Source organism: Acomys russatus, chromosome 7, assembly GCF_903995435.1.
Source record: "Acomys russatus chromosome 7, mAcoRus1.1, whole genome shotgun sequence".
Taxonomy (NCBI): Eukaryota; Metazoa; Chordata; class Mammalia; order Rodentia; family Muridae; genus Acomys; species Acomys russatus.
The window spans coordinates 42,695,916-42,840,094 of record NC_067143.1 but is presented as its reverse complement, the minus strand read 5'-3'; the positions used below and the strand labels follow the sequence as shown (position 1 = coordinate 42,840,094).

The 144,179-nt window shown below is 42.3% G+C and overlaps 3 protein-coding genes across 5 annotated transcripts; all 3 read right to left on the bottom strand.

Annotated features, from left to right (window-relative positions):
* Nucleotides 1-1,113: 1,113 nt before the first annotated feature.
* Crebzf (CREB/ATF bZIP transcription factor) lies at nucleotides 1,114-6,316 on the bottom strand. Of its 3 annotated transcripts, XM_051148911.1 has the most exons (4): nucleotides 5,153-6,316; nucleotides 4,857-4,934; nucleotides 3,728-3,796; nucleotides 1,114-2,014 (listed from the first exon to the last, which is right to left on the bottom strand). In XM_051148911.1, the coding sequence occupies exons 1-2, from the start codon at nucleotides 6,232-6,234 to the stop codon at nucleotides 4,919-4,921; spliced, it is 1,098 nt and encodes a 365-aa protein (XP_051004868.1). In that variant the 5' UTR covers nucleotides 6,235-6,316; the 3' UTR covers nucleotides 1,114-2,014; nucleotides 3,728-3,796; nucleotides 4,857-4,918. The 3 variants fall into 3 exon arrangements, with proteins under 3 accessions (XP_051004868.1, XP_051004867.1, XP_051004869.1); XM_051148910.1 differs by lacking the exon at nucleotides 1,114-2,014 and having other exon boundaries at nucleotides 3,335-3,796; XM_051148912.1 differs by lacking the exon at nucleotides 1,114-2,014 and having other exon boundaries at nucleotides 3,335-3,796; nucleotides 4,857-6,315.
* Nucleotides 6,317-23,587: 17,271 nt separating this feature from the next.
* Ccdc89 (coiled-coil domain containing 89) lies at nucleotides 23,588-25,331 on the bottom strand. The gene has a single exon (XM_051148909.1). It carries the CDS (start codon nucleotides 25,068-25,070, stop codon nucleotides 23,958-23,960), a length of 1,113 nt encoding a protein of 370 aa, XP_051004866.1. The 5' UTR covers nucleotides 25,071-25,331; the 3' UTR covers nucleotides 23,588-23,957.
* A 3,864-nt stretch (nucleotides 25,332-29,195) lies between these two features.
* Sytl2 (synaptotagmin like 2) lies at nucleotides 29,196-138,666 on the bottom strand. Its single transcript, XM_051148907.1, has 20 exons — nucleotides 138,339-138,666; nucleotides 91,688-92,154; nucleotides 80,579-80,730; nucleotides 78,506-78,638; nucleotides 70,627-70,708; nucleotides 69,190-69,304; nucleotides 65,779-66,573; nucleotides 58,802-62,482; nucleotides 56,059-56,160; nucleotides 53,664-53,717; nucleotides 52,576-52,623; nucleotides 48,942-49,036; nucleotides 46,110-46,229; nucleotides 44,621-44,790; nucleotides 41,649-41,751; nucleotides 39,129-39,299; nucleotides 36,929-37,007; nucleotides 34,457-34,556; nucleotides 31,385-31,590; nucleotides 29,196-29,894 (listed from the first exon to the last, which is right to left on the bottom strand). The coding sequence occupies exons 2-20, from the start codon at nucleotides 91,786-91,788 to the stop codon at nucleotides 29,749-29,751; spliced, it is 6,453 nt and encodes a 2,150-aa protein (XP_051004864.1). The 5' UTR covers nucleotides 91,789-92,154; nucleotides 138,339-138,666; the 3' UTR covers nucleotides 29,196-29,748.
* Nucleotides 138,667-144,179: the final 5,513 nt, after the last annotated feature.

The following is a 144,179-nucleotide window of genomic DNA, read 5'->3' as shown; positions in this document are numbered from 1 at the left end:
AAGTGATATGACCAAGCTATTTGATAAGTACAATTTACTATGCTTTAAATGGTCTACGGATTTTATGCTCCTAGCATGCTAGCTGTAAATGTGTCTAATCGTTTCTATCACAAAAGATTCCTGACCCTCTTCCCTCTGCTACATAGTCAAATCCTTCTTTTAACTAGCCGAAATGGGCAATTAAGCAATAAATGCTTAATCTACTCTAAAGCCTACGAAGAAAACGTTTCAGAAGGTAGGTGTATGACATGAACTGAGTTAACACCAACACCTGTAAGGAAATTTAGTCCTTTGGAACTCAGACCTCAGAACAATGCCTCAATATGAGGAAAATGGTTACAATTTCTGTCTATTTAAAGTAGTCAAATGATTAAAAATATTCAGAATTTTACCATCTGCCCTGACCAGGTACATGACTTCAAAGAGTATTCATATTCATTATACCTGATATATGTATGTACATGTGCATATACTATTAAAATACAAGTACTAGTTCTACAATAATAAGAAAGGTCTAGGAATTTGATCACAGTAGGATAATACAAAATTTGGAAACACTTTGGTCTGTAAAAAAATTCTAATTGTTCTACTGACAGAATTACACAATGTTCTAAACATAATGACTAAATCTATAAATTGGTTCTTACAAATGTTTTCAAATAGTAAATTTAAGGTCAACAAAAAATACAGAGTATCGTAAAACAGTAAGGGTAACTGGTTAAATATTCAGCCTGGACATAAAGGTATTTAAATTCAAATTTATATAAAAAATTCTGTAGTGGCCTTTTTTATTCCTAAGTAAATAAGTGAATGGAGTGGGGGAAGAACTGACCCAGGAATACAATAAAAATATAAAAGTAGGTCGCAAAACTTTAAATCAGCATACAAAGAGGGGAAAAACACATGTGACTATTACCTATTCAACTTTCAAGAACCATTTATTTAGTTAAAAATAAAAAATCTCTACCTTCAAAATAACCTCAACCAGATAACTGCATATGAAGATATACATTCTTAGTGAATTGTCCACACACACTGTGTTCTGTCAAGAGTCATATTCAGGGTCACCAAAGTATCAGCATGTACACCTATATAGCTAAGGATCAGCCGTACTATATATTTCCCAAGTGAGCCAAAAAATAAAAAACTCAGTCTAGACCAGATGACAAATGTATTAGCATATTCCAACAATAATGAAAAATGACTGGGCTGAGTGCTTTTTTACTTGTAATATGAAATAAGCCATTATCATCCAGAATATGAAGGTCCTTACAGAACACTGCAGAATATTTAACACAGAACAGTAAAAACTGTATCATGCATCAGAAACCTCAACACATCCAACAGGACCAAATACTCAGAACGTTGAAGATGCTAAGCCCTAGGACTATATACATGCTCACATTTCCCTAAATTGTAATGCCACCCAAATATATTATCAGAGTCACTTCTTCAAAATATACAATCAATGCATCTATTTAAAAGCACTACTCTTTAAGTTAAGGACTTTATTCTATTCAGCAAGGTGTCTGTCTCCCAAAGCAGCTCTTTTCATTGCAGAAATACAAACTCTTAAGTTTTGAGATCACACCTAACCTATTTATGTCATTCTAGCCCACTAAATCTAATTCCACAGAATGTCCTTGATTGGGTAAAAAGCTAATGTTTCTTGAGGAAACACTGTAATTCTCTTCGCCAATGGTTACATCTTTTTTAATGCAATAAATTTAGTGTTACTGCTATGAAAGGAAAAATAAGTGTAATTTTGTTCCAAAATTAGCTTTGTCTTATGGATTTCTATTAAGTCTTTCAAGCATTCCAGAGAATCTTTTCATATCTCCATTTCTGGAAAGTGTAATCAGTATAGAAGTAATTTGGGACCTTGGAAATGGCATTCATGTTTTTCAGCAGATGCCAAATTTTTGACCGACATGGCTCCCACAATTACTGTTACCATCAGTCCAGTCAGTTAACAGGTTGTAGGAAAAGATTCGTTTTTGCAGATACTGCTAAGCTGTTTAAAGAGAAGAGAAAGAGATTAATTTAGCGAGTATAAAATACACAGATATTTAAAATATTTTGAATACTTTGTTGGATATATCAGAAGTGTGACTACATTTTTTAACAATTGTACTTTTTAGTTAAGTCTGGTTTTAAAGAAAAGGACAAAAACTTAAGTCACTATGACCGAAATACTATGCCAATATGTGTTAGTCATTTAATGTATGAATATTAACTACCATAGGAAGACATGTATTTAAAAGCTACATTTTTAGGTTTTCTATCACTTTTACCATATAGGCACAAATAAGAAATAAAACCTGAAATAGTTTCCCAGATACTAAATTGTTCTCAACCACCACAGTAAAACCCAAACCTGAAATTTTCAAAGCAATCTATTTTATATTTCAGAACTCTGTCAAAATACTAATTATTCACGATACCATCTTCTAAAAACAGTAAGACAACAGTTTTATATTAACCATAGCTTTTTTAATTAACAAGTAGTGAACAGGACACTTTAAGATACTATTTACTACACACTGAAATAAACAACTGCTGTAAATTGAGAAACCCAAAACATTTACAGTAAAATGTGCTTACACATAAATATGATCAAATTTATTTTAAGCCCCTGATAGGTCCTAAATACATGCAGTTACCATGTAAAAACAAGACCATGAGTTGATGCAAAAAAAAGAAAAAAATCAGTCACCAAAACTAGAAAAGAAAACAATGAAATGGAAACAGAAAAGACAGTTAATAAAACATAAGGAACCTAAGAAAGCAGCTTTAAAAATAGGACACTCTAATCTTGCCACTGTCAAGAGCTCGTAATTGTCCAAACTGCCATTTATAAAATGACATTCTAAAAATCTGTACTTGGAATTTCAAAATATCCAAAATCAGAAACTGGTTCCCCCGAAGCCCACACTTCAAATGCAGGAAAAGCACTGATGTTAAGAAAACATTCCACAGAAATGATTTTAATTTTTAGGAAAACAAACTTACTGCTTCCAGAACCTTTTGATTAAGAGCATAGTCTATATTAACAATCCATTACTTTCCAATGTCATGTTAGAGATGAATAAATTCTTTGAGCCCATAACTGAAAGATCATCAAACCTGATTTTATTATGACACCATATTTTTGTCATCAGTACTGCACAAAATTATATACAAAGAAATATATACAAAAATGTTCAAGTATTAAATTTCAATTCGAGGCTTCTGTTTCAAAAGCTACATTTAACATATCTCAGAAAGAGCACAAATTAGTCATTTCAAATAATTTTCCAACTACTTTTGGTTTATATATATATGTGTGTATATATATATATATATAATTCAGTAGGCACTAAAATCCATGCAGCTGCATTGTGGGGGCTTGTTCCTGCCCTTGTAGAAGCAGGTCCATCACTCCAAGTTGTGAGTTGGCTACTACCCAGTCATGCTCAAGAGCAGTAGGTAATTTTACAAAAGGTGATATACTGAAAACCAGAGACTAATTTAGGTCTCAAATCATATTATCTAGCAACAAAACATTTACAGTTAGTTGTGCAAGAACAAGAATCCATTTCCATAACCAAGTAACAAAATAAAACATCTTACGTGTAAGGTAACTTACATCTTTGGACTGCTGGAAAATACTTAATTATGAACATTTCAAAAATAAAAGACAGCAGAAGCCCTGATATTACCTCTGTTTCCTTATTTCTTATACTACCTTTTAAAATAAAGCAGGAAATGTGGCCAGCAGCTGGTCCCGTCTCTTCTGCCCCAACAGCTGTATCCACTTTAGCACAAAGAAAAACAAGGATGCTAAATACGTATATCCTTTATCAAACAGTGATGTTTCACAAAGAATTTAATGTCTCTTTATTTCAGAGAATCATAACACAGATTTAGACAAGTGGACAATAAAAAGTATTTCAAAAGAAGAAAAGAAATATTTTCCATCTTTGGAAAAACAGCATCAATCTTATCAGTGGCCAGAACTATTTAATTTTAAAAAGTATTTAAATAGGACAAAAATCCTAAAAATATTGAGAGATTCTTTGTGAAGCCTCACTTTACACGTTTTCATTCACATTTCACAACCTTCAATATCTAATAATCATACACAAATTTAGCCTAAATTTTAATACAACAAAAATAAATTCAACAATTTCTTCATACTTATACGTATGATAGGTAATTACTGTGCTGGTCCTCAAAAAATTTTTTTCATTTATCATCCTCTAATTAAAACACAGAAATCTGATGGGTATGTTAATTTCCAACTTCTCAAGTGGTGAAATATTAGGATCTTAAATAGATTGTACTTCTGTATTTTCTACTGAAAACTATAAGGCATTCTTAAGTATGTTAAGAGATTCGTCATCTCCACAAAAATACCACATTTGTGCATGCCTCAAATACTTATTGTCAACCTCTGAAAAGTTGCTCTACAATTGGAATTCCAATTTGCACCTTGTACAACTCGGAACTTCCATTCAACTTCACCTGTTTCACTGTCTCCAAACTGTATCTCTATTAGCAGGTTTCACTGTACAGTTGGAACCGATGTCATCCAAGGCCATGTCCACACTGGGGACAGAAGAGCTAGGTACACGCAACTCTGAACAAGGGGACACATTTAACAGCTATTTCAACCAGAAGCAACTTAAGAACATTAATGACCAGCACAAGTCTGTTTCCAGGGTGGACAGGGCCCAAATCAAGATTTCCCCTCCCACTTTTCAAAAAAGAAAAAAGAAACAAACAAAAAAAATCACACACACACACAAATTGAGATGTTGCCCATTAGACTAAGCAGCAGAGCATGAGCGTTACGTGAAGAGATGGATCCTTACCAGGTTGTGAGGCGGGAACGACTGTTCTGTAACCCCTACAACGGAGCCTGGCAGGAAGGAAATCACCTAAAAAAGAAACTGTCAGAGAGATTTAATAGTCACAGGTTATCATTAGGAGTTGGTTACAGTGTCACATTCATGCTTTTAGCTAAACATTTTTTTAAAAGATTTAATATTACTTTTTTTTTCCGCCTCTGAAATGTGTCCGGTGAAGATGTCCCACTAAGGTGTTTTTACATGGTGTAAGGGAGTAGAAAGGGGTAAACGCGGATAAAGAGCAGATTACTTGACCCTACATTTTAAGAGAAGACGACGCCTTCCGAGCGCACGCCGAGCAGAACTCCACCGACACCTTATCCTTGTCCACATGGAGACACACTCCTCCCGCCGCGTCGTCCTCTTCCAGCGGCTCCGGCGGCTGCTTCCCCACCGGCAGCGCGTAGTCGTGGTCGCCGGCGGGCGAGTCTCTGAAGAGCGAGGTGGTCAGCCGCAGTCCCACGCCGCTCAGCCGGCTCAGCAGGCGAGCCAGTCCCGTCTCGTTGGCTAGGACAGCCCGTAGGTAGCGACTCTCCTCCTGCAGCGCTTGCACGCGTTTGCCCAGCTCCCGATTCTCGGCCCGCAGCTCCTGGTTCTCGGCAGCCAGTCCCCGGACTCGACTCTCCAGCCCCATCACGTACTCCTTCTTCTTGAGCCGATTAAGACGGGCAGCGGCCGCCGCCGCCTTCCGGGGACTCTTGGCCGCCGCCTGGTTGGTGTCGTTGGCGCCACCGCCACCTCCACCGCCCCCTCCCGGGGACTTTCTCCGCCTCTTCTCCCCGCCGCCGCGGTCACCGCCGCTGCTGCAGCCTCCGATGCCGTTCAGCAGCCTCTGCAGCAGGTCGGAGAAGCGCTGCATCTCGGCAGCCGCGCTCTCGTCGTCGTCGTCCCCCCTCAACAGGCCGCCGCTCTCCGAGCCTCCGCCGGACGAGGACAGGGGCCCGGGCGAGCTGAGCCCGGGCTCCAGGTGCCAGTCCGGTTGCCGAGGGTCCAGCAGATCGGCCAGCTCCAGCCCAGAGAGAAAGTCCATGTCCTCCGGCTCTTCTTTGGGGACCATGGCGATCGCGTCCCCCTCCTCCTCCTCCTCCTCCATCTTCAGAGGCGAGGGCGCGGGAGCGCGCACGGCCACGCTGCCGCGGCTCCCCCTCCGGGCCTCCGGCTCGCCCCCGTCGCCGGGAGGCTGCTCGCGGTCAGGCGATCCCGGCCCTGGCGTCTCCGCCCCCGCGGCTGCCCCAGCCGGATCCCGGGGCGACGGGCTCGCGGCGGGCGGCTCCCGGCTGTCGCGGTGGCCCGGGAAGTCGTGGCCCGAGGCTGCCAGCAGCTTGGTCAGGCTGTGCCTCATGAGGCCGGGCGGCGGAGGCGGCGGCGGGCCCGGGTAGGCCGCAGCCCCTCAGGCCCCGGGCCCCCCGCGCGCAGAGCCACGACGCGGAACGGGACCGCAGGCGCCGGTGCGGTCCCAGTGGCCTCACGCGGCCGCCCAGCCCCCCGCACGAGGCGGCGGGGGGAGGGAAAGGCAGTGGAAACGGCGAAGCGGCGAAGTCCGCGAGGACTCGGCCGCGCCACCCAGACAGCGGCCTGGCCGGAAGTTACTAGCTCTCCCCGCCCCGCCCCCAGCAACGCGCTCCGCCAAGCAGAGTATCGCGAGATTTCGGGTACTTTTTTTTTTTTTTTTTCCCCCCCAGACGCAGTTAAGTCTAGCTTTGCGGTGATGTCATAGTAGCAGCGGCAAAAACAATAAAACCTAGGTTGACGCCCCCTAATTCATCGAGACTACCCAGTACTAAACTCGACAATCTAATACTGGACGTCTAGACATATTTGACGTGCTTATATAAAAAAATATTTGTGAACACTTTATTTTTTCTGTTTCTCCAAAATTAAATTGCAAGCAAAACAACACACTTAAAGAGACACTGCTAAAACAAAAGACTATTCTTCGTAATCTAAATAGTGTTACCAACTAAAACGATCTAACTACTCAGACGACATTAAGAGGTCCTTAGTCTCAGAAAATAATCTTTCATACTACTACTGCTGCTATTCTCAACATCATTGTTGTTTCTTTGTTTGGTTTTGGTTTTGGTTTGGTTTTGTTTTTGTTTTGCAACAGAGGCCACTTCCCTCTTTTGCTGGTGATTGGGTGGTCTGTTTGTTTATTGGTCTCTTGCTGTTTGTTTGTTTCTTTGTCACACCATAGCGATTCCTTATGCTTTTTCTGTTTTTAAAAACACCAGCTTTTTAAAAAACTCAAGTCTTGAAGATAGCACCACAGTCTAGATCTGTGATTCTGGATCATTTCTGTCATTTCTCTAGTTCCATAAGAGATTTGCGATTTGAACCGTTTACAACTATCCAACAATATAATGAAACATTATAGTGCAGCTCATGGTTTCCAAGGAAAGGCCAGTGAAAGTACAGATTAACTAGAGAGAGAAGGGGAAAGTCAGTTGCTAAATAGAACTGCACAGAATCATATACACTTTTTTCAATTAAGCTCAAAATAAATTGTGATTCCTGGCAGTACACACACACACACACACACACACACACACACACACACACACACACACACAGAATTTTCTAGGGGTCTTGGTCAGGATCATCTCTGCTAATTAAAGAATTAAAGGCCAGGGGGAAAAACCATAGCAGGCAGGAACAGCAAATTTTGTTAAAAATGAGGAAGCACACATGGCGTTAAGTGTTCTTGGTAGCCTAGGGTGCTCTTCCCTACTCCCAATTTGGGTTGGATCAACTTAAGGAAAGAAAGAGAAGCTGACAGGCTCACAGCTTCAGGTAAACATGTTCAGAACTAGCTTCAACCAGGGAGCTGGGAAGTGAGGAAAGGGGGCTGTTGGCAGGAGGAAAAGCATGTTATGCCTTTGTCACAAGTAAAAGTGATAAGGAAGAAGCTGGAAGTCAGCAATCTTTATTATGTATTTGTGGCCCCTTTCTCTGTCTGTCCACCCATCAGGGATCTGTCTAGCTCCTGGTTCCTTAGAACACTCTCCACATATTCTCATGCAAAGCACTGTCAAGGAAAAAAAAAAAACCACACGTAACTCAAAGGAGGAAAGGATGGTTTATTCTTGTACTAGATAAAGCTTAGTACAGGAGCATGTGATTAAGGATGCCCTGGATGACACAGTCCAATTTGGAAATAGCTTCACAAAGCTCTTATAAAAGCTCCAGAAGAAAATAAAGCCATAAATCACAGCAGTTTTCAAAAACATAGTGTAAACATCACATAGGTAGATTACAGCAAAGTGAGGAACTCTCTGTTATGGTTCTCATGTCTGCTTGATAAAACTCCTAGCTTTGGAGTGGGTGAGAGCTGCTGGTCTGTTAACCCTATACTTTCCAAACACTTATAGACTATCGTTAAAAGGCTGTAAAGCCAGGCACAGAGGTGCACAGTGAATGTTAAGGCGACTAAAGCAGCCTAAGACAGTTTCACTCCATATCAGCAACACAGCAGCTCTGCACAATCATCAAGTTGTAACCAATCGTTCATCATGTGGAATCTTTAACATAGAAATATGTTGGGTTTTTTTTTTTCTGGGAAATTGGGTTCATAGTATACATAATAACACTAGAATAAATCCAGACTGACAGATAAAGATGCTTCTAACCTTCCTTTATCTCCAAACTTATCATGCACACCAAAAGAGGACATCAAGAATGTGCTGAGAAAAAAGACAGCAGAGATGAGCAACACTGCAGGCCGGCTTTGAACCTGCCCTTGAGAATCTCCTGCCTTCACATTTTACAAGAAAAGGCCAGAACTCAGGCCCAAGGACTCTAACTCCACCTAGCACAGATATGAACAGTCTTGGCTTGCTAATGCAGAACAGAACACACACAGGCCAAGGTGGCGCACGCTCTGGCTTGCCTTCAGCACAGGGCTCATGAGACAGGAAGTGCCATTCCATCCAACTGTATGCTTTTGCCTGAGTCAAACTCAACAACTCAACATCATTGATTAATTGATTATGTTCTTACTATATTATGAAATATGGTTTATACTCTGTGTGTGTGTGTGTGTGTGTGTGTGTGAGATTTAAAAGATTCCCCAAAAGATTGAGAAAAAGCAAAAAAAAAAAAAAAAAAAAAAAAAAATTAAAGCAGAAGGAAGTTCCCTAAGAGAAAAAGCACTTGAAGAAAAACCTAGCCAAAAGTGCTTCTTCCTCTTCCTCACCACTTCTCTGCTTTCCTCCTCCACCTTACCTCCTCCTCTTCCTCCTCTTCCACCCTCACAGCTGTCTTGCTTTTCAGGCCATAGTGATTATTGCAAAAATATGTAGCTAATGTGTAGATGAATTTGTAACTCTTAATAAAAATTGAGTCTGTAGAGTCAGAGATTTTTCTATGCACAGACACTTGCGATGTGTACATCTCATGAACAACTTTCATTCACAGCTGGTTCCCACTTACCCTTCAAATAGTGTTTCTGGGTTTATGTGGAGGTCTTTGATCTTCTTGGACTTGAGTTTTGTGCAGGGTGATAATATGGGTCTACTTGCATTTTTCTACATGTAGACTTCCAGTTGGACCAGTGCCATTTGTTCAAGATGCTATCTTTTTAATATTGTATGGTTTGGCTTCGTTGTCAAAAATCAAATGTCCATAGGTGTGTGAGTTTACTTCTGGGTCTTCAATTCGATTCCAATGAACAACCAGTCTGTTATTATGTCAATACCATTCAGTTTTTATTACTATTGCTCTGTATTATAGCTTGACACCAAGGATGGAGATACCTTCAGAAGATCTTTTATTATACAGGACTGCTTTAGCTAGTCTTGGTTTTTGTTTTCCCATATGAAGTTGGGAATTATTCTTTCAAGGTCTGGAAAGAATTGTGTTGGTATATTGATGGGGGTTGTATTGAGTCTATAAATTGCTTTCTGTAAGGTGGCCATTTTTACTATGTAAATCCTACTGATCCATGAGCATGGGAGACCTTTCCATATTCTGATATCTTCAATTTCTTTTTTCAGGGACTTGAAATTGTCATATGGGTCTTTGACTTGCCTGGTTAGAGTTATGCCAAGATACTTTATATGATTTGTGGCTATTGTTTCTCTAAATTCTTTCTCAGCACGATTGGCTACTGATTTTTTATGAGTTAATTTTGTATCCAGCCACTTTGCTGAAGGTGTTTATTAGCTGTAGGAGTTCTCTGGCAGAATTGTGGGGGTCACATGTATACTATCATATCCTTTGCAAATAGAGATACTTTTATTTCTTCCTTTCCAATCTGTATCCCCCTTAATCTCCCTTATGTGTCTTATTGCTCTAGCTAGATATGGAAAGGAAGACAGCCTTGTCTTGTTCTTGATTTTAGTAGAATTTATTTGAGTTTCTCTACATTTAATTTGATGTTGCCTATAAGCTTGCTCTTTATATCCTTTATTATGTTTAGGTATCTGCCTTGTATCCCTGATTTCCCCAAGACTTTTGTCATGAAGGGGTGTTGGATTTTGTCAAAGGCTTTTTCTGCATCTAATGAGATGATCTATCATTTTTTTTTCTTTCAGTTTGTTTATATGGTGAATTATATTGATAGATTTTTATATGTTGAACCATCCCTGCATCCTTGGGATGAAGCCTACATGCTCATAGTGGATGATATATTTGATGTGTTCTTGGATTCTGTTTGTATTTTATTGAGTGTTTTTACATCAATGTTCATAAAGGAGATTGGTCTGAGATTTCATTCTTTGTTCAGTCTTTGTGTGATTTAGGTATCAGAATAACTCTGGCCTCATACAATGCATTTGGCAGTGTTCCTTCTGTTTCTCTTTTGAGGACTAGTTTGAGGAGTATTAGTATTAGCTCTTCTTTGAAAGTCTGGCAGAATTCTGTGCTAAAACCATCTGGCCCTTAGTTTTGTTTTTGTTGTTGATGTTGTTGTTGTTGTTGTGAGACTTTTGATGACTGCAACTATTTTCTTATAGAACTGTTTAAACTATTTACCTGATCTTGATGTTAGGAGGTACTCTTCAATGCACAAAAACAATATTGTGGCTTTCTATATGCTACTAAAATATGTGAGAGTTGCAGCTTCCAGCTGAATGATCTGACCCAGATCTGTCAGGCCATGCATGGCTTGCTCCAAAATAGATCTTGTCTGCCTAGTTGGAGAAAGAAAATTATTCATTTCCTTTATAATTTCCAATTTTGTGGACTATGGACTTTCGAAGTAAGACCTAATGATTCTTTGGATTTCCTCAGTGATTGTTGTTATGTTCCCCTTTTCATTTCTGTAAATCTAGGTTTATATATAGATATTGTTTGGTTTTGTCATGGAATATCTTGTTTTCTCCATCTATGGTGATTGAAAGTTTTACTGGGTATAGTAGTCTTGGTTGACATCTGTGGTCTCTTAGGGTCTGCAAGACATCTGCCCATGCCTTTCTGACATTTTGAGTCTCTGTTAAGAAGTCAGGGGTGGCTCTAATAGGTTTGCCATTATATGTTATTTGACCTTTTCCCCTTGCAGCTTTTAATACTTTTTCCTTTGCACTGTACATTTAGTGTTTTTATTATTGTGTGGTGAGAGGACTTTCTTTTCTGGTCTAATCTATTTGGTGTTCTGTAGGCCTCTTGTATGTTTATAGGCTTCTATTCCTTCAAGTTGGGGAAATTTTCTTCTATTATTTTATTGAAAATATTTTCTGGGCCTTGGAGCTGGGAATCTTCTCTTTCTTCTATTCCTATTATTCTTAGGTTTCATCTTTTCATAGTATTCTTGCTTTGATGGATGTATGTGTCAGGAATTCTTTAGATTTAACATTTTATCTGACAGATGTATCTATTTCTTTGATTGTATCCTCTATGCCTGAGATTCTTTCCTCCATCTCTTGTATGTTGTTGGTGATGCTTACCTCTGTGCTTCCTGTTTTCTTCCCTAAGCTTTCTGTCACCAGGATTTCCTCAGTTTGTGTTTTCTTTATTATTTCTATTTCCATTTTCAGGTCTTGAACCATTTTATTCATTTCCTTCACCTGTTTGTGTTTTCCAGTGTTTAAGTGCTTTATTCATTTCCTCTTTAAGGGTATCTATCTATTTGATTGTATATTTCTTTAAGAGATGTAGTCATTTTCTCTTTAAATGCCTCTATCATATTCAAAAGCATAGATTTAAGGTTATTTTCTTGTTTTTCAGTTGTGTTAGTGTATCCAGGGCTGATTGCTGTGGGATAACTGGGTTCTAGAGGTGCCATATTATCCTAGCTTTTTTTTTTTTTTTTTTTTTTTTTTTTATGTTCTTCTGCTGGCCTTTAGCCATCAGGTTGTATCTGGCATTGGCTGGCTGTTCCTGGTGGCCTCTGGGTTTCTTGAGGGTATGGAAAGAGCCCTGGGCAGGAGGCTGGATATTTTTGGAGCAGCCCTCCTCAAGATGCTGGGTATGGTTGTGGACAGGCTGCTTGACCTCAGTGAATAGCCCACTCTTCCCCTTAATTAGGACTGTGTCCTAATTAAACACACAGGCAGGGGATTGGATTGGGGGTATCTAGCCTATGTGATCCTGAGAACCAGCTGTCTCTTCAGGAATCTAGAAGCCCTCCTCTCCCTGGGGGGAACTCATGGAGTAAGCAGCCTGCCACTTGCTCACTTGCTGCTTGCTCAGTGGCTTATGAGCGAAAGCTGCCCATACACCTTGTTAGCTGGGCACAGCCATTTGGAGCAAGATCCTGTATATTCCTGAGATCTGGCTAGTCTCCTTAGGGTAGATGGGCCAAGCCATGGATGAGAGACTGCAACTGTTTCCCTGGATCCTGGGAGTCACGTGGCCAGAGCTGGTGGCCTGGCATCTATGGGCTTGATGATCCACCTACAGGGGGGCTCATTTGCATGGTCAACAGTTTGGGCCTCAGGAGAAACATGTTCTTCCCCATTGTGGAACTCTCCAAAGAACTGAAAAAGTATCTACCCTGCATGGGGCTTTCACTGCCCAGAGCAAATGGATTAAGAGGCAATGAAAGATGCTGCAAAGCCATTTTGTAGAATCGGAAGTAAGACTCTTGAACACTGTTCTGTTAGGGTCTCTACTTCACTGAGCCTTCCAAACTTCTTTAGCTAAAGAGGAATCTGGCAAATGTACCTTTGTTTTGTGGGGTGTTTTGTTTGTTTGTTTTCATCTTTACATTTACGATGCAGGATATCACATTAAAAGGAGGATTGACACGGACGACAAGTACCAATATACCAGATTTCCCTAACGACTATGACAAAAGCATCAATACATACATTTGTTGGCTTTTCTAAGACAGATAAGCAGATCATAGATAGCAGAGAATGCAGCTGAGCCATGGTCAGTAAGAGTTTTTGATTAGATATAGGGAAAAATGTTATATATATTACAAAGACCAAAATGCTCATTTTACTTTTATGAAATCATAATTTGTAAGGGTTAATAGTACTGGAAGGGGCCATGACTGGATGTCAATGATGAGCCAGGTTGCTAACAATATCTAGAGGGCAGGATTTCTGAAACCTTTTTCACTCAAGACCCCTTTTTGTGGTATGTCTTCTAATTAATGAAAACCCACTGTTGCTGCTTTTGGTAGGAGTATAAACAAGTGGAGACAATGAAGCACAAGATGATTGGAAGGGTGGAAACAATGCTCTTCTTGTCCTCATAGCAAGGTCCTTCCTTCTAGAGTAGAAGCTATCTCGCGGCCCCTCATAGACACCTAGACCACACTCCAGTCCTACTCATCCCTTTTTGTCCATTCTGAATCTTGCTTTCTTCAGAAATTCCATGCTAGATGTGGTGGCACACATCTTTAATCCCAGTGCCTGGGAGGCAGAGGCAGACAGATCTCTGTGAGTTCACAGTCACCCTGGTCTACATATTGAGTTCCAGGATAGCCTGAGCTACATAGTGAAACTCTGTCTCAAAATAAAATAAAGTAAAATAAAAGATAAAAAAAAAAAAAAACCACAACATAACAAAAAGCAAGCAAGCAAACAAACAAAAGAAGGAAATAAAGAAAAACTCCAGAACTTTACAATTTTTATATGCTGAAATATTTAAATTAGACACAAGGTGAAAAGAATGACTTACTGGCTCCCTATGAGCCCATCATCCATATTTAACACTATATGGCCTTCTTGTTTCATCCTTTGCTCATTTTGTTGAGATGTTTTAGAATAAATCACCAGTATCGTACTATTTCACCCCTACATGTGCCACTGTACATTTTTATTACAAGGCTATTTTAGTTCCATAACCACAATACCTTGATTATAACAAATAAAATCACTATGGACCTTATTCTGGTGCTAAGGATGAACACAGGCCTTTGTGCCTGCTAAGCAAATGCTCCACCCATGAGCTGTACCCTGGCCTGTTTGATTTCGTGGTATTTAAACTCCATCCTTGTTCAGCTGTGTTGCAGATAACTTGCCTGAATCAAGGCCCAAACAATTCCACACATTCCACTTGCTTATATGTCTTAAGTTCCTTTTAACCCATAGCAGCACTTCTCATTTTCCCCAATGCTACATTTTTGGAACCAGATCCATTGTCCTGCCCAATAATACACATTTTAGATGTGTCTGCTTGCTTGTGGAATCACTTTACTTTTCCCACTGTTTATCCGCCCCCCCCCCCCCATTTCCTCCATCTTTTCATGAAACAGGAAGTTAGTTTCCTGGGCTAGAATCATTTTCTGAAGATTCAGCGTCCTTGAAATAGTTTCTACGAAGTGATGCTTTGCTAATGGGCGCTGTGTATGCACACTGGGAGTACATAACATTTACTGGTCTGGTTTTCCAGGAGGCTTCAGTTGCTGTGTTTTCTAATGATAGTCAGTGGCTGTGTTGTTATAAGGTTCTCCACTAACCTCCTTCTTTTCTCTCCCTTTTTCTCATTCTCTCCCTGCTCATCTCTCCTCACTGTATTTTTCTATGTATCCCAAGCTGGTTTGGAATTCACTATACAGCCCAGAATGAATTCAGACTTGTGGTCTTCTTGCATTTACCTTCCAAATCTATGCCTTGGGCTGAGCGTAAGCACATGTCACCATGTCTGGTTTATTAATCCTTATTCAGTGATAGATTACTTCACTAGAAGTTGTAAGGTAATGTTTTTATTTAATTTATCTTTATGTTCACTATGTGGAATTCTTCTATTGAACACTACTTTCTATCATCACAGATGAGCTGTTTTATTGCCTTGAAATAAGGGACTAGTAAAAGTAGTCTAAATGTCCACTCAATTACTTTTATCATCCAATTTTCAGAGGGTTAAGATGTCAATGAGTATTTCATTTATTTTGCTCTTGCTATTGTTTAACTTTGGTTTTCTTTCTTCCTTGTTTGGTCTATTGTGTGAATTCATACTTTTAAAAATAGTCTATATGTTAACTCAGTGCTTATTTTGATACTCAAACTAGTCTTTGGCCATTGATATCCTGTCCAACTTAGGTATTCATTTTTGACAGAACAGCATTAGTGTCTGTTTTTACTATAACTAGGTGGTTCAGGGTCTTTTCCTGGTCCTGCTACAGTATCAGTCTGTTTTCCAAGAAAAGGTTAAGTAGAAATAGTATTTAGGGGTCACAAATATGGCCTTAGGGTATATATGTGTGTATACATATACATATACATACACACACACACATATATAGGTTCAACTCAGCTGTTCTGGCTCAAACTCCTCTTCAAGCTGAGTCAAGCTGGTTTCTCTCTCGGTCTCTGACTGAATTGCTCTGCTTGGCCTCAAACTAACTCTAGCAATCTGTTCTAATCTTCTGGCTCCTTCTCATTCTTTGGCTCACTCTGTCTTCACCTATTGTCTAGCTAGTTCTGTCTTCAACTTGTCACTGTAAAATTCTCCAGGCAAAACACTCACTCTCTCTCTCTCTCTCTCTCTCTCTCTCTCTCTCTCTCTCTCTCTCTCTCTCTCTCTCTCTCTCTCTCTCTCTCCCCCCCCCTCCCTCCCTCTCTCCCCTCTCTGTCTCCACCCTGCTTCAAGTCACCTCTTTTTCTGGTTCTTCTCATGAGAGTTGGGCATATCCTATTCTGTCAAATCTTTCTCTGATTTGTCACTTTGTATGCTAATTGAGAAATTAGCGATAAGACATCGCTTTCATTTTTGTTTTTTGAGACAGGGTTTCTCTATGTAGTCTTGGCTGTCCTAGACTCACTTTGTAGAACAGGCTGGCCTTGAACTCACAGAGACCCACCTGCCTCTGCCTCCTCAAGTGTGTTATCACTTCCAAACATGGGTACTTCCTTGAACAAAGTAACTTTATTGTTTGGAATTAAAGGTGTGTGCTAAGGGCATGTCTATATTCAAATCAGAGTAGCCATGTTGCTGGATTAAAATCCCTCTAGGAATAGTATTGGTAAAAGAAAGATAACATAAATTTAGACTATTACCTACCTGAATTTAAGACTAAAATATTTTAACTTCTTTAATATCTGCCTTCAAACACTAAAAATTTGGTTCCTTAGTAACTAATATATTTTTTGCTTTAACTGATATATAATTGTTTTAGCATAATGACATTACAACTAACAATTAGTACTAATGAATATAATTTACAAAAATTGATTTGTAGTTCTAAAGTCATTAGGAGACTTCATCACTTTATATAGTTACGCCTATGTAAAATTCATGCCAGTCCTTTGTCATATCTCTATCACTTGAAATTTTTAATTTTCTTCTTTTCTCTCTACCCGTATATGATTTCTTTAAGATCATTTGGTGAAAAAAAAAAAAAAAAAACACAAAAAAACAAAAAACCCGGTTTGAATGAAGATGATTTTCTTAGCCAGGAACAGAAGGTCCTGAGATGGCTTCTAACACTTGCATGCTTTAGTCTTCTCTTAGACCAGCAGTTCTCAACCTGTGGGCCATGACCCCTTGGCGGAGGTTAAATGACCCTTTCCCGGGACATGGATGCCACATTGCATATATCCTGCATATCATTTATTTACATTATTAGTAGTAACAGTAGCCAAATTATACTTATGAAGTAGCAATAAAAATAATTTTATGGTTGAGGGTCACCACAACATTAGGCACTACATTAAAGGGCCGTAGCATTAGGAAGGTCAAGAACCGCTGCCTTAGACAATTACTGCACATTCTACTTCTAGGATGTCATTACACAATCCACTTCTAAGAAAAGCCTTTTCTAATTTCTCCTAGATTAGGTTTGGAGACTGTATGTGTTTTCCTATTCATCCTATTCGTGGGTTTTGTTTTTGTTTTTGTATTTGTTTTCTCATCCATTGGAAGCAAATTGAGTAAGAATAAGGCCTTATTTGCACTGTTTCCCAGTATTTAACACAGTGCCTTGCCTATAATAGGTTACAAAAAGCAATCTATTCAATGAATGCAATATAGTAAATCATACTGAAAGACTCTAATGGTTTGACTTGCCCTGCCTCTACTTTCATTCCACTGCTAGTGCAAAAACGAAACCCACTATCCAAAGTCTAACAGACTGAGCATATGACAACATGCGTACCTAAAATCTAAGCTTCTCGCAGGATAGAAGATGTACATATAACCCAGGCAAAGATGCCAAAGTATACATTATAAAACAGGTAACTACTTCTAGGAGAAAAAAAAAATGATGCTGAGAAAATAGATAGCTACATGCAAAAGAATGAAACTCAATCCTTATCCGTCACTGTACAAAAAGTCAACTCAAAATGGACCAAAAGTCTTAAAGTGAAACCTAAAACTCGGAAACCATTAGAGGGAAAAGCAGGAGAAACAGTCCAAGATGTAAGCAAGGCCTTTCTGAACAGGACCCCAGTTGTTCAGGAAATGATGCTAAACCACTAGTAAATGGTGTAAGAAGATTGTAATAGGATTTGTCACAAGTAAAAACAATCTTGGCGGGCTTTGCCCTTGGACACACCACAGATACGCCCTGAGATTAACCTTGAGACAGACTGGGTGGAGCCATCCTGGGCCTGGAATTCAAGAAGGGGAAGGAGGGACTCCACCTGGACTATTGTGTTTCTAGTCAAACCTCAATGGGAGGCGGAGATCGCCCTTTACACGTGAGAGACAGGCAGGTGGCGAGGAGATGGGAGCAGCAGGTTCAGACCGAGCTTGAGCGCACGGGGATCAGGAAAAGGATCAGCGAACAGGCCAGACCAGCTCGCAGACCAGAGACACCTAGGGACCTGTCCTGTGGAACGGGTACCGGAAGGTTCACTCTTTTTTCCCTTTAATCTTTTTTCCCTCTTGTGTAAGCTAGCTGGGTTGTATAATAAAGTTTAATTGTTAAGAAACAGAGCCAACAAAATGGGATCACATGAAATTAAACATTTTCTGCTCAGCAAAGGAAACAATCAGGTGAAGAGACAGAATTGGCAGTAAATCTTTGTTATACATCTGACATAGGCTTAACACCTAGAATATACGAAGAACTCATAAAACTAAATAATAAGGAATAAAACTCAATCACTAAATGGCCTAATGAAATAGACAGTGGGTTCTCAAAAGCTGAAGTAAAAATGGCCAGTAAACATATGCAACTGTGTTCAATCTCAATAGCCATCAGAGAAATGCAAATTAACCTCATCTTATTCTAGCCAGAAAGGCAGGGAATAAAATAACATCACATGCTGGTGAGGATGTGGATAATAGGGAACCTGTATACACTGCTAGTGGGCGTGTACCCTAGCCCATCCACTATGGAAATCTGTAAGGAGTTCCTTCCAAAACTTTAAGCACATCTACGTTAAAACCAATTCCTGTATATTAACCAAAAGAATCCAAGTCAGCATATCACAGACATATGAAAACTATGCTTTTTTGAAGCACAATTCATAATAGCTAAGTTATAGATCCAGTCAGGGTACCGATCAATATAGGAATGGGTAAAAAATAATGTATATAGACAGAATGGGAATTTTTTGAGCCATAAAGAACAACAAAGTTATATCATACAGAAAAATAGAAATGACTGGGGATAATCATAGTAAGCCAGGTATGTTAGTCTCAGAAAGACAAACATTACGTTTCACTTGTCATTTCCTGATTTTATACAGGTATGTAAAATCACATATGTACATATATGTGACATAAAAGTAGAAGTGAAACTGTCTAGAAGAACAGAAGGAACCAACAGGAATAAGGGTGGGAAGATGGTAAATGTGTCCAAAGAACACTATATGAAATAGTCTTTGTAATGCATTATCATGTACAATGGGTATACACCAATTCAGATAAATTTATAAAACCTAAGATTTAGTAAAATGTGAGAATCCACAAGAAAAGGTAATAATACTCAAATCTCTAAATTTGAGAGAGAAATGCTAGATGTTAGGAGGTACTCTTCAGTGCACAAAAACAATATTGTGGCTTTCTATATGCTACTAAAATATGTGAGAGTTGCAGCTTCCAGCTGAATGACCTGACCCAGATCTGTCAGGCCATCCATGGCTTGCTCCAAAATAGATCTTGCCTGCCTAGTTGGAGAAAGAAAATGCTTCAGGCTTTAAATAATTTATATAAAAATAAAGCCTATTGGAAATTAAGCACGCATGTAGAAGGTTCTTTGATTTTAAATTAAATTTAAATTCATTTATTTTAAATGTCACCAACCTTTGAATAGGTAATATGATGTATGGTTCAAAAACCAAATGACATAAAAATTGTCCCTATTGAGAATTTTCTTTCCAATTTCTTATTTCAAACAACTTTATCCCCTATGGCCCACTATACCACTAATAACCACTTTCATTGGTATGTTTTCAGTATTTATTTGTATCTATAGAAATGAATTGGATTCATAGTCTCCTGTCAACTCCCCAGGACATGAGATAGGATATATTATAGCTTCATCTGTTTAACTATATCCTGAAGATACCTATATAATAGACAAAGAGCTTTTTCTTAATTTCTTCACAGTTGTGTTGAATTACAACAGGTAGAGTTAACTGATCTTTAATGCGGTATAAGCTATTTCTAATCTTTTGCTATTATAAAGATGCAATGGATACATAATCTTGTGATAGCTTTCCATAACTATAACAAATTCTGGGATAGTTGGCTGATAAAGGGAAAAGGGTCATTTTTGCTTGTAGTTTTACAGTTTCCGTCCAGGGTTAATTAGCCCCCTTGCTTTGGAGACATGCCAAGGTATCATGTCTGAAGCACACAGCAGAGCAAAACGACCCACCTCATGGTCAGTGAGCAAAGGAAGAGGAAAGGATCCAGCAAGTGACCTAAAGACCTTCCATTAATCCCCAACTCTTAAAGTCTTATCACTTCCCATTAGCGCTCCCTCTGGGGACCAAGCCTTTAGCAACATGGACATGTGGACATTTAAGATTCAAACTTCATCAAACCTTCAGTGTGAAAATTATTTGAGATGAGTTCACAGAAGAGCGGGTCAGAGCATGCATGAGAACAAACTGGCCACCAGAGAAGGCCAGCATCCCCTTGGGCCTGGGGACTTGGAGCTTGTGGGATGCTGAAGTCAAGTAGATGTGTAGTGAAGGACCTGGCAGATTTTTCAAGTGGAAAATGCTTGGTTCTTGATTTTTTTTCCCCAGTGAGGTGCTCATCAAGTACTGGGGTTCAACTGCACAACCCAGGCTGTTAGACTTATGTTTTTAGCATTAAAAGATATCAGTTTGCTCTTAGGAAGATAGAAACTAATTTCAAAAGCCTATTTTTTTAGCCAGCATTCCACATTCTGATACATGTTTTCAAGACTCACGATTAAACTTCTTATAAGGTACTCCTTGCCTGGCATGGACTTGGGAATTTAAATGGATACAGCACAGCACGCACCGCTCGTGGCCCACTAAACATTCATCCCCCTCCATCACACAATATAGATTAGCCTCACTCCCATCAGAGTGGTGGAACCTGCTTCATCTGAATTAATCATGGCGACATGCCTTCTGAAAATGCTTGGCTAAGTGTTTTCAGATGGCCTGGTTTGGGGAAATGGATGCTGGAAGATATACCATCTGGTTGGGTAGGGTAGGTTTTTAAGGAGAGAAGTCAGAATTATGATCCTTTTTCTTTATGGCCTAATAGGTGAGATCTCAACATTCTGCTCAGTCTCATAGTTGGGAGAGAAGATTCATTTGGTCAGTGCCCTGACTCAGCCACAGCTACTGCCTAGGTGTCTTGGTGAAAGAGGGCTTGAAGGAATAAGGTTCACTGGTGCCATGGCTCCTTCCAAGTCTTTTGTTTTTAAAATGTCAGTAAAGCAGCCATGGAGACCTAGGCTTTCCACCATTCTTTACTGGGAACTAGCTTGCCTTTTTTTTTTTTTTTTTTTCACTCACTGAAACAGATGCTCTGAAAGCGTGGCAGTTCACATGTCCATCAGTGCTTCTCTTTGCAGTTTCTCAGGCAACTTTAGGACTAGACTCCGCCCATCGGGCTACACCAAAGACATACAGCTCTGTCCTCATCCGAGAGACCATGCTTAGTTCTGCAGCACAGAGACACAGGGTTTAAGTCTAGAGTCTCGCCTCTACCGCCTTTCATTTTAGCGTTACTGCTTCTAAGAGTTGGGAAAAAATTAGGTCTGCTTTAGAAAAGTTTTGTTGTTTTGTTTTCAATTTTTCCCCCTTTAAGGACAATTGTTTAGAATACGCCAACTTAACACATTGTCAATTTGTTCCAATGGTAAGTGTTGCTTTATAGAGGGAAGCACTATAGCAGTAGCCTGACTGCTGATTCCTGAATGGTCAGCAATTAAGTACAAAGTGATGTATGTGGCACCCAAGGAATAAAATCTAGTCTCTCTCTCTCTCTCTCTCTCTCTCTCTCTCTCTCTCTCTCTCCCTCCTTCCCTCCCTTCCTCTCCTCTCCTCTCCCTTTCCCTCTCTCCCCGTTCCCTTCCTCTCCACTCTCTTCCACTCTCTTCCACTTCCTTCCTCCCCCCCCCCATGTGTGTGTGTGTGTGTGTGTGTGTGTGTGTGTGTGTGTGTGTTTTGAAGGTAGTTCATATACTGAGAGGAAGCATACATTTTAGAGCCAGAAAGCAGACTCGCTTACTCAACTGGCAGTGCCATGCACAAGAACAGAAGTGTGAGGACCTTTGTTAAAACAATAATTTCAAAAAAACAAAAACCAAAAAAAACCACAATAATTTCATGACAACGACAACAAAGGAGTAAAGCAAGTCCAGGAGTCCCATGGCACCCTGCCTAAGATCCTTCAGTTTAGATCCCACTTCTGCTCTTCTGGGGCTTCATGGCTTTAGATAAGGCTCCCTCTTAGAGTCTCACTGTTTCATCTATAAAATAGTGACAGCACATTCTCTCCTGTGTTGTCTGATGGTGAAATGAAAAGTGTTTGACACCGTAAGGAATGGAGAGAGGACTCGGTGCTTAAGAACACTTGTTGCTCTTGCTGAGGACCCTAGTTCAGTTCCCAGAACCCATGTGGTGGCTCACAACTGTCCATGACTCTAGTTCCCGAGAATCTGATGCTATCTTCTAAGCTCCTTGGACACAGGCACACACACACATGCAGACAAAGCACTCATACACAAAAAGTCTAAAACCAATCTTTAGAAAATATTTGATACACAATGAAGATATATCCCCACCCATTCTTCCACCTCTGTATTGTGATGTTGTCTACATAGTGAGTTCAAGGGCAACCTGGACTACATGTCTCTCTCTTTCTGTCTGTCCCTCTCAAGAAACAAAAAACAAGCCGGGCGTGGTGGCGCACGCCTTTAATCCCAGCACTCGGGAGGCAGAGGCAAGCGTATCGCTGTGAGTTCGAGGCCAGCCTGGTCTACAAAGTGAGTCCAGGATGGCCAAGGCTACACAGAGAAACCTTGTCTCGAAAAACCAAAAAAAAAAAAAAAAAAAAAAAAAAAAAAAAAAGAAACAAACAAAAAACACTAACAACAACAGACAAAAGGAAAGTCCACAAGTAAAAATTTTTCAGTAAATCAAACTTGCTATGTAATTTTTGGTGTTCTTGGCACCAAATAAATGAGGAAAATTACTATACTATAATCTACCTTACAAGTATTCATAATTGCATATATAACAATGACTAAATATGGGGGGAAAGAAAATAAACTATATTCTGATAATTGACTTGAAGACTTTACTTTCTTAAGAAACTGTATATTAATCTACATTTAACTGTGTTAAAAAGCTATTTCTACAAAACTGAATTATTCCTACAAAAATGCCATAAGTGTGTGTGTATATATATATATATATATATATATATATATATATATATATATATATATATATATATTCAGCTTAGACTTTAAAAACACAAATATTAATTACAAGAAAATGTATTGATACGAACAGAACATATATGAGCTACTATAAAAATCAAACCAAATCTGCTATGACGGTTACCCTAAATTGAGGTGGTTTTGCCTACTAGAATGAAAAATTAAACCATCGAGACTCTCGGTACGGCACCTAAATCCTATCAGTTATTGAGAAAACCAAGAAAGTAGAACTGAGCTAAATGTGCAGGAAATACTAAAACTGGTTGACTTAATGAACTTGAGTCTTAATGTGCAATAAAATGAGTGTAACAGAGCTGGCTTGCATGTTTTGGTAAACAAGTGAGTGATAAAACCTTCGCTTTGGCAAACGAATACAAAATCAGATCTAATTGGACTCTTTTGCTATGGAGTATTGTTCTGCCGTGTTAGCAGGTGTTTGTTTACAATCTCAGCTATAGTGCTGCGGTAAGCCTATCAACCTGCAATGCCTGTTGGGGCTGCGTTTTCCTGTTTTTCACGATAGCGTGTTTATTTTAGGATCCTTTAAATAAAAAAAAAAAAAATCTTCAAGCTATAGGAAGGCTTCTGAGGTTGAGAATGAGTACGTTATGAGATAGAAGATGCGGATAATCTTAAGAAAACTTCAAGGGCACAGTGGGGACTCTGGTTAAATGTATTCTAGGTGGTCAAACTGAACAGTAACATTTACAAGAGCAACAACAAAATGTCATAGTAAAGTGGCTTTTGTACTTAAAAGTATAGTAAATCAATTATCTTTGCTTTTGCCATAATGCTAAGGCACAAATATCTGAAGTATTAACTGGAGACAATAGGAAGCAGAATTTCTCTTATGGAAAGAGATGGCGGAGTTTGGCATTAAGTTCTCTCTCCTTGCTTAAAAGATCCAGGCTGTGCTTTTTGAAGGCTTCCGACTGGAGACGCAGCTCATCGTAAGCTTTCTGGATTCCATCGACCCTGCGCTGAAGCTCTCGAACTCTCAAGTTGCTATCAACGGCCACTGCCTCCTGCTCAAAGCGTTCTAGTGCGTGCTTCTTGGCCATGGCTGCTGTCTCCAACTTCTCCTCAAGCTGGCGGATCTCAGCCTGCTTGTTCTGGAGCACCTTGCCCCTCTCCATGGACAGCTGCAGCAGCTCCTCTTTCTCACGCGTGACAGTCTGCAGCCTGGTCTGCAGCTCCTGGCTCAGGCTGCTATGCGCCTCCTGGTCCTTTGCCATCTGTTGGGTGGCCTGCTGGTGTTGCTGCTTGAGGCTCTGCAGCTGGCTGCGCAGCTGCTCTGTCTCCTTGGCATGGGTACAGGTCTGCTGGTTCTGCAGACTGAGCAGCTCCTTCTCTCGGGCTTGTGCCTGGTTGGCATCATGGGCGCATCTCTGTTTCAAGACCTCCAGTTCTTCCGCCAGGGCCTTGTTGCGTGCAGTGAGCTGCAGTACCTTGGCCTCCTGGTCTTTCAGAGCCTGGCTGAAGAGGTTGCTGTTCTCTTGCCTCAGCTTCTCATTCTCCTCCTTCAGCTTGATGTTTTCATTCTTGTGCTCGTCCTTGAAGCGGATCATCAGCTCATGGTTGGCGGCCAGCGTCATAAAGCGACCCTCTAGCTTTTGGACATGCGCACTCTGGAGCTTCATCTTCTCCATCTCCTGCATCCTCTTTTCCTCCAGCTCCGTGTTGAGCAGTTCGAGGATCTGGCAGCGTTCCAGGGCCTCATCGGATCTGCGTTTCAGGATGCAGATGAGCTGGGATTGCTCTTGGATGCGGGAGCGGAGCATTGCCTTCTCGCCCTTCTCCTCCTCGGACAGTCCCCTAAGGTTGGCCAAAGCTTCTCTCAGACCGTCCATTTCCTTAAACCCCAATTCCTCATGGTGGTTTTGCAGGTTTTCGTTTTGCTTTCCTAGGGCCTCGTCCGGGGGTGGGGTATCCATCCTAAGCGTCTTCTCGTCCTGCGGCATAGACGCTCTGCCTGAGAGCTGATTTCAGCCTTTTCCCCCTCTGATTTCAAAAGGGCGTTGCTATGGACGCTTCGTTCTCTCCAGCAGTTGGCTTTTCTAGTAAGGGCTCCTGTAATTGGTGGACAGACCTTCAGAATGCAGTGAGGTAATAGGGGGAGTCCGAAGCCAATCGGTCAGGCTACGCCTGACTTTTTAACCAATCACAACTCTCAGCTCACAGCTACTGTCCAGCGCAGAGAAGGCAAAGTCAGCTTCCTCTGCACAACAAGGAATAGATCTTGGTTTCTGATAAAAGTAAACAAAGCAGGCTTGCAGAGACTTAGTCTAGCCTTTGTGCTGAAAAGAAACTACCGCCTACGGAAACATATAGGCATGCGTGCTTAGAAAGGAGAGTCTGGAGCCAAGTCTCAGCTCAGCTGTTCTCAATGAAATTTCTTTTGTTTCCTTTCGCGCCCACCTTAGGTCTGAGAAAGGATACCTTTAGGTAAACACATAGCACTCCTGTTTTTATCTATTGGGGGAAAATAAATGTACAGAAGGAAACACAATGAACAATACAGATGCGATCAGATTAAAAAACAAAACAAACAAAACAAAACCCCATAATGATCACACTTGTGCCTAGCACGCTGGAGAAACGGAAATAAATGGATGTTCACCAACAGACGCCCAAGGTAAAAAAAAAAAAAAAAAAAAAAAATCAAATATGTTTGATTACCATATCAGAAAAGATTGACATTTTAATGCAAAGCTTAAGAGACATTACTAGAGCATCATGTTAAGACACAAATGAATACATTCAAAGATAAGGGGACAGAAACAGCTAATACTGAATCTCAAGAATGATCCCACAAATGCAAGTAAAAGATAGTATTTTACCCGCCAACATCAGTAAAGACAAAACTCTCATTATCCTTTGTGACTCCCAGGACTTGTATGGGGATGGCGAAAGAAGCGTTTTATGTTACAGGTGAAAGTCAGTTTAGAGTGCTATGCTAACTTGAAGTGCTTTAGCTGTATTGTAAGCTAGTAATTGCCCTCATGGGGAGCTGTTTGTTGGGAAAATAATCTGAAAGAAAATCTTTTGTGTAAAGCTTTTGCCATCTGTTCCATAATAATTAAAAAGCTTGAAACCTAAATCTCCAAGAGAAGCAGCTATTGAGCATTATTGGATTTAAAGAAAAATTTCATGGCACAGGAAATACTTATATTAGAAAGGTACAAGACTTGGTATTCAAAATAAACTTGGATTCCTCAATAGTTCTGCCTCACAAATATGTGTCAGATATACTGGGCCAGAAGGCTCAAGATGATGCTCTAACGTTCTAGAGAGTGTTGGGTGATCGTTCAGACAGCAATTGTCTGTCATTTTTTTCATTTTAGAAGCTAATAACCTGCACTCCCCCTTTACTCAGGTAATTAATTTTATTCCTTCTCAAGTCTCTGATGGAGTAAAAGGCCAGATAGTTTACCCTTATAATAAAGCTTAGTGTTTAGAGGTTAAGATGTTTTTAGGTCTAGATAGATGTTTTAAGTTGACAGAGATGAGTTATAGATATTGATTTACATTCAGAATTTTAGACTCACCAAAATAGAAAAGATATTTTCTTCATGGTTGCCAAATTCAAATAGCCAAAACATTATGAATGTAACATTAATATAATTCATGATTGTTTTATGGTTCTTCTTGCTGTATGTAGTTTATTGTATATACGTGTAATAGTATAAACGTATATGTAAAAAAACAAAAATAAAAAAATAAACTTAGTATTGTGAAATATAGGGTCAGAGAAATCATTGGCTCTTTGAGCAATGGCTGTGTTGGGGAATTAGACTTCTTATATACCCAGATGGTGTATCTTTATAACTACTGTAGGGATGTTTAAATACATTGACTTTCACTGGGAACAAAACATAAGATAAAGGGTTGAGATGTTGCATTTGGTCTCACACATTTGGGATTGTTTCCCAGGTCATGAATTTCTTGTCTATACATGGATGGCAAAGCTGAGGACTAGGAATTTTCCTAAACTGGGTGCTTTAGACTCTTAGAACCTTTTAACTGAAAAATAGCATAAATATTACATATTTAAAAGGGGCATTGCACAATATTATATATGTCTAGTCAGATTAGATACATCTGTCTCCTCAAACTTTTACTTTATTCCTTCCTTCCTTCCTTCCTTCCTTCCTTCATTTAGCCCAGGTTGGCCTTAGACGGACCATGTAGCCAGGCACGACTCTGAACTTCTGATCCCCTATCTCCACCTCTTGAGTGTTGGTGAGTCACCACATTCTGCTTACTTATTAGCTTATTATGGTGAAAGGTTTACAGATCTGCTGCCTTTTTGAAATGCACGTTCCTTGGCGTTGCCTGTGTCCACTCTTATCTGTCGACATGGCAGAGCTCACTGCTCCTATCCACGTCTAACAGTAACTTAGAACCTGCCCTGGCTCACCTCTTTGCTGTCGTGAGAAACACCATGACCAGAAGCCTTCTGAGGAGGGAAGGGTTTGTTGCCAGTGACAGTCCATCATCAGCCTGCTTCCTTATAACACCCAGGCCCACCTGCCCAGCAGAGGCACCACCCACAGTGAGCTGGGCCAGCCCATATCAATCCTTCAAATGTGCCACAGACATGTCCACTGGCCATTGTAATGAAGGCAGCTCCTCAACTGAGGGTCTCCTGTCAAGATGACAAAAATTAACCTACATATCAAGTTCCCCCTAACCCTTCCTACCACAGCCAGTTCTGGTAACTCTAGCCAGCAGCAGTATGGACATGGTGTGGCTCTACTGTTGTATTTTATACAGCAAACATTGGCAAGAAACAGAAAACAACTTAATTGGCCCAGTCTTGCCAGTAAACCAGTCAAATGGTTATAGTTTCTTTAGCCAACTAACTACAGGCTCTTCTTTAATGTAACAGCCACCACTTAGTCACCACTCTTAAGCGTGTATTGGTTTGGCCTACTAAACTGAAATTTTAACAAATATTTAAGTTTTGTAAAAATGGGTATCACGCTGGGTGTGGTGGCATACACATGCAATTGCAGCACTCAAGGAGGCAGAAGCAGGAGGATTTCTGTGAATTTGAGGCCTTCCTGGTCCACAAAGTGAGTCTAGGGCAGTCAAGGCTACACAGAGAAGCCCTGTCTTAAAAACAAACAAAACAAAGAACAAAAATAAAATAAATGAGTATCAAAGACTTAAAAAATGAAAATTAACCAGGCTACAGTGGCTAAAAGTAGACTACCCTGGCTAAAAATCAGGGGGTCACAAAGCAAAACAACAATAACAAAAGCAAAAGAAAAGGAGAGGGATGGCGGGAGGGGGGGTGAGGGTGAGGGGTGGGGAGGGGTGGGTGGTGGGGGAACTGTAAGGAAGATTGGGAAATCATCAATGAGAAGGTAGGGTGCTGAGAACTATTAAGATGGATTATACAGTTGTCTGAACTTGCCAGAGACATTTTTCCAAAAAGGAAAAGAAAATACCAAAAATGTAAATGAACTCACTGTATCTTTTTTTCCCTCATTTTTACACCTCTCCCTAAATCTCAAGCTACATTGCATGAACTGGAACTTGTACAACCAGGACAAGCGACCAGATAATTAGAAAGTTTCTCTTCTCATTTCACAGACAGTGAGCTCTGTGTTTGTTGATTACCTTGTATAGTTATATGACATAACAAACTGAAGTCACAAAATATGTTTCCTAAGAACAGGAAAAGTCTCAAAATATTAACAGCCAATTAATTGTATTAATTGTATTAATAACCAATACAATTTAAATCACGATAATTTATTATAAGGGTTTTTACAAAATACCTTATGAAAATCATACATAGGAAGTAGAACAATTAAATTGAACACTTTATTTTCTAATTAAGTCTTGGCAGCAAAGCATATATTCGACTACTTTTATGCTGTTTCCATACACTGAAACTATAAGAAAAACATCAATTATATGTAATATTTTAGCATACCCTTATAAAATACAGACTTACCACCCATTTTAGCACAAATTAAACCATAGTAATCCAAGAGCTGAATTCCATATGCAGCCAGTAGGTGGCACTAAAGTCCATTTGAGACTGAGAGGGTGAGGTGTGAGGGGACCGGGGTGGTGGTGGTGGGGGTGGTGGAGGGTGGGGGTTTTCAAGGCAGATTTATGGGCAGTAAAATCAGTCTTACCACCCTAAGATGGAATCAATGTTTTATTAGAGACTAACAAGTAAATAGTTGTCATCTTATGTAGTTTTATTGTTCTCCCTCTCTGTCCTGTCCCAGGAGTATCTTTCTGTCACTTTGCCCACAGCCTTGCTATTTATATGCCCAGCAAGCATTTTAATAACCAAGTGCCAGGCATGAACTGCAACACAAGATTGTGGTATGAAACATGCTAGGGTAGCTTTTTCTTTGGTGTGGAAGCAACAGTTCAATTCTCCTTGTGTGCCCAACTATCTTCCTGAATGTTGGCATCACACCTCTTGTTGGGGACACCTCTTGTAACTGTTTAACTATCTTGAGCCATGCAGTCAACCCTCTGTGCAATCAAAGAAATGCATGCAGATTAACTTGGGCATGCTTGCATGGTCGTCACTAGCGACAACACGTGAGGGTATTTGTCCTCAAAGTTGGACACCTGGGGAGTGGTGGTGGCATCAGCTGACTCAGGTCATTTGGAAATCTTGGCAATCAGAAGCATTCTGAGGGGCAGTGTTGTTTCAACCCAAGTGTTGGGAGAATTTACCATCTTCTCCCAGAGAGCAACTTCCTCGGAAGTAGAGTCCATCCAATCTACTTCAGTCCCATAGCTTTTCCCTGAAAGAGAGTTTTACATTTTCACTTGCATTTCCTCTAGGGGTGGGGGAAGAAAGGGATTAGTCATTCCCTAATTATAACCACCATGGAAGACAGGGAGAGTTCCCATACACCTGGAAAGCACATCCGGGCATAAGGAAGAACTCTTTTACTACCCAACTGGCTTCATTATGTGAATCTCATGCCCCCCAGATGATGAGTCTTCACATGCATGTGAAAACTAGATGATGGCTCCTTGGGGACAGAGAGGAATTTGGAGGATCATGTATCGAGTTAGAGATGACACGAATGATCCCTTAGGAATACTGACTAAGGCTTTTTGCCTGAAAGACTCAATTTCATAACCTGCTTCTATTATTAACTGTTGTTGTTATTATTACTGCCGTTATTATTATTATTATTGAATATTGATTCCTTTGGGACTATTATGAACTGCCTCATGGTTTTTTTTTTGTCAAGATAGGGTTTCTTTGTGTAGCCTTGGCTGTCCTAAACTTGCTTTGTAGACAAGGCTGACCTCAAACTCACAGAGATTCACCTGCCTCTGCCTCCCTGAGTGCTGGGATTACAGGTGTGTACCACCATGCCAAGCTCAAAGTTTGTTGTTGTTTGGTTTTGTTTTTTTTGTTTTTTGTTTTTGTTTTTGTTTTTTTGTTGTTGTTGTTGTTGTTTTTTTCCGAGACAGGGTTTCTCTGTGTAGCCTTGGCCATCCTGGACTCACTTTGTAGACCAGGCTGGCCTTGAACTCACAGCGATCCACCTGCCTCTGCCTTCCGAGTGCTGGGATTAAAGGCGTGCACCACCACGCCCGGCGTTTTTTTTGTTTTTTTGAGGCAGGGTCTCTCTGTGTAATAGCCCTGGCTGTCCTAGAACTCTATTTGTAGACCAGGCTGGCCTCAAACTCAGAGATCCACCTGCCTCATGGAACTATATTAAGAAATAATGTGAGCTGGGCGTGTTGGCTGTCTTGAAAAAACAAAAGGGGGGGTTGGGGGGAAGAAATGTAATAATGTAGATAAAGCATTTAACATAGGAATGAAATAAATGGTAGGCACTATAATTGTTCAAAGCGGACCTTTAGCCATAAATGTTACATGTGGGAAGACACAAATGTTCCTCGCTTGTTCAGCTATCTCCGTGAATGTCGGCTTCACATCCTGTTGAGCATACCTATTCTCATTATTTAGCTCTCTTGAGCCGTGCAATCAAAGCAATGCATTCAGAGTGACCTGGACATGCTCCACAGTACACATTAGTGGCATCAGTTCAGAATATTTGTCCATGAAGTCAGAACGTTCAAGCTCTGATTTCAGAACCATCCAGCAGGAACAAAAACTCAACAAGAACAGCCCTTGGGCTCTGCTGGTCCTCTTAACCCAGAAGCCTTGCAACACTGCTGGTCTTTCTCTCCATGGTTTCACTACACTTTGGACTTCAGCATCTCCTGGAGAGTTCAGCTCATAGAGAATTAAACTTGTACCAAGTGTTACCTGTTCCGAAGCCGATCCGGAGACCTCCCAGAAACTGGTTAGTTAGCTTGTAATGGTCCCAGACTGTGAGCTCTACACAGGCCTCCGTCAGATCTTCAGGCCTGAAGCCATCATACACCATGGTATGGTTGAAGACCGGGTTGGTGGTTTTCCCTACAGCTCTTGTCTTCTGGCGACTTTTCCTACTGGTGTCTGGAAGGATGGTACTACAAAAAGAGAAAGTAATGCGAGGACAGTTTATGAGTGAACATTTACGCTGTCACCTCACCACAGCTGTCAGATAGGCAATGGAGGAAGAAAGTGTGGAAGCCAAGTGAGGTGGCTCACATGTATAATGCCCATCAGGCTGAGGAAGGAAGACTGAATTGAGGCCTTAAGCACGCAAACAAACAAACAAAAACACAGAACAAAACAAAAGCCCTGCTAGGGAGACAGCTCTGTTAGGGAAGTGCTCTGACAAGCATGAGGACCTGAGTTCTACACCAAAAAGCTGAGCAGGTGCTGTGCGTGTTTAATCCCAGTACTGGGAATTAGATAGAAATGGAAGAATCCTTGAATCTCTGTAGACATATAAAATAGCCCAATTGGTGAGTGTCGGGCCAATGAAAGACCCTGTCTCAAGGCAAGTGGACCGCATTCCTGAGAATGAGACTCAAGGCCCTTCTCTGGCTTTGACATGCACACATGCACGCACACAGCATGATGGAGAGACTCTGCTAGTAGTTCGGTAACAGTCAGGGAGAGATGCATGGTGTTGGAAAGAATGGGCACAGAAACAGCTAAACTGGGTTTGAAGCCGGACTCTGAGCCTTACCATGAATCCCAGGAAAGACACTCAACCCCTCAGACACTTGCTTCCTTAGTACAGAGTTGGAATGGTGATGCCGACTTTGTAAGATTGACATTAGAATGAAGTAGCAGACAATACACACAGTTCAGTTAATAGTGAGTGCTTAATGTGGTGGAATTGCTAGAGGATGCTCAGAAGTTAGCATAGATGAGCTGGAGAGAGGGATGCCAAGTGAACTGTCAGACCCAGAAAGACACAAAAAGTCACATAGAGTGTATGTGTGTGTGTGAAAAAGAGAGAGAGAGAGAGAGAGAGAGAGAGAGAGAGAGAGAGAGAGAGAGAGAGCGCGAACAGCGAGGGAGAGGAAAACGCAGAATTGTCTACAAAATAAAGGAAATAAACAGTAGGACGGAAAGTAAAAAGGAGGGGAAGGCAGGAAGATTCAAAGTACATTGTGTACTTGCATGAAAATATCCCTATATAATCTAGCATTGTGTACAGTGATATATGTCAATGGGGGAATAACTAAAATTAATCAATTGATTGATAGAACATAAAAGCACTTTCAAGCACAAAGCCTTCTTATAAGTTTACAATGGACATTAGCCTCTTTCTATCTTATTGTCCTTTTGATCTTGTAATAAAGCACTGATTAAAATGTAAAAATAATTATAGGGTGCCCTATAAATATAAAAAATAATTTGTGCAGGTTAATATATATCAATATAATAAAATATCAGTAGAAATTGATTAAATATGGAAAATATGCCACATAACACATAACTTCATATACCCAAAAGGGATAGTTATCGTATGTTAGAAATTTTGTTGTAGTTTGAGCCTTATTGGTTGATGTTTCCCAAAACCAATAATTTGAAAGTTCAGAACTTTAGGGTATTCCTGATTGTCAATCTAGGAAATTATTGTCATACAAAATTGAAAAAAGACAAATCTCATCGATAGGGTAGGTTTGACAATTTTGCAATCACATGTATCTCGTTTATGATAATAATTAAGTGAACACTAAGTTAGCATGCCTCTTATGAAGACAAGAAAGTCTGAAAGTGAGAAAAACTGGCCTGAATTGAGTCATCTTACCAGGTAACAGCTAGGCAGAGTGCATATGTGTGTAATCAACAGTGCCATATCATATACACTCAGGAATCTATGCCACATATGCCTACATAGTACAACTTATCTTCCAGTAGCATCTCCATGGATAGAGCTGGTGCTCGAAGGCCACACCAACAACCACTTAGCTGTTGTTTACTAGAAGCCAGTCATTTTGTATGTACAACAGAGATGAAAGCTTGCTGTCTGAACACTCAAAGTGTGTTCCGTGCTAACTCCTGCTTGGGACTTGTTTGACAAATCACTCTCAAAATATTTTCAAATAGGCAAAGGAAGGAAGGAACGAAGGAAGAAAGGAAGGAAGGAAGGAAGGAAGGAAGGAAGGAAGGAAGGAAGGAAGGAAGGAAGCCTTGGCAAATAAGCCAAAGCCATAGGAAACAAGAGAAATCCTCCCTTGTTCACTAACGAGCCAAGCAGTGTGACACCAAGTTAAACTTTTGGTAAGCTATTGTGTTGGCTAGTCTTATGTCAATTTGACACAAGCTAGAGTCATCTGAAGGGGTGGGGGGGGATCTCAACTGAGAAAATGCCTCCATAAGATCCAGCTGTAAGGCATTTTCTTAATTAGTGATTGATCAGAGAAGGCCCTGCCCATTGTGGGTGGTACCATCCTTGGATTAGTCATCCTGGGTTCTATAAGAGAGCAGGCTGAGCAAGCTATGGGGAGCAAGCCATCAAGCAGCACCCCAGCCGTGGCCTCTGCCTCAGCTCCTGACTCCAGGTTCCTGGCCAGCTTGAGTTCCTATCCCGACTTCCTTCATGATGAACACTAATAAAAAATGTAAGCCAAATAAACCCTTTCCTCCCCAACTTGCTTTTATTGGCTGTGGTGTTTTGTCACAGCAACAGAAACCCTAACTAAAACAGCTATTTTGTACAAAGAATTGCCATCAGCAACAGAGGTACCCTGCGAAGACACTGCACATATGAGTTTGAAATATCTAGCTTTATTTGTAGACATGATTCCATAGGGTTGGTTTTAAAACCAAATAAAGCTTTGGGAATTGATGCACAGACTCTTACAGTTCCATAACTCTAATAATCTATAGCTGATGGGTGTTAGCACCGCTGATACAGAGAAGACTTGACACCAGCCAGCAAAGACAAGGCCACAGGAGAGCTAAGGAAAGTTGAGTCGTGAATGTTCTTACCATTTAACAAAAGAGTTTAGGTGGCTCCCCCTCAGCAGTGGCAGCTCAAGGCATTCCTTCACCCAGATGTGGACTTCTCCAGTTGTAGGAAGCTTTTTGCCTGTAATTGAACAAGGAAAATGAAATGTGTTGTCATCTCTTTTTGGAAAAGACGTCACCTTGCGTATAGAATAACACAAGCTAATGCTGAAGCTTATGGGCATTCAGCAGTGAGCTTCTTAGTGCGAGCGTCCTGAGGTGGGCAAGCTCCACAAAAACAGGAGCTGCTGGCAACAGCTAGGTGCTCACAGAGGGAGAGTGGCTTTTCTTTAAGGGTGTGGCTCTGCTGGGTTGTCCATACTATGGAGGTGAAGGCCACACAGTCAAGAAGAGTATGTGGACAGCACAAATTGTACTTGAGGGGGAAAAAAGAAGAAGAGAGGACACAAAGAAAAGGGAGGGTGCATCCTGGAGTGGTTGAGAATACGTTGAATGTGATCCAAATACACTGCGTAAAGTTCTCAAACAACTAATTTTTAAAAATGAGAAAAAAATCATTCTAGAGAGCGAGAAACACATATTGCTTCCAAGTACAGAGCATTTGTCCCTTTTTTTTTTTGTTTTTTTTTGTTTTGTTTTGTTTTGTTTCACTTGGTTCAACATCATCAGACACTGGGGCTGTGCGTCATGTATTTACAATTATATCCAAAACATCTCAAGACAATGCATAACCCCTTCAAGTACCATTGCCAGTGAGAACTGGTGAACTCTAAGACATTTTAAAGGCAGATTTGAGCATATAGCAACTAAACTAGGATACAGGCTTTTTTTTTGTAGCCCCTCCCCATGTTAAACATCCTTACACATGTAGCAGGGCTATTAAATATACATGCATGGTTGTTAGTGCCATAGATGATTACTAGGAAGTTGGCTTAGTCTGAACTTGCTGCTACAGGGTTTGCTCGTAAGTAGAGGAACACCATTAGGTTTTTCTGGGTGGCTTAGTCCAGTCAACTAAAACACACTCACAGATCTGTAGCCATGTCTATAAAGTGCTCATACTTAGGAGTGTGTGTGTGCAGATACACACATACATATACATACAAGGAATACAATAAAATGTGCCCCCTTTGAAATTTGCATGGCTATACGGGGGAAATGAATTTAAATAAAATTAATTCAAATGGAAGCACAAAAAAAAAAAATGAAGCATTGCGTAAACTGAGAAGCTATTAGCACAGTGCTGCGGGAAATGATCTGCTCAGTAAATGCTAAATCAGTCAGGAAAAGCTTTGTGGAGCTGAGTCTCTGTCTAAGACTTAGATAGGTTGGGGAAGGGAAGGGAAGGAAAACGTATGGAGAAGCGCCTGCAGGAGTGAAAAGTCAGGCAAGGAACAAAGATCACAACACAAAATTCCTTCAGCACTCACCACCAAGTTACAGTGAGGAAAATTAGAAATGGCACTTCTGTGCCCTCAAGTGGCAGGATACAAAGTTATACATAAAAATATCTAGACGTTAAAGGATATTGGTAGGGCCACACTTTGGCTTAAAGACATACTTTGCCTGCCATTGTTGCTGCTGCTGCTGCTGCTGCTGTCTTAAGTGTAGAATGTCTTTTTCTCTGTCACGCACCAGGCATTATTCCTGGCCTCTATAGCTTCACGGCTTGGTTGCGGAACATGTGAGTTTGCAGCTTCTGGCTTCAACTGCTATATTTCTACAGCTTCTTAAGGACAATCTCCTGGTAAGTGAGTTGTTACCAGGGTCTGACATTCATTTCCTGCCAGGTTTTCAGGCTTGTTGAACTGGCTGGAGACCTAAGGCCCCAGTGCCCAGGCTACCATCAGTAATCAAGACAGAGAGCTTTTCTCCTAATGAGACTAAGAAGGGAAGATGAAGGAGCTCTGATTTCTTTGGGGGTTCTCATGAATCCTTTTCATTCCCACCTGGGAAAGAAACACTCTGGTTTCTTCCTTATCACAGCACTGTCAACAGGCCCAGATTGTCACTACAGCAAAACCCATTCACATGGTACAAACATTTTCAGGGACCAAGAGGAAGTCAAAGCAAGGACAATGTACAAAGCTAGAAAAGACAGAACACAGGATTTCCTCATAGAAATGGAAAATAAAATAGCATTTTTAATGTTCTGGGGTGGGGAAAATGGGAGCTGCTGTTTAAAGGGTAGAGTGCTGTTTAATGGGGCAAGATGAGAAAAGTTCTGAGAATCTGCTCCTTAGCAATATAAATTCAGCTCATATCACTGAGATGGATGGTTGAGCCAATAACAATTACATATTTCTTGCCATAAGTGAAATAGTGAGAGCTTTCTAGTATATAGCTAAATTGACTCCTTTGGCCTATTCAATTATTAACTTAGTATGTTTGCTCAGGAATTCATCTTTGAAGATGTACCAGAACCCACGTTATCTCTGGAGGGCAAAGAGATACGCAGAGGGGTTTAGATGTAAAGACTCAGAAATTTCATACCAGGGGTTGGCTCTGGGATGTACTGGAGAGCTAGCTTCATTTCCCCTCTGTTTTCTGTCTCAAGGGCCACTGGTGCTGTCTGGAAAACAAAGGGGTGTTAGCAGGTGTGAGACACAGTTTTCCACCCTGTTTGTCAATATTCTGTTAGCAGCCATGTCTGTCCCATTTCTGGGAACACGGATCACTTGCGTGCTCCAAATGCAGTTTTTCCTCTTCACCCAAGCTACACAATTATTTTTTTATAACTAAGGGGAAAAAAATGTCACCAATCCTTGAAGACCTCACAACATACTCAGAAAAATGTGCCACGGACTCTGTTCTAGCGTGCTCTTCTCTGTTCTCATAAAGCATCCTGAAAAGCATGTTTTGGGAGGCAAGGGTTTATCTCATTTAACAGGTTGCAGTCCATCACTGAGGGAAGTCAAGGTAGGAACCATGGCCAGGCAGGACCTTCAGCAGACTGGGGACTTGAAACAGATACCAAGGATGCATGCTGCTTACCCTTTGTTGTCAACTGGACACAGACCTGAAATCACTGGGGAAGGGGGAGGCTCAAGTTAAGAATTCCCTCAAATGGACTGTCTTATGTCCACGTCTGTGAGGGGTTTTCCTGATGGAGATGGGAGAGCCCAGCTATCGTGGGTGGTAGCATCTGTAGGTGGGTGGTCCTACGTTTGCTAACCATGGTGCTGGAGTAAGCAGCTTTCCTCCCTGGCTTCTGCTTCAAGTGCCTACAGGGACTAAGTAAAACCCAAACAGAGAAAAGAGTGAAGATGACACTAAAGTTCGTTATAATAAAATTGCCAAAAGACAAAATGGCCTAAGATCTGAAAGAAAAAACAAAGACATAATCTTCTAAAGGGTTTAAGGGGGAAAAAAATTGCAGGCAACTTTACAATATAAATTACAGAAGTCAGAACACAATGGAATGACACTTTGAAAGTCTTCACACAGAGCACAGAGATCATTTTCAACCTCACAACTGAACAAAAATATCCTCCAAAGATAGATGTGAAGAGTATGTCATGAAGCAAAGAAAGCCAAAAAGGCTATTGACATGCCAGTCAATAACCACAGAAAGTAAAAGTAAAGGGAAGTCCCTGGCAGGACTCAGCAAGGGGTCAAAGGCCATTCTACCCTGAATGTGTAATCTCATCAGATCTCAGAGGCCGATCAGAGTGGGGCCTTCTGAGGACACCAGTGGAAGACACGGCGAAGCAGCAAGGAGATACAGAAAGCAAACACGTTCAAGTCTAAATGAACCTTTCTGTACTGCAGAATTACCATAGGGGAGGTTAAGGACAAAGTTAATGACAGTGTGACTAAAGGTACCAGAAGAGATGGCCAACGTGAGTTAATAGAGTAAAATACTTTTGATTCTTCCCCTGGTATGGATGTGGCAGGAGTCCCTAATTTGAGTTAGACACATCGTTTCTGTGCTGCGGATCAAAGCCAGGGCCTTTGCGCATGCTAGGCAAGTGCTGTACCATTGAGCAAAACCCTCAGCCCCAGAGTAGGCATTTCTAATTCCAGGATAAATATTGTTAGTAAAAAAAGGAAACTACTGGCTCTGTGTTAACAGAGAGAAAAGAGAATTACGGGATAATTGATTACCCGTCAAGGAAGCAATTACAGAAATAAAAAGTAACACAAATATTAAGACACTAGATTTCTATCCAAACATGTCGATAATTATATCAGGTACAAGCAGATTAAATAATTTGGTCAGAACGAATAGTACAAGCTGAGTATGGGGGAGCATACGCAAAATCGTAGCAGCTGGGGCTAAGCCGGAAGGATCCTGAGTTTGAGACTTCCTTAGGCTAATGGGGGAAGTTTCAGACAAGCGAGGCCTGTGTAATAATACCCCGACTCCAGATAAAGCAAGGCACATTTTCCTCAAGGGATAATCTGACCACAAGCCAGGTGAAAAGTCTTTCTCAGATATCAAAGGGCTGCAAGCAACACTTAAATGACCTTCTTAAAGACTGAAGTCAAGCATGTGCTTTGAATGATTTAAGCTCCCCAAATAAGTTTTAAAAAGCCTTTCTTCACCAAATGTACACAACCTAAATTCAATCCTAGCCTCAAAGGATCCCAAGTTCCACATTGGCGCTGTGAGATAAACGCAACCAGGCTCTTCCCTGTACACCAGATCCCACACCGACCCACTACACGCAAAGAAGGAGTCCGAACCCACCTTCCTCTTCAGAGGGTACCACTTCAGCTGTTTGTTCTGTTTGCTGTCCCAGTCCCATGATTCCAAGTCAAGCTCCACCTCCCCCAGAAAGCTGTTGCGCTTAAATGTATCTCGATGCCAAACAGACAGGTTCAACTTCTGTGTCTTTAAAAGCTGCTTTTCAATTTTATACTGAAGGAAAGAAAAGAAAATTAAAATGATGACTGGCATTACCTCATGCCAAAGTCATGCCACAGAGATGAGAAGTCAGCTGTGTGGATCCAAACTTCTCATCTGTTTGGTCTCAGGTCTCAAAAGGCTTGCAAAGGCGAATTACCCCAAGGGTCTGATTTCAAAGAGCTCAAGCCCCAGCTTTTCACGAAAGCGGATGCTTTCCCCTCTTCTGCAAAAGGTTCAGACACCATAGCTGCAAGTAACATTCTAAAAACGGAAGTCAATTATTAGACCTTTGTTGGGTGCTTCTACCCTAGATATATCATAAAATCAGGTTCAATCTGATAATACCCCTCAGACTGAATCTAGTTCTTAAAGACAAGGACTTTTTTTTAACTTTTTTTTTTTTTTAAGATAAGGTCTTATTCAAGGCCTTGCTATACAGAACTTCCTGTGTAGCCAAGGAGAGCCAGAGCATCTCTCTTACATCCTCTCTGTATACTCAGATTATTGGTGCGCACCTATACCTCATTATTTAAAACAGTTTCAGCTTCACAAAAGAGTTAAGCACAAGGTACTGCCTCCAGGTACCATCTGCTGCTACAAACAGACCTCCTGAATTATCAGATCGAAACTTTTTTTTTTTTTCTTAAAAAAAGTAATTTTTTTTCCAGCCTCACATGGTTAGGTAGAAAAGACTTAGTGCCTGAACAGTTTTTCTTCTCACATTAAGTCAATCCTTGATTATATACAATCATGGAAAAAAACAATAGTACTTCCAATCTAAAAATATTTTCCATTTGGCTTTGTGCTGCATTACTTGAAGGCCCATTTCAGTCATATCAGATCTACTATTCTCTGAATTTACCATTTAAGTTAGCTGGCTTTTCCTGAGTATAGGGTTGAGGCAGCTGACCCAGAAATAGCTAGGGTCCTGGGATATGTCACAGTTCAATAGTAATTACAAAGTTGTCGCACAAATCCACAGATGGCTAGTCCACCATGGATGACAGACAGTGTCACTTAACTGCTTCTTCCCCTTTTCCTGGAAGATTCTCAAATACTCACAGTTTTCAGAAACACATTTTATTTTCACCTTTATGTGATTTGTTACTCATGACTGATATCACATGACACTGCGTGTGTGAGCTAGGAAACCTGCCATTCACTATTCAGCCATGCATCCATCCTCCCAATACACATTTCTGTAGTGCTCCCTACCCTAAATGCTGCAAATCAGTATGTGTTGAATGTCTAATATCGGACATTAGTTTATTTAATGTCTTGTCTGTGGCTCCTGAAGGGTTAGGTGAGTTGTCAATATTTTCCCTTCACAGTTACAAAAACTACCATTATCCTCATTTCTCAGATCTGAGGTGCAAGAGTTATTGCCCCAGTGTACTCAGTCTCTACACATCACAGGAGTAGTCTTTGCCCTCGTAGAACTTACCACTTAGAGTCAAAGCTAAAGCACTGAGTGTTGGCCTAGCCTATTATAAACAAACTATGGAGTCAGTGGGCAATAGAGGAATTCAGGTTGCGAAGGGAGATGCGTTTAAGTGTAGCTTAAGATACAGTGGTGGATCAATCCATTTGTCCACAAATTTCAGGAATTCCTTGTTTTTAATAGCTGAGTAATATTCCATATTGTAAATGTACCACAGTTTCTTTATCCATTCTTCTACTGAGGGACATTAGGCTGTTTCCATGTTCTGGCTATTATGAATTAGGCTGCTATAACCATGGTTCAGCAAGAGGAAGGATAGCAGGCTACCAAGAAAAGACTTGACACCCTATGAGCATATACAGGGGGCGGAGGTCTCCCTCAGTCACAGTCATAGGGGAAGGGAGTAAGGGGGAAATGGGAGGGAGGGAAGGAGGAATGGGAGGATACAAGGGATGGGATAACAATTGAGATGTAATATGAACAAATTAATAAAATATATTATAAAAAAAGATAGTTACAGAAGGATTGGGAAGAAGTCTATTCCTGCCTGAAGGAACAGGAAGCGTGGGAGCGTGAGATGAGCTTCTGCTGAGTTACAGAAAGGAACACAGTGTGACCGGAAAAAGATGACGAGAGCTAAGGATGGGTGTTGGTGTTTTCCGTACAGACACCATCCAAGCAGACATGACTCTTTTTTTGGTTTTTTTTTTTTTTTTCAAGACAGGGTTTCTCTGTGTAGCCTTGACTGTCCTGGACTCCCTTTGTAGACCAGGCTGGCCTCGAGCTCACAGAGATCCACCTGCCTCTGCCTCCCAAGTGTCAGGATTAAAGGTGTGTGCTACCACCGCCTGGCTTGGACATGGCTATTTTAAAGACAAGTAACCACAAAAGCCTTCTCTGAGGACAGAGTTTAGAAATACCCGCAATATCTCATTGTACACGGGATTCAGGGTCTTCTTCACCACAAGGGTCTTCTTCTTGCCCATTTTGCCTTTGTCTGGTAACAGATAGGTCTTCACATACCTAAAAGAGAGATGCAGATGGACATGAAAGTCAGAGAAGATAAGCACACTGTGTTTCACACCAACCTTTTAAAATACATCGAGAACTGGGAGCAGAGACTATTTTGTGGTGCTGATAAAAGCAGTAAGAAAGAAATATTGGGGCTGGAGAGATGGGTCATAGGTTAAGAGCACAGTCTGCTCTTCCAGAGGTCCTGAGTTCAATTCCTAGCAACCACATGGTGGCTCATAACCATCTATAGTGAGATCTGGTGCCCTCTTCTGGTAAGAAGACACACATGCAGGTAGAATATTATATACATAATAAATAATCTTTTAAAAAGAAAGAAAGAAAGAAAGAAATGTTCCTGTCTATGCATTTATATTTTTAAACATTCAAATGGATTAAGAGGTTCCTTGGTAGAATGGGTCATTTAAGGTTTTAAGATTTTAAAATCACTTCTCTTCTTCCACCGCGTTTTGAGGTACCTGGTTGATTCTGCTTTTTTAATGTAAATCTAGGCTTCTTCATGTAGTTCAAGCAGGCCTCAAACAACTGATTTCACTTCTTAAGTGCTTGGATTATAGGTGTGAGCCACCACATCCAGTCTTGAATTCATTGTTTTCCTTTAGCTTTCCTAATGTGGTGTGTGAGGGGAAGTAGGCAACAGACTTTTAGTATAATGATTAATTCTTTTGTTTTGTTTCCTGTTCAGAGAAACCTTTTGGGATTGTGGGGTTTGTATGCCTTTTTTTTTTTTTTTAAAGCAGTTTTGTTACCATCTTATGAACCAATTAATTTTAGCACACAACTTCTTGGTCCAAATTTGTTATAAAACCAGTAAAGGATGCCAACGAAGCTATGCTAAGAAAAAGGAAGGGCCAAGGAAGTTATTCAGTCATAAACCTGATGGCTTGAATTTGGCTCCCCAGAATTTACATCAAAGCTAAACAAGGCAGTGTGCCATCTGTAATCCCAGCACTTCTACAATTACATGGGAGGGAGAGGCAGAAGGGAACAGCCCCCAGGAGCTCACAGGCCAGTTCCCTAGAGTATGTGGTGAAGCAGTAGAATCAAGGAGAGAGACCTGGCCTCAAAACAAGGTGGAAAGAGAGAAGTGGTTCCCAGGCTTACCCTCTGACTACCACATATGTACCATGGCATTAGCACACTCACACATACACATCAGTCACACACACCCATATACAACAGAGAGAGAGAGAGAGAGAGAGAGAGAGAGAGAGAGAGAGAGAGAGAGAGAGAGAGAGAGAGAGAGAGAGAGAGAGGAGAAAGAGATGGGGGGAAGGGAGCAGGGTGGGGAGGAGAGTTTTTAATAAAAATTAGGCATGTATGAGAAGTCTTATGGATATAGAAAGCCTTATGAATAACTTTACTTTGTAAAATTACTTTTTAAAAAACTTTTAAAGGGCAATTGATTAACGTAACCTTTATGAAGCCCAAGTTATTAAGTGAAAAATCCTACTGCCAGATATGAATTGTATAAATTGTTGGTCAGAGAGGTCCCAGAACTGCACCTCTGAATAATATAAGCTTCTGCCATTGTTGTTGGTTGGCCACTAGAACTATAGACTATGACCTAACTGCCTGAAAACACCACACATCTTTGTGGCAGGGCATAGCGTAGAGTAACACAGCTGAAACTGACCTGGAAATTTATTCTGCTGCCCAGCTTTCACAGTCTTAGAAAGCGCTATGTAAGCCAACAGGAGAGAAAAGTAATCAGCCATCTTAGTGCTGCAATACTGACCCACCTACCAGGCAAGATACACCCCCTGATGCAATACTGACATAAATGCTATATGGGGGAACCAACCCCTTTCTGATCGGCACTGAAGTCTGTTCCACAGGACATAATCTATACCTGGGTGATTGAAACTTGGCCGAAAGCCCATGGGGGCAGTCACAGGGAAACCCACTATTGTCATTTTGCTGAATGAACATCATATCAAGCTGCCTTCTAAACATTTGTGTTTATATCCAGACAGTGCTGCCCTTAGCCTTGGTCAGAGAAGCTTCTTTTTGCAGTGGGAATTAGCTGATAACTGGCCAAACTGCTGAGGATGAGGGACTTCTGAGTGTTCAGCTCTGTATGGATCATCTGTATTAACCATCTCACCCCATGCTCAGGGAACATTGCGGGAAGAGGGGGCAAGAAGAACATAAGAGCCGGAGAATGAAGAGGAGTGCTGCGAGACACTTCTGGACATGACACGGGGCCACGCTTCCTTCAAATAAAGTGAAATGCAGTCATACACATGATTTAAAAGATGAGTCAGCAAGTCTTCAAGAACTTCTAATGTGAGACTTAACTTCATTTACTGTTCCTTTGGTTGAGACAGGGGTCTCGCTACACAGAGGAAGCTTGCTTCCAGCTCACCAGCCTCCAGGCTCGGCCTCCTGAGTACTGGCTTTGTAGGACATAAATTAAACATGGAAACTACCTTATTATTAACTCATGAGTATTTTCACGTCAATGAGCAGTATGCTCCTTGGGCCTCTAATTTTAGAAAGGTTTTGAAAGACTGCTAGAGAGAGCATGGTTCTGGTTTTATTCTGGATTTTGCTGCTTTCAGAATCCATGTTTATGGACTACTTGTGTAACCCTTGTCTCCTTATCTGAAAAATGAATAATAAGCAAGACAAGATGACCCTTCGAAGCTCCCCAAATTGAAATATTAGGTGCTCCTTTGTAGTATTTATGAATGAATGTTTGGCGTATGGACTGATAAGGTAACCAGCTTTTCTAAGTCCCCTTTGAACACAGTCACACACAGACCTTCTCTTTGATCACCTCGGTTCCTTGATTCCTACCAGATTAACTGAGAGCTAAGAAAAAAAAATGGGTGAGTGCTTCCAGGTCTGTACTTACGGGTCTGAGCGATGCTTTTTAGCGTCCGCTGCTGCTAAGTCCTTACATTGGGCCACAAAGACATGCAGCTCTTTCAGGGACTCCACGTAGTCGATCGCAAACTGAACACTTCCTTTCACTTCTAGGTTGCCAAAGTCTCCGCTGTAAACGCTCATGACACTGCCACTGACCTGGATGCGTCAGAAACAGGCAGTGTTTTGTCCGTGTCCCATCTCTGACCACCCCCCCCCCCCAGTGCAGTACAAGCATCTTAGACATATCCCCTACTTGGCATTACTTTTCCAGCGTGCACATAAAAGCAGTTCATTTAATACAGCAGAAGGTAATACCAACGCAGAGGATTTGACATGATGCATCTGGACAAGGATTTTAGATTGTTTCCAAATGACAGACAATAGTGCAATCAAAAGTTACATAGGTCCTAGTGTATCTCAAAACAGGGTGCTTTTATGCTAGGTGACACTCACTGTTAGCTGTGCTTGGTGTTTACAGTGTTAAAGGCAAAGGATGTGACAGGCTCCAGGCACACAGACCGCGGTGACATGTCGCTTAAAATTCCATGGCACCAAAAGGGAATTTTTGCCGTGGTTCTTATCCTCTGACTCTAGGAAAACACTTGCTGAGCCATGCACTTTCAGAGTTCAGGAAGGGTAAACTATAGATGATCGATGAAGGGAGAGCAAAGCCTTCCTCAGGCATACATGGATTATGGGGGTGGGGGTGGGGGGGGTGAGGAATCAATGTAAATAGATTTTTAAAGGGCTTCAGAAATACAAGGCTAGTAAGAATTTAAGTGCAGGGTCATTTGGCTAGCATACCTGGTGAGCTCTATGAATGTGTATGTGTAATAGAAAAACATTTAAGTAAATCTACAGCAGTGCCATTTTGTATGTACATTTCATGTACACTACATGTGCACAGAGTGACATCAAGTGATGGGAGAAGTTCCGTCGAATCACATTCATTTTCATGAGACCTGAGCAACCATGCTTCCATTTAAAAACCTGTTTTGGATCCTTCCAGAGGCAAAGAGTTACTGTCTCATTCCCCACGTGACTCAGTCTAAGCTGCAAGAGGCTCATTTAAAAGATAGGTACAGCTCTGTGCCTGCAAGTGGTGTGTAAACTCGTGCCTGAGACAAGCAAGTTCAGTTGCTTGTAGTGGTTACCTTGTTCGTTGCACAGAAAAACTGAGTGGTTCGTCTTGTTGCCAATTTAGAATTTTAAAGCACATAAAAAAGGTTTTTTTTTTTTTTTTTTTTAAATTTATAATGTACATGAAACCCCACATTCTATGAGAATTGGAAGATATAGCTAGCCAGAAGCTAATTACAAATTAAATAAAACGACTTTGAGCTTTAAAGCTAGGACAAAAGGCCACCTTCCAGTGAGCAGGAGCATAGAAGAGCAAGGTTTAGAGCAGCAGAGAGAGAGAGAGAGAGAGAGAGAGAGAGAGAGAGAGAGATTAACATGGAGCCTTGGTTACATACAGAGGACAAGGACGTCATGCCAGAGGAGCTGCTAAGATTGGTTAATGAGCTGGGGCTCTTCTTGTATCTCCTGAGCTGGTAGCTGCTCTCTGATGCTGTATCTGTTTCTCTGTCATCACTCTACAAAACATCACATCACATACACAGCGTTTAAATTCGGGGCGAGTCAAGGTCAGAATATTTTAAGTTTGGAATGAGTCAAAGTTAGAGTCTATGTTCAGGCAAGGACGCTATCTTGTTGCACACGGACCCATGACATTTCCCAAGGGCGAGGGATGCTAGGGCTAATTGTGGGGACTTGAGATGGAGTGGTACTGATCCGTAGTGGACCTCACCTAAGGGATCAGTGCCCTAAGAGAATGATGTAATGATCTTTTTACCATAGTGTGACCCTCCTCCCCCAGAAGCTATGGAAGACAGGACTACTGTGAGTTTCCTGTCACATTTTTAATATGCCCATGATTCCTAGAAGATATATATATAATCATATATATAATAAGCATACCATAAAACATCTATCATGAAATATTATCAAAGTATAAAATTCTATGTTTAATTCCTTCCATTCTTATTGTTTTAGCTTTAGCTTTCTTAAAAATCTAAATTTTTTACTTAAGATACTATTAAACTAGAAATCATAAAAACTAGTCTGACCAGCTTCACTTAAAATTTGTATATTTTAATGTAAAGCACCCCTTATGTAGCCTTATAGTGCTGTTGTACTTATCCTTTTGTTGCTTTAGGAAAGTATGTTAAATAACCCATTCTCTAGACTTCAGTGTATTTCTTTAAAAATTAAAAAGCAACAGGAAACTTATTTTAAATATGTCCCAAGAAACATCTCCCTGACATAAGGAAGAAAAACAGAGGGTGTTGGATGTTTTCTTATAAAATTCATTGTTCGTAACTTTCATTTGGGGATTGCAGGACATATGGAGCAGTGGTGGCTCCTAGGTTATGGAAGAATAGTTAGTTCATGCCAGCATATTCCAGGACCATGCAATTACACATCAATATCATAGATACTAATTATAATGCAGATTAATGAAGAAGTTAAAGGGAAAATTAATGATCTACATGGAAAAGAAAATAATCTTGTCTCAAGGATGTTTTAAAAGCCCATACCTTTTAAATATCTCTGACGCTACATTTCCTTTCCACATAGTAAACAGTACATTCTCTCCCTCAGAACACATTATGTATCTCACCTAGTGTATCAGATCATTAATAAGTTATTGGGAGGATGGGACCCTGTCTTGCTGGCCTGGGACAGCATTCTTCACATAGCTAGCACTCAACAAATGTGACTCAGTTTCAAAGGGACAGCTGACAAAGGAGCAAGAGCTGAGTTCACCGCTGAACCCTTTAATATCCAGTTCAAGCCTACGTGCTTTGAAAGGTAAGGTGATACAGTTCATTCCAGTGTCTCTGATACCCAAAACCAAAGGTCCCATTAAGAGCTGAGACAGCAGGTTAAAACTGAAGGAGAAACTTAAGAGAGGGAAAAAAAAGTATACCGCTGGTATAATTCACCTCTCAAATTATATGTTTCATTCCTATGGCCACTGGAGCCAGAGCAGATCTCCAAAGGCCTAAAACCACAGAAATTGTGTGGAGTTTATACTGGCTGACATCCAGCTAATGAGTTAGTTCTTCCTACAAAATGAGTTAGTCCCCGCCCCCTCAAACGGAAGGAGGGGCTGTTAAACATCTACAAGGACCAAATATTTACAGGTGCAGTTCACCCAGAGTTCCTGGTGGACAGAGGGACACCCAGGGTGGGAATAGGGTGCTATTTACATCTTACTCAGAACTTTGCCCACCCACATCCTGTCTTCTAAGAAAATCGACTTGACTATAAAGGCTTTCATTTTCCCCTTCAGAAACCAGGGAAGAACCTAGAATAACAGGTGCTAAGCCTTACTGAGTGTTCGCTGTCATTCCAGGCTCCACTGAGTCCCAACAACCTTATAGAGTAGATACTCAAAACCAGGCACACTGAAACTCAACAACTTTTCTGTTCCTGGTAATACAGCAATTTAGCTTTATAGCCGGAACTAGAGATGTCTTACCACAGACCACAGGCTTATAACCATGTGTCAGCAACAAACTTGGATCTTCCTAAGTCAAAAGACCTCAGGCAAAGTCTTAGTTACTGAGTGTTTGGTAACTAACGAGTGTTAAGTGTCTGGTACCTACTCTGTATGTGATGAGCTGCAGAGCAGAGCCATGTTCTTACATGGCATGGCATAGTGCTTACCAGCCTGGGAGTCAAATTTGCACTCCAGTCCACAGCCTGGCTGTGTAAGGATGCTTTAACTCCAGAGGCTTTGTTTTGTCACCTGAAACAGCTGGGGATAATGGTGGGACCTACCTCCCATGGTCATTAGAGAATTAAATGAAATACTAAGTGTAAAGTCAGTGGAACCTGTTAGATTGTCTTGAGACTTTGTATCATTATTGCCTTGTTATTTTAACAAGAGCTTTCCAAGCCACCATACCTCCTAAACCAAGCTTTGAGAAACCACCTCTTAGCTACAGGTGCATAGTTAATTTATGCAGCATATTTCTCCCCGGATTTCTTATTTTGTACTGACTTTGAAGCAAGAGTTTCACATTCCCAAATCCATGCAATCTGACTTCACTGGGCAAATGGGACATGCCTTGCCGTGTCTCTGGATCAACAACACAGCTTCTGTTGATTTGGGAAGCAAGAGGCAGCCCCACTGACCTCTTGGCCTAGGCCACAGTCGAGTACAGACAGCCCAATGGTGGAAGAGCAAAGCCACCCATCAGGCTCCACTTCCCCAAAGGTTCAAAACATGCACTTGCCTCATCTTGGAGAGATGTTGGAACGGACTTGCTCATCCTTTTGAGTTTGTCAGGGTGGGAAAACTGATTATCAGGCGCCGAAGGTGCTGTGGAAACTAAAGAGCAGCATTTTGACTTCAAAAGAATTCACAACCACATTAGGCACAAGTTGAAAACACGCTTTGCTTCCATTGATGAGTGCTGTTTTATATGATTGTTAAAGGTGTAGTAGTTTTGCATGCATCAGGCCATGAGGCAAGAGACGTGCGGTTTGTATAAGTTATATACAAGAGAGAACTTAGAGGGAGTTGAACCAAACGCCAGATGAAAACAAACAAAACCATTCGTTCCTTTCAACTCATGTTGGTCTTGAATTCTATTATTTAGCAGGCATGATGGCTTAGGCCGATATTCCCAGCAACAGGAGTGGCTGAGGCAAGAGGACTACTATTAGCTTGAAGCCATCCTGGGCTACATAATGAGTTCCAGGCAGGTCTGGGATTCAAAATGAGACAGATCACAGTGTCAAAAAGACTCCCTGCGGGCCAATGTGAATTGATTTTACTGTATTTTTCCAAATCATAACTTTGAACCCCAAGTGCTGTAATGCATTGGTTCATCTTCCTGCCCCCACCCCCACCCCCAAGATCCATCACATTTCTAGCATGCTGCTGGCTGAAAAACTTTCATTTCGACAGTAAGGATTTTTTGCTCACAATTTAACATTAAGGATTCTTGGCTGTGGAATGCTTAAGACTACATTTGTTTATTTAGTGATGATGAAATTTTCTATTCTGATGTATGTCTGTGTGTGTGTGTGTGTTTGTGTGTTTGTGCTTGTGTGTGTGTGTCTGACACACATGTGATACCATGGATCTGATGGTGGTCTTCCCTCAGAATTATGAAAGACTATAATTTTAAAATCAATTGTTTTAGCCAAGTGAGGTGATGCATGCCTTTAATCCCAGCTCTCGAGATCCAGAGTCAGGAGAATTTTTGTGACTTCGAGGACAGCCTGGTCTACATGGCAAGTTCCAGGGTAGCTAGGGCTACATAGAGAGACCCCATATTTTTAAAAAATATATTTAGATACAATTTGCCTCCAAGAATTTTCAGCATACCAAGGCCAGATTTAAACAGTTTGTTAATATACTCTAAGAAAAGATAGCACATAACTTCTTCCTGATACAAAGGTATATGTAAAGAAAGGCTAATCAGGAGGTGAGCTTGAGTCCTAGTTTGCATATGTCTACTTAGGAAACTATTCTCTTCTTTTGTACAGGAATCACGTTATATAAGCTTTTATTGTGGTACCAGAGCTTACAATGAAAGAGTTTCTATTTCCAGGCATTTTACTCCACCTGGTGTATACTAGGTGTTGTATAAATATTTTTAAGACCCAAATATTTCTGATACATCACCTTCAAACTACTTCTTGAAAACAACACAAATCAATTTGGCTTTATCCTTAAAATTGCCAGCAGGAAATAGATACAAACCAATTTGAATTTCGTTGCATAACTCACAAGGCACACATTTAGCCTTAAATACCAGCTAATCTCATCTTTAGTTGAGAGAAATCTAATGAATGAAAAACAAAATTGAGCTGCATATACTAAATTTATGTTTTTTGTTTTTGTTTTTGTTTTTTCGAGACAGGGTTTCTCTGGGTAACCTTGGCCATCCTGGACTCACTTTGTAGACCAGGCTGGCCTCGAACTCACAGCGATCCGCCTGCTTCTGCCTCCCGGGATTAAAGACATGCATCACCACGCCCGGCTTCTAAATTTATGTTTATTCTGTATCAGCTCTCACCTAGGCTGAGGCTCACAGAGGTAAATACATACACCAAGTCTACTCACAGTGCCTCATTAGCATACCCACTTTATCGTCTGTGTGTACTGTGCATATGTGTGCATGCATAGCTGCTTTTGTGTATCTGTATATACAGGAGTGAGTGTGTGTATGTTTGTGTGTTTGTGAGCATGCTTGCATGTATACTTTGGAGTAAATCACAGTGGAAACAACTTAAGATTAGGACATATTCTATGTACGGTTCAATAGGATTGTAAAAACCCTTTTGTTGCATCATTGCAGCAAAGTACATTGTTGGATAATATAAGTAGGTCAAATTCAATCCCACCCATTACTCAAATATAATAAATTTCATTTTTATGAGCTCTGGTTATTTATTTTTAATCATATATTTTATTTTGTCTTACGGTAAGAATATACTATTTACTAATAAAAAGACAGTAAGAATCAATTTTCTTTTTTATGCTAAAGAAATGAATTTACCTACATCATAACACATAGTTGATCTATTAGGCCATGAATGAAGACAGAAACATAGATGCATATATCCATCTGCGTTCTGTTTTCATCCTCAAACAAAACATTAAACATAAAATTAGATGCCCAAACTTAGGCACATGCCAGTTCAAAGGCAACAGGAAACGTCTCTTTCTACATGAACATCTTACAGGCAGAAGCTTGTTTTGTCTGCAGCTGCCAGACAGAGTGGCATACTCAGAGCCAGGCCTGAATAGCCTTCTTTCCTAGGCAGCTCCTAAGAATTTGTCAAGTCATGTGCCAGAGCTCAGGGCCTTCAGGAAGACCTCAGGTTTCAAGCTAGCCCCCAGTGACTCCCAGCATCTGTGCTTTGTTTCTCAGTCTATTGGCTTGCCCCTAAGCAACTCTCCCTGGGGTGGCAGGGGGGGGGGGGGGGCTGGGGGGGGGGGGAGGGGGGAGGGGTGCATTAGGTTATCCAAAGGCTGTTAGGGGCTACTATACCCCTATACTGCCTGAAGGCAGGCCTGGGTAGCAGTCGCTTTATACCACCAGTGTCTACATTTATGAGGGAGGGGAGCTAACAATCATGCAGGCATATAAGCATGCTTTGTCAGGCCCCAGAGAACCAATTTAAATATATCATTTGCCCTTAAGACAGTGGTCATGCCTATGTAGAATAATCCTAATACTGAACTGGGAACAAACATTATTTTTGTCCTCTGGTAGATATAAATTAGTTGATGGACATTAGTAGTGGAAGTATATGTTTATTTTGTTTAGATTCAAATGTTCACTTTTTTTTTTTTTTTTAAAAAGATTGAATATTTACTGTCGGGAGCCATGTTAGAACCTCAGAATTGAAACCCTGAACACAACAAAATTTACTTTTATAGATATACAGGGGGATATAGTCAACCATGCTATTTATGACCTGTCAAAGCACAGTTCTTTTGGGGGATCCAAATAAGTAATAAATTGCTTTACAACTACTGTTGTATAAAAGTTAAAGAGGCCTGAAATGCACAATTATAATACAACATAAAAGTGAACTATAATCAAAATGTGCCATGTCGACTTTGAGCAAAGGTTCAAAGAACAGAATGAGAGAAGCTAATAGCATTAATAACAAAATATGTAAACTTAAGATCTACAACTCTTCCCTTAGTGAAAGTGCATTCTTTTGGCATAGACAGTAGTAAACAGTTTTTAAAATGCTCTTATCAGAATGAAATAGGTTTTGTAGCAAGCTTCAGAAATATAGTAATAATAAGAGCTAAGGTATTAATGGATTAGTTCATTAGCATATTTGATGTTACAGAGAATGAAACATTTAGTCATTTATGAGAAATGTCCTGCTACTCACTTCCTGGGACACATTCATTTGTATGTGGCTCCTGGTCTGCTTTCTGATCTACCCAGAAGAGTAACATTGAGAATAAATAATATTTCAATTAAGGGTTAAATAGACATAGAGGTAAAAGTCAAACGCTAGCTGCACCACTGAAGTCGCAGAATTCATCTGACAGGTGTTCAGCTTGTCACGTCTCAGCATGCAAGTTGTCACACCCTACTCCTTCGCTGACTGAAGAGCTACATGACTGTAAAAAGGTCACCTTATTTTTCTGATCATCGGAATAAAGACTAAAATTATTTCATTGCTTGTTTCAACAAAGTGGTTGTAAACATAAAATGGAGAAATCTAACATAAAAGTAAAAACATTACCTTGTCTCACATTTTGCATAGTAAGTACACATTTTTATGATTATACCAAGAGCAGCTTACAAAAATTAAGAATTGTCAGCAAATATAAATCATTCACTTGCTTAAGGGCTGAACTGTAAGAATAAGACTCATCTCTGCCCTCCCCCACCAAGGCTCTATTATACAGTTAATTTTATAACAAAAGTAATACATGGCCCACTGACATGTTTCAAGAGCTTCTGACTCCTTAATATTGAAATCAATTAATCTCACCCTCATTCCATATTCATTGATAATCAGAGACAGGCTTCTCTACCCTCGTCCTGGGGCCTGAGGTTAAGACTCTATCAGTTGTGCCCAGAAACCTCTAAATGCTGAGATTTGAGACTCGAAAACAAGATTAATTTAACCCAGGATCCCAACACTACTCTTTCTGCCTTTAGAGAGTTCTGCAAGTCAAAGTAACACAAATTAGCTCCTACCCACAGAAATATAATTTCCTATTTATAGCAACCCTTGCTTTCCAAGTGTCTCTGATGAGGTCCTCATGTTAGCGACCAGCAGAAGCTCTAACAACGTAGGCAGTATTAAATGTGCCACGTCAGACTGCTTTTAGAACTTAGACGCTATCGGCTACATACTGGCAAATGACGTTCCTCTTTTTATCCAAGAGCTGCATCCCGGTGACTGCCCAAATCGCCCCAGAACTTAATACACAGACAGACATGCAAATACGTAAAGATATTTACCATCTTCAGCACTACGCACTAATTCTTCAGGCAGATTATCTACTTTTGCTTGATCTGTTCAGGAAAAAATTAACAAACGGTTAATGCGGCTGCCCCCTGATGAGATGAGAACAATGAGATTGTCCCTGAAAGCTCCCCGGGAGTTGGAAGCAATTAGTCAAGGTGCGGTGAGGGGTGCCACCAAGATGTCTTCCCCCAAATACTTTCTCTTTAGATTAGCTACTTGAGTCAGTGCCTTAGCGGGTGCTTCCATTTCAGCCCGATGCCGCTCACATCAGCAGACTGCTCTGCACTGACTCCCAAGGGTTAGAGGGTTAGACTCTGAGCAAGCAATCCGCTGACAGCAGGGGAAAGCACAGGGCTGAAGCAACCTCTCTATTCTTCTGCAGAGGGTAAGACTCTAGCCATGACTAACACCTTCCCAAACCTATGGCCATTAACAAATATTTGTGTATGTGCATCATCGTTTGCATATGCCTCCGGGAGGCTTGCTTGGGAAGCCAACTGAAGAGATGTGACTGGGGAGCAGCTGCTAAGTGGAATCTTGGCAGGCTTGTGTGAGAGTGGGTATCGGGATTTGGAAGAGAGAGTGCAGGAATACCCGGCAGCTGACTGTGACTTTTTTTTTTTAACCCTACACATTCCTGAGTACTTTAAAGCTGCATCATGGAAATACCCCTATACTTCTCGGACAAGAGCAGTTTTGTTTTGTTTTTACTAAATAGGATGATAGTTGCCTTTTTCTTCTTTCTCTTTCTCCTCTTGGTGCCCATCACCAACGTGAGGAAGGACAATCAGAGCTGTCCAACAAAAGCTTGGACTAGCCTGTTCTGGAAGCATTCAGGCAGATATGGGGTTAGCCACCTGTTGAGGAGGCTTTAAAGGAAATTCTTATGTTGAGAGAGGTCAAAATGAATGACCTTCAAGGTCCCTTCCAACCCTGAAATTCCAAGATCCTTGGGAGGGTTAGAGCTGCCTTCTGAACTGGGAATATTGTCTTCCACACCCTGCAAATGTCTGAATTTTATGAATTTGGAGAGGAAGGAGCTTTTTCTTTCTTTCTATTTAAACCCTGCCTTTTGTTTAAAATCTCAAATTGCAAATACTTAAAACTTATTCTAAGCCTGACAATGTCAGCAATCAGTTGAGTTTTGGCAGTGGTTAAATTTTTATTTGAAAAAGCTTCTCATGGCCACCTAACACTCCAGGACAGATCATAGCTTCGAAATAGTGGGAACAAAACTCCAGAGGCTGTGGCTTCTAGACCCACTGGTGTAGCACATGAGTCCCAGGGTACTTTTCGCGGCTTCTGGAGGACTGCCTTCACCAGTTAAGGTGGCAACCTGTGTGAAACAGTGCCTGGTACATCACATCATGTTAGCCTGTGGCCAGTGCTAAAGAAATGATGACAGAGAAAGAAAAGTTCTTGAAGTCAGGGACTAAATTCATGTCATGAGGCATGAATTAGGCAACTGACACTGTCATGTGTGATATGGTTACTTTGTGAGTCCTGTTGACAGTAGTCTATTTCAAGCCTTTTGGGTTTATTGTGTAATACTAAGCAGAGGTATTTTACCTCTTAAATTCCATTTTCCTCAGTTATAAAGTGGAGGTAACAATTTCATCTCTTATGGGCAGGTGCTTGTGGAAAATTCTTAGAGAATTTATTGGACATATATTTAACAGATGCTATCAGCACAAATTTCATTAGCATTACTAGCTAGCACAATTCTTCTTCTTCTATTGGTAGTAAAATTCTTTAGCACTCTACTTATATTTCTTATTGAAAATGTTTCGTGTGTATGAATAGTCACATTTGCATGTGCATGTGGGTATGCACACATAAGGTGCACACATGCTCGGGGAGGCCAGGGGTTGCTGTGGATCTTCTTCCTTGATCACTCACCCCCTTATGTACTGGGGCATGGTCTTTCACTGAACCTAAGGATTTGACTAGTTTAGGTAGTGAGATTGCCCTGGGGCTCCCTTGTCTCTGCCTACCCACTGCTGGGATTACAGACATGTTTGCCATTCACATCCTGCCTTTATGTAGGTCCTGGGAACACAAATTATAATGCTCATGCCTGCATCTCTCAAGTGCTTTATCCACTAAGCCATATCCCGACCCTGTGTGTTTTTAAACACTTAAACTGGGATGCAACAGTTCAAGGAAACCTGGTTTTCTCATAATTCAACGCCATGAGTTACTTTAAAAGCGAAGTCCCACACACTGAAGGGCAAGGCGCTTGAGCACACTTGGGAGAGGAGAGTGTGATCCGCTAACAGCTGCATGGAAGCTTTGGTGCGTGCCAGCATGCAGTGAGACCGAAGACGAGCACACAGGCATTTTTAAGCTTAGGGGAGGCATGGGCAGTGGGGCACACTTCAGTCTCACTTGATGAATCTGATGAAATGTCTTCTAGACTTTTGGAAGGCATTTTCCTAGCAGCACTCCTTTCCAAAGTTTTCAAAACAGGACTGTGTTCTTCTTCTGAACCTGTCACAAAACAAAACCGATGAACGCTGCACACCACCAGAGCCCTCAGAGCCGCCAGTCAGCAGAGGGCATCGACACTATAGCTCGAAAAGAGAGTTTATCGTCAAGCCTCTCTTATTTCCCTCTAAGTACTTCACAAAAGAAAGGAAAATATTGTACTTCCCATATGTCCTTCAAATATAATTTACCTGGTTATTTGTGAACGTAAACCAATAGAAGTGAGGTGAACACGTTAATACAAAAGTGTTCTCTGAGTTAGTCACACTTCTATTTTAGGCACATAATTTATTGAGCCATGCTTCAAATCTTCACACTTAGCATTTGAGCTTTTGAAGACAGCAATGAGATGACTCTGGAGACATTAACATAAAAGTGAGCAGAAAACCACAGAAGGCAGGGCTCAGATGTTTAACATCTGTGTATGGTTGAGCACTCAGATGGGTGAGTTCTCCAGATCAATACATGTAGGCTTTCCAGATTTCAATATTTATGAAAATTGGCAGCAAAGGGGTAAATTTTTAAAAAGTAATCAACTTTTTATTTAACTAAAGTATTTTGAAGGGGAGAGAGGATTTCATTATTTAAGATGCCTTTAGATATATAAACATTATATTTTTATTATATATAAATTATTATAATAGGTGTATATAATGCAGTATACATTATATTTATATACTATTATGTACATTTATAGCTAAGAGAAAAAAAGGGACATCATGTAATAAAAACAGTCCTTAAATACATCTAACTTTAAAAATGTTTAAACTGTCATTAATATTTTCATTTAAACACTGAAAACTTCATTATGGATAGGCTCAGAGTATTAATATCAATGACTAAAAAAGTCAAAGGCATACAGACTTCAAAAATATGAGATGAATCAGCAACTGATTTATGCAATCAATCTGTCAATCAATCGATCAATCCACTTGCTCGAGAACCACTTCTCTAGGAACTAACTTCCTAAAACGTATTGCAGATCTGCCCAATGTACCTAATATGCATCCTACAGCAAAGGGGTTCCAAGAAAAATTAAATTCAGGGTACCTTTTGTTCAGAGCAGACAATTACTCAGTATTTCCAGAAGCATTTGGCCATGGAACACTATCCTTTCCACCCCCAAGAAAATATTAAAGTAGTAGTTGCTTAAGAACTTAGTCACAAGCCCAGGATGGTACTGCTCATCAAAACTCGGGTATCCTATAGTAAGTTTCTTCCCCATTGTGTTCTATCACTTCTTGCTTATTAGTTTTAAAGGCTATAAAAACTATGACCAACTCTTACTTTTAAAATACCCTCTTGAATTCTGTCTTTGACTAATACCATTTCTTACTTAGATAGGTGGTCATTGTTCAACCAGTAAGATCCTGGTGGTACACTACAAGAAGGGCTGCACACATTACATTAAACTTTCTATAGTAGGTGCTGATTAACACATCCCCTATGGGCCAGCCTTCCCTCCTATCTCAAAGAGCATTTTAGTAAGAGAATACCTCAACAGAGTTAGGGGGATGGTTTTATTCTTGTGTATTCTTGGTTTTAGAAAATATTCTATGTTTTTGTTTATTTTTTTAAACCAGCAACATTTGTATAAAAAGCTTAAACTTGAAAACTTGATTGATTGGGATCCCGTGTGGAAGCTTTGGTCAGTGGTTAAGAAAAGTTGCCAAAGAACTCAGACCCCACAAGACAGCCGCGTAGTAAAGCTCATATAGTTCCATCGACGCTGTGTAAGCATAGGGAAGATGATCAATTGTAGCTAAGCAGCTTTGATTAAAATGCTTAGACAGAAAGCACCCTCCGTTGCCTCATTGCTCTAATCAGGTAACTGCTCATTCCCATTTGCTCTGGGGTTTTTCTGCCAAAATGCCCAAGAGTTGATCGACAAGCCCTGTGTTTTGTGGCTTGGTTGAAAGGAGAACCCTCAGTGCACTGGGATGAATGTAGCCATCATGGAAAACCTTCAAAATTTAGCCAAGGCAGCAGAGCCAGGTGATGCCCTCCAGTGGGATCAGGTGACCTCATCTGACTGAAAGCACAGTTGAGAAGGGGATCATGGTTCTGAGGGTAAATGGAAGGAGAGAGGGAGAAGCATGGGGCGGGGGTATGGGGGGACCCACAGCGCCAAGTATCTCGGGGAAGGGAAGTTCGCTGCCTTGTCTTTGGCTCTCGACCCTAGCTGTACCTGTGTAGAAACTCTGATCCTAAGCGGTGAGTTTGTGGTGCTTTCTCACTGTGACTTTTACTACAGACCTCTGTGAGGGGTGCCAGTTATGAAATTCTAATCATTTCCAAGAAAACAGCTGGTTTACATGTATCTGAAAGGCTCTTACTAACCCCCCCCCCCCAAGTTAATTTAAAATACTGTTGGACTTCAATAATTTTTATAGATTTGGTGAGATGATTCTGAAACACAGCCTTGTGAGAAAGCTGTTTTTGTACAAATTATCTGAATAAAGAATATAGATGAAATGGCCTTTCCTGATTAACAAAGGCTTAGAAGAACTAAAAAATTCAAACAGAAAAAGAGTATCATTATCGGGAAAATATCCAATTGACCCCAATCTCTAAGAAAGTCATCCTTTACACACATATCCTATAAAGCAGACTTATTATGGAGCAAAAATTCCAGCACACTCACTGGAGTAATCTCTCCAGCTCTCCCCGTTTGAACTGGTGTTCCTGTCTGAAAGCTCAGACTCCGGGGATGCCTCGGGACCACCTTGTTCTTTCTCTTGTCTCTTATGCAGTGCTGCTGGTACCAGTTTAACTTTACTCGTTTTTGTACGTTTTCCTTTTGTTTCCAGGAGAGCAATGGATTGCTTATTTTCAGACACACCCATTTCTTTAGAAGGTTCTTGAAAACCTGGTTCCTGAGGAGCCCATGTTCCTCCTACAATAACCCTTTCTCTGTCCCTGTCTACAAATCGTGCAGTCTCAATGGTCGCTATTTCATGCTCTTCATAAAGTTGTGAGTGTTCAGGGACCCCATCCCCACTTGTGCAACCCTGAACATGTACTGACGGACTAGTCACAGCTTCATCTCCTCCTACGAGTTTATCACACGGGATGACTTTAACCTTCGTTCTAGAGGCTTCCCAGGCATCCCAGCAAAGATTGGGTGTTTCCGCCAAGAGTCTGCCTTGTTCTGCCTGTGAAGGCAGCTTCTCCAAAGTGTCTCCTTTGGCCGACAACTGGAGCTGACAAGGCCCTTCAGACATCTCTTTAAGAAGTTTCTCAAAACCAGCATCAAATGTACTCTCAGTTACTGAGGGAGCCTCAGCCTTCTCTACAGTTTCTTGTATTTCTGTAGAATGGAATTCAGAAGCGAGTTGAGGGGACACCTCACAACTACCTGTTAGAGCGGATGGAGAAATAGTCACTGTATCCTTTTCATCTTTTGACAGGGAAGTTTCCAGTGTTTCCCGCAATAGTTTTTCCAAGCCAGCCCTAAATTGAGGGCACTCTAACTTGGGCTGAATAACCGTTTCCCTCACTGTCTCTGCCACTTCCGGGAGTAGCTCTTGGCCATACTGAGTTGCCGTAGAAGCAGGCGACCTAATGACGTATGCTGATGGCGACATTCCGGCAGATAAGGAAGATCCATCTCCATGAGTTGTATCAGGAACTGTGCAGTGAGAATGGAAGTCCTCCTTATTTGGAACAACAGCATCTGTAGCAGCCCACAGCGGGCTCACTCTCTGAGAACAGGAAGGTCCACCTGTTTGCCCTCTTCCCGGAAGTTGGGCTTTCGCACCTCCTGCTTCTCTAAGTAGCCTCTGTAACGCAGCGTTTACATCAGTCGTTGCTGGTTTGGAGGGAAGAACAACTTTTTCTACAGTCTCTGAAATTTCATTCTGAGAAGGCAATGTGCCATCCTGGGGTACAAGATGGGCATCCCGAGATAAAGACTGATCTGCCGGAGAACTGGCAACGCCCTCAAAAGAACGGCATGACTGAGCCAATGGAGGAGACCGTTCTGCAGCCGGTGGAAGCACACCTTCTGTGTTACAGTGTTCAGCCTTGTGGGCAAGAGCTGTGCCTCCTGGAGTTTCAACTCCCTGTGGAAAAGGAGCTGTTATCCCTCTTTGGTCGGCTGGAGGACTAGGAGTCTCCTCTATCCACTTCTCGAACAATCTGTCGTCTTTAAGTGGGGAGGGTGCTCTGGTAGTAAGAGGTCCCAGTGGGGATTGTGAAAGAGTCAATGGAGCTCTAGTTGCTTCCTTCAGGAATTTGTCTACACTAGGATCCTGTTGAACCCTTTGGGGCTCATTGGGGCTCTCCTTGGGCCCTGTGACATCTTCCTCTTCCTCAGCAAAACTTTTCTTTTGAGGCCATGCCCTATTTTCAGAAACACCTCCTTTGAGTGCCTGCTGTCCATGAACTTGCTTGCCAAAAGTCTGGCTTGTTGGTGACTCGGCTTCTGCCAGCAACTTCTGTAACCCATGATTGAGTGTGTCTTTGGAGACTCTAGGCAAAACGCTTGCTTTCACTATAGATTCCTCAATCTCTTGCTCTGGGCAAGCCTTTTTAATCTCTGGAGTAACAGAACATCCCATAGTCTTTCCTACAGTATCCTCTGAAGTCTCACTTCCTACCCACTGATAAGTGAACTTCCTGGGTGGTTTCTCTGGAAATGAGGCTGCATCTGCTGGCACTTGGGGTGTGCACTTTGAGTTTGATTTCTCCTTCTCTTCCACTGCTGTATCATTTCCCTGTCTTAAACATCTTTTTTCCTCTTCTTCTTGGGTATTTTCTCTTGATGATTTCATGTGGTCAGACTCCTTGGATTTCTGGCTATTAAACAGCACAGAGTTTTGTTTGTTTGCTGCAGTATTATTCCCACCACTATCTTTACTGTTTAGATTAGCTCCCAGGCCCCAGAACTTTCTCAAATTCTCAAACTGAGAGTGAGTATAGACTTGCTCTGTATTGGGTTCATCCATTCTTTCTCTTAGGGACAGAACTTTAAAGTTGGCATTTGATTTACCAATTACAAATCTATCTTTCTCCAAAGAAGGGTGCATTTCATTCCCGGGAATTTGAAACACAGACACATTATCTGATTGGTTAGCTGAAGGATGGTTTTTGGATGAACCTGATATTGGGGCTCTGGTTCTTGTAGGTTTACTTGAGGAATGAAAACTGGAGAGATGGAGTATTTGGTCATTCTCATCAAGGACCACTCGTTTAGCAGTGACTTGACTATAGTCTCTCTGATCTGAAGATAAGCTGCCCAGGGGCATGACTTGTGACGTCACAGGCTGGTGTGCTGTAGCAAAAGATGGCTCCTGGCTGCAAGAAGATGTGAGTTCACGTGCCTTTATTTTAGCACCAGCTTTTCCTCCTTCCCAAAAGGATATTCTGTCACTCACTCGCCTGTATTTCTCTCTCAGCACTTGGGTTTTGGGATCCTCACTGGCTTCTGCTTGGCCCTCAGCCTTCTTCCAAGAAGACCCATTGTCAGCAGTCCCGAGTGGCAACTCATTACTCTCCGTCGCTAGGGAAGGCTTTAGCGGGGAGGTTTTGCTCTTCCTCTCTGTATCGCCTTTCAAATTTGAGCCTGGAACATTTGTTGGAGAGTCAGCATTCACCTGTGTGTTCCCCTTATTCTTTTGAGGCATATGAAATTTGGGGTCCTCTTTTCCTAAGCTGCTGGTGTGCTTAGTGTGCCATGGGGCCTGAGCTTCTGAATCAGGTCTTTTCAGAGCCCACAAGGCTGCAACAAGTGTCCTATCACTTTCTGCTGTGCTCTCTGAACCTTGGCCATACTCCATGTGTTCACTCCTGTGACTTGGGATTCTGGAGCTTTCTAATGGTTGCAGGATAGCTGGACCTTCCTTAGGGGTGCCTTGTTGGGACACATTCTCAGAGTTAGATTTGAGAAATGTATCACTGTCTTGGTACGTTTCAGAAAGTAGCATATCTCTCTCTTCTTGGAATGTCAAATCAGACCTAACAGGCTTCAACTTAATCTTAATGGATGGTGGGACCTTTGAGTCATCTTCTTTGAGACGGGGGTTGTCTGTCATCGAGGTGACGGTAATCTGTGATTTTGAGTCTGTTTGCTGTCTGAGATCTATTTCTTGGAAATGCTGGAGAGATGACGTACTGTCCTCTGTATGAGAACTTCGGTTAAACCAGTCTAGGACTTTAGATATGGAATCATCAGCTGTCTTTCTTATCTCAGGAGCACATGGACCCGAGTGTGAGGATGTCTGAGCATTGAGAGCCATGAGAAAGGGCTTACCTTGCCGACGGTCTCTAAGGCTGTGATCTGATGTCTGAGATGGCCCAGGCTCAACACACTGAGGCAGTTCATCTGTAACACAGAAATGCTTTTCTAAGTAAGATAATGCTTACAGGACCATTACCCAATTATTCATACTATATTCTAAAAAGGGCACTTGCTACAGTATTAGCTGCTCATGCCAGCATCCTTCTGGGAGTTTGGTATAAGATATTCTAAGTAACTGTTCTATCAAAAGTGCAAATGTAGATAGACCCCCTCCAAAGTAACATGGAGAGGAACTTGAGAAATTTCTATGGAATCCATGGTCTATGTCTTAAACATTTTTGTCAGTTTTGCATTCTGCTTCTCATTCTATTTTTAAGTATCACTCTTCTCCAACTTCCAAATATTTGCAAAGAACCGAAAATCCTGAAAGGCACGTCACACTGGTTTTACGGCTTTACTCATCCAGTGGAAGATTGTCATAAGCCATAGGGGAAGGTTGAGAAGCACAAATTGAAGTGATTTCAGGAGTTAGAAAAACAACTTTCAAGTAAGACTAAACAACAAATTCTTTCCAGAGCACTTGGATAAGAAAATGAGAATTATTTGCATTCCCGGGTCTGAGTTCTGATGTGTTAAATCAGAACCTGAAGTTAGGCCCCAAGAATCTTGACTAACAGCTGCCCTGGTGATTGGTCTGCATCCTAGCGTTTTAGAGCTCTAATCAGAGCAGCTTCCTCCACTACTTCCCACTTTCCTCCTACTATTTGCTCGTTAGAAGTTCCTTCTGTAAGCCAAGTAAATTAAGCTGGTTGCTAAGCAACAGCTAGGGGGGTCTAAAGAAGAGCGGTTACATTCTTTATGAGCCTTAGTAACAAGGTACACAGTATGTTCCTCTAGGTATTTTATGAGAACTCACTAGGCATTTACTTAAGATAGTAGTAAGGGCTCAGATACCTCAGTACCTTTCTTTAAAATGCTAAACTACACACCATATATGGCGTTCCTAACGTAAGATGAGCTGGATTTTTATGAAGTCAACCACATTTTCATACCCAATAAAAACATTTCAGTTTATAAAATTCAATCTTTAATTTTAATCAACTTCAAATGTGAAAATAGAAGTGATTTGCATCATACTGATATAGTTTCCTTACTTAAGTACACATTGTATCATTAAATATCGGTCAGTATTTGTGAAAGTCTTAAAGCATTGTGTGTCTGTTTATATATAGACTATTTAATAATGAGGAAAAGGTTTGTAATAAACTCTTGGTTTAAAAAAAAAAGGTCTTTGGGGATAGGGGTTAGAGATGCCCTAGTGGTTAAGAGAGCTGGCTGCTCTTCCAGAGGACCTGGGTTCAATTCACAGTATCCACATGGTGGCTCAAAACCATCTGTAACTTCAGTTTAGTGATTTGACACTCTCTTCCGTTCTGCAGAGCATGGTGAGTAGGCACAGAAACAGGCAAAACACTCATATACATAATTAAAAGTAAATCTTTTAAAAGGGTATTGTAAATATAATTTATTAATTGTATACATGCCTAAAATTTGTGGCAGACTCTATTACTATAGGCTAGCAAAAGTTGATGTTAAACAGGAATATTATAGGTGAGAAGTTTAAAATTGTGTTGTGTTTTTTAAAAAATATTTTATAAAGAAAGTTGTTACGTTAAGAATAAGAATAGTTCTTTAAAATTCTATAGTAATATTTTCTTCTCTCTGAAGAACTCTTTTGTGTTGTTTTTCATTGTGAAAATTAGTTGAATATTGATAGCATTGAAGCTCATAACTAAAGCCTTGCCAGCCCTTGGGAGTCACATGTTTAAAGTCACATGTCCCAGTACCTTGGGACATTTAATTATTTTAATAATCAAACAATGAAAAGGGCTCTTAGTGAATGGGCAGACCATTTTATTAGGCATTCTCTGAGACTTGAAAGGCTATTATCCAATCAAAAAAAAAAAAAAAAAAAAAAAGCTTTGTCGACTGTATTTTCTTCCAAAAATTAAAATAGTCAGTAATGGTTTTAAAATATGACAGGACAAATACTGAAATGCAAAATAACAAAGAAAGTCTGTGAGGAAGCAGATGTAGTTTCAAAACAAGGAAGGCCTTATTACCTTCCCCTTAGAAATTATAGCAAGGGGAAATATTATCCCCTAATGTTTTCTTCTCAAGATAAACATTTAAATCAGTGCTTCTCCACCTGTGGGTCACAGCCCACACCCTCCATATCAGATATTTACATTAGATTCATAACAGTAGCACAGTTACAGTTATAAAGTAGCAATGAAATAATTTTATGGTTGGGGGTCACCACAACATGAGGACCTGCCTTAAAGGGTCATAGCATTAGGAAGGTTGAGAACTACTGATTTAAGTAAATGCCATATAATTATTTGCTAATGTTTGGGCAATCATTAGTAATTTATTTTCATATGAATTCTCTCATTACTTGAAGAAGCACTTTTGAAGTTCCATTATATTCACATAATTTAAATGTGCCAAGAGCAAAGCAGCCTTGTCTCCTAACGGATGAATTGACTGGAGTGGAAGTACAGGCTTCAGCTGCAGTTCTCCAGAGCTAACCTACAGTCCTCCAGAGCTAACCTACACTAACAAGAGAAGACATAACCAAATTAGAAACTTGATTGTGCCTATTTTAAAATCCTGATGACTTAAAAAAAAAAAATCATAGGATTAGATGAAGTCTTATTTAAGATGGGAGAAAGTACAAAACGTTAAATTTCCAATTCATGTTTTTCAAGGTCCAAGAATAATCACCTAGAAGAGGCTTGAGAAGGAAGTTGGAGGTCACCCCATCTTAAGTACTCTAAGTCTGGTTTCTCAGCCTTACATTGGGTGAATAATGACACATTTACTCCATACCGACATATTAGAGGTTATTTAACTCTGACTTTCTATATACATCTTTAACTCAAAACATTGTCATTTGTACAAGTGATCGGTTTATTTTTCTCTTTCTTTTTGGTCTTTTTGAGAGCTTCTCTCTATTATGCAGCTCTAGATGTCATGGAACTCTCTATGTAGACCAGGGTGGCCTTGAACTCAGAGAGATCCTCCTCCCTCAGCCTATTGAGTGCTGGAACTACAGACCTGCACCACCATGTCTGGATGATTCCATTTACTTTATATTTTTTTAATTATCATTTTCAGGATCAAATTAAACATAAGCTGGACACTGTGCCCTCCTGGTTCTTTGGGCAATGGTGATGCTTTACGGAAGTCACTGAACGGCAGCTATTTGAATTCTAGCTGCTATGCTTAAGGGGAGCTTGATCTTCTGCAGGGACGGCTGTCCTGGTCATCTCTAGCCAGTGAGGACAGCTTTTGTCACCCGAAACGACAACTCTTACCCACAGGGTTTTTGGAGAATTCTGGTTCACGCTTTGTTAAATATGATGGAGTATCTTGGTATTCACTGATGATGGACGAACTCTCCACAGACTGTGGTCTTGCAGGTAGAATGTCTGAGTGGCCAGGGGTCCCTTCACCTGGAATGGACCCAGCAGCCATCCGCTGGTGTGCTTCCCTTTCTGAAACTCTTGGGCTTGACGTTGGTGACGACAGTGTTTTGTGGGAGGGCTTTGGGCGATCCTGACACTCATCTGTGTCCCCTGCATCGTCGGTTCCATTTTGCAGGCTGTCGGCTTCTAAAACAGTAAATTCTCCTACCTCCTGGCCAAGGGTGGGTCTAGGAGTCTGTGGAAGTTCATCCATCGCCGCAGAAAATCTCACATGCTTTAATGGCTCCAGTGAGTTGGTGGAAGAGTCGTCTTCGAAAGAGTGTTCTTTCTCGGGAATCCTCTCGTGGATGGTTAGGCCAGGTGATACGGTCTTGCTTTTTGGATCAAAGTTGTAATTTAGACGGAGAGTTTCCGAGTCTGTGCTACTGGAACTGGAATTGCGCTTTAGGATCCCTCTTGGAGCTCCTCTCGCATTCAGGGAGTCCCTCCTTTGTCTAAGAAAAGACTGGTTATCATCTTTCTTTATGTCATTTGCTTTGTACATCAGCTTTCTGGCTTTGGGGACTGGGGCTTTGCTTTGAGACCCATTTTCAGGCTCCACGGATGCAGATTGCTTTAGTTTCTCTAACTTTTGACTTGAACTATCTGGGATCGATAGCCTTTCTTTTGATTCTGACAGTTCACCTGAAAATTAAAACATATTAGGCAGTGTATTAAGTGGAGAGCAACTCTTCAGTTTTAGACAGCTCTAAGTTCAGTCTGTATTTAGTAAGCATTATGGAAATATTAAAGATAGTTGGGAAAGCACTTACAGAATCGTGTAAAGCACAGGCGAGTTTTACAGTAAAAACATTATTCTGTGATACTACAATGGCAAGACAGGGTATACATTTGTCCAAAGTCATGGAATGGAGAATTCCAAGGGTGAACCCTTGGTATAAGCTGTTGATTGTGAAGGAGAAAGATGTTTCAAAGTAGCTCATCTATGTGTGCTCTGGTAGTTGAATGAGAGTGGCCCATACATGCTCATGTATTTGAATGTTTGGTTCCTAACTGGTGGGAACTCTTTGGGAAGGATTAGGAGGGGGACCTTGTTGGAGGAGGTGTGTCACTAGAAGTAGGCTTTGAGGTTTCAAAAGCCCACCCATTCCCACTTAGCTTTCTCTCTCCCTGCTCTCTACTTCTAATAAGATATAAGCTCCCAGCACCATGCCTGCTGCCAAGCTCCCACCATGATGATTATGAATGCACCCATCTGAGCCCATAAGCAAGCCCCCAAGTTAAATGGTTTCTTTTGTAAGTTACCCCCCTCATGACATCTCTTCACAGCAATATAAAAGTAAGCATACTTTCATGGTTAGAAAAGCCATACCAATCTGGTGGCAGATGCTAACAATGAAGGAGCAACTTCATGTTCTGGAATAGGGGGTATATAGGTATTGCATATACTTTCTGTTCAGTAGTGTTGTGAACAAAGTCTTATTTAAAAATCAATGCATGAAAGCTAGTAAGATAGTTCAGAGAGTAAAAGCATTTAGCAAACTGAATTCAACCCCATAAAACCCAAGAAAAAGTAGACAGAGAGAACCAAGTCTGCAGAGTTGTCATCTGACCTATATATGCATGCCATGGTATGTATACACACACACACACACACACACACACACACGGGATGTAAAAGTAAAAGAGGCACTGTCTAAGAAGAGATAGAGAGAGGTTTAAAGAGAAAGGAGAGAGGGAAACAGAATAGAAATACAAAGAGAAGCAAAACCACCACATTTTAAAAATGTGAAATCTAGGTGTGTGTGTGTGTGTGTGTGTGTGTGTGTGTGTGTGTGTGTGTGTATGAAATGAAAGCTGAAGGTGGTTTATTTCCAGGAAGTGGGAGGACTAACAAGGAATGGGAGTGATAGGAAAGTAGTGGGGATGAACACAAGTAAGATATAGTGAAATATATGTGTAAAATGTCATAATAAGATTATTTGTTTTGTATTATTTAGTATGTAAAGAAATTATTGAAAATATTGCTGTGCTTTATTTGCTTTGTGATGTTTTATACAGATTATAAAAACTTTTGTTTTTGTTGTTGTTGTAATTGTTGTTTCAAGACAGAGTTTTTCTGTGTAGTCATGGCTGGCCTCGAACTCACAGAGATTCACCTGCCTCTGCCTTCCAAGTTCTGGCATTACAGGCATGTGCCACCATGGCCAGCTATAAAAACTGTTTAGAGTTTTTAGGGCCTAAAAAGATGTCTCAGTGGTTAAGGCCACTTGTTGCTCTGTAGATCCTAGGACCCACATGGTGGCTCACAGCTACGTGTAACTCCAGTTCCCAGGGAATCTGATGCCTTCTTCTGAGGGCACCAAGCATGCATAGAGTACTCTTTTTAAAAGGTTTTAAAATTTTTCTTTTTTTCTTTGTTTGCTTGCTTTTGAGATAGTATTTCTCTATGTAGCCTTCTCTGTGTAGGTTCACTTTGTATACCAGGTTGGCCTTGAACTCAGAGAGATCCACCTGCCTCTGCCTTGCAAAGTGCTGGGATTATAGGTGTGTGCCACCATACTTGGCTTTTTAAATTTTCTTAAAGAAGACTGAGAGAAAAACACCAACATGAGCTTTAAAAATCATTTATCAAAAATCATAAAAAGTAACTCAATGTTTAGAACAAAAATCCCAATACTTAAAACTAATATCTTGTCAAAAAAGATTAAAAATAAAACAGCTCATGTGTTCTTATGACTTTTTTTCCGAAATGGTGCGTTATAAAGTAAGTGTACCCAATGGGAAACATATTAAGACAGACGAATTAAAAGCCCTGGATCATTTTCCAGGGACATCTTTTTACAGTTGCTTTTGAAAGGGCAGATTTGTCCTGCATTTCCTCACCCTGGCATGTAAAATTCCATAAGTGACAAACTTAATCAAACTACATACTTGATCAAGTGCTCCTGAGCAGAAAGCCTTATCATTTCTTCCTGGGGCAACTTAAAACTGTTGTCAACCTCTTTTAAACAGACAACTGTGTCAGTACATGGAAGGCATGCAAAAAATACTATTATGTGAAAGACTGCATGCCTTTGGTTCAAAATTTTCCCATGTCACTAATGAAAGAACTCAAACCATGGAGGTCACACAGAGCGAGTGGCAGCCCCGGGGCTGGAATGTGCAGGCGACAGAAGAAACCCATCAGCACTTCTCACTTTCTCCAGGGAGTTATTTTAGTGAAAGGAACTCTGAGCATTTCCCCCAGTCTACAGATAACAAAGATAAAAATAGCTAGTCCAGGAAAATAATATTTACCCTCTTTTGAAATCTGAAAGAAACCAGCTTTTCCAGTTTTTGACTGCTCGCTTTTGGTTTGTTGCGGTGAGTGATCTTCTGGCACCTTGGAGCTGTTAAATGGATTCTTCCTTTGCTGGGGAAAAATATTGTTTATTAAACTTGGTCTAAATGTCATAACGGGAACCGAGCATTCGCAAATGCTTATGATCTCACACATTTGATAGCTTTAACCAGTCCAAACTATTGTCTGGCAACGTCCTTTGACCATAGGTCAGAAGCACATTTTATTGGTAAGAATGACCCCGAATGCTAGCAAATACCTGGTCATGGGCAGGGTTATCCTAAGGTGATAATCAGGTCAGATTCCCATCAGGGCTCTTCCTACCACACTAGTTGCTGCACTAGATTATAGCTCTTTGCAAGATGACTTCAGTGCTTCAGAGTCATTGTTATGGCCAGATGTAATGACAGCAAGTACATATAGGCGGGCTTGTTGTTGTTTTGAGATGGATGTCCTACACAGCCTTTAGAATGGCTTAGGGTTCACAATACTCCCACCTCTGGGGCCAGGTGTGGTGGCGTGCTCCTATAATATCAGCACTCAGGAGGCAGAAGCAGGCGGATTGCTGTGAGTTAGAGCACAGCCAGGTCTACAAAGCAAGTCCAGGACAGCCAAGGCTAACACACCGAGACTCTGTCACAAAAACAACAACAACAACAACAAAAATTCCCACCTCTGATTTTTCATATTAATACAAGACTGACTATGAATGATTACTGTTTATAGTTTTATAAATTGCCAATTCCCTCCTGGAAACAGACCACTAATAGAGATTCAAGAAGCTATACCTAGAAATAAGGAGTGTGGTAGGCCTAGCAAGCCACATCCTACAGCCTAAGAGCAGCAGCACTGTATAGACTCTTTACTTTTTGAAACAGGGTCTCACTATGCAGCCCTGGATGGCCCAGAATGAACTACCCAGAGATCCTACTGTTTCTGCCCTCCAGCCATCCTAAGCCCTGGGATTACATGATAGGCCACCACCTGGACTTTTAAAAAAAATTTTAAGGTTTAATTATGTATTTTGCTGGGGGTGGGCATGTGAGCATGCAGGCACCCACAGAGGTCGGAGGGATGGGGTCTCTGCAGCTGGAGTCACAGGCAGTTAAGAAGCTCATGCCTTCTGTAAGGACAGTGGATGCTTCAGTACTGAGCCATCTCTCCAGGCCTTGGACTGTTTAACTCTTGAAGACAGAAAGAAATCTGGGTCGTTAGCAACACAAACATAATGATTTCCAACTTTATCCACTGCAGGACAGGAGTGACTTCTTAAACTAAACACCCAAGTTAGCTACATATGATACACACAGTGAATTACAAGATCTGCTTTGATATGAGGAGGAGAGTGACATTCCTGCCAATAACAAGATTTTAACGGTCCAGGCTCAGTCTACCTTGAGCAGAGACACAGCTGGATTCCTTGTATTTTCCTGTGACATATCAATCTGGCTGGAAGCTGGATCCACCCCACTGGAGCTGCAAAAGAAACAATCATTCAGAGACTAAACCCTTACCCCGTAGGGTGCATGAATCAGGGCTCCACAGCCAAGAGCTTGAAAGACTGGGCAGGGGAGGGAGTTTATAAGATGAAACTGCAAGGGGGCCGGGAAAAATTGCAGTCCAGGCCATGTTAGGCACCACAACAAAGGCAACGGTGGAGCAAAGAATGCAAGGGCAGCACGAGAAAGGACAAAAGCACCTGTTCGGACCGTGAAAACGGTTGTTTCCAGGTTGGGTCCACGATTTAAACTTGCAGAAACAAACTCATTTCAAACTTAAATCTAAGGTCACATACAAATAAGAAAGTGAACAATGGGTTTTATGGGGGAAGTAAAGTCAGGAAATCTCAAATCGATCAGTATTTCCCCTAATGTGTATAGGACATAACTGAGCAAAGACTCAGTAAAGTGAGTGATCCGGCAAACAGATGGAATGACCAAGTCAGACAGCTGTGCGCCAAGGCCGTACACACAATAAGTTCATAGATTAATTCTTACTCAAATTCAAAAAGACAAGAACCTAAGGGCATTGAGCAGATAGTGAGTAGGTAGATGACTGCAGCTGGTTTAAAGATGCACCAGCCAAGGACCATGTATGGTGAGGACCTAGAGCCCCCTACTCAGAGGTACTTGAAAGGTAGCACAGTCTCCTTGTGGGTCCCTGAATATGGGAAATAGAGGCTGCCTCTGACATGGACTCTGGTGCCCACTCATTGATCACTTCCCCCTGGCGGGGCGGCCTTGCCAGTCTACAGAGCAAGAGGATGCAGGCAGTCCAGATGAGACTTGATAGACTGGGGTCAGAATAAAAAGGAGGAGGTCTCTTCTTTTCTGAGGTACTAGGGGAGGGGGGAGGGGTAAGAGGGAGGGAGAGTGGGACCGGGAGGAGATGAGGGAGGGGGCTACAACCAGGATATAAAGTGAATTAATTTAAAAAAAGTTTAAAGAACCAAAAAAAAAAAAAAGTTTAAAAAAAAAGAAAAAGAAAAAAGAAAGAAAGAAAGAAAGTGCTGAGGACTCTCTGATCCATGAGAGGCAGGGTAGCCCCAGGGGGAAAGTAAAGCAAGAGTTCACCGAGAATGGTGGGTTGAGCAGGTCATTCTTTTGACTATGAGTAAGAAGACAAGTGGGTCACAGAGTCCCAGGAAAGAAGGAAAATTAGCTTGCTGAGAAGCTCCGCTCCAGTAGTCTTGCCTTAGACATAAAAAAAATGACATCACCATTGGCTGGAACCACTGTTCTCTGTTAATCTCCACCAGCTCTCGGTGACATCAGAGTCAAGACCTTGGAAAAATCCTCTGAAGGTGATGACTTTTCCCTACATGACAGAGAAACAGAAAGCCCAGGCAAGGAAAAAAAATTCACCCTAGGGCCGTGAAGCATTGCCCATGATCACTGCCATGAAACCCTGAGGCTAGATATTTCATGGTTTCCTTTTCTTGTTTCTGTACTTGAACTGCTATTTTTTTTTTTTCCACAGTTAGTCCCCGGAAACCATTAAGCTCTCAAGAAAGCCATTCTTCCTTTCATCACGTTCCTTATTGATCCCAAAGTAAAGTGTAGCAGATGGGGTGTCATTTTACAGCCTGATCACATGAAAGAAAGAAAGAAGGTAGGATGTATAAAATGGAAAACACAGGAAGAACTTATAATGGAACCAAAATTTGGACCAAAAGAGACATTACAGGAAATCTATTCCTGCACTAGATGGACACAAAGTCAAATTAAGTTGTATAACAGCAAAGTGTCAAAAAGAAGCATGGCCACTGATAGAACTTGATACCCACACAATAAAAGGCCAATAGCTCAGAACTGGTAAGCACTTTCTCTCCAGTGCGTTTTTAAGAGGCCAGTAGGGGAAATGTGGCCAACTTACCCAGTGCTGGTGAAGTCATGGATCTTGGAGGAGAATCTATAACTGTCACTATATAAAACTAGCATAATTCCTAACTACATTCTAGATACTTTGTTGCAGGATATTTGATCCCTGAGATCGTGAACTGTAAAAACCGACCTTTGATCCCCTTGTGACCTCTGAGATTTTGTTTGGCGTGGTTGAGCCTTACACACACCTATCTGTACACAGGATTTAATAAAGTTAATCCTAGGTCAAGAGGTGGAGCAAGAAACCAGCTGACAGGGATTAAAGAGTAGGAGTTGAGGGGTATTTAAGACAGCGTGTAGAAGTAGAAGGGGTCTTTAGCTCTCTTTAGTTTTTAGCTCTTTGGCTTTGAGCTCTTCAGCTCCTCAGTTCCTCAGTTCCTTGGCCTTTGGCTCTTTAAGCTAGTAAACCTTTGGCCTTGTTTTTTTTGTTTGTTTGTGTTTTTGTTTTTTTTTTTTACCTTTTCCTCCTAAACTGTCAGCAGAGCTAGTGATCTTTTTGGGCCTTTTCCATTAGGATGTGAGCTGAGTAGGAAGGTCAGCTGGGTACTTTCTCTGCCTGTTTGAGCTAGCAGATTTTTCACCCCAGCATCTGGCTCCTGAGTCTTCATTGGTCCTTATACCCATAGATAAATGTATTCTTCATCCAACATCAAGCAAAGTGCTTTGCCACAGACAGTGACCACTGCACTGTAGACTCAAGGTTCATTGTGAGTCCAAGGCAAACATGGTCTAGAGCAAGTTCCAGGACAGCCAAAGCTACAGAAAGAAACCATGTCTCCAAAAAACAAAAGCAAGCAAGCAAACAAACAAACAAATCACTAGATGCCAATCCGAGTTCTAGAACCAGAAAGAAATCCCACAAATAATTATTTTTTTATTTTTGAAAGTAATTTCGATCTCCTTTGGGTGTTAAGTTCCAAGAAGGCTACTGTTGTGTGTCTCACCTGTAATCTAGCTCTTTGCTTGGCATTTGGTGGTACTCAGTGATACTTCAAGAGACAAACAAACACATGGAGAAATAACCCAGAGACAAATAAAAGGGAGCAAATTAGAAATTATATTCCAAGCCCTTCAAGTATTATTGTGAGTACACACTTTGTTTAACACAATAACAGTCCACACTACAGACCTGCTGAGCACAAATATTCCCATCTAAGCATGAGATGGTTTCATGTGCCTATAGAGCTTTTACTACCATAACTGACCAGAGTAAATCTAAGATCTGATAAGATTAAATATTCTCTTGAGAGCTCAATATTAACAATTTTATGAGCCAGACATCTTAGAAATGAAATTTTCTTATAACTGGATTTCCTATCAATCCTTCAAGGAGTGGGGGAATTCTCAAATGCATTGTCTCACTGATTGGCTCATCTCTTTCTTCTTTGAGGACAATCTTGTACCTTAAGCTGACCCTATTACTGGAATTCTAGCAAATAGCTAATTCGTCTGGTAGAAGGAGGTGTATACAAAAGCCTTCCTGGAAAGATATCATTCATGTACGGAGACAATATGCTTTCATAGCTGAGGATGAAGTTGGGATTTATTGGCTCTTTTTCCACAGAGGGTATGAAGGAGTTTGGTGACAGAGTGAGCATTAGAGAAACACAGACACTGAAGCTGACACTTTGCTTCACAATGTCGTTACACAAAAGAGTATCTAATTCTTTCCAAACCAAAGGTGAATGGGATGCTGGGAAGTTAACCTCCTCATTTCCCCACCATCTCAAACGAAAATGTGCCAGTACAGGGGAAGGAAATGGTGAAGGGAAACCATGGTGAAGCCTAATCCCCCTCAACTCATTTTGGAAACATTCTCCAGAGAGATTCTAGCTAATGGACAGTACACATGTTGACAGCAGCCAACCTCCCTCCTGACTCCGGGCCTTCCAGTTTTCCATCTTCAATGCTCCAAAAGAAAGGATGACACTGCCAGGCATCTAGGGGTATGTGACAGGGAAGAGGACAAGGGGCTAGAAGAGAGAAAGAATCAATAGCTTAGAATGCACCACAACAACTTTTGTTATTTAAGATGTCTCGGCTGGCCTTCTGCAACTCTAGAGATAAAACAATATAAAGCTACCAGGTGGTATCAAAGAAACAGACAGAGAAAGAGATAAATGAAAAGGTCCATCCTTTTCTAGTTTCATTCAATCCAAAGAAGTTCCTGTAACAGAGACATCAAAGGCCCTGGTCAGTAGATACCTATTAGACTCTCAGTGGTACCCAGAGCCCCATACTTGTTTAATGAGACACATTGTCATCTCAGATAACAAACATTGGTTTCCCATGCCAGGCAGGACCTGTTATACTTCATTTATGGGCAGGGCTTTGACGCACAGAGGGAAGAGCTTCTCTCGTCTTCATTCTGTACGCCTCACATTGACTAAGCTATGTGGCCTGCTGTGCACATGCTCAGTGATGACTTTATGAAGGGATTTGATATGCTAGCAATGTGGGGTTCATGGGCCAGTGGCAATCCATTAACTTCTTATCACTGATTCATGGTGATGTAAGTGCAGGCACTGAGAGTATGCTAAGGACCATTTATAGCAATTTGTCAAAAATGCCCAGTAGACAGTGATCTACTGGGTACTTTTTCCTTCTTCTGCATTTTATTTGTTTTACAGACAGCATCAGCCTGGGACATTTAGAGATCGAAGTTTAAAAATAAAATGAAACAGGTCCTCCACCATAGGATATGAAGTGCAGCAAACACCACCTGGCTAAGTTAGTGACATGGACTACAGCTGCTGGTGACCTGATTTCCATCTGCTGCCCTGCAGGGAACACTGTTCTGCTTATAAACCTTTCGGAGCTTCCTAGTGCTACAGCTGTAAACAAAGGTGAGTTTCATAAAGAAGGCAGCGGCTGCCCATGTCTTATTGCTTGCTGATCACCTGTAGCATTTAATTTATGAGTGGGCCCCCATAGTCTCATGGCTACAGCACAACAAAGGATCTTGTCACTGTGCCTATTTAAGAAACTTTACTATCCAGGCTCACTTCCCCAACTCTTCCCTCCTGGCTAAGAAAATATTGACAGGTGTTGAGTCATTCTATTGAAAAATCACTTAGTCTGGAAGTACAGGCCCCGAAACACACTTAACACGCCCAGCTCACAAAGGTTAGAAAAGCGTAAGTGAGAAGCCTTGCAGCAGATTTGATACCAAGAAAAATGGTGGCCTCTGACATGGAAAGGAGGAAGTCAAAATTAGCTCTGTGTACAGCTGATTACCACCCATGCCACGTCTTACAGAGTTGGCCTTGACTGAGCAAAGCCGGCTTGATATGCCTAGCAGCTGTGTACTTGCCTTCTGAACCACACTTAATCCGGGTAATATAATAGTATAATTGTAACGCCTTCTGGACGTTGCCAATTTCTCTTCTTCCTGAGAAACCCTGACTAGTTCCCATGCTTTCTTTCCATTGATCTGACAACATCCTAGTAAGGCGACCCTGCTCCAGTTTACATACAGTTAAGAACCAAAAGACCTGAATGAGGCCACACAGAAGACAATCCATATTCAAACCACAGACTTTATAATAGCCCGGAAGGAAGGAGGACTGAGGAATGCCCATCATCCTGAGGGGGCCTGAGAAAGCTGAGTTGAGCACCTTTGCCTCTCAAGTCCTTTGAGACGGAATGAGAGCCTGGAGGAAGGGTGGGCTTGATCAAACAGTAGGATGAGCTGTTTGCCTCTGACGTCCCAAGTTGTCTTCTTGCCTCTTGGGGATCAATGTTTGTTCTCTCTGTTGGTCAATGATGCATGACCTTCAACCTCTACCATGCCCAGATTCTAGATCGGCTCCCAGCTCCTTGGTCATGTATCTAATTGACTATGTCTTTTCTACCAAGGTTTCTAATATTTTGGCCTCATTTTGTTGTTGTTGTTTTATGAAAGTCTTATTGTGATATGCCATGTCTTACTAGATATGCCATGTTTGATTGATATCCCTGAGAGGCCTGCTCTTTTCTGAAGAGAAGCAAAGGGGGAGTGGATCTGGGGTGAGAAGGACTGGGAAATTGTGTTCAGGATGTAATATATGAGAGAAGAAAGAAAACAGTAAGGACTCACTTTCATCAGGCGTATAAGCAGGCAATGAGGACAGGGGTAGGACATCAAGGGGACAGAGTAGAGTGCCCTTACACAAAGTCCTGAGTTTCTTGAAATGTTACATTCAAGAGCCCATATCTCTACTTACTGGCACCTACTACATGCGATGAGCTTGTTAAGAATTCTACATTTACTGTCATCAGAGAGGCTCCACCCACCAATTGATGGAAACAGATGCAGAGACTCATGATGAAACATTAAGTTGAGCTCAGGGAATTCTACGGAAGAGAGGGAGGGAGGATTGTAGGAGCTAGAGATATCAAGGACACCACAAGGAAACTTACAGAATCAACTAACCTGGGTCCATAGGGACTCACAGTGACTGAACTACCAAGTAGCCTGCATGGAACTGACCTAGACCTTTCACACATATGTCCCAGTTGTATGCCCTGGTCTTTTTGTGGGGCTCCTAACAGTGAGAGCAGGAGCTGTTGCTGACTCTATTGCCTGCCTTTGGGTCCCTTTCCTCCTACTGGGATGCCCTACTAACCTTAACAGGAGAGGATGCACCTAGTCTCACTGCAACCTGATATGTGTGTTTGGTTGACATCCCTAAGAGGTCTGCCCTTTTCTGAAGCAAACTGAAGGAGGATGAGGAGGCAGGGGAAGTAAGGGGGCCTGGGAAGAGAGGAGGGAGGGGAAACTGTGGTCATGATATTTTTTAAAAGGTATTAAAAAATAATTCTACATTAACTAGCTATTTGGTTTCCTAAAACCCTATTAGAAAATTATTAGTCTCATTATAGAGCTGTGGAAGAAAAGGCATAAGAAACTGAGTCAGTACTACTTTAAGGTCACAGTGTCACTCGTACCTTTTATCAAGGTACCTTAAACCTCCAGCCAACATGACAGACTAACATAGATGAAACAAAACATTAAAAATGGTTCTGGAGGAAAAACAGTGACACCCACCGCTCATGGGAAACAGGTAACTAGCAGATTCCTTATTAGAGTCAGGATTCCATTTTTCATGTTGGTTCTGAAATGCCTGTTGGTAGCTGTAGTAGACACAAAGCCTTCTTTGCCTTTAAACTGTTGGAAATAGCTCTGTTTCCACAGTGTCTTGGCCTTGGACCTAAACTCAGTTGTGTCTCACTATCAAAGACATTGACTTCATGTCAGTACGAGGTTCTGGAGTAAGCTGTCTCCACTGGGGCAGTAGAGGTAAGATGCAACCCCAAGAGAACTGTAACTCCAAGAAAAAGATGCTAATGAGAGTATCCCTAAATTCCATAAAAGCAAGCGATTAAGCCCCCAAAGTGGTTTTGGAACAACATAGCTCCACAGGTGGTCATGTCAAAACTGCAATACAGAGCAGACTGCATTTTAAAGAAGACTTGCTATCTACTACATGCCCATATCCTGCAGACATTAGAACCAGTTCTGACCACTCTTTATCTGTCCATCTGTCCTGCTGCATTAGATATAAGAGAATGACTACAAGTCATCTGTCCTCTGAAATGAACATCAATATTCCCAGACCTCTTTACCCTATCCTGAGTACAATATAAAAATTTAGTACAAATTTAGTACAAATAAAAACCCACCACTCCTGACACAGGAAGAACCGACCAGTTAACATTTTGACTGTGAGGTTGAGATTCATTGGATATTCTGGGAGCTCTGAAAGAGTCCTGGGCAGGCTCTATTCCCGTCCGAGCCCAGAATTTCTCTCAAACACCACACCTAAGACTCTGGTCCTGCATCTGTACCCCAAGCCCACATTTGTCTGTATAACACAGCAAGCCATGAAACCCACAAGTCGTGTCTCACCTTGGGCCTGCTGGGGCTGTGTCGTCTTCTGGCTCCTCCACAGCAGCTAGGTCTGGGGAAAGGAAAGCGTTTTTGTTGACATTATTCACCCAGCTCTCCTTTGCCTTTGCTGCTGTGTCTTTATTCTGCTCTGCTGAAACAGGAAGCAGAAAGGTTAGCTCTCACATCTACCATCTACTCCCTTCTCATCGGCTCCTCTTAGTGAGGCCTTCCAAGTCCCAAGATGACTACTGGGTCTCAGGACCAAAATTCTAGCTGTGAGAGAAGTAAGCATATTCCTCTGGCTTCAGGTCCCTGCTTCCCAGTCTCCTGAAAGGATAATTGTGCCTTTAAAGTTACAGGAACCTAGTGACCACTGGAGCAGAGTTCTAACTGCCTTCAAATTAATCCCACCTGAACTGGAGCCAGGACTGGATATATTTAGACAGGAGATGCTGAGAGTGGGAGTAATCATTGAGAGCCTTATCAAGCATTTAATAAATGCCTACAATGGGCCAAACACAATGCTTGGCTCGGAGGTACAAAAGTAGACAAATGGTCCTAATCTAGGATGCCCCCCTCCAGCACCTCTCCTACCGAATAGGTCTCTTTACAAATCCAAATTCTAAATTTTTCACAACACACAACTCAGACGACATTGTCCCATAAAACCTCTGTGCTATGTCTTTAGGAATCTTTTCTTCCTCTCAATACTCAGCATTCTCTTTACCTGAATCTCTGTAACAATTAGCATCAACTGACTGGTGACTAATGATCAAGAACTATGCTGAGTTCTTTGCAGACATTATCCCATAGGTGAGAGAGACTTTCCAGGTTTGTAAATTTGCAAATTGAAAATTTAAAAAAAAAAAAAAAAAAAAAAGCTCAAGAAAACTTCCTAAGGCCATACTGTTAAGTGTCAAGGATACTTTTGTCAGTGTTAAGATGGGACAATGTTCAGGCTTCCAATTTGTAAATTCATTCCAAGGTGGAAGCTACCTTCTCCTGGTCTTGCCGTACATCTGCCCAGTATCTTTGATTGCAGATGGAGTTCACAGGACTAACCAGTACCACCCAAGATTTCTTACCACCTAAGTATGCTTGAAAACCAAGCCAGCTGCAGGCAGAGCACTTTACATGCTTAGAGGCCAATCTTTATCTGCAATAAGTGTGATACAATCAAAATATCCAAAATCCCAGCTCCATCACTTAGCAATAATATGGCCGTGGGCAAGTTAGCCCAAGTTTCCCTATGAAGTTTACAGGAAAAGTTTACCTTACAAAATTGCTGCTACAGTTAAAAATCAGATAATTATCATTTGTTACATATTAAATGCCTGAGAGAGAGAGACAGAGAGACAGAGAGAGACAAAGAGTACGTAAGCTAGGCCTAGAGGTTTACAATGACTAATCTTGTGTTAAATAGAAATTATATAGAAATTTGTAAACATGCCGGCAAAATAAAGTGGTGAAATAAAAAGAATTCTAAGTAACCTCTTTTAGTCCTTTAAGTAATATGCTTAGCTGATTAAAGAAGAACCACAAGCCTTGATCATCGAATATGAAACCTGATTTCTGCCTGAATCTTTTGTGCTATTCAGAAAGTTTTGAACTTCCGGAATTAAAAGCCAAAGAAGGAGCTGGGGGAGGTGATTCAGTTGGAAAACTGTTTTCCATGCAAACATCAGGACCTGAGTCTGATACCCAGCACCAATGTTAAAAGAACTACCTGGGAATGACTTCGGGCCTTCACATACATGTATATAACTACATGTATATCTATACACACTCATGTGCATGTACACACACACACACACACACACATGCATTCTCACAGGTATGCATAAAGGTATGCGCATTCCTCATAATCCCCAAGCACCAAGGCTTGTGATGCCCAAAGAATTGTCTCCCTCCATAGCCAGTCATTTTAGTCCCATCCCCATCCATCAGAATTCAAGGCAACAGGATATTGAGTGAGGAAGCCATGCACTGTACAAAGCATTCCCACAATTGATTCCCTTCAGCAGACTTCAGTGAAGGGTCTCATACCCTTCCCCATCCTCCTTCCTAAACAAATGTTGGCCGCAACCTCACCTGCCACTGGGAGCCTCTTCCTTCTCATGGATGCTCTGATGATATCAGCACCATGGATTTTGTCCCTGTGCCTTTTTGCCTTAGCTTCATAAAACCATTGGCCACTCATATTCTTTAGTTGTTGGTCGTCCTTAATTTTTTCAGGCAAATGTCTACAAAAGGAAAAGAACTTTACTTGGATAAGAACACAAAGGAAATAAACGAGTTTGCTGTGACACTGTGTGAAGGAATTCATAAATATGCAGGCAAAATAAGCTCTCCCTAATTTATGTGCCCCAAACGTCCCAGACGACTTACAAATGCCCTGCTTTGGCTAAAAATACCGAATCAGCTACGCCAAGCACAGTTTTTAAAAGATTTTATTTATTTTTATTTTATGTGTATGAATGATTTGCATGTAAATAAATGCACAATGGGCATGAATTGCCCACAGATGCAAGGAGAGGGTGTCAGCTTGCCCTAGAACTGGAGTTACAGACAGTTGTGAGTTGTAGGTGCTGGAATTTGAACTCAGGTCCTCTGCAAGAGCAGCAGATACTCTTAACCACTCTGCTGACACTTCTCAAGAGCAGATTTTACTTCTTAGTTGCAGCCTTCTATGTCTCCTATTCAAATGGACACACTAGAGAGAAATAATGGGGAAAGTGCCCCTGGCTATTTTCCTCATCTGTAAAATGGAGTAACTACCCCACCTCTCAGGGTTTCTCTGACAATTAAATTAAAACAAATAAACCACCCTAGCACCTGATGAGGTCCTACTAAGCATCCATTGGACAACTAGTGTGTGGTGGGTAAATTCCTCTGTTCTTCCCTTTTCAGTGAAATGAGTTTATGGGAGACTTTCCTGGAAGGCTGGGAAGGGAGAGGGCATGGTGTTCCATGGGCTAAGGAGGGACAGTGAGGAGGGACAGGCAAGTCCCCTGAGTGCAGAGATTGCTTAGAGGTTCCATAATCATTCATGTTCACCAAGTAACCAAAGCCTAAAGAGCCAACCGAGGCCCTCCTGAAACATCCCTAGTTTATACTGGTTGGGGAAATGGTGTTCTAATCGCCGAGTCTTTTGACATCCACATCCTTCTAGTCAGTAAGATGAGAGTCCCAAATCTACTTTTTCTTCTTTGTAGAGATACGCTCAGAGTAAAATTCAATAAAGGCCTTTCGAAACTTTGAACTCTTGAGAGGTAATGTGTTGCACAAAGCCAAGCAAGTCTACAGTTTTCACTCATGCTTAAATGCTCCTTATCTGTGTGCAAGTCCATCTTAGCTGGACAATAGGAATGGGCCATCCGAGTGGCCAGGCTGGGCATGAGGACAGCACACAGGCACATCTAATGAGGAAGGAGCTGGAGGGGTGGTTACCCAGGCCTAGCAAGGATAACTTCTCTTTCCTAAGTATGCTTGAGGAAAGTGGCTCTTTGTCTCTCAAATACAAACTCTGCTAGAAGCTCCTCCCCTCTTCCCTGATCACCTGGGAAGAAGTGATTCTGCTCCTAATGTGCTCATCACAGCCCTTAGTCACACGTTGACATGACAGCCTATCTATAAATCCTGACAGGCATAGCATCATTACTTCACAGCCCTAAGACACCAAAGGATTATGGTTCTTTTTAAGTGCTTCTGATAGTTTCTCACTGCCTAAGGCTTTTGACCAAGCAGACAGTCCCTGCTGAGCTGATGGCTGTCACTCTTAATTTTTCTCCTTCCAATAGGACCAAGGTTCTGTCTAATTCTAGAAGGAAAAAAAAAAATCCACCTCTCCACTGTCAAACTGGGCTCCTGGAAGGAGGGCCTTCATTCCATATATATTTGCTTAGTGCCTTAGAAACAATATGCCTGCAGAGTGAAGGAGTGCCATCTGAGGCCCCTGACCCCCTGGCTTCAGACTGGCATTTTGGGTTCAATTCCAAGAAGACACCCCCAAAGCCCCACTTCCCAGCACACTCAACTTCTTGTTCTCAACATTGCTCTTCTGTCACCTGTAGGTATTAGGAGTAGCAAAGTATGGCTGAAAGACTACGGGCTGGAGGCTCTCCCAACTAGGACCAGAGCCTAGTTTGAATGCTGCCTAAACATGACAACGGTCAGGTTAGAGAACCTGTCTCCTTGTTTGTAAAGATGGAGAGAACAAGCCCCACCCTTGAAGACTTCTGACATAATTCACTGAAGTGTTTGCCCAGAAGAACTTAGCAGTGCCCAGCTCTTATAACGAAGCCAGTGACCTCTGGATGTCTTCCCCTGGCGTCTCTGTCCAGAACATCCCCTCCTGCTGCTGCTTCTGCAGACCCGGCCTGAGCATCACAAAGACACATTTTTCCTTGTTCCCACAATACCTCCCTTCAGCATTCACACAGTATTCCAAGACTGTCGTCTGTGGAGGCTACAGAGCCATTAAAGACAAGGGTTACATCATGGTCACCATTTAGAGTCCCTCCGGGAAGCACAGAGACTGGCACGGGGTTGATGGAGTGAGCACGTCACTCAGCAATTAAAAATGCTCAACGGGGCTGGGCGTGGTGGCGCACGCCTTTAATCCCAGCACTCGGGATGCAGAGGCAGGCGGATCGCTTTGAGTTCAAGGCCAGCCTGGTCTATAAAGAGAGTCCAGGACAGCCAAGGCTACACAGAAAAACCCTGTCTCGAAAAACCAAAAATAAAAAAATTAAAAAATAAAAATGCTCAATGGCCACTACGATCTGGTAAGAAAAGAGGTAACAAAGATCCCATCACTGCAATGTCTCAGGGGACCAGATCCCACCAGAGTGGCAGGGTTTTCTGATGAGATAGGACTAGCTCATCTCTCATCAGAACGGGGGGAAATTGGATCATCCCTTGGCATACCACAAACGATCACAGCACAGGGGCTCCCATTTCTCTTCATGAGGCTGTTTTTGTTATCTGAAAAGTATTTGAAATAGAGCCTTTGTAGGTCTATGCAACCTTGGTCTCCCCTCATCTTAACAACCACTCGCAAGGCCCGGATGAGTGCACAAGGAGCCCAGAGGCCATGTGAGTCACGCCCATGGAGACACATGGCCCCAGAAGGGGCAGGTAAGCACTGTGGTAAGGACAGGGTTTCTGGCTCTTTTGTTTCAAAGTGGCAAAAAGAAAAAAAAAAAAAAAAAAAAAGAGAGAGAGAGAGAGAGAGAGAGAGAGAGAGAAATTTTTTTTAAATTTAGTGAAGGCCGCTTTTGTATTTCCTAACATGATTATTGCTGCTGGTTTTAATAACCAGTTTTTTCTATCTTGGTCACTTGTAATATTCTGTAGATGACTCCGCATGTGTGACATCAAAGACTAAGTTCATAAAGCCGTCAATCATTTAAATAACCTCACTGTGGTGGTGCTAAAATCTTCTCTTGTAATAGCTCTGCTATTTTTCTTTTCTTTTCTTCTGACCTACGATTGAATGAGTCATATTAGCCCCCGTTTTTCTAACTGCTGTTCCATCTAGCTAAAGGGGGGGAGGGTAAATTTCTTGGGACTGACACTGCTCCACATTTCTCCTCTCTACACATCAGCATAAAGGAGATGCCTGGGTGAACACTTGGGAGGGGGGCAGGAGGGGGGCGGGAGAACAGCACTCAGTTCAGAAGGGCGACTGTCCCATCAGCCTTTCAGACCAAGAATTCAATTGTTTTGTTAACTGAACAGCATTTGCAATAGAGCCTATGGAGGTCTCTGAAACCTTGGTCTCTCATCTAATAACTGGCTGCAAGGCCCTGGTGAGTGCACAAACAGCACAGGCTACGTGAGTCGTGTCCATGCACAGTCCTCCACTCTGTTCATTACGTCTTCACAGTCTTTGCTTGAGCGAGCGCCCACTTGGCTCTTAACCTCAGCATGTCATTTCATCCTTGTGATTTTGCTATAAAGAATTTAATCAATAGTAGAAATGGCCATTGTGCCTGCTCTGTATGCAAACTGCCATTCTAAGCCTTTTCTGATCTTTTGTTCACTTAGCCATTCATTGGTTTCTGAACATATACCAGGAATATCCTTGGAGTTATGCATAAGACCCAATTTACAGCCCTGATGGCCAGTGCCCACTCTTCTGTGCACGGGGAGTATTAAGACTTGCAGAGGAAAACAAGGACAGTGGCGTTTTCCAAACTGGACTCAAAGTTGGCCTCAGCCCACCTCCGTTTCAGCATGTGCACACATGCGCTACAATTCCCAGCTCTTCAACATGATCAACACAGGCCTGACATCACAGACGTGGTCAATACTACCTACTCAGATGGGAGTGGGAAAGCTTAGTAGATGGTCCAAGAGATTAGATTCTCATATTCAGTCTCCAGCACTCTCCCTCCCCACCCCTCAATATATTCTGGGAAAGATGATAAGATTGTGTTACTTTAAAATGGCCTCGTGTTGTAAATGAGATAATTCAGGCCTAGAGAAGTTAGGAGACTTGGTCAGGTAATACAGAAGTTAGCTTGACTCTCAGCGCTGCAGGCCTGCCTGGGAAAGCCTAAAAATATTTTGGATTCTAAGGTAATTATCACTTGCCATTCTTTCTCCCAAGGGACTCAAGCATTGATGGAAAGCAACAGATCTAGAAAGAAAGTGAATAGAAATGTCCCTTAAAATGATAAATTCATTCTGGGGGACTGGGGGGGCATATCACAGATCCCCGCAATCTGCTCAGATTCAGCATAGAGTGGAAGAGTACACAGGCTTTCCTGTTGATCAGCAAAATTGTCATTGTACAGGCTGCTTACTGTCTTCCACTCTGTTTCCCCATCTGTTGAAGGGGGTGGAACTATCATTCTGAGAACAAAAGAAAATGCAGGAGAAGGGCTCCTGGAGGCTGCAGCTCTGGGGAAAACACACATTTCTTTCTGCTTTACTTTTATGGGAAATGCCACCAGTAGTCCTAGAAGCCTGCTCTTCGATGAAAATAGCTTTCGTTTAAAAAGCAGCAATGTCCCAAAAAAGGCAGCTGAGCACCGTAAGATGTGGTAGTGGTTGAGATGGTATCTACTGCAAAAACGCCCATCGCTGTAGATGTGGTTGCATACATATTGGGGCCAGGACGTGGTGCTGGTGTGGTGCACAGGCAGATATGTGCAGCAATTTCCTGCTGGCAGGGTGACGCAAAGCACAGGAAACGCCACTTCAGCAGTGTGTCATTTTCAAACCATAAAAGTCTAAAATTACACATGTGTATGTATAGTAATGTTTCCCTTAAGGGTGGAAGAGTCAGACAGAGGGACAGAGTGAAAGAGAAAAACATCTGTTTTGATGTCTGCTTCCCTGTTAACCTATCACATACCTCCACTCAGGAATTAGGGACACAAGGATGATAGTAACTTGAGCCCAAAGCTTGTGACTGAGGGAGAAATATAGCACAGAAGACAGATGGTGGCATCAAGCGTAACCTGGAGCTGTTGCCTTCCTATGTGCAACCCAGAGACCTTACAAGGATATTCCCCTGAGTCCAAGTCCATATTCTAACACCAATAGCTTGGGTGGTTTAGGAACTGGGTGAGTCTCCTGTGTGATGCTCATTTTCTATCTTCCATTAAGTCAGTGTGAGGCAGCATATAACCTATGTCATCCCCAAAGTGCCTTGCCTGGATTTGGACATGAACAACTCAAAACATTAGAAGTGTGAAACGTGACAATCCAGCTTCAACGACAATGTAAACCTTGTCTACAGCCCCACTGATCAGGATTCTGAATCAGTGCCTGGCCATGTAGACGACAGTGCACAAGCCCTCCACTGGTGTCCCCATGACTATGGGATAGCTGGATTTCCAATGCCATAAAGAATTAACACATGGAAGTAATTCACAACGGGAATCCCAGTGCATGAGAAGCTGAGACAGAGGCTAACCTGGGCTACACAGTGAGGCATGCGAAGGAGCTAAAGAGATAGCCCCACACACAAGCATGGGGATCTGACTTCAACCCTCAGAACTAACATAACACTGGGTAAAGAAGCACAAATCTACAAGCCCTGGATTCTATAGCAAAATGGGAGAGTCATTTATAGGACACGTATTCCGTAGCTGCAGCAGTGAACCACAAAAGAGACTATGTCTCAAAATGTATGGAAGTCAGGGGACACCACCAAAGGCTTTTCTCAGGCATGTACATCTACACTATGACATGAACATGGCTTCACCCAGACATACAAACCCATGCATGCACACACACACACACGCACGCACACATGCACGCGCAGACGCACCACATACTTACAGAATAGATACCAATGGCAAGTTTACTTTTCTAATGCTGCTAACTATGATTAATACATCACCAGTTTGTCTCAGACAACAAGAAGGACAATTGAAGCTGTAAAACCATGTTTTTAACATGATGAAAACCAAGAGAGCAAAATTTAAATGTTAAAATTTCCAACTGATAAACCTTTAAGTGGATAAAGGCCATGGGATGGCAAATTCCTTGAGGGCTGGGGTCATGTCTGCAATCATCTTCACACAGCATTCACATCACCCTCTAGGGCAGTCTCTTCATTTATAAAATATGCAATTAAATGTTACTGGGTTAAAAATAGTTGAGACTTGAGGAAGTAATTCCCTGATAAGCAATCAAGCTTTTTAGCCAGCATTCTCTTTGAGAGGCACAAGCTACACGGGGTGGGGGGGGGGGGCGGGAGGGGGAAGAAGATTCAAATGTACCCACCGCCTTTGCATGCCAGGAAGATTTAGAAGGCACTTTTCCAATCCTCGCTTGGTCAGGACCTGGTCATTCTCACTGTCTGAGTTGAGGCTCGGAAAGGAGGTTAAGTGAATTGTCCTAATGAGGCACAGATGATTAACTACTGGTAATTGGACTTGACTCTGAGGTCCCTGTCATTCCTGAACTATCATCGTTCAGTCCTGGGGAGAAAGTTTCAACAAGCAGCATAAGACAGATAGAAAGTGCTGGGCAGAGTGTATGGCTTTCTCACTGAGCAGTTGTGTGAGCCTGGGTAACTCATTTCCCTTCTCCCTGCTTTTCCATCCTGCCTGGCTGTAAAACGACTGAGGTGGATCAACAAATGTTGCCACAGCTATCAAGCTCTGACGCACCAGAAAAGAAAGATAAACTGTGAAGGATCGCAAAGCAGCTGCTAAGCCAAAGCCCAAAGAGAATCATTTTCAGAAACTGGAAAGCCAGTCTGGACCAGAAGGGGGAGAGATTCGCATCCATCCCTGAGATCCCTTTCCCTGAAACAATTGAGCCACAGAGCAAGAACCTTCTTGTGTGGAGCATGCCAGATGCAGCTTTCTTGGCAGCATCCACATTCCTGTGACCATCCGTGGTCTAGTCTAAAAGAAACTCCTGATGCCTAGTTAGAGAGATGTGCAAACCATGTTAGTAGCTAGGGCTGAAAAAGAAGAGGGGTTTTTGTTGTTTTTTTTTTTGTTTGTTTTTTGTTTTTTTGTCACCTCTAGGTTACTTCCTCTCATGTATTTACAACATCAATAAAACAGCAGTTCCAGGAACCCTCAGAAGCCTGCCAGGCCCATCCGGACCAGCAGACCAAGGAGAATCTGACAAAGGACACGTGGCACTACGAAGGAGGCTGTGGCCTGGCTGTACTTTGCTCCTAAGTAAATGGTAAAGCCCTTGTCTTGCCAAAGCTCAGAGTTTTCACAAGAAATCTAAGAGGACAAAGTTTAGCAAAGGGTCTTTAAATTGTGAATGGGTGGGCATTAACGCTACCAAGAAGTTCTAATGGCTGAATTAGTGTCAGTCTTCTACCTCTGTGGAGAGTCCCCAAGAAGTGTTGTAAGTGAAGTGGGAGAAAGCATGGCCCCATTCTCATGGTCACAGCTCAATGTCAGCCTCGTATCATGACTGACACCCCCTCCTCCACTGGCCTGTCCCAGAGGGAGAAAGACCCTGTAGAGATCAGGACTTGGTTCTCACTTGCGGCATCTATTTGCTGAGCAAGTCACCCACCTGTCACATAGTAAAGTTCCACATGCAATAAATTGGGGTCATTATATCACACTCCAATGCTCAGTTGTTCAAAACAGTGGAAGATCATGAGAAATAATGAGCATATTAAGCTCCTTCTAACTCAATAAACACTGTTTAATTACTGGCCTCAGTAACAATAATCAGGCAAGTGCTTGGATCGAGTTGTTAATATTGTAAAGCATTCGTGTTTAGTCAAATAAACCCTTTGTTTGTAGACCTGCTGTTCCAGGAAATGGACTGGGATCCACTACGCTAACACTGCTAACTTGCATTCAGGAACTCTTTCACTGTTTTCCAAGCCCATGATTACAGACACAGTAGGTGGCAGGGCCCAGACCCCAGAAGGGACAGGGAATAATGAAGTCCGATCACCTAGTGGCTCTAGTGTCCTTCCTACCGTGGAGATGAATAAAAGAGGTGGGAATGTTGACCGCAATGTTTGGGCTCCATTCAAAAAGGATAGTGGGTCAAGTTGCCACTTCTCTGTGAAGGGCCCAAGTCAAATGCAAACTTGGCCTGTTTGGAGAGCACTTTTGATTTTTCTTTTAAAACTGATGCTAGCAATTCTAAGAATATTCACAAATATGAACTACTTCTTTCACATTTTAAACTCTAAGAACTAAAATTTAACTTAAGTCATGATTCTTTAAATAATAATAATAATAATAATAATAATAATAATAATACTAGTAATAGTAATAATAATAATATTAATTAATAATAAAAGAGTAGATATAAAAATATAAACAAAGTTAGATAGGCAAAGTAATGCATTCCTATTAACCCCCTACACAAGAGTCTGAGGCAGGAAGATCCCAAGTTTGGGATCACACTAGCTTATATAGCAACACTGTCTCACTCTTTTTTTTTTTATTAATTTATTCATATTACATCTCAATTGTTAGCCCTTCCCCTGTTTCCTCCCATTCCTCCCTCCCTCCCACTTCTCCCCTTCTCCTCTCCCCTATGTCTATGATTGGGAGAGACCTCCTCCCCCTATATATGCTCTTAGAATATCGAGTCTCTTCTTGGTAACTAGCTATCCTTCCTCTGAGTGCCACCAGGCCTCCCCATCCAGGGGATGTGGTCAGAAAAGGGGCACCAGAGTTCGTGTGAGAGTCAGATCTCACTCTCCACTCAACGGTGGAGAATATCCTGTTTGTCAGCTAGGTCTGGGTAGGGGTTCGAAGCTTACTGCCTATATTCTCCTTGGCTGGTGCCTTAGTTTGAGGAGGACCCCAGGACCCAGCTCTGCCTGTCATAAAGTTCTTCTTGTAGGTTTCCAGGACCCTGTGGATCCTACTATTTCCCCATTCTTCCATGCTACTCTCGCCTAAAGTCTCAATAGGATGTCCTCTCCTCTGACCCACTTTCTTGGTAAGTAAAGTTTTTCATGGTACGTATCCCTTGGACTAGTGTTTTGATATAAGTGAGTATATACCGTTTGTCTCTTTTTGTTTCTGGGTGAACTCACTCATTATGATAATTTCTAGATCAATCTATTTGTCCACAAATTTCTGGAATTCCTTGTTTTTAATAGCTGAGTAGTATTCCATATTGTAAATGTACCACAGTTTCTTAGTCCATTCTTCTACTGAGGGACACTTAGGCTGTTTCCATGTTCTGGCTATTATGTATAAAGCAGCTGTGAACATGGTTGAGCATATGTCCCTGTTGTGTGGTAGGGCATTTTCTGGGTATATTCCAAGGAGTGGGATAGCTGGGTCTTGAGGAAGCCCTATTCCCATTTTTCTGAGAAAGCACCAGATAGCTTTCCAAAGTGGTTGTACTAGTTTGCATTCCCACCAGCAATGAAGGAGTGTTCCTCTCTCTCCACATCCTCACCAACAGCCCAGGCTTTAATGCCAACAATTAATAAATGGGACTTCATGAGGCTGAGAAGCTTCTGTAAGGCAGGAGACACTGTCAGTAGAACAAAACAACAGCCTACAGACTGGGAAAAGATCTTCACCAACCCTTCATCTGACAAAGGTTTAATATCCAAAATATATAAAGAACTCAAGAAATTAAACACCACAAAACCAAACAATCCAATTGTGAAATGGGGCTTGGAACTTAACAGAGAATTCTCAACAGAGGAATATCAAATGGCTGAGAAACACTTAAAAAAATGCTCGTCCTCGTTAGTCATCAGAGAAATGCAAATCAAAATGACACTGAGATTCCATCTTACACCCATCAGAATGGCTAAGATCAAAAACTCAAATGAAATCACTGTCTCACTCTTTTTCCCTTCTCCCTCCGCTGTCTCTCTCAAACACACACCCCACACAAAACATTCAACTACCAGCTACATTTCATTTCTGTTTTTAAATTTTTGATGTGTGGTATTGTTGGGGGTGGGACACATATGTGCAGGAATGTGAGGAGACCAAAGGTTGACAACAGGTACTTGTTCTCAATTGTTTTCCATCTTACTTTTTTTTTTTTTAAGATGGGGGGGTGTCTCTCACTGAACCTGGAACCCACCCATTCAGCTGGGCTGGCTAGCTAGTAGGCTTCTACAGCCCTCAATTTCTGCCTTCCCAGTAGTGGGATGCTAGGCACATGTGGCCATGCTTAGGTGGCAAACACTTGACTGACTGAGCTATTTCCCCAGCACCTTTTCTGTTTGTTTGTTTGTTTGTTTGTGATGTTGTTTGTTTGTTTAAGAGATAGGGTTTTATATGACATTCCAGGCTAGCCTTGAACTCCAGTCAATCCCCTTGATTAAACCTCTCAAATTCTAGGACCACAGACAGACATGAGCCATCATGCCTAGTCCTATGTCTCATTTTTAAACTGAATCAAAGGCATATAGGGGTGTTTCTGTTTTGAGGGGTAGGATCTCCTTGTATTGCCCACACTCATCTCAAACTGTGAACTAACGTGGTCCTATCTCACTCTTCTGAGTAGCTTAAACTAAAGGCTCATGCAACATGTCTGGCTGAAGTTTTTAACTGAGACCCTATTTCTGGAAGGAATATAGTAGATAAATTAAGAACGATCAGGAGGAAAAAGTTCTGCTCAGAAAGTTAACCTAAAATTGGAATGGATAAGTTTAGGCTACAAGACAAACTCCCAGTTATGCCTGAAAAGAAAGTAGCCTTGTTTTCTGTGGATAACACCTTCTTTCCCTCACACCCGAACATTCTTCTGGCTGCTTACCTGACCCTCTCCTCTTCAGTCCTCTTCAGGGCAGCATCCCGCTGTAGAACCTTTAAAATGGCATCTTGTTCCTCCTCTGTCAAGAAGCTTAAGTCAATCATTTTGGAGAGAAGTGTACACAAAAAGAACAGTAACAAATGCGGCTTGGGGTTCTCAAGGGAAAAACAGCTCAAATTATAACCAGGATGATTACAGGATGCAAAAATGAAACACTATCTTATTTGGTGGGGAAAAAAAAAAGTCTTTGGGCTCCACACAAGTTTTAGTCAGATGACACGAAAGTCCTAAGAGCAAGGTCCCAAGGTAGTCGTAGTCTGTGCGGTAGATGGCTCTCAGGAGGATGCCACATGCTTTGCTTGTCTCTTCAGCAGCATTACTTGAGTGCACCCTCTCTGGACCAGTCTTAGACACAGTCTCTCCACGCTCATCACCATCTTGAGGGACAGCCTCGTTGGTGCATCCCTAACCTGGAAGATCATGAGACAATGAACACCAATCAATGAGAAGCAATTCCTGTAAGCACTGCTCAGTGGCACACTGTAATATGGCCATAGGTGACGGTTTTTGAACTGAGCAAACCAGTTCTGCCAGCTTCCTGAGCTCAAGGTCAAAGTGTCAGAAACATGCTTCTACCCAACTCTAGACCACGGAGTGCACACAAAGATGACTGTCAATGTTTAACAACCCACCTGAGCCGTGGAAGGTTTCTCGCTACAAATTCCGGGCTAAAAAGTAATGCTAGAATTCAGCAGGACCAGGGCAATGCAACTTGAAGGTGTCAAGGAATTATGGGAAATAGTAACCAGTAACCACTTTGCTGGTGGGAGCTTTCCACTGGTATGGGCCTGTCTTCTGCAAGGCAGCAGAATTCACCATGGGCAGAACTAGAATAGCCCTACAGTTACTGTTCACTCAGCTGCACGCGTAGCCTTCGCTGGGCCAGGAGGAAGTCGCCAAGCTTGTCCTCCTTCATTTCTGAACACTTACTGATATGTACATATAAACTGGGCGAAAGGAAGAAAGAGATAGAGTTTCAAAACATCCCATCATCCCAAGTCAGCACTTCTGAGTCACAAGGTAGGGAAGAATCTGATTTTCCAAGAGGTATCCTAAATATGGGGCAAACAAGAGGGTGAAACTTGAAGAATGCCATGAGGCAAGACTTGGGGATGGGTCCTTTAACAAGTCTAGAGCTGCATGTGGACAACAGACACTCAAAGCCACGTGCTTAAGTCATCCTTAAAGCATCCCCACTTACAAAGAAAAGAACGTGCACGAGAGTGAGATACATTTATGCATGGGTACCTTGCAAAACAGAACTACTGGGCAGCTACCGCTGGCCATTGGCTTGCTACCAAAACCCATTAATTGAGTTATTCTACCAGAGATTTTTGTCTGCTCCTTTGTACTCAGCGTTAGGGCATCCTTTGCAGGCTGTAGTGATTAAGTAAAGCAGTGACTATAAAAAGAACACATCTTGTACCCTTTACCAAAACTCGCCACTAAAAATGCATTCTTGCTTCCCTTTTGGGCCCATGCCTTTGCTGCTAAATAAGATTGTGCTTGGTCAAAACTGACTCCAACTTTTTTGTGTGTGTACTTTTTGTTTTGTTTCTGTGGGTTTTTTTTTTCTTATTGATTTTCCTTTTTTTTTTAGTTTGTTTTGATTTTGATTTTTTATTTTTTGTTATTTTTCTTGTTTCTTTCTTTCTTTTTTTTTTTTTTTTTTGAGAAAGAAAGAAAGAGAGAGAACACGAAGTTGAGTGAAAAGGGAGGTTGGGAGAATCTGTGAGGAATAGGGAGAGGAAAAAGAATATGGTAAAATATACTGTATGAAAACAATTTTAATAAAAAATTTTAAAAGAGAAAATAAATGTTCTCTCACATACACGAGAATGTGTTTGGTTATCTGTTTTCTATTTGTCTATGTGATATGAAGTTTCAGCTTTATATGCAGAAACCTTGATGACCTTGTTTCATTTCCCTACAGCTCTTTTATCTTACCCACAGTAACTACACATACACAAACATATATACACATACACATATGTACACACATATGTACACATGCACACACATATATACATACATACATACACAAACATATATACATACACACATAAATACACACATATATACACATATACATATTTATATGTATATATGTTTGAATATATTTTTCAAAAGTCTCTTTTTAAAATCTTCGTGTACTTGTATATGCTATATTCTGCCTGTCTGTCTTGGAAATTTCTCATCCTTCAAGGCAGATCAAACTTACCACCTCCACGAAGTCTTTACTAACTTCCATAGGCAGAGGTAAAACCTGTAATACATTAAATTATTGCTCTGAAGTTTCATGCCCTCCCTGTAGCCCACTTGAACCTGACCCACCTGAAACAGGGTCACTCTGGCTACCCACCACTATGAAACAAAGAAGCCACTAAAGTTTCACATTTGCAGCAGAAACTTTGCTGATACAAAAGCTTCTTCCTTCATCCATATATGCATATGTGTATATATATATGTTTCACCATTCATGTGGATATTTATTCCTATTACCCATATGTAATTGCAATAGTGAGTGTTATATGCTATTGAGAGATAGAGATCCATACTATGATTGCTCTCAGGCCCCTATGTTACTGTAAGTCTCTGACTGTGGATAAATATAATATATGAATTAGTTAGTCAATCAATTTCTGTACACAGTGTCACCACAGATACAAGGACATCTCAGTTCTTCTCTTCCTTCACACACAGCGCCCTCCTCAGAGCCCAAAGGTTGGCAAGGAAATAGATTAAGGCCACATTCTTAGAACAGTGTCCACAGTGAGGCCTTCCTTGTACTGCCACTTGGATGAGAAAGAGGTTGCTTTTATGTTCAAGGAGTTGGGACAGGATGAGAAAAACACTTTCAATGGGCTCACAGTCGGAATGGGAAGGGCTGCCACAGGCAGAAACATTGCTTTCCACAACTCCAAGGGAAAAAAATGCAAGCCAACCAGTGCTTGTTTGCACTGGTGTTTAAAGGTTAAGGCAAACGCACCTCTCATGGGAAGCTGTTGGCAAACCAGGGAGTAGTTTCTCATTTTCCAACAGAGCAGCGCAGGGCTGAACCTGCTCCTCTAGGTGGGCAGACCAATTGTAGAGGCTGCCCAGAGGGCAGCTGAGACTCCGCAGTACCACATCCTGGCCGGATCCCACTATTTCAAGTGGCATTTGGCTAGGAGCTAAGTGACCACTTCATTCGTTCCTTCACCCAGCCAACAGGGAGCCTGGTAAACTTCTGCATGCTAGGGAGGCAGCAGAGAGCAAGAGGGAAAGAGAGAAAAAAAGCTTCCTGGCAAGAGTTTGATCAAATTAAATAGTACAAATAATTCTTCTACATTTTTAAAGTCTAAATAATTAAACTATGTATGGTGCTGGAAGGTAGCAGGTGCTATGGAAGAAAAAGCTGAAAAGGAAGTAAAATAATCTTGTGAGAGAATGGGGAGTCGGTTAGGGTAGGCCTCACTGACATTGACATTTGAACAAAAACTTGAGAAAGATAAAGAGATACGCCATACAGACACCAGAGCACCCTGAGGTGGGAGTGAGAACCACAATTTGGCTAGAGCTGGGCACCACAGAGTAAGCCAGGATAACAGGAAGAGCAGGTCAGAGAGGAAGTGGTCCAGACTGCACTGGTTATTGGTAAGGACTGTGAGGGTCTGGCTCTCAGTCTGAGATGGAGCTACAGGAAGGTGGGGGGCAGGTAAAGGGAGAAGGGAATCAGTGTTTCCTGGTACCTCCAGCATGCCTGCTATTCATTCTGCTTCCTGGCAGAGTGGATGCTGAGGTAGGTCCTATGTTTTTACAGATGAAGTGACTGAACGCAAAGAAGGCTTTTTGCTGTTAAGTGAGACTGGCATTTGCCAATTGTTTTGAAAGAACAGATCACCCTGTTGTTGCCATCTTACTCAGTGCCCCCCCTCCCACACAGAGTCCTCAAAATGTGGTGGCAAAATAGAGTTCTGTCTGTGGATCATCGCTCTCCTCTTTTCTTTTTTGATTTTGTTTTATGGCGTTGGTGTTTTGCCAGCATGCATGTCTGTGTGAGCGCTTCAGATGTTGGCATTACAGACAGCTGTGAGCTACCAAGTGGGTGCTGGGATTTGAACCTGGGTTCTCTGGAAGAGGAGTCAGTGCTCTTAACTGTGGAGCCATCCCCCTACCACCATCATTCTCTCCTTAAGCATAGAGGAACCACTGGCCCTCGGCTTGTAAGAAGGCGTTATGTCCTCTAAAGCGCCTGGTCCTCTTCCCACCCCCTCCCTGAAGGAGGAGAATAATAATCTCTGTAAGGAGAGAAGTAAAAAAAAAATTTTTTTCCATATTCATGGGGTTATAGAAGTGTCCCAGTGGTGAGCAGAAGCCTCCCTGTGCTCAGCCTCCCACCCACGTTCTGCATGCTGCCAAGTGATTGTTTTATAACTCAGACCCAACCAAAACATATGCTAAGCTGAAACCCCTTTGCCTTCTTTCCATGGTCCAATAGCTGATGCTAAGAGTCCTGGGGACTCACAGCTGTCTCTTCCTCAAGCTCTTTCCCTTCAGAGCCAGCCATGCTGAACACTTCTAGTTCCTCTTGTTACTGGGTCTTTGCATCGTCTACTCTTTCCCTCTAGGTCCTGACTTAACTGCTACTTATTGTACAAGACATCTTCTCTTAACAGCTCCGGGCCAGGAAGCAGTCCCTCCGCTGTGTTCTGTTAGTACCCAACTCACACTATCACAGTAGGCATCGGTCTATCTCAAACTCAGGTCTGCTCATTTGCCACCCACCTAGTTTGAGGTAAGGTTTGGCTTTCTGAGAGTCTTGTGCCCGCAGCACCTGCCACTCCAATAGGAATGAAAATATTTGTCGAAATTAAAGAAATCCAGGGGGAGGGGGCAGAGCTTCTACTTCATGGGAACCTAGCTTTAGTACACAGGGGTGACGACGAGACCATGTCATCCACTGGGTTCCAACTCTAGGGTTGCACTGTGCTTTGACTATCACATGGCTTCTCTAAGATTCTTGTTGAAGACTCTTGTGTAGGGTGACTGAGTGCATTCCTTTCTTTAGGGAGATGGTTGAAAAGCTCTGGTGAAAATGTAGGACACTACAGACGCTACATAATGTGATGGTTGGTTTTGTTAACTTGACACAAACTAGAGTCAGCTGGGAGGCCGGACCCTAATTGACAACTTGCCTCCATTAGATTGGCCTGTGGTCATTTCCTTAATTAATCATTTATGTGAGAAGGCCGAGCCACATAGCACCGCTCCCAACACACACACACACACACACACACACACACACACACACACACACACACACACACACACACACACACACACACACACACACACACACGTGGCCCTGGGTTCCATAAAAGGCAGGCTGAGCCAGAACTGCAAGCCAGTAAGCAGCGCTCCTCCATGGTCTCTGCATAAGCTCTTGCCTCCAGGTTCCTGCTCTGACTTCCCTCAGTGATGAACTGTGATCATGATGCAAACCAAATAAATCTTTTCTTCCCCGAGTTGCTTTTGTGCGAAACAGCGGAAACCAAACTAGGGCACAAGCAAAATCCCAGGAACGGCAGCAGAAGGGAAATAGGAGAGCTTTGAATGTGGACTGTTTGATTGACATTTCCTGTGTGTTGTCCCTGCCACAGTTCCTCTGTAACAGTGAGTGCTCCTGCTGGGCGTGGTGGCCTTTAATGCCAGGAGGCAGAGGCAGGCGGATCACTGTGAGTTCGAGGCCAGCCTGGCCTACAAAGTGAGTCTAGGACAGCCAAGGCTACACAGAGAAACCCTGTCTCAAACAAACAAACAAACAAAAAAGAGTGAATGCTCCTCCTGTCAATTGTCCAAGACTTAAACTGAGGAGAGAAACAGAGACCTGAAACAGCATGTGCTTTTGCTGATAGCAAAGAGGAAGGCTGGATTTGCAGCCTCCACCTCACTCATCTTGTGACCAAAACTCAGGTTAAAACTGTATAGTTAAAGAATCTCTTTCCCAGCATGCTGTGCCACAAGAAGGGAGCCAGATCCCATCTTCTGCTTTCCTGCAAAGCTGTTGGTATATCAGATGAGGCCCTGAGCCCCAAGGAAGGGGAGGAAAACTCATGTTGGCAGTGACTCTCACATGACTTTGTCAGAAGAAAAGCAAATTGTTCTGACAGTCCCATGACTTCAAGGATGAAAGCTACAAAGAAGGAGGAAAAAACCCATTGGGCAACAGAAGAAGAGCAATAACAAATATGTCTGATTTGGAGACAATGGCGCTTAGCTAAAAATATAATAAATATATTATAATATATAAGTATTATATACATATATAAAATGAAAATATAATAAAAATAAGAAAAGTTTAGATCAATGGTCTCTCTCGTCCCTGGTAGTAACATATGCCCCATCATGCATAAAGCTAAATATCTCACACCCTTCCTTACCCACAATGGCATTGAAAGGTGGGTTAACCTACAGGTACTGCAGGAAAAGCTGGGATGGAGTACAGCCCTCCCAGCAGAAAGCCCTCCCGTGACTATCCTACACCATAGGCATGGGTAACCAGGTACAAAAGCTAACACTTCTACACCGGGGTGGAACTAGCTTGCCAGTTCTATATGTTGGTTCCACTTTAGCCTGCCCTCCGAAACTGCTTTTATCTCGCTGTCCCTTCTGTGGGTCCTGGACTGATTTCCTTAACATATTCATCTGCTTCTTTGTAACCTCTGGGCTCTTTTTATATGTCTACTTCTACATTCTTTATCTGGCATTTAGGCCACTTTTCTAGATTTAAAATTATTGTGAGGGAGCCATGGTCTTTTAGAGGAGCCACATGGCTTGTCTTCTCATGCTTCTTCTGTTTCTGTATTGAGATTGGTACATCAGTTGGTTTGGGCACTTGCCCTGGTTTTATTCAGAGCTCTTTTCAGTGAGCAGTTTATACTGCGGAGCTCAAGCCTCAGCATTGCTTTTTGGATTAGGCTTCTGTTGCCCCTCCCAGCACGTCCAGTTCAGTTGTGTACTTGGCCGAGTCTATAGTTTTAATTTCGTCCCACACTCTCTCTCCCCCTCTGTCTGCCTCTGTGTGCATGCGCCAGCAGGTGGTATGAACATGCCAAGGCACCCATGTGGACCTCAGAAGACAGCCTGTGGGAGGCAGTTCCTTCTTTCCACCACGAGGCTCCTCGGGCTCAAACTCACATCGTCAAGCTTGACCCAGGTGCTGATGTCCAGAGGTGTGCATGTTCTAAGTCGTCCCCACAATGACGTGTCTGCCTGACCAGGTCTGGGATCACTATCAGAGACTCCCAGGAGGGCAGAAATGGCTGAGGACCAGCTAAAGTGTTCAGCAATTATTAAAAGGTGAACATGGTCCTTCGCCTATCAATTGTTGTTCAGCCGTGGCGAGAGTGAGATCACACCCATACACCCCCACACAGAAACAGCTGCATTGTAGAAGCCTGACTAGTTCTTTGTGCAGACAGGAGAACAGAGATGAAGAGGAGGCGGTGGATGAGTGCTTCAGGGTTGCACAGCTGCCTAACATGAGAGCTAGGACACTCAAAGAAAACTTCTTTTTCTTACAGGGCATATCCCACTTTAGTGGAAATACAGACTGCCAACTGAGATGGGCTGAGCTCACAGCATTCCTGAAACCCACACTGATAGCAAGCAGGAATTGCAGACCAATTCTAGATTCAGTTATCTTCCAGGGTTTTCAGGTTTCCAAGTTAAAAGGAAGGGAGTGCAGGAGCCAGCTGATTCATTAACTAGACTGGAATTAAACCCAGAAACATAAAGTTAACTCAACTGGAGCTGTCATTAGCTTAGACTTTAAAAGCCTCATTTGGGTAGAGTTATGTACATTTCCTGACAGGCTGGGGGTGAGGAACTCTTTCCTTGGGGACTCTTAGCTTGGGGTTCCCACCAAAGACACATCAGTTGCTACAATTTATAAGGTCTTCCTTCCTTCTACGCATCTTCTAAACAGATGCCTTTGAAATCCAGGCTCTGCCAGGAATATTCTCCCTGCCTTTGACATGGAGGGCTACTGTTAAACATTCTGGCTTTTGAGTCAAGGGACACTTGAAAGAAGACTGATCTTTTTTGAGTCTTTGGAGACATTCCTAAAGACTATGGGTTAGCTTCCTGGTCTGTATTGTGTGGGTAGCAAAGCATGCTGGACAGGGTTATCATGAGGAAAGCACTTGGCTATAGGTAAGACCGTATGGGCATAGCAAGTGTCTTGTGAGTACCCCCTCACAAGAAGGCTACCCTCCCATCCCACCTCATCCTTCCCACCCCCACCCCTCACACATACCACCCCCCCACCTCACCCCTTCTATTTTGCCTTGAGACCAGAGCATGATGCGACTGCTTTTCCTCTACCTCAGGAGACTCTCTTTTCTCCCAACCTTCCCATCCCATTTTAGAGAGTAAATTAGAAGTTTATGCCCATTCGTATGCAATGCAGACCCCACCACTGAGGTCTTTAAGGAGAATTTTTTTTGTCTTTGAAATTTGAGGATCTTGTGATAAAGAGATTATCTATGTTGGATTATCTAGGTAAAGGCAACATAATCATGGGGCCTTTATATGAATGAGGGACAATTAGGGGAGATGCAGGGGACAACACCCAGAAGAACTCAGTTGGAATGGTATGTTTTGAACTTGGAGGAAGAAGTCAGGGACACCTAACTCTTTTAGAAACTGGAAAAACTAGGAAACATTTCCAGCAACCCCCCAGGAGGAACTTAATTTTGTTGACCCTTTGATTTCACCTCCTAACACTCATAATCTGGTGGCATTTCGTGCCACTAAATTTAGCACAGCAACAATACATGCGCACTTCTAAACCACTGGTCTGCAGGCTAGGCCCCTGTGCTTTTGTTTTCTTTAGTGTTGAGTGTTTTGCTGTTGTTATGTTTTGTTTTGCAGGACTTCACACATTCTAGACAAGCACTCTCCCGCCTCCCAGGCTACCTCCCCAGCACTCCTGCTGGCAAAATACATCCTCCAAAGTAACAGTGGGTGGCAACCTGGGCTTGTCTCTCCTTGTCCCCTCCCCACTTTTCCATCAGTCTTGGATTATTAAATAATCCAGTAGATCCAGACCCAAAAGCTGCCGTCACTCTGAGCAAGCTATCTCACCACTTAAACACCTCCCCCAGAGCTTCCCTGATGCAAAATCCAGATTCTTCATCCTGGTGTTCTTGCTGTTCTTACTCTAAGCCCATGGGCCTCTTCCTATCCTCGGATTCTAGCCAACCCACTCCTCACTCATTCCCTCCACATCATCGCCTGGTGGCTGCTCATGCTGCTTTCACCATCTAGAACACCTTTCCTGTGTCAAACAGTCAAGCCTTTCTAGCTCTAAAGTCCTAACTTGAATGGGACCTCCCCCATAAAACTGCACCTATAGCCCAGGACCTGTCTGACATACCCCTACCACAGTCTGGCTGTATTCACACTCCGCTGGGCCGCTGCAATGCTTCTACATCTCTCCTAGGGAGTAAGGAAGAACACAGTCTTTGGAGTGGAGCAGACTGACCCAGGATGTGTGGACTCCCACAGCGCAAGCTACCTAGCTTCCCTGAGCTTCAGACTTGTCTGTAAAATGGGCGTCATAACGATCTTACTAAGTTGCCGAGAAGAATAAAGCAAATACAGAGTATGAAAAACTAGTTATTCAATAATGAATGCACCCGAATTACTATAACTACTAAATGCAGTCCTGATTCACACACTCTTCAAGGAAAGGTTTCTCTCCACTTCATTTCTTAAGCCCCTCCTTGCCTATAATAGTGAAAGAAAATCTTCCAAGTAATAAATAAGGCACTAAAAGGTTGGGAGCGTTCCTCTAAGTTTCCTGCCCACCTAGACAACAATGACTTCACCTCCAGATGTTTCAGAGCAGAGAAAAAAGTACTGGGTCTACTTTCAACATTGCTGTTAGAATTCTTTTGCCTTGATGTAGCTGTGCACAGACATGCATGTATGGGCATGTATGTGCATGTGTGTAGTGGTGTGTGTAAAAGCCAGACATCAGTGCCGAATATCTTCCTCAATTGCCTTCTTTACTCTTCTGAGACAAGGCTACTCACGGACCCTGGCTTCGCTGTTTTAGCTACATGTGCTGGCTGTTTGCCTGCCTTCCCCTCCCAGCCTGGAGCTACAGGTGTGGGCCGCTGCATCTGGGCCTTCTTCCAAATGTAGTGCTGAGGATTTAAACTCGGATTCTGTTTTGGTGGCAAGCATATTACTCACTGAGCCCTTTTTCCATGCCCAGTAGACATTTTAAGATGGAAACTGCAGAATCCATCTTTGGTTAGTGCTATTAACCCACTACTTATTCCAGCCGGGTGCTAAGTATTACTGAACACTACCTCAAACAACAAGTAATGTTCCAGAGCCGATGAGGTGAAGTTGTTTTGACCTGTCATGCTTAAAAAGCCATGACAGAGAGTCTCCTTCAACGCCCAGGTGTATGTGTAGCAGAATTTTCTTCCTTTAAAGGTACCCCTTAAATCGCTTCTATGGTGAGAGAAAAAAAAAATTGGCCCCAGTTTTCAGTCTGTTTGGCCATGTCACGAGGAAAAGTCATGAGATTTCAATCCACAGCATGCTGTTTGAATTGTGGTCACCCAGTTACCAGCTTGCTGACCAGGAGTAAAGCCCTGACTTAAGGCTCCATTTGTTCCACTCTAAAGTTGAGGCAAACATTGCCAACCTCCCTTGGTGAAACATTACAGGGAGCCAATAGGTCTACGTATCAGGGGACATTTTGAAAATAAAATGCTACACAACTACATGCTTCTATTCACTTTCTAACACAGCATGAGGTTCAAACAGTTGTCCTTGACTTTAGCTAAGAGAAGGGTTCATAGTGCCCACTGAGGAAACAGATAACGCCTTCTTCATCTGCCTTCAATTAGTCCCTAAGAGATGAAAGGAGTACTGCTGTAGTTACAGATATCAAATACCATTGGAGACCCTCCTAGAAGTCTTAAGGGATACCTGGCTTCACAGCGATAAAGTTCTTTGAGTCACATTCTTGAGTAAGAAGGGCACTGCATTATAAGAGCTGTTATGTGACGTTAACTATCAGGTCATTTGGTCAGGCATGCTTCTGCTCAGGCATCTGACTGAACTGGTCTCTGAGCCTTCAAATTCCAGCTATCCTTCAAGGGAGTGGTCATCTGCCGTAGAGACACTCCCCTTGTGCCTATGACAAGGTAGTAGAAATGACCACCTTTATGCAGAGCTGCACTTAAAAAAGGAGTAGCAGCAGCTCTCTCAGGACATGCTCAGTTTTCCTCAAACTCCATCCCTTCGCTCATTTCCCAGACCGCCCTGACTCAGACCCAGCACAATGCCTCACAGAAGGATAAATAAAAGGCCTAATGAGCAAATCGCATGAAATATTCAGCTGGTCTTTTGGAGAAAAACAGCTGGAGATGACCTTAGGAATTCCATCAATTCCCCCTACCACACAGTTTAAAAATAACCAAAGGGCATTTCTAGGGAGAGATGGCTTTTCCTTTAAAGGCAATAATATGCAAAAAGGCATGCTGGGGTCATTAGCCCAAACAGTACAGTCCCGTGATAAATCTTCAGCCACACGTTCCTATGAGAATCTGTCTTCAAAAGCTCAATGCTGCATTTCATTGTGATGGTCACCCTCCCGGAGCGGGCCATGACACAACTATATAAAAGACATGTGGATACCATCAACCCCTCATGGCCCATGTGGCCATGAGAAACCTCTCCTCCATTGGCAGAGCTTCCACACTGATCTAGTAATGTGGAGGGCTCTGACCTAAGGGCCTCTCTCCATTTAAAGTTCCTTCCTAGGATATACCTTTAACAACTCCTGACTGCCTCAAAACAGCAGTCAAGCCTCCAATGTTACATTGGGCCCCATGTCCGACCCCGAGCCTTCCTCTCCGTTTTCCTTATGCAGTTTCTTGAAATGTCTTTCACTTACCTCTCACACTTCTATTCCTTTGACATATTCAGCTCCTCCTCTGCAAGACCCACCCAGAACTTCTTAAAGTCACACTAATCTTTCCACATATGTCCCTTGATTGGAAAGATAAGGCTAGCCTAGCTCAGAAATCCCATCATCGACTCTTCGATGATGCTCTCTGGTGCTTTGTGGTATAGAGAGGCTATCTGTTTACTTACTGTCTGCCACACACCTAAGCTTTCCTGAAAGCATGAGATATCATGTCTGACTCCCCCAGAATTCCCCAGTGCTGGACCACATCATGTTTTGTGACCTTGTACCAAATTCCACCAAAGAACCACATGCATTTCATGTTCTTCCAAAAGACCAGAACTTTCTTTTCCTTTTTTTTTTCCCCAAGATTAACTGAAAAAGTGAGAAAGTAGCTTTTCTCTAAGCTGTTGCCACATTAGACAAAAAAAAAAAAAAAAAAACAAACAAACAAACAAAAAAACATATATAGCTGCATAGCTGCTCAGAACTGTGACATCACCTTTGCCAAGGTTGAAAATATACATTACATTTATCCCTGAGAAACTTCCACTGGTTTATAACCAACAGAACCACAGTTCTTAAAAAGGCAACTCAAAGCTAAAAATGATGTGTCCAGTGTGGTGGGTTTTTCTTTTGCTGAGCCAAAAGGGATAATTATGCACCTTCTTTTCTAAAGAGTTTCAACCAAATGCTGGAAACTCAAGTGACAACCAGCAAGAACACAGTCTTCTACAGGGAAAGTCAAAGCACCTCAGTAAGCACTAATAACTCTGAAGCGTGTGTATGTGCTCTACAAGATGAAAGGAAACTGTTTGCTTCTACACTCCATTAGTAGGATGCTCATTTCTTGGGATGGTTAGAAAAGAAACAGACATTTTACCTTCTTCCAACCCTTCTCTCTCACTGCACATGTGACCAATGTACTGTAAGAAGAGGCCAGCAGGGTTGCCATCATCACATCCAGGGGAAGTCACTGCAGGTCATGGGGGTGAAGGGACTTGCACCCATACACTTCGATGCAATAGACTCAGACCTTGCTCTGGGTTGCTGGAGCTCCAGAGCTCTAAAGGACTCATCAGGGAGAGAAGAAATAAAGACAGAAGAAAGGGCCAGCTGAGCAGTGCTCCACGCAGGAGCTTCTACAGACCCCTGCAGGATGTGGTGTTCCACCCAGGACCCCCACACAAACTTGCAGGGTGCAAATTGGACTGGGCTTTCATACCAAGCCCCTCTGAATGCCTGAAACACTCACTTGCTAAACTTGCCACCTGAGACAAATAGTTTCATTCTGCCCGTGGCTCCAGGTTAGCAGTGTCTATAAAGAAACTCCAAACCTGGGGTCCAGGCAGGAGGTACAACGTTGCCATGTCAGCAAATCTATTTTTCCTAAATCTTAATAAAAAACAAAAATTCCTTTGCACTGATCTAGGAAAGAGCTTGAAGGTATTAGTCAAATCTTAAAAGACCTCCTAAGGCAGGTATGAGCATCTGCAGGGTCAGCCATGCCCTGTCTAGAGGAACAGAGGGCTGGGTTCTCATCCGTGCTCAACTACTAAAGACCCTGCTTTTACTCACTTGGCTAGCTGACCACTCTTGTAAAATGAGGTGCACTTATCAGAATTATTTTTTCTCACAGGCATAAAATCAAATGTCGAAGTAAATGTCACCAAGCTAGCTTACAGAGAAAGAAATTCAGAGATAGACTATTTAAACTGGTCAAGGAAAACTATCATCCTGCTGTGTCATGTAAAAAAAAATCCAAGTACCTTTCATATGATATAGCAATAGTAAAGGAGAACAGAATAATCAGGAAAACAGGACACAAAATTAACAAAAAAATTTTGGTGTATTGTATGTGTGAATGCAGAGGGGTAGTGTGTGTGTGTGTGTGAGAGAGAGAGAGAGAGAGAGAGACAGACACACACACACACACACACACACACACACACACACACACACACACAGAGTTAGGGATATGGGTGTGCTAGAATTTGAAGCCAGGACCTCAAGCAAACTGCACAAGTGTTTTCAACTGAAGTACAGTCCCAGACCCCTTTTCTTTTTCCTATGCCTCCCTTCCCTCATCCCTCTCTTACTGAGAATGTTCTTTTTGGGATTAGACAAAGCATAGCTGATATAAGTACTAAGTAGGAAGGCCTGGTTCCTGTCATCAAGACGATTTTGACTCTAAGCACTACTAAACACTCCCATTAGCACAACGTTGAGGGTCTGTGGCATTGCACTGAGAACAGGTGTGCTGGCGGGAGACTGTGGAAGAATACCTGCCAGAACCTGTAAACTGGGTTTACTGGAGGTCAAATGGCTCATCTGAGGTTGTGCAGATATTAGGTGACAAGATTAAGAAGACAACACATTTGGAAAGGTGGGACATAACTAAAGACATCGCAGTATATTTAAGTGACAGTTGTGTGATTTGAGGAGGATGAGGGATGAGGACAAACCAGAAAGAGGTGAGGGTTGACTTGAGCTTTGAGCAGGGGTAGGCTTTAGACAAACCACGACTCAACTCCTGAACTGTCAAGACCCTGGAACTGCTTTGGAGAAGCTGGAGTACAGAAAAAAAGAAAAGTACACAGTCTCCTGCTCAAAAAGTGGGCCTTCCTTGGCCACCGTGAGTAATCAGCACGCGTGTCTTTCTCAGGAGTAAAAATGGATGACATTGAGCCTAGATTTCCCCTTAGAACTCCCAGTGGGTACTGTTAGAGGACTCCTATGGGGCTAAGGGAATGGGATTAAACCACGAAGGATGAAGTCATCTGACCTTGGCACTGCTGACTGTGAGGTAGCAAGTACTGCTGTCAATGTGTTCCCAGCTGTGGATGTGACTAGTCATGTGCCTGCACAGCAAGGTTGCCTTCCCAGACCACATGTGCTGCAGTGTACCGAGCTGCAAGAATGAAATTAATGAGCAACCTAGAAGTGTTCCTGAGGCCAGAAGAGAGAGGAAGAGAATGGCTGGAAAGGTTTCAAGGTGATGACAGGGCCTCAGGATCACAGAGAGGCTTAATCAAGCAGGCCCGGCTCCCTATAACAGCAGCCAAAATGCCAGGGATGTTTAGGAAAAAGGCCTCATACACCAAGGAGAGCAAGACCTAAGCTAACTGCAGGCCTGTGTTTGGAAGGAACCTAGATAACAATCCAAGCATTTACACTTTGAAGAATTACAGGCCTTACTTCTCTCTAGTGAGTGTCAAGTCAACCCTATAGAACCATCAGAATTTATTTCATGTGGAAATCCTCAAACAATATCTATTTCATCAGGGGTCACTAGGTGAAATTCACAGATGTAATTCATACAATATAGGGAGGTATGATGAAAAAAAAAAAAACTTTTAAAACAACCTTTCCTCCATTCCCATCCCTAAGCAACTAGCAAGCAGTGTGGCTGGCATGGGGACAGGCTCTATACGAGTGTGTTACTCAAAAAAAAAATCATCTTGGAAAGCAACTGTAACAAAGGAAATTTCCCCTCTGCCACATCAGCTTTGAAGCTAACAGTGAAACAAATGCAGTGAGCAAAAGGAATTGGAGCTCTTAAGCTGGAAAGCAGAGCTACTTCTAGCACATTTTTCAGGTTTTGGGGGGATCTTGAGTTCATCCGAAGGAGTCAATTTTGTGCAGACACTCACCAGTGGAGGCATGAAGAGTTATCTTGGTAAAAGCCTAACAATGTTCCTTAGTGTCTTAGTATTCTGTTTCTGTGAAGAGATGCCATGACCATGGCAATGCTTATAAAAGAAAACAGTCCATTGAAGCTGGCACACAGGTTCGGAGGGTTAGGCCATTACTGTAGCGGCAGGAAGCATGGCGGCACACAGGCAGACATGGTGCTGGAGAGGTAGCTGAGAGTTCTACATCTGTATTGGCAGGCAGCAGGAAGAGAGTGACACTGGGTCTGACTTGATCTTCTGAAACCTCAAAGGCCACCCCCAGCGACACGCTTCCTCCAACAAGGCCACACCTATCCCAACAAGGCCACATTTCCAATAATGACACTCCCTATGAGTCTATGGGGGCTGTTTTCATGGAAAAGCAAGATGTTCATATGGTGCAATACCATATTAACTATACCCTGCAGTGTGTGTGTGTGTGTGTGTGTGTGTGTGTGTGTGTGTGTGTGTGTGCGTGTGTGTGGTATGTAGTATGTAGTACATGTGCGTGTAGTAGTATATGTGTTATTTCATTAGTGCTTAGGCTTCTCTAATGAGTATCATAATTCTTTCCTTCTCCTCTTCCCCTTCCCATCCCTGTCCTGTCCCCTGTCCCTATCCCACCCCTAAACCCTTCTCTCTCTCTCTCTCTCTCTCTCTCTCTCTCTCTCTCTGCTTACTCAGTCATTTGCATACAATTTTTGAAAACTCATCCTGCAATACAAAGAAAGCTGGTCAGGATCGTTACTAAGTGACTACAAAACCATCAAACTGGTGTCCAGGGAGTACAGTTCAAGCACCCCTCCCTGACAGAAGAATGCACTAATAAGGTTTATTTGGGTTCAGATGTAGGAGACTATTGGGGGGATGGTAGCAAGATTGTATGTGAGGTCATTGTTACTCTGATGAAGATCTCCCATACTTGCACAGATAGTTCATCCAAGCTGTCGTCAACACCACAAGGTGAGAGTTATTACCGTGCTCCTTTTACTGAAGGCCATAATGCTTATGGCCATTCCAGTGTGTGTGTGTGTGTGTGTGTGTGTGTGTGTGTGTGTGTGTGCACGCACGCGTGCGCGCGTGTGTGTGCGTGCGCGTGTGTGTGTGTGTGTGCACGCGTGCATGTGTGTGTACATGTGTATGTATGTGTGTGTATGTATATGCTACTATTCACAAAGCTCCATGATACAATTTCAAGTTCTCATTTGAAAAATTTCAAATATGTGAGTCAAGTAATACCTTAAAAAAAAAAAAATCTTTTTTCCCCCAGTGGAGAAAGTCCAAGCAATAACAGCAAACAAAATATTCTGCTAAAACAATGTTATCTGTAACTTTAGTTTTTTGATGAATGGGGGGTGGGCAATGGACAAGTGTATCCAAAGGACAACACGCTTTGTGAGACCCATTGGGTACATTTCACTGCAGAGGGGCACGATTACAGGAAACTGGTGTGTAATACGAAACCAAAGCCAAGTTTAACCTTCGGAAGCTTCTGGCTCCTCATCACAAATGAAGTCATTGAAAAAGATGACCTCTCTCCTAGCAACCTTCCAGCAATGGGCACTCTGGCTCAGACTGGAGAAAGAACACAATTCAAGACACGGCAGAGCTGGGCTACAATAAACTATGCAATAGTAACATATGAGCTTAACGCATTCATTTCAAACACAGAGGAAAGCCACCCAAAGTTTGCAGGAATTTAACATGGTCATTCTTTTATAGAACTGTCTTCCAAAGAGTGGGGTGGTTTCTGTCTAAATTAAATGGCCCCAAAGGATCACTGTTCCTTTAACATATAGGCTTTTCAGAGTTCTCTGAAGTCCACTAGCACTTCAGACAACTGCAGAAAGCAGCAGGAACCCCACTTTATAGTCAATAGAAGTGTGACAACCTATTATTCACAGATGACATTTGAAGCAAAGGAAATCTTGTGCAACCGAGACACCAAAGCTGTGGGATCCGATGCTGCCTCCACGCAGACAAAGCACTGAAGGAGAGGGTGCTCCATGTCTGGGAGAACTGATTGCTCAGCCTCACTGTGGGAAACATGTGATCTGGGTCACAAAAGTATTTTGTGTTATGCTGAGAAGAGACTAGGAAAATGCATTGCTTTTTTCCATACTCTTATGACATTATTCTTGATGATAAATAGAAAACTTGACATGAGTAATTAATATTAATTAGTGACAATAAGGCTATCAAAGGCTTGCATAGCATTTAGGATGTGCCAGGCACTGTTCTAAGCGCTTTCTGCCCATGACCACTTGGATTTCTCACAATGCGATACATCAAACATTGAGAAAAGTATAGTCAGTCCAGCTTCAGCGTACACACTCTTGACCTCCAAGCCACACTGTCTTCTTCAGTGGAAGTGTCACAGTGCACAGATCGGGGTCGGTTGTCCCTTTTGTTAGTCCTCAGCTCTTCTTCACCTTTTATTAGTAACCTTTATGGACTTTGGCTCTTTTTAGTATTTACCCCCACACTTGTGGATTGCTCAAATTGATACTGTAAACCTGCTTGTATTACTAAATACAACCATGGCTCTTTTTCTGTCTAGCTCACAGTCTTTCCCTAAGTTTGACTGGAATTCTCAAAAATCCCAAAGAATGGAGTGTCTAGGAGTTTTCGTCAACTACAAGATGGACCCTGGTTAGCCACAAAATCTATGGATTGCACAGCAGATACCATAAGATAATAAAAAAAATTGAGACAGACTATTACTATGTATCCAAGGCTAACTAAATTCAAAAATCTTTCTCCTTCTAAGTCACAGTACTGGGATTGTAGGGACACAGCACCATCCCAGCTTGGAAATTCCCTTTATAAACCAGAGGAGAATTCTCGCCTTTATCCAAAGACCATCTCTAAGGGAGAAAAGAAACATTTCCCCAGTAAAAGTGCTTGATGAACTCATCAACTGAGACTGCAGTTTGCAAAAGTTTAATAGTGGAGATGGTGCAATACAATGGTATGAAAATAAAGCCTGAGTGTTCAGGCTGTGGAACCACGGAATGCCTCAGATTCCTCCTGCCTGATTCCCCCATTAGGGAGCCAAAGCCACCAAGAGGAAAGAAAGCCTTTTGATCGTCTTGCACAAAGGAATAAGAAAGTGACAGATATGAGGGGAAAATATTGTCTAAAGACATAGATTCCGTTCCACTGATTTTTGTCATGTATATGTAAATATGCATATATATGCAAATAGGATGGGTTGTACCTTTTGTTAGTCCTTGGTTCATACATGTATATATAGTAAATAACCAAAAGAAATCAAGATTATTGGGACTATAATGATTTTTCACCTCAAATTTAGAAACCGCAATTATAATCGTCTCTAAATATTGGGTGGCCTCTAATACAAGGGAAATATGTCATTGGATATACTTATTGGATAAATATTATTGCATGTTTATTTACTAAATTTATATACATTAGAAGCATAGAAATATGTAACTCAATAAATATAATTCAGCATACTCTTCATGATTAAAAAACTGAAAAAAAATTAGGAACAACAGGAATATACCTTAACATGACACACATATGTATTTCCCTTGAAATTTTATTGTATAGTCAATATGGTACTCCAAGTTTTAAAACAATAAAATGGACTGAGGGCTAAAGGTATATAGATAGGGAAGAAATAAGTCAAATTATCAAAATATGTGGACAGTGATACAGTACTTTAAAAACTCCACCAGAAGATTCTTAATGTGAGAGGCAAATTCAGCAACCTAACAGGATGTGAGCTCGACATGTAAAAAGCAGCTGCTTTCCTACACAGTAACACACTGGTTCAAAAAACAGCAGGAAAGCACACTCATTCACAACAGCTTTGGAACAAATAACATACCTGATACTCCTAACAGAAGAGGCAAAACTTTAAGATGCTGAGAAAAGAAATTAGAACATATACTATAAAGTGGAAAGAACCCCCATGCTTGTGGATTGCCCAGATTAATGCTGTAAAAGTGGTTGTCTTGCTAAATGCAGTCTTTCAATTCATTGAAAACCCATCTAAATTCCAATAACATTCTTTGCAGAAGTAGGAAAAAATTCTAAAGTTCACGCAGAAAACACACACACACACACACACACACACACACACACACACACACACACACACACACAAACCACAAAGCCAAAGCAACACAAAGCAAAAAAGAGCTATGCTAGGGGAATCACAATGTCTGACCTCAAATTATTTTCCAGGGTTATATAATGATTGTGCTGGCTAGTTTTATGACAACTTGACACAAACTAGAGTTATCTCAAAGGAGGGAACTTCAAATGAGAAAATGACTCCATAAGATCTAGCTGGGTGATATTTTCTTAGTGATTGATAGAGGCAGGCCCAGCTCATTGTGGGTGTGGCCATCTCTAGGTTGGTGGTCCTGGGTTCTATAAGAAAGCAGGATGAGCAAGCCATAATGAGCAAGCCAGTAAACAGCACCCTGCCATGGCCTCTGCATCAGCTCCTGTCCTGCTTGAGTTCCTGTCCTGACTCCCTTTGATGATGAACTGTGAGGTGGAAGTGTGAGCCAAATAAACTGTTTCCTCCCCAAGTTGCTTTGGTCATCCTGTTTCATCACAGCAACAGTAACCCTAACTGTGACAGTGACAAAGAGGACATGGTACTGGCACAAAAAGAGACGTGTAGACCAAGACCCAGAAGTAAACTACAACTACAGCCATCTAATTTTGAACAAAGTTTTCAAAAATACACATTGGAAAAAGAGGCAGCTTCTTCAACAAGTGCTGTGAAAGAAACTGGATATTCAGACGTAGAAGAATGAAATAATCTGTATCTCTTAGTCTGTGCAAAGCTTAATTAAAAGTAAATCAAATACCTCAATGTATTTGAAAAGCAAGAGGAAAAGATAAGGAAACTATTTCAAGATACAGACAATAGGCAAAGTCTTCCTGAAAAGGTCCCTGATAGAAATGGCCTCAAACACTAACAAATGGGAATGTATGGAGTAAAACCTTCAGCAGAGCGAAGGGTGAAGCAGGTAGAGGGAAGAGAGAAACTACAGTATGGGAGATGCCTAGAAAACAGAGACTTGACACCCTATGAGCATATACAGGGGGAGGAAATCCCCCTCAGCATCAGTCATAGGGGAGGGGAATAAGGGAAAAAGGGGAGGGAGGGAAGAATGGGAGGACACAAGGGATGGGATAACCATTGAGATGTAACAAGAATAAATTAATAATAAAAAATTTAAAAAAAAACAGAATAAATTCCAAATACTTAACATAAATGCATGCACACGCGCACATGCGCACAAATCCTATATCAAACCATTCAATAAATACATGGGCTAATGATCTGAGTAACAGGAGAGGAAGGAAGAGATCTCACAGAAGAGGAAAAACGTGGAAAAGAAAGGACAAAAGAATGCATGTGACATGGAAGCCAGAAGCAGAACAGTCTGGGGATGGAAGGACCAGCAAGAGAGAGGGAGGGAGCAGGAGAGGACAGTGAAAGGGAGGGAGGAGGTACGGAAAAGTATAATGACACACTTGGATAGAAATACCATAATGAGATCTGTCACTTTGTGTGCTCTCTTTAAAAATAAAAAAAAAAAAAAAAAAACCAGGAGAGAGGTAGATTAGGTTGGATAATTGTTAAGAGGTTCAGGAAGTCATGAGAGAAAGTAAAAAATAAAGGAGGAAGAAGAGAGATGCCAGAGGAGGAAGAGGAGGAGGAGAAGCATTAACACTTATATATCATTTTGAATTTATTTTACTTTCCATAATTCTGCAGATCCACAGAGCTGGTAAAGAAAGCATGTCTCTGTTATCCATGGTTATAGACTAGTTTTAATCAGCTCTGAGAAGCCCCAGCTGCCCACAGGCCAGCTAAGAAAAGGGTACATAGATTTCTCAGCATTGTTTTCTTTAATCTCATGCAAATCTATAGTTAACCCCAAAAGATTAACTTTAAAACCTCCTACAGCAATTCTATGCTGCCACTAGCACCATCCTTCCAGGGCATGGGGAGCAAGCAGTGTTTAGAACACACACACACAACCTCTCCTGTCTCCACAAGTCTCTCTTATCTCTGAAGTCACCAATGGACCAATTATTTTTATCATGTAATCTCTCTCTCTCTCTCTCTCTCTCTCTCTCTCTCTCTCTCTCTCTCTCTCTCTCTCTCTCTCTCTCTCCTTCCCACCACTATGGGAGTCTCTTCTCCTTATTCATCACATAGCTTCTTAAATTGTGGGTTGCCACCCATACACAGTGATGTAACTGGCTGGATGTGGAGGTTGTGAAAGTTCGGCAACAGCGAAGTTTTTAAATATACAAGCAGAAATTCAAAGCAAGTGAATCCATGTGCTTCTGGCACTGCTCAGCTACATAAAACCAAATGACATCACTGCAGCTGGAGGTATAACATATAATATGCACACTTTGCATTGCTCATTCTGTCATGCTAGTAAAGGCCAGCAAACAGTCTTAAACACTTCCATTCAGACTCAAGACTCTACATTACCAACCATAGTGTTTTGACTACAGTGCAGCTTCCCACTCTTATAGAAACATAATGTTCATGTCATAATATACAGAACACAGAGATTTCCAGCATTTTCATACTATCACTTCTCCATATGTAACTATGCTTTAGCATGTCTCAGGATTGTATTATGTTAGCATAGTTGATGTTTCAGTTGCTAACTTGAATTTCATTTTAAAAAATCATTCAGTGAACTTTGGGTTAGGATTACAACAAAATTTCCAACTGTTTCTGAGATGATTCTAGACAGACTTCTGTCATTTGCACCATGTATGTATGTATGGGGGGAAGAGCCATTGTCACATCAATTCTTACAGATTTAAAATGTCAGTCAATCCTGAATAGTGCTGAAAATGTGTTACATCTTTTAGTATCAAATAATCATCCAAAACGTAATCCTTTATAAAAGATAAACATATCCAACAACTCATTTGCATGTAAATTTGCTTTCATCTTTAATAAATAATATTATATGTATACCAAAGGATTGCCTCTTAAATAAATTTTCTTGTAATTTATTATAAGTAAATGTTTGATTTTATACCTACTTTATATACCCTATATACTTGGAATCTCATGAAAATTTTGCTGGTGAAAATGGGTGATGGATAGAAAAAAAAAAAAATGTAAGGAGCCCTGATCCAGGGCAGAACTCCAAAACTTGGAGGGACTGTTTTGAATAAATGGATAAACGCACTCCCCAATCACAGACTTGTAAACTATAAAGTCACAATGCACTCATGGTAGTCTTCTATACGTCAGAAGGTCAGCCATAGCTGTGCCTGTCTTTCCTCCAAGCATCTCCAGAGCTAACTGCCATCTCAGCTGAGCCTGTATAGTAGCAGGAACGTATGTCACGTCAGTCCAGTGGTTCTCAGCGTATAGGGTCAGACACCAGACATCCTGTAGATCAGATATTTACTTTATGATGCATAACAGTAACGAAATTAGTTATAAAGTAACAACAAATAACCTTATGTTTGGGAGTCACCACAACATGAGGGTCCCAGCACCAGGGAGGTTGAGGACCAATGCTTTAGTCAGAGAGCTGCACTAATTTTTTATTTGTTGTGTCATGATGTGCTGATTGGTATCTTTGAACCTCCGAGTTTCCATTTCAATGGAGTATAATATATTTGCAAGATTGCTATATAAAGGTTGCTGGGACTGGTACCAACCTCGCCTAATTCTCAGTTAATGGTTTTATCCTTCCACAGATAGCACTAGGCACTAACACCCACATCATAGTTGTAAGTGGAGGCTAGTACCCCCTTCTAAAATTAAAATTTGCGTCCATCCATAACATCAAAAGTCATGTGACAAATTAAATGTAAAAGAATGACAAAGGGCTAGAGAGGTGGCTTGGCCATTAAACTCTAGGCTCACAACCAAAATGGCAAGAAAGGTGAAGAAATAAACAGGAGGGGCTGGTTCAACACAAAGATGATAAGGATGTTTAGAATGATGCTGTGAGAATCCTTCTCTTCACAAGCCATGTCACCCGAGGCCTTGTTTGGGGTTTGCTCATCTCCTCCACGGATTCATGCAGTGGCCATGGGCAGCAAAGAATGAAAAAGTTAAGACCGCCTACCACGCTGAAAGGATGACGCACTGGAAGTGCTGAGAGGGAAGCAAGGGCAGCTTGGGTGGTGTTTGCTCTTGGGACTGGGCGTGCCTTAATCTATTCTTACCCCAGGGTGGTAACCCTTCCCCAATGTGTACAGCTGCCTGACAATATATTTGCTCTTGATGTGTCATGGATCATGAGGAATTCTCTGACAAACACTTTATACATGGCTATCTCTGAGCCTAAGCAGTGGAGATGTTAGCTGATCTACAAGGCAGAAGTAGACAAACATAGGCACAGTCCTGGGTCTAGTTATTTTTTTAAGATCTTTTTTGTTGTTGTTTTGTGTTTTTGTTTGTTTGTTTGTTTGTTTTTCAAGACATGGTTTCTCTGTGTAGCCATGGATGTCCTGAGCTCGCTTTGTAGACCAGGCTGGCCTCAAACTCACAGAGATCCACCTGCCTCTGCCTCCTCAAGTGCTTGGATTACAGGCATGCTCCACCTCGTCCATTCCTTTTAAAGGACTATATTAAGTCGTGTGGCCAAGCAATGACATTTGGGCTGCAATTATGCACCTGGCCTTTGCTCAGAATAGAAAAGGAACCATCTATGACTTCAACACACACAGGCTGCTCCCTTGAGGAGCTTGTGGCTTTATTCTGCACACTCACAGTTGTTTGCTCAGCTTCTGCCTCATGCTCTTGCATGACATGCAGATGTGCATAAAAGCAACAGACTCAAAATTCAGGATGTCATTCCAAGTATATCCCCTGCACGTAGGATTAGAACATAAGGAAATAGAACATAAAGATATGTCCATGCCATCCATGTAGGTGTGGTACATCCTGCAAATATCAGGAACGATGGATGTGCCTTTTAGAAGTATCATAAATTTGTAGTGCCTGATGAGTTTCTTCTCCTCCTCATTAGTACAATTAGGAATTGAATGATCTTATTAATACTTACTATGTGCTAGGCTCTCTCTATATATACATCAAAGAATATATCATCTAATTAAAAAAAAAAACAAACTCTTAAAGTGATTCCTTGGACTAACAATCTGTCTCAGCAGGAAACAACATTTGCTATGCAAGCCTTAAAACCTAAGTTCAATACCAGAAACCCACATGAAAGCAGAATGTCCTCTGACATTCGCATGTGTCTCAGGGCATTTGCATACCAACACACATGTGCCCACAGGTCATACATACATGCATATAAACACAGTAATAAAATTGAAAAAAATTAAGAGTGGTGCATATATTACTGATACTACTTTATGCACAATACAATGCCAGCTTAGGAAAACCAGGCATGTAAACATAGGAGCTACTGATTCAGAGCTGGTAATGTCTGATTGATTTTGGAACACTGTCAGTTTACTTGGTTATGGGAGAAAGACTGTTATTATTAGAACTCCTAGGATTAAAATATATATATATATAGTGTAGCTCTTTTTTAAAAAGCATGCTATGTTGAATTTCGTGGAACCATTATAGAAGTTGTCAATATAAATGATTTTGATCCACTAAAATGGCCATTCTCCTTGATCCAGTCTTATATGTCACAGGACAAGCTAGCATGACCCTAGTCCAGCGCCACTGCTGAAGAACTGTACCATTCCAGCAGGTCACTTGGCATTTCAATCTTGCTTATTTTATTCCATAAATGAAAATGTTGAGTGGGATTGTCTTTAGGCTCCCGTCCAGCTCTGTAACAACACAGGAGTTGCTTCTCCTACCATTTGTAACTATGCCTGGCCAAAACCTGGACCGTTGCTGCCATGCTAAGTTCATCTGCATTTATTTCCATCTGCTCCCAGGAGCATCCTGTGATCTCTGCATGCCCATATGCTGAGATAAAGAACAAGTTTTAAAGATTCCCCTCCCCTGTTTAAGGAATGAGATGCACCCTAGGGTGCTGGCAGTTCTTACCAGATCATAATCCTACAGCTGAAAAGGACCAAGGTGCCTAGAAATTCCTTCATTGGGAAATGACAACATTCAGCAGAGGAAATGCTCAGGGAACAAAGGAAATCTCTGTGAATATTATTCTTGTGATGAGTCCCAGAATAATCTTCCTTACCTATACTTCCGCCAGTGGGAAAATCATTTAGACTTGAAAAACAAATTCCAGGAAGATCCCTCAATCTTTCCTTGGTGGAGGACTTTCCCATATTATGGGGGCTGATGATTAAGGACTTGGGGCCAAAGAATACCTGAAAACATCAGAGTGCAAGCCCAAGACAGCAGGCCAACACACAGATACGCAAACATACAAACACACAAACACTGGTTTTATGCTCCTGAACTTACCCTGCTAGAAACGGTGATCTCTACCTACCTTTCCCGATCAATAGGGAGACCAGTCCTCTGATGTCTACATTTTTACTGTTTAATCTCCCATCTCTGGTGTCCTGCTGCACTGTCCATTGTGGACACAGCTAACAGCTGCTTTTCAACATGCCAACACTAGCTCTTCAGATACATACGGGGTGTCCTTCCACATGCCCACCTCACTCTCTCGCTCTAGCGTAAATCTAAGTCTGGAATGGAGTGGTGTGTTCAGCAAGATGCCAAAACTAATTCATGTAGACACATGTCTAAACTTTGAGCTCATGAGTAAGGGAATGCATGTAGTAAAGCTCTTTCTCCAATTCTTCTTTTTCTTTCCCCCCCCCCTTTGGTTTTTGTTTTTGTTGTTGTTGTTTGTTTGTTTGTTTTGTTTGTTTTGTTTTGTTTTGTTTTTGAGAAAAGGTTTCTCTGTATACCCTTGGCTGTCCTAGAGTCGCTTTGTAGACCAGGCTGGCTTTGAACTCACAGTGATCCATCTGCTTCTGCCTCCTGAGTTCTCCAATTCTTTTCTTTGGGGGTGGGAGAAAGACTGGGGATCCAACACAGGGCTACAGACAAGAGCAGTGTCTTGCCACTAAGCCACCCTCCAGCCCCTCAACTTCTTGTAACTAAAAAATACCCATCTCAGCGCCATTCTCTGAAAATTCTACCTGTTGTTCTGAGGATGCCAAAGCTGCAAGAGAGGAGAATTAATAACCTTGATACATTGACAGTTCAGTGGAAAAAATTAAACCTAAACACAGTATGTAGTTGGTGAATTCTATAGGACAGATTGTGTGTTAAAGTTACAGTGTGTACCCAGTATGAGTCACAGGAAATCAGACAGAAAGGTTAGATAGCAATAGTCTGGTCCAGGGAACGCCTGCTGCTCTCTAGACAGTTAGACTCGCCACTGTTCAACATAATGCAACTCACCAGGCAAGCCAGGACACCAGTGTAGGCTCTAGTAAGAGCAATCGATCTTCAAGTTAGGGGTTAGCCTTGGCTCAACAATATACACTGTCCCCTAGACTAGCTGTTAGGAGCAGTTCAGTATAGACCGCCTGACATACGGTAGAGGGAATGAAAGCCAAATCTCCCTCTCCTTCTGTGCTTTACTTCATGTCAGAGCCAATAATTTGTGTTCAACCTGTAGTCTTTTTTAATGTAAGATATCTCTGAATGAGGCTCCTGTAAAATGTATCACATTAAGGGCCTTGCTATCTAGGGAATATTTTTTTTTGTGTGTGTGTTCTTCAAACAAGCAGTGTTCTAGAAACAATAAACCAAAAGCTAAAAATAATTTCATAAGAGAAATCACAGAAGCAAATTACTTGCTAATGGTTTCCCTGACCCAAGAATCCTAGTTTTGAATTTTATTATGCCTCCTTCATTACAAAACACAAACACTCACAAGAAAAAGAGTTGAGCACTCTTACCACCAATTTCTGCATTATAAAGTCAAGGAGTTTCCTTTTTCTTCCTTGGGGACTTGAAGTCACAACATTTCTCAGAGACGTGCAGAGAGAAATATTTCAGCCATCTCAAACTTTCATCACATCCATGAAATTTAAGCTGATATATCTCATAACCAATTTATACATCTGTCTTTAGAAATCAAGGCCACGATGCCAACACTTCCTGTCATGGCAGTTGCTCCAACAGGCAAAGAAATTGGCATTTTCCACAACAAAGATCCCCCAGCTGTCACACAGCTTAGTTCCGCACAAGTGAAAACCCCCGTTACCAAACGGAAGGTTAGATCTGTGGCCATGGTCTGGCAAGCATGTGTCTCTATGCTGTTAGCCATGGTATCCTCCTTCCATGCAAATATAAACCCTGCAGACTGTTTCTATATGGTTTGAAGAAGACTAAAAACATGTCAAAATGAAAAGCTAATACTTTCTATCTTAATTCTGCATTTCCTCTAATTCATTAGAAGAAAAAAAAAAAGGCTCAGTTCCTCCAACCTATCTCCCAAAGAGTCAAAACAAAAACAAAAACAAAAAACAAACAAATGTAAAGGACCGGAGAGGACTGTGAAGATGGCTCAATGGGTAAAGGTGCTTGCTGTGAAACCCTGAGGGCCAGGGTTTGAATCCCCAGAACCCAATCAAAAGCCAGCCACACAATGCAAGCATCTGTAAGTTCAGTGCTTCAAGGGGGCGAGGGGAGGCAGAGCCAAGAGAATCCCCAGAAGTTCAGGAGCCACTTACGTGGTGTATGAAGCCATGAAACAAGTAAAGGACCCTGCCTCAAACAAAGTAGAAAGCAAGGAGTAAAGCCTGATGCTGGCCTCTGGCCTCCGTATGTTTGTCTGTGGAGCCATTGCACACTGCTTCTCCCAGTAATAACAGCAGCACAAGGCATCACTGTGATTTTTTAACAACCTAGGTCCTGGTTCTTAGCAGGGTGATTAAAACATTAACAAGCTGCACTGTGGGCCTGACAGCTATATCTCAGAACTACCATTTTCTGGCTGAATTACTTAGTATCTGCAATGACTAGTTTTATTTCAGCTTGACGCCAGTTCAGTTAGAGTCCTTTTGGAGACGGGAACCTCACTTGAGGAAATGCCCTGCTTCTGATTAGCCTGTGGGCAAACCTGTGGTACATTTTCTTGATTGATGATTGATGTGGAAGGGTCATTGTGTGTGTGAGGAGAGCAGCCCTAGGCTGGTGGTCCTGGGTCCTATAAGAAAACCGGTTGAGCCAGCCATGATGGGCAAGCCAGTGAGCCACACTCCTCTGTGGGGCTCTGCATCAGCTCCTGCCTCCACGTTCCTGCCCTGTTTGAGTTCCTGTCTTCACTTCCATCAGTGATAGACTGCGATGTAAAATAGCAAATTACAATAAGCCCTTTCATCTCCAAGCTTACTTTTGGTCATGGTGTTTCATCACAGCAACAGAAGCCCTAAGACAGCATCTTCATTAGTAAAATATCTACGTAAAATCATGCTGTGAAAATTAGATGAGCTTACATGTATAAAGAACTTAGTCAAACATAGGTTTGCTATGTAACTATTAGCTGATATGACTACTCACACGGCTATGTTCTCAGTATCCCAAATAAAATCAAGCCCTACCCTCCAAAAGAATGTTTGCATTTCTGTTCCCTGAAGTGGTGGAGACCTGGTTCCTGCTTTGTCATCTAATCTAGAAAAGCTGAGCCTTGCCACCTACAGCCAGAGCACACTAGCAGGGTGAGCTTCCCTGCTCTTGGAAAAGGGGCCCGTGCCCAGGGGTTTTGATTGCAGGCATTTAGTATTGTGTCCCTAGTCTGTGCACAGCAGTGCGTCAGCCTAGCATTTCCATGGCCATGGTCAACTCTTCCATTGTACCCTGGGCTGCAGTGTCTCTTAAGTGCAATGTGCTGATTTTTTTTAAATGATTGCTAACACTAGCAGCAAGAACGCGAGAGGTCTGCTTTCTTTTTACATAGAGTTCAATAATGTAAAAATCTTTACCTAATAAGGTGGGTTTTTTCCCCCCAGGTGATGAACTTTTACTAAGAAGGGATGATTTTAGATAAGCTGGCTCTGAAGCTAACAGACAGAAGAGACGAAACTGCTCCTCTGACGCAAAGAGAGTAAGAACACGTGCCACTCTTGAGTCCCGTGGGACCTGGGAATGGAAACACGTGAAAGCACACGGTATGTGCTGTCTTCGTTAAGAATGTCTCCTCTACGTGCTGTAGTCAGGCTTAACCTTCTCCCTAGAAAAACTTTACTTCTTATTGATGCCCGGGTAAGATTCAACCTGTTGGAGAGCTAAGCATGGTGGCTCATGCCTGTAATTCCAGTATGATGGAAAGATGGATCAGTGGGTGCAGTGTGTGTTGTACAAACATGGGGACCTGAGTTTTGGTCCCCAGAACCCCACAAAAGGCTAGATGCAGTGGTACCCGTGTGTAACCACAATAGAGATCAGGGAAGGTAGAGGCAGAAGGAGTCCCCAGAGCTCACTGGACAGCCCATCCAGTCAAAAGAGGGAGGTCCAATTCAGAGACCCTGTTTCAGAAAACAAAGTGGAGAATGATAGAGACACCCTACATTGACGTCTGGCTTTTCACATATGGATGGGTATAGCTGCACAGACACAAGCATGATGGGAGCACAGGAAAGAGAGAGAAAGAGATCTTTGTGAGTGTTAGACACTCGATACATAATAGAAACTCAATATAATTGATAACTGTCCCCAAGGGATTCACAGTGGATATACAGAAATAAGGAGAAGAAACTGAAGACAATTATTGGCCTTAGTTTGTCTAATAATTTACTTCTTTATTTTTCAAGATTTATTTTATTATTATGCATACAGACTCTGCCTGCATGTACACCTGAAGGCCAGAAGAGGGCATCAGATCACACTATAGATGGTTGTGAGCCACCATGTGGTTGCTGGGAATTGAACTCATGACCTCTAGAAGAGCAGACAGTGCTCTTAACCACGGAGCCATCTCTCCAGTCCCTAATTCTGCTACTTCTAAAACTCTGATATGCTATGAAATGGCCAACCAAACCTGCTACCATTTCCTTCTCACCTGGGTCCTATAGAGGGCCAGGGGTAAGGCTTCCACCTTATCCAGCAAATTATCATGAACACAGAACTGTAGGTCACATCCTCCCAAGTCCTTTGTCCCCTTCTCTTCCTGTCCAATTTCCAATCCAGGTCCTAAAACAGAAAGGCCACCTGCATTCTCTCCCTGTAGTAAACTGTATCCAAGATGGCACCCAGCAAGAGTAGAAACTTAGCCTTAGAGCTTCCACTTATTCAGTGATAGTCTTCATTTCCAACGCCTGACTGATACACATTTTAAAGCCGGAATCCATCAGGATTCTAGTAGACATCATAGACCGTAAGCGTCTCTGGATCTAAATTTAAAATGGAAAAAGTTGGGCGGTTCTAGCTGAAATCAAGCAAGTCCATCTAGACAAGACACTCATTTTTTTCTGAATCATAGTCTCCTCATCATTGAACTGATAATGCCATCTACCCAATAAAGATATTTTGGCATCAAATGCTAGAATTTGTGAATGCATTCTGAAAAGTGTGCATCTCTATACAATTATTATATTAGATTGTGTGGTCTTTTCCTTGTTTCCCCATTGTTGGGCATAGTCCACGCAACTCAATACAAACTTAAGGCTCTTGGCTGATGCAAAGCTCTTCCCAGATGGCTGCATACTACTTGTGCAGGCCCCTACCTCATGCTACGCCATAGCCTGTATGTGCTGCTGCCAGTCCAGATTTTGTGGTGGGTATGGTGTTTCTGAACCCTTCCATTTTTTTGCTCTATTGCCAAACAAAAAAATCATCAGAGACTCCACCCTTCTCAAAGTTTGGAATTTTTAAAATCTAACATTTATTTTTAAAGGATGAAATCATATCTGGCTTATGAAATGACAAAACCCCATGAAAGGCTAGAAAGCACTTCTTCCTATGCCCATTGACGTACAGGTTGAGAAATGGGCTCATCAGTATAGGAGGGCCAGTAATCTCTCTGAGTCTTTGTATGCACAAAGCCCTGCCTGGAAAAAAAAATAATGATGACGATAAATAAAATATGTGCTATGATAATATTAAAATAGAAAACAAACAGTTTGGCTCTGCACTTTGTGGCAATTCATGTTATTTTTGAAGGAATGGCCAAATGCAGTCTCAGGTTTCAACACCAAGTCATGCTCACGGCTGTGAATCTATCACAGCAAACGCATACAAAGCTGAGTCAGCAAAAAACAAAGCCCATTTGGTAAAATTAGGGGAAGTGTGGGTCTGAGCTTCCAAGGTCCTCACCAGGGGAGTCTCACAGAGCACAAAGCAAATGGCAACAACATGTGTGAAATGTTGCCAACTAAGAGTTCCTTAAAGCTTTGGTGCAGAATTATTTGGGGAGATGGTCACATAGGCATGTACCTACTTTCAGGACTCCCAAAGGAAAACCTAAGTTATTTGTACAGACTAGAACAGTGGTTTTCAGCCTTCTAATACTGTGACTCTTTAATACAGCTCCGCAACCATAAGACTATTTTGTGGCTACTTCATAACCGTGATTTTCCTACTGTTATGAATTATAGTGTAAATATCAGATAAACAGGATGTCTGATATAGGACCCCTGTTGGGGTGGACAACCATGGGTTAAAAAGCCACTGGTCTGGAAACAATGAGCTGCTCTTATTATTTAGGTTAGAGGGAACCCTCCTGACATCCAGGTGCCAGCCCACGGCCAACACTGCAAGCAGGCCTCTACACAGATAAGCAATCTCAGGCCTGCTAAATCAATTCTTCTCAGCTTCTGTGGGAACTAAACCTTGAGTTTGTAGTTAAGAATTGTTTGTTGATGGGCTGGAGAGATTGCACAGCAGTTCAGAGTGTATATCGTTCTTACAGAAGACAAGAGTGCCGGACGCAAGTTCTGTTCCCAGCATTCCTACCAGGTGGCTCAGAGCCACCTGGAACTTCAGCTTCAGAGGATCTAATGTCTCTATCCTCTACAGGCATAATGTCTCCATTCACACACATAATGAAAAAAATAAATATTTTTAAAATTTATTTATTATGTATACAGGGTTCTGCCTGCATATATACCAGAAGGCCAGAAGAGGGCATCCGATCACATTATAGATGGTTGTGAGGCACCATGTGGTTGCTGGGAATTGAACTTGGGACCTCTGGAAGAACAGTCAGTGCTCTTAACCACTGAGCCATCTCTCCAGCCCCAAAATAAATGTTTTAAAGGAATTATTGATCTCTAAATTCTTATAAGGAGTATAAGTCAGTGCTTCAGAATATCTTTATTAGGTCTGCTGTCTCACTGTTGCTCTTCGATGCCAGGAATTGAGGAAATAATAAACTCACTAAAGCTCTGCCTCTGAAAACAATTAAACTAAGAAGGAAGATTAGGAAGTGCATAAAGATGGATGGCACAGTGGTGGGTGATGACGCCAGAAAAGAGGTATGAGGCTGAACCCCAAGCCAGTTAGAGAAAGGCAAGGACCATCCATCCAAGTGGACCAGGAAGACCTGGGGAAGAATTACCATGCCCTGAGGCTTTAAAGATAGCAGGATGGGAGAGTGACCCACCAGCAAGAGTTTAAAACAAGGAGGCAAAACTCCACTGAAACAAGTAGCCAGGCTCAGTGGTGTAAATCTGTCCGTGGTCCACTCCAGCCTCCCTGCCCTCCCCTCCTGACAGCCTTGCTTTGTACTCCATTGGCCACCATCAGCTTTGAACTCTCCAAGTGCAAGTGTTATTCACCTAAGGCTCCTCCTCCACGGTCTCCTCTTTCAGGAAGCCTTACCATGCCACCTCTTCTCTCTTCCACATGGCTGTCTGACCTCTGCTCACTTCTGCTCACATCACACTGCACAACAATGATAGAACATCTGTCTTCTCCATTGAACTCTGAGCTTCAAACAATTTCTGGTATGTAGACAACAGCATTTGTTGGGTGAGTTGATACATCCCTTAGTCTGATATTTATCCCACTAGTGCTGCTGTCCCTTTCTATCAACAAATAGTCACAGTTTAATAACAGTTTCAATGAACTGTCATTTTATTTTCAATAAAGAAGAACAACACACTTGCATGTTGAACCAGAATAGTATGCATAACTGCCCATCACCGTCAAGGACCTGAGCATCCCCACTCCCATCTATCCCAAAGGAAAGAGACTAATGCAGAATCTACCATAGGATCAAGCCTATGCTTGATTAACATAGTTAGGACATGGGCCTTGGCCCAAGAAAGAGATCAGGTCCAGAAGCTTAGTATTCCAATAGTTCAACATGGGATGCCTCTCAAAGTTTAAAGTGTATGCCTGTGCACTGAATGTCAGCCCAAAGCTTGCTTTTAGTATCTGGCTGCTCAGAGAGTGATGTTGGGGGGGAAAAGTCTGAATGAGAAGGGTAAAAACAAACAATTCCACCCACACTCCTAACTTCCTTACACCCCAAGCAAACAGCTGTGCCCGCTTGCATGGCAGGGCATCTGCCCCTGGTAGGACCTGACAGGTGGAGTTTCATTTCCTCCACACCCTTGGCTCCTTGCCACACTTTGGTTCCTGTAGGGAGACCCAAGTAACCAAGGCAAACTCCCCAGTGGCTTTCCCTAAGGAACTCCAGGTAGAGGGCAGGCTTTCCCTGTGGTCTGAGTAAAGCAGGCAACAGCCGGGAAAACATAAACACAGTCCTAGAAACACACAAACAGACACTTGTATGTACTTGTGTCTCTTCCTAACTGCCTGAGAAGAGTCACATGGGTTCTTGCAGCTTCCGGTGAGCAAGAGTTTGACCACCTGAGTCTTCCTGTTCCTCCTGCCAAGAAACTCAGAAGCTGCTAGCCACAATAGTGCCTACTAAGCACAAGAACCTGTTCAGGGCATTGATCAAATTCAGCATGCGGTGGGTGTCCAATCCAAGAATTTTTTTCCCCCGAGACAGGGTTTCTCTGTGTAGTCTTGGCTATCCTGGACTCCCTTTGTAGACCAGGCTGGCCGCGAACTCACAGTGATCCGCCTGCCTCTGCCTCCTGAGTGCTGGGGTTAAAGGCATGTACCACCACGCCCAGCCTAATCCTATAATCTTAAACTCTGTTCTTGAGATGTGGAAAGAGGCTTTACAGACTCTTCCTGGGGTTAAGCCTTGATTGGTTTGCCAAAGGACACCTGTGCTCTTTATTTGGAAGAGCAAATAAGGGCTGGAGATGCAGTTCAGTGATAAAGTGCTCATTTAGCATGAGAGTGGCCCTGAGTTCGATGTCCATTCCAAGTAAATGACTTTCACACACGCGCACACATATCACACACATAATCAACCAATTGATGAATAAATAAAATGGCTTCAATATGATTCATATAAATTGAAATACAGGGATCATCAGTTTCTAATACACCATGTACCTTCCAGGAGCAATCTTGAATTAAATGGCAGTATCAGGTCTACACACAATATTAACAAAAAACAAAATCTTTAAAACATGGTGCCTTGTAAATGGAACTTTTCTTCTCCTAAGGTTGTTTTCTGGGAGGCTTACTGTCTCTGTTCACTGAGGCCTGGTCTTGGAAGCTTTCAGCCTCTGTACAATCTAACCTAGGCCTAGAATGTTTTCAGCCTCTGAGACTTACTGCTTAACAAGCTCAGCCTTTCTTGTTCTTTCTGAGTTCTGGGCTGGCTGGTTCAACTCAGCTGTTCTGGCTCAAACTCCTCTCCCAGCTGGCTTATTCAATCTGGCTTTTCTCTGCCCCTGAATTGCTCTGCTTGGCCTCAAACTAACTCCAGCAATTTGTTTTAATCTTCTGGCTCCTTCTCATTCTCTGGCTCATTCTGTCTTCATTTGTGTCTAGATTGTTCTCTCATTCAACCTCTCTCTATAAAACTCTCCTGGTAAAACTGCCTCTCCCCTCCCCCACCCCCACCTCTGCATTGCCTCTAAGTGGCTTCCCTTTGCTCTCTCTTCTCATGAGAGTTGGATGTATCCTATTCTGTCAAATCTTTCTCTGATACATCGCCTTTTCTGCCACTCAATTAGACATCACTTTCAAACATGAGTGCGTCCTTCTAGAAACTAACTTTACCTTCATTGCTTGGGATTAAAGGCATGTACCACTGCGCCTGGACCTAAGCTTTTCTTTACCTAAAACTTGCTCTATACCAGGCTGGCCTTGAACTCAAATCTGCTTGTCTCTGTCTCCTGGATTAAAAGTGTGTTTCTATTCCAGTAGGATCACACAAACCAAGAAGGTCTTTGGATGTGGTCTCTTGCCAGAGCAGCCATGTTCTGAATTAGGATTCCTCTACAGTGCCTCATCTGTACCTACAAGTCCACATAAGTATACTGGTCAACCTCAACTGCATTCTTCATTCTTTTCTGTGTGAACTGCCCTAAAGAGACAGTCATTTCATTCACAATATGAGTAACTTTCATTAATGCCTTGTGGCCTTGAAGATAAAGGGGTTTGAAGCCTTATTTTACTTTGGGCTGTCATTTTACCCCATTAGAAGCACCTCCAGCCATAACTTAACTGCCTTATGTGTCATCTCGGAGGTCTCTCCATGTTCCCATCTCAGGTGCTTCCTATCTCTGTGATTTTAAGCGCTGTGTCTTTGTATCTGTTTTCTCTATTTTGTCCCCTTCCCAACCTAGCAAAATGCCATTCAGCCAGACATAGTTCATCTGCCACATCCCAGCTTTTCTAGGTAGTTTCTTTCTCTGCGATCTCATAGTAAGCTGTGTTTATTTTTTACTAGAACACTTACCGCCTTGTACCTACCATGACTAACACTTTACTGTTGTTGTCACCCAAAAGAAGAAGTCAAGAGAAAAGACAGAGGACACCAGAGAAGAAAGGAGTGGGAGAACAGGGAAATAGCAATCAGAAAAGTGCAGCCAAAGCATGGAGACCTGAGTTCAGAGCCTGGGCACCACAGGAAAAAGCCGAGTGTAGTAACACACACCCATAGTCCCAGCACGGAGGATGTGGAGACAGAGGGATCCCGGCGCTTGCTGCCAATTCGTGGGCTACAGCCTCGGTGAGAGTGATTGTCTCAATATAATAAAACAGAGAGTGATATAGAAAGACACCAGATGTTGCTCCCTGGCTTCACATCTGCATGTGCATCTATGTGCATGTACACATAGGAACATCCACACACATAAGAAAACAGAAGGGAGCCGACATTTGTTGATGCTGCTGCCTCCCCACCCATCTCCTCCTGATCCTTTCTTTTCTCTTCTCTGTCCCATCGGCTTGCTTTTCTCTTGGCTTCCTTTGGCTGTTGGGGAAAGTATTACTCGTGGTGCAATATGTGCAAGGTACAGCATTACTTAAATATACTTTTTTCTTACACTAAGAGATTATGAACCAATTTTTAAAGAATGGAAACAGACTTACTGCTCAATTGAGCACTAGTAAGTGGATCCACAAGGTTACCTGAATCCACAGCCAAATCTGATTCTCCTGTCAATTATTTTTGTAGGAAATATAGGTTTTCAGACTCACATTTGACCATAAACACCAACACCAACCAGCAATATATATGTATGTATGCATATTTTTTTTTTTTACTATCGCCCTTCTCCTATCATGTTTCTAGATGCCATGCATCAGACTCCTGGCTTCTTGCTTTCTATGGGTGTACCTCAAAAATGTCTGTTATTAACCATCAGCTGCCAAAGTACCCCAGGATTCTAGCAAGACCACAATGGTTAAGAAGGTGATGTGTATTATTTCTGAGAACTCTCCTCCCAACAAAATAAGGAAGAGACTGATACAGAGTATGTACTTGGTGGATAATAGCTATTCTGGATTCTAGAGTATAACTAACCAGTTAAGAATACTTGTGCTCTTGCAGAGGACCCAGGCTTTATTCCCAACACCCACATGGTGGCTTACAACCATCTGTAACTCCAGTTCCAGGGACTCTGAGGCCATCTTCGGACTACCATGGGTACCAGATACCTATGTGGTGCAAGACACACATTCATGAAGACAAAACACTCATACCGATAAATAAAAATAAATAAATCTTAAATGGATGTTATGTTTATCACCATGTTCTGGTTATTATTTGTAACATCACCAAAAATGAACGGGGAGAAAAGGAAACAATGTTTTCTTTTTTTTTTTTAAGACTTATTTACTTATCATATATACACAGTGTTTTGCCTGCATGTATAGCAGAAGAGGGTACAAGATCTCATTACAGATGGCTGTGAGCCATTATGTGGTTGCTGGGAATTGAATGCAGAACCTTCAGAAGAGCAGCCAGTGCCCTTAACCTCTGAGCCATCTCTCCAGCCCCACGTTTTCTTTTCTAAAGACCATAAATGATGCAATTTACTTAATGTGAACAGCACTAGTTCTTAAGGCTCTAAGCATAACATACTAACTACCTTACTCAAGAGCCATATTGATCCTTTTCAAACATTTATCTGTTTAACCTAAGATGGGAGCATGTGTCACAGTGCACATATGGAGGTCAGAGGACAACTATCCAGAGTCAGGTCCCTCCTTCTACCATGTGGTTCCCTAGGATTGAACTCAGGTCATCAGACTTGGCAGCAAATTTTCCCTGCTGAGTCATCTCATTAACTCCTTAAATAGGCTGCTAAGTTGCTGACTCATCTCTTTGTACTTTACTGTCACCCTAGATAGTCCCTGAACTGCTTAATCCCTATTATTATTATTATCTTGCTACAGAAAGTTTTCCCAAATTTTTGCAACATATCCATTTTCAAGCATTCTTTTGTATAGTCTCAAGACTGTACAAGCTATGAATCCTTCTTTTGTATCCAGAACTCAGTCTGTAACCTCCTGCACTCAGGAGCAAGAGGACAGAGGGCCAATGGGATGCAGGTAGGTACCAGGTACTTTGACTTATCTTCTGATGGACATGGGTCCTGAGGTCAGACAGGCCTGAGCTCAGATTCTCTATTCCTTCTCTTGTTAGCTATATGACCTTGTACAACTTATCTATGCCTCAATTTCCAGGGAATGAAACTAAAAATAGTATCAATAATAAACTGCTTTAATAATTAACAAATGTAGGTAGGTACAGTGCTTAGAAAAAATACCTGATACATAATAAGTGTTCAAATGAATGTCAGGTACCACTGTCATCATTTGTTTGCATCATGAGGTTGAGAAGGCATTCTGAGGTGATCAGAGAGAATGTGCTATGTTGCATTAGCAACCAAACACAATCCAAGTCTGGTGAAACACTTTTAAAGCAGCTGAGGAAGACAAATCCTACATAACCGGTGATGATGCCTCAACAACATTAATGCAAAGACTTATAGCATTTGCTGGGTGAATGTCTGTGGCCGTAACTCCTCATACCTTGACCACGTCATACTGAAACTAGTTAAGTCAGAAATGGCCCCAGATTGATATGAAGCCAATGAGTCGTTAAGTGATGACTATTGGCCAATCCCTCAGCAGCAGGCAGCATCTGCTTTGGCTGTTTCCACTAAATATACAGGCTTATCCAAGTCTCTCGACAGCCTAGTGAGGCAGATAGGACCATAGCCATTTCAGGGACATCCAAAGATTACAGGATATGGTAACAAGTTAGAATTTGGGCACAACAAGATGCATTCCCTGGACAGTCCCACAATGACAAAACTGAACCAACCTTAGCGTGCATTTGGAGAGAATCAAACTGTACTTGCAAGATTCAAATGACTAGTCTAAAACCGACAGTGGTAATGAATCTGCCTTAAAGAATCCAGCCTGCCACATCTACCTTCTTCCTCATGCAGATCCCTGGCAAAGAGACCCAGAGTGGTCAGAGCACAGATCTGACTGAACAGCTTCTTCTGGTCTGGGCTCCAGCTCATGCCCTCAGCCTCACAGGCCTGTGTTTTAACCAAGTGACTCAGCCAGTGGCAGGAAAACCCAGGCGCCTGTGGCCATGAGTAATGACAGCATAAAACACATCTGTCTGATCTGGAGCTGATGGTGTCAGTTCAGTACTGTGAAGACCTCACAGTAAAACAATGCATTCCATGAAAGACAAAAGAAGAGCCTGCTCGCCCAGAAGCCAAGTGATGCCTTCCTATCACCTAGCTCAGACCCTTACAGAATTACTTACAAGGTCTTTCTGTATGTGTTCTTGTGCTTTCGTACATGCTGGGGATCTAACCCAGGACCTAGTGCAGGGTAAGCAAGCACTTCACCTCTGGGATCTGTCCCCGTCCCTGCAACTGTTTCCTGGTGAATTTATAGAAAGACTCACTAACATGAAGCCAAATCACTGTCTTTCAGTAGTACCAAGAATGTGTAAGCTGTGTTGTTAGGGGCTGGAGGGATGGTTCGTCTTACAAGCGTGAGGACTATAGTTGTTAGAATGCTCAGAACCCACATACCTGCTGGGTGGACACTAGCCTCAGAAACGGGAGAGGGGTGCCTCCAGTTGGCTAGTGAGACTAGTCGTATCTACAAGCTCTGGGTTTCATTCAATATAGTGAAAGAGTGATTGAGCATGTTCCCTGACATCAACCTCAGGCCTCCAATGCATACATACCCTCATACATGAGTCTTGCATGTACACACACACACACACACACACACACACACACACACACACACACTAGGGGGTTTTGGAACGCTTTCACTTTAGCCATGTTTTCTCTCAGTCATTGACGAAGGTTGATACTTACAAATGTGTTTTGGAGGTGTACCTTCATAAATAAATCAGCAGAGGGGCACAGCACCATGTTTCAGCAGAGTGATTCATTCTTTCCTTTGTTCACTTATAGTTTAACTTAAAATAATTGGCTAAGACATGCAGGGATAAAGATAGAGCAGAAATTGAGGGAATGACCAACCAATGACTGGACCAAACTGAAACTCACTCCATAGGAGAGAACCAACCCCTGACGCTATTAATGGTTGCAGACAGGAACCTAGTATAACTATCCTCTGAGAGGCTCCACTCAGCAGCAGATCAAAATCGATGCTGAGATCCACAGACAAACATTAGGCAGAGCTTGGGAAGTATTGTGGAAGAGTTGGGAGAAGGATAAGAACTCCTCAAGAAGACCAATGAAGTCAACTAACCTAGGCCCATAAGGGCTTACAGATACTGAAGCACCAACCAAAGAGCAGGCATGGGCTGGGCCTAGGCCCCCGACACTTGTATAGCTAACTGATGGGCAGCTTGATCTTCATGTGGGTCCCCTAGCAAGTGGAGCGAGGGCTGTCTCTGACATGGACTCTATTGCCTGCTTCTGGATCACTCTATCCTAGCTGGACTGCCTTGTCTGGCCTCAGTGGAAGGGGATGTGCTTAGTCCTAATGCAATTTGATGTGCCAGGGTATGTTTGTAAGGGAGGAGCTCCACTTTTTCTGGAGAGAAGGGCGGGGGGGGGGAGGGGGAAAGAGGGTGGGACTGGGAGGATAAGAGGGAGGGGGCTGCCAATCAGGATGTAAAATGAATGAATAAATTAATTAATTAAATTTAAAAAGAATAAAATAAAATATTTCACCAAGCTTCTACAGAGTGCCAGCCTTGGGGTGCAACATTGACCAACACAGTCAGAGCCACAAACTTTTCTTACATTGGTCTTTTCATTGCATTCCTGTTCTGACCACAGCTGTGTTCTCTCTCCTGTCTACTGTCCTCTTTTTACTCTCTCCAGTGCTGTGCTAGTTGAATGGGGTCATGTGCCTCTTCCATGTTCTACAAACATTCTAGTACATGGCCAAGTGCCCAGGGGGCACTATGGGGAAAAGACTTAGTAACTTAAGCAGCAAGTACTTAATGAACCATGTGATTTCATGATGATTTTTCAAAACCCTGCTTTCATTATATTTCTATATACCTACCATTCCGAAAATTAGCCCTCGAACTGTTTTCTCCTGTCAACATTCTAGGAGGCTCTGGACTATTAGCCAACAATTAATTAACTCAAAACCACTGCCCTCTAAACAATGTGTGAAGAGTCAGGTGACAACTATCACAAAGGGGTCGCCAAAAGCTCAAGGCAACTGAGATGTCCTGAGTCATTTGAGACATGAGTAGAAAATAATCCAGAAGCAGATTGTTAAGATTGCAAGGAATCTCATCCAACCCAACTCCCTATCTGTTTAAATAAAGAAACTCAGGTTCAGTAGGAAGGAAAAAGTTCGATTTGTATGATTTAGCTTTTGTGGCTGTAGAAGTAGCAGCCAAGCCACCTGCTTCCCAAAGCAGGTCCCATTTGTCTGTTGCTCAGTCCCTCAAGGAGTACAGCGCATGCCTGAGAAAGCCCCCTTGAGATCGTGGCTCCTGGTTCCCAGTCCTCACCAGTGTGCTCCAGCCTTTCAAGCTGCTATTACTGCTTCTGCCTAGCACACTGCTGCCTGGCTCAGACAGATCTCAGGAGCCCTTGCACAAATGCACAGCTCCCTTCAAGGTCAAGTGTGCCTTCACACCATAAAACAGGTGTGTACTCGCCTCTAGTATTCAGGACTGGGATTAAGATTGAGAACTATTAGCCACCAAACACTCCTGGATTCTTAATTAAAAAGAAAAAAGAAAAACACAAAAAAGCAGAAGGGAGGGAAGGAAGAAAGAAGGGAGGGAGGAAGGAAGAGAAGGAAGGAGGGAGGTGGGAGCGGGGGGTGAGGGGGAGAAAGAGAAATTTGGGCTCAAGTTCCATAAAACATTGCTATTACGATTAAGTCCCATTGAGTCAAAAGTTGGACCCCCACCACATCATTTAGTCTGACAAGGCTTTTGAACTTTCTATATTTAACACATTAATACCATGCATACTTGTGTACAGCTTGAGTAATACATAACTAACATCTAACATTTGCTTCTCATGATGATTGATAAAAGAAAGTAGTGATGTAGTTTGGTTCTGAAATATCCCTGAAGGTATCAAGTGCTTGGTGACACCACTGGGACATATTGGAACCTTTAAGAGGAGAGATAAGGGGGCTATAAAGATGGCTCTGTAGATAAGAACACTAAGAGGGGCTGGAGAGATAGCTCAGTGGTTAAGAGGACCCAGGTTAGAGTCCCAGAATTCATATGACAGTTCAGAACCACCTGTCACTCCAGTTCCAGGGAACATGACACCCTTTTCTGAACTCCAAGGGCACCAGGCACTCATGTGGTGCATGGACACACTTTCGTGTGTGTGTGTATGTATGTGTGTGTGTGTGTGTGTGTGTGTGTGTGTGAGAGAGAGAGAGAGAGAGAGAGAGAGAGAGAGAGAGAGAGAGAGAGAGAGAGATGGCTCCCAGCACCTACATGGTGTCTTGCAACTTTCTGTAGCTCCAGTTCCATTGGGTCCAGCCCTGTCTCCTAGTTTCCATGAGCCCTGCGTGCATGTGTTGCACAGGTGTACATGCAGCCGAAACACCCACACATAAAAGGAGGTAAATCTTTATTTGAAAACAGAAGTAGACGATGGCAGATGGAACTTAAGACCCTGAAGGCATTATTCACTTGGGGAGGAGACTGCAGCTGGAGCTCCCTCTGCTTTGCCACCATGCGCTGCCTTAACACAGGCCCAGAAGCAGCAGAGCCCACTGCACCCGTGCTGGAACTCACAAGCCAAACCAACCTTCCCTTCTTCATTAGCTGGTCGTCCTAGGTGTTTTGTCAGGGTGCTGGAAATCTGACCAACATAAGGAGGATTGATACTCAATTTACAAAAGGGGAAACTGCCTCAAGGAAGCTTCCCACTTTGTCTGAGGTCACAGGGTAATAAAGAGCAGTGTTCAGCAGTGCCCTTTGGGGATGGGGGGATGGGGGCATGGGGGATGGAGGGATCTTCTTTCTAGCTTTACAAATGAGCCTTTGAGTTTTCTGCTCTAACTTTGCACATCAACACAAACAAGAGCAAGCTTTCCTGTTACATTTGAGATGTTTAGCAAGGAGGAGCACAGCTGGACCCTATAACCTCAGCACCAGCCCTACAGCCTGACTCTTCTCCCTGCTGGAGACTGGGTGATAAAGGGAATGAGGCGGTGAATGGTGTACACTGGTGCTCACAGTGCCACTAACCTTTATGATTCTTTAAGTATTTATCGCTCATTCTCTCTATTCTTTATAACCCGGGGTCTGGACAGTGGTGGCGCACACTTTTAATCCCAGCACTTGGGAGGCAGAGGCAGGCAGATCTCTGTGAGTTCTAGGCCAGCCTGGCCTTCAAAGCAAATTCTAGGACAGCCACAGGTTCATGGAGAAACTCTGTCTTAAAAAAAAAACCCCAAACAAACAAAAAAATTTAATCAAATGGCTCTTAATTCTGATAGGAATTCAGCCAAAACTAAGGTTTAAGTGTGTACACATGAGTGTACACACCTGTGTACGTTTGTGTGTGTGTGTACTTACTCATAGATGTAAAGATTTGGAAAACTATATTGAAAGTTTTGCATTTACTATTTTAAGCATAGATGTATTAATTTTCTTTAGTATTTCTAGTAGTATTCTGTTTACCTTTTTCCACAATTAATATGTATAGTTTGAGTAATAAAAAAAAGCAAACAAACAAAACAATTTTATTTTTAACACACATTTTTCATCATGCAAAACAGGCTAAGGGCTTGTCTCTGCCAGGGAATTAAGAATCCAAATTACTGTGAGCCAAAGAATGGAAAACATGAATTTTTCTCTAAGCCACCAGACCAGAGACTGCCCTGCCTGCCTCTCTGTCTGGGTTCTCCTAATCACTAATCTACCTAAATATTAATTTTACTCAAATATTCTTTGGGGGAACTTTTTTTGAAATTCATTTAGTTTACTGCGTTGTGTGTGTATGTGTGTGTGTGTGTGTGTGTGTGTGTGTGTGTGCCCCTGTTTGTCTGTGTGTGCACAATCTATGCCATGGCAGGCATGTGAAGGCCAGAAGACACTGGCAGGAGTCAGCTCTCCAATTCCACCGTGTGGGTTCCGGGGGCTTGAACACAGGCAATCAGGCTCAATGGCACACCTTCACATGCTGTGTCATCTCACCAGCCCAGCAAAGCTTTTAATGGACAGTTAAGCTGAGATGAAAATACCCTAAGCCATTAAAGCAATGATCAAGCTTGCTGGGGCTGACTTGTGCCCATCTCCTGAGATGAATTGGTCTTCTTTCCGGCTAGGGACTCTTGGATGAGGAAATTGCGGAACCGTGAAAGCAAACAGCACCGTCTTATACGCCCCTTCCTTTTTTTGAGAGCTAACAACCCCATTAATATCAAATCACTTATCAGGTAAGTTTTTTTTTTTAAGTCAATTTTTCCCTTTGTGTCCTATTTCTTTTAAAACTCTATAAAAATAGGAGTAAACTTTTCAGCTAAGGAAAATTGGAAGTCATAGGGCACAGGCCACCAGACCTCCCTTGCCTAAGAAATAGCACCCACCCACCCCACCCCCCACCCCTGCAGGCTGACTTCATGCATTTGAAGGATAGGGCCCAGGTTGCCCTCCCCCCTGCTCCCTCCCCACCCCCCTTGCTGTATTCCAGGCAGCAGATCACTCTGCACAAGGTGCTAATTCATTCATTCACTCACTCACTCCACAAATGTTTATTGAGTAAAGCCCAGACCAAGCCGCTTAGGGGACAGAGGGATCTTTCACAAGCCAACGGTCAGGCCTAACGGATCAGATGCGGACAATCGATCTTTCATTAGACCCCAAAACCACTTGTAGCATAAAGCAAACAGAACTCCTGCCCCACCCAAGCAGTAGCAGCTGAGGGATTCAGGGCTGCTGGGAGAGGGGCAAGGTCAGTCACCGGTTCCCCCAGAATGACGGACATTTCTGACCATGGACGCCACCAGAACCTCTGAGATGCTTTAACAGCGCCTGGCACTTAGTGAGAGCGTGCTCAATAAAGCTGCTCGCTCACTTGTTTGCTTGCTTGATTTTCATCTGCCCCAGCTTGTCTTTACAGAAAAGCACAAAGTAGAAAGGTTTTAGAGTTAGGAACTAGATTCGAATCCCAGCTGTGCGAATAATTGGCTATGTTAGAATAAGAGAACCAATCTTTCTGAGCTTCAGAATCTCAACCGTAAAACGAGGTATAGTGTACCGACCTTGCGAGGCTTTATGAGAATTTAGAAACACGTTATACAGAGAACAGTGTCTAGCCCATAATAAATGTCCAGTCAGCATCACCCCTCCCTCCTCTCCGGACCCTGTCTTCTCCTTCCTGAACACTGTTAGTAGGTTCTAGAATCTGATTTCAAATGGATGCCACTCCGAGGGTGATGCAGGGCAGAGCTGCAGAGGGGCAGGAAGTTGTTTGGGGGGCAGGAGAGGGCGGGTGCTAGAGAGCTACAGAAACCGATCAAGACCTCAGCTACTTTCAGCTAGCTTGCTTTGTTTGGCTGCTCCAACCAGCATTCTAGCCCGAATGGGCTGTCAAAAGGAGAGAGAGCCGGACAGCAGTTTGGACCCATCCTACCCCCTAGTGTCTGTCTGAACCTCACCGGGCTTCCTCTGCACCGTTACTAGGCTGTGGCGTCAGAAAGCTGTGATTCAAAGCCTGTGTCTTGGCTTCCCTTTGAACCCCGAGCCCACAGTTTAGTCTCCTGGACGCTGCTGGTCACATACTAGCTCTTGATGAAAAATAAGAACTTTTCAATGCTGCAGGAAATGGAGCCCCTCACAGCCAAAGGCGACTTATAGAGGGAGGAAAGGGGAAAGGGAGGAGGCACGGTGACGGCAGAGACCCACTTCCTACCCCACTTCCTACTGGCTGCTAGAGTTTTAGACCCTGAAAACAGTCGGTTTTGCAGTTTGAAGCTGGCAAATCCTACCCCTGTGACTTAGCTCGCTAGAGAAGAGGTCTGCTTGGGTGTAGGGGAAACTGTCCCAAAACAAATCTGCTTATTTTCAAACTAGAGTTAGCGGGTCCCTTAGCAACCCTTCCCTTCGCAGCACCTGTGGAAAAGGTCTAGCCTCTGCTGGTCCTCACCTGAACGCCCTGCCGGCGATTGCTCCGCAACCAGGTCCTACTGGTCCAGCACCAGTTCTGGGGCCAGTCCTTCAAATTACCCCTCATCGCGACCACCCAACATAGCCCCGCCTACCTGGAGTCCCCAGCTTCGCGGACACAAGGGTAGGGCAGCAGAAGTGATTGTTATTAAACTGAGAAATGTAGCTTGTCGGCTGTCGGCACTGTTCACATTGAGGCGGTCAGAAGAGGAAGGACAACAAAAATCTCTCTCTACACCAACTCTCTGAAGCTTCACCAAGACCCAGAGCGGGACCAGGTGACACGGCCAGTGGGCAGAAAAGTCACATCCAGAGCGTGCGCGGTATCTCCACCCCAGCCTCCCTGGCTGCTTTTTGGAGCCCGCGCCCAGCTGCCGGCTGAACCCTCCTCGGCTCTGCGAGCCTCTCTCTGCAGCTAGGCGCTGACAGCCGGTTGCGCCGCCCAGGTGTCGCCCGCCGCTGCCCGGGGAGGGCCGAGGGGAGGGCAGTGCGGGACCCTCCCCAGAGCACAGGGCTCGCCCCGCCCGCCCTCGCCTGCCGGGCCGCCTCCTGCGAGCGGGTCCTAGAACTTCTCTTGCGCTCCCGTCCAAGCCTCCGTTTCTACTTGTCCTTGGAAGCAATCGAGTTTTTATTTTAAAGAAGAAGAAGAAGAAGAAGAAGAAGAAGAAGAAGAAGAAGAAGAAGAAGAAGAAGAAGAAGAAGAAGAAGAAGAAGAAGAAGAAGAAGAAGAAGAAGAAGAACTCTTAAAAATAATAAATACTAATGTACGAGGGGCACGGAGATCTTCTATTTGAAACGTAGGGGCAGTCACCACCGTGCGGGAAAAGAGATGCCTCACAATCGGGCAAAAGACTCTAATTTTCTTTTTGCAGATAGTTAGGATTAAATAACGTGATACTTTAAAAGTAGCAGTTGGGAGACGGGGTGGGTGGGGGTCGGGGTAAGGAGTGGGGGGTGGGGAGGGTATCACCCTCAGTTTGAATGTAGCCTCTATTAGAGAATGAGACTTTTAAAAAGGAGGGGGGTCGGGAAGAGAAGAAAGAAAAAAGCATATTAAAATTATCTACTAATAACTGTGATTCCTCATTCCACCATGGAAGGAGAAAATCGATATTCTCTCTCTCTCTCTCTCTCTCTCTCTCTCTCTCTCTCTCTCTCTCTCTCTCTCTCTCACACACACACACACACACACACACACACACACTATATATATATATATTTAAAGGCAAAAGTGTATCGCGTCCACTTTTTAAGTGTCAGAGAAAAAGGTTAGCCCAAGCAGACTTAGGGACTTTAAGCCTTCTCCTCCATCTTTATGTCCGCCTTAGTGTTCTCCATCCCCTGAGGTTGGACCAGCTTGTTCTTCTAAAATTCTTCTCCCAAATGTTGATAGCCAACAGCCTTGTTGTGTAAGCAAGGCACGGCTCCCTTGACCTTTTAGAGGCCTGGACTCAGGTAACACTGGACGAGCCAGGACGAAGCACAGTAGGAATTTACTAAAAAACAGAAAGACACACAAGGAAAGAATAAGGCACACCTGACCTCTTGGTTAAGTCTTAATGGCTGTACAGGATTGTAGAAGCCTTTGGAACCCACCATCTAACAGGTTTCCAAGGGACCCTGGCCTGCTCTGTCTCTGTTCTCCAGCCATAAGTGAGATCACAGTGTGACTCTGGAGGTGCCGTGGCCCCGGGAGTGGACGGGATTGCAATCTGAGAAAAGCAGGAGCCACTAGGGTTTTTGCAAGGGCTTTCCAGAAAGAGGCCTAGAAAACAGCAATGGTTCACAGCTGGGAAGAAGAATGAACGGCCGGCAGCCGTCTTTGATTCTCAGCTGCAAAGAATCTTCTTGGATCACAGCCTAGGGTTCCATGTCCCCATGATTTTACCTGTATTTCTATCCTGCTTCAGTTCCATTGTCGGCCACGAACCGGCCTGGGAGTACTTAAAATATAGAGTTTTTGGTTTTTTGTTTTGTTTTGTTTTAAGAGTGTATTCTGGATTTTTCCCAACTTTGAAGAGCTTTTATGGGGCCTGTTAGAGGACATTTAGGTTACAAAGGGGGACTGACTAAACTACTCACTTTGCCTTTAAAGGGGCTACTTTATAAATAATTTCAAATTTGGATAAGTGATATACTGGGTGTGCAAAAGTGCCACCCACGCATGGAGGAGTGTCAGTAAAAACCTTAACTACACATGTGACCAAGGTTTTTTGTTTTGTTTGTTTGTTTGTTTTTGTTTGTTTGTTGTTGTTGTTGTTGTTGTTTGGCTCACACTTAGATCAGCTAGAAGGGATTGAAAAAAAAAAAGTGAAAATGTGATGGTGCTCGTTATATTGCCACAGTGACAAAGGAGATTGAAAGAGTACCAGTACCCGCCCCCTTGAGGGAAGTAGGCTCTATGCTATTGATGAAAGCTGCCCTGAATGGTCTGAAAGGAGGGCATGGTGGAATATTTTCAGTGTTGCCCTTTGTGGTTGGTTACACCTGCCTTGGGTAGAGTCCTCTTTCCCATCTCCAGCCCCCAAGGGCAGGCACACAGTGATGCTTACCTGGAGAAACCTTGCAGCATTCTGCACAGGGCACTGAAGAAACACAACCCCTGCTATTCCCAGTGTGACATCTACCCTGGAAATAAACAGGGATGCCTAACTGGTAAAGTCAGATAAGGATCCACATTTCAAGATCTGGGGCAGGTAGAAGGGGGAGAAATTTTGAGGTAGCATCTCCTTGGAGGATACAAACTTATCCAAATCTTGTATGGTTCAGAAATTAAAATAGAAAATCTGGTGTCAAATGACTGATATCCAAATACTCATCCCTTTGGTTTCTAATAAAAACCTCAAATCAATTGATCAAGCCCTTTGAGCCATAGTTTGTCCACTTGTTAATGTGAACAAGCAGGCCTGGTGGTGCAGGCCTGCAATCCCAGCATAGGCATAGAATAGAGCAGAAATAAATGTATTGGTCCAGGTTCCTCAATGGAACTAACTGGATGACTTTGGACCAGTCATTAAACCTCTGTTGAGGTCTTCTCTTCTATTAAATGAAAATAATATTACCAGTACTCTGCAAAGGAGACAGTGCTGTAACACTCTTAGCTCTCTTGGTCAACATTAGCTAATAGCATGATACTGATTAGGGGGTCATTCTTGCAGGTCCTGGAAAGTGAAGACTAATTTAACAGTAATAGATGGGGAGAGGTGAGTGATCCCAGAATAAAATTAAAACTAAGTGTAAAGGTCAGTGGTGTTCCGTGAAACTGAGTGGAGTGCAGGACAAGGGAACTTAGAAACTATAGGCAGAGCGTGAGTCTGGAGGATTTCTCTGTTGGAATGTGGGTTACCTGAACAATGATAAAATAACAGCATCTCTATGGAACTGAAGCAAAGCAAAGCATTGATGCCTGGGTCATGTATGGCGCTCACAGAAGGGTGCTGCTTGCAGTGGGAATCTGAAATTTAGTTCCCAGTGTCACTCAGCTGCGATTTTGTGGCTCTGAGGGCACACTGCTGAACTGCTGCATTTTAGCAGCCAGAGCAGGTAAATGCTTACTGGTGAGATGGACGAGGTTCCTTCAAACTTGAAACAGGCTGCCCTTGAATTCTAACACAAGGAACTCCTAGAGCCTGGGAAAAACGCTGCCAGAGTTTTCTCTCCTACATGGAAGGAGTTTAGTTCTTGCAGCCTCTCCTACTGCATGGCACAGTCCCCAGTCGCTTCCTTGGTATCGGTTTCCTTTTATTTTTACAGTTAGCTGTCATGAGATCTGGTTTGAAAGCTCACTCCCTTCTGAGCTGGGGAGATAGAAGGCTCAGTGGTTAAAACACTTGCTAGACAAGGGTGAGTACCTGAGTTCAAATCCCCCAGGACGCTGGTGAAGGCAGACACAGCAGAGCGCATGTGGAGATGAAAGACAAAGACGCAGAGGAACCCCCCAGAAGCCCATGGGCAGTGAATCCACCATATGCAGAAGAAAAACAACAAAAGACCCTTCCTCCTCAAACAAGGTAGAAGGTGAAGACTGAGACCTGGCACTCTGGCTTCACACACATGCTGTGTCTTCACTTTCCAGGACCTGCAAGAATGACCCCCTAATCAGCATCATGCTATTAGCTAATGTTGACCAAGAGAGCTAAGAGTGTTACAGCACTGTCTCCTTTGCACAGTACTGGTAATACTATTTTCATTTAATAGAAGAGAAGATTGCAATATTGTACACAAAAACACAATATTTTTTTAAAAGATCGTCCACCCTAGAGACTATCTATAGCTTATTTTTTCCCACTAATACCATCCTTTCTGTCATACCATCTCTACCAAAACTAACTTGTACAGCATATGCACTCAATAAATGCTTCTAAACTGCATCAGCAACAGGGCTCTCACAGAAGGTGTGTTACACAGGGCAGCAATTTGGGCCCTGTGGAAAAGTAAAAGAGCCATCTTATGAAAGACATGCTTTTGCTTGGTTCTATATAGATTTATGACTTCATACCCACTAAAACCGTTAGGTGCTGCTGACATGCTGCATAGCTGTGTATGGTATGGAATGTGGCATAATTACTTATAGCAGGGGAATCGAATGTACAGCATTTAGAAGACGGTTTTGTCATAGTTCTCTAGGTAATTTGTAAATGTTACACATCTTTTTAAACTTTTCAAAATACAAAACGTTGTCCTTGAATCACATTGTGTTAGCAATCTCTCTGCAGCTTCTAATAACACCTGGCATCTGTCGCCATGGGCCTTTGTGTTTTTCAGAGGCCTTTCACTTGTGTTATGCTGCTTGGTCGTCGAGATGTACTAAGGTCAGATATTACCCTCTGCATTTTGCAGATGGAGATAAGAAGGACTTGAAAGGACCAGGCCTTTTGGCTTCAGCCAAATACAAAGAAGGCACCAACTCCCAGGGACCTACTACCCAGCAGATGCTTCTGATAGCCATGAAGTTCATAGCCTCATTATTTATCATCTTTGTTAGCAGTGCACATATGCAGATGTGCATCAGTTTATATTCACATATATATTTTTTCATGCCTTCATGATTATTGTCTCTCGAAAGAATGCATGTTCAACAGCAATTATTTATGACTTCAGTGATCTTCATCTGTGTGTGTCAACATTCCTTCTGACATTAATTACATGTTCTTATGTCTGTAGATTTACTGTATCTGTACTTTTATCAATAGTATGTGGGTATGTGTACATGTGTGTGTTGCACACACACACACACATGGTATCTGTGGAGGCCAGAAGAGGATGTCCAGTGCCCTGGAGCTGGAGTTACAGGCAGTTGTGAGTTTGGCAATCAAACCGGTCTCCCCAGCAAGAGCAGCAAGTGCTTTAACTGCACGGCCAGTACTCAAGCTCCTCTTTAAGTATTTTAAAATAAGATTTTTCTTATTTTTGTGGGTAAAGGAAAAAATGTTGCTTTGAAAAAATAATTAGATCTCTGTACCTATAAGTCAACTAAAATGGTCATAGACGAATAGAAAATGGATCATAGTTATAGTGGGGTTGGGGCGCCAAAAAGGAGGTATTGAGTAGACTCAGAGATTCAGCATAGACCAAAGGGAAAATCACTGGAAACAGCTGGTGGCAACAGTTGTAGAGCAAGACCAATCAAGAGCAATGTTGGTGCCACAGAATAGTGTACTAAAAAGGGGTTAAACTGGGAGAAATTTATGCTTTTACATATTTCATTCTAGTAATAACAAGTGGAAGACCATCTTGTTTTGCTTGGTTTTCCGGGTATACTGGCTACATCATAATTCACAACATTTTTATGAATTTTTTGAAGTCCAGCCTACTGAAGTGGCCCTCCACACTGGAAGAGAGTGAGCTTCATGGAGCTGGCCCAAACTTCGTTGAATAAGACAATCTGGAGCTGAGACTTGCAAGACCCCAGGAGATGATTATAGTCACAGCTTACT

Coding starts and splice junctions, on each gene's coding strand:
- Crebzf (XM_051148911.1), bottom strand. CDS start 6,234: ATGAGGCACAGCCTGACCAAGCTGCTGGCAGCCTCGGGCCACGACTTC.
- Ccdc89 (XM_051148909.1), bottom strand. CDS start 25,070: ATGCCGCAGGACGAGAAGACGCTTAGGATGGATACCCCACCCCCGGAC.
- Sytl2 (XM_051148907.1), bottom strand. CDS start 91,788: ATGATTGACTTAAGCTTCTTGACAGAGGAGGAACAAGATGCCATTTTA. Junction 66,574..69,189: donor CTTTCAGATTTCAAAAGAGG/GTAAATATTATT, acceptor TTTAATTTTCAG/GTGAACTGTCAGAATCAAAA. Junction 44,791..46,109: donor GCATGACGTCCTTGTCCTCT/GTATGTAACCAA, acceptor TGACGCATCCAG/GTCAGTGGCAGTGTCATGAG.